This window comes from Phyllostomus discolor, chromosome 5, assembly GCF_004126475.2.
Source record: "Phyllostomus discolor isolate MPI-MPIP mPhyDis1 chromosome 5, mPhyDis1.pri.v3, whole genome shotgun sequence".
In the NCBI taxonomy this organism is placed as follows: domain Eukaryota; kingdom Metazoa; phylum Chordata; class Mammalia; order Chiroptera; family Phyllostomidae; genus Phyllostomus; species Phyllostomus discolor.
The window spans coordinates 24,906,738-25,038,994 of record NC_040907.2 but is presented as its reverse complement, the minus strand read 5'-3'; the positions used below and the strand labels follow the sequence as shown (position 1 = coordinate 25,038,994).

Here is a 132,257-nt window from a genome sequence, read left to right as displayed (position 1 = left end):
AGCTGCAGAGCTGATTCACACTGGCGTACTCACTGTGGAAGTGGATCATCCCGTAATGCAGGAGGCCCGCTGGCAGGCCAGAGTGCATAGCTTCCATGGTTCAACAATGTCCTTAGGAACCCGAGGGGCTTCCTCCTCCCTGCTCGGCTGCCCCGCCCCTTCATTCCAAAGCCACTCTCCTCATATCACAAAAACAGCCATAACTGTTCAGTCCAGGGCTAAATTCCGACCCAAGATGAACCGAAGATAGTGCCCCGTTTCCCACTGTACCAATTGTGGACACTGACCCAACGGCCATCGATTACAGCCCTTCTCTCCGATGCTGAGGATACCTTCAGCCTTTCTCTGCAGAGGTAGTGTCACTGGAGGACAAGGAGCAAGGGACAAAGAAGAGCTTAGTGGTACTGGGGCCTCTGAGCCCCGTCTTCCTTGGGCCCTGGTTCCAGTGTGAAACCCTAAATAATCTTCCAGCAAGTTACCCTTTTACTCTAAGCAAGAAGAGCTCATGGAGCAGACTTGGTTGGTTGCCTATCAATCCCCAGCAGAGACTGAGAAAGGAACTTGGAAGCAGGGAGGTCAGTTGGGAAGTAATCTTAGGGACCAAGAGTGAGGAATTTCGGAGAATGAGACAAAAAAGAAAAGCCGAACTAATGTGCTACAGATCATGGGGCCGTAGTCCCACCAGGAATGCTGGGAAGTGCATGAATGCCACCCAGAACTAGCAGCTGCGAGGTTAAAGCCACGCTACTGGCCCCTCCCCCACTGGTTTGCCAGTTTCCCCAGGGCTGTTAACATCCCCGCCCTCCTGGTCTCCACTGTGCTAGGTAGGCTGCCCTGACACCAGGGAAGGTGCTGTGGCAAGCACAAGGACAGAAAGACACATTGTCTCATGCAGTGGGGTGCTGCTGGTGAGAGGTCAGTCTAGGCTCGCACAGAGCCGTCTGCCCTAACTGTGCTGCCATGACAAATTGCCACCAGCTTAGCAGCTTAAAACAGCACAGAAATGTGTTATCTCACAGTGTCTCTATGTCAAAAGTGCAGGCACAGGGTGGCTCAGCTGGTTCTCTGCCTAGACTCACAAAACCCAGTTCAAAGCATTGGTGGGACTGGACTCCTTTGTGGAGGTTTCAGGACTGAATCCATGTCCCAGAGCATTGGCCGAATTCAGTTCCATGCAGCTGTAAGACTGAAGCCCTCATTGCCCACTGGCTGTGAGTCGGAGGTCTTTCTCACGTGTGAAGGCTACCGGGATGTCTTGGCTTGTGGCCCCCTTCCACCTTCAAAGCCCCAACTTCAGGTCCTGTCTTTCTCACACTTGGAATGTCTCTGACCTCCTCCTCCGCTGCTTCATCTCCACTGTCTTCCTCTTCCACTTTTGAGAGCTCCTGTGATACGTCAGGCTCAGTTGGATACTCGGGAAGAATTTTTCTATTTTAAGGACACTTGAGTAATAACCTTGACCCCATCTGCCAAGTCCCTTGGCGACAGTAACTAGATTAGTGTTTGAAGGAGTAAGAGGACAGAATCTTGGGGGTGGGGACAGCTTTAGAATTCTGCCTATCACAGAAGTGGTTGCTGAAATCAAAGTGGGCCACGGTGGCTGGGGGCGGGGTGGGGGGGGCGGGGGTGACATGTGGCTTCAAAGGTGTTTGCTGCAGCCACTCTGTCAGGTAAAATGTGTCCAGCTGCAACTAGGAAGGGAAATAGCTAAATATAGCTTAAAGCAATGCCCCTCAAACTCTAATGAGCCTATCAGTCCCTTGGAGATTTTGTTAGAATGCAGATTCTGATTCAGTAGGTCAAGGGCAAGGCCTGAGATTCTGCACTTCTACTAAGATCTCAGATGGTGTGCTTCTGGTGGTCTCCCACCACATTTTAGCACTTACAGTAGAGTGGGCTTGTCACTCCACATTCTGAGGAGTCTGTAGGTAGGCTGGTTTTCGGGATGGTTAATCCAGAAGGTCAAAGGCACTGGGGTATCAGATCGTCTTGTCTGTGGTTTCGTTGGCCTTGCCCTCATGGCTGAAAAAGAATGGGGACCTGGCCGGTAGCTCAGTTGGTCAGAACATCGTCCCAATGTGCCAGTACGCCAGGGTAGCTGCTGGATCCCGATCAGGGCGCATAAAAGACTCAACCATCAAATGCCTAAATGGGTGGGACAGCACATTGACGTTTCCGTTTCTCTCTCTCCCTCTCTCTCTCTCCCCCGCCTCTCTCTCTCTCTCTAACTCAAAAAAGAGAAGAGAAAGAATGGAAGCACGTCTGAGCGTCACATTCCCACCAAACAATATCCAGACGAGGAAGGGACTATGTTGTAACCCTTTTAAAGAGTAAGACACACTCTTCCAGAAGCTCTCAGCTGACTTCCCTTCACTTCTCATTGGCCAGAATGGTGTCATGTGCTCATGCTTAAGCCAATCCCTTGCCAGGCCATCCAGAAAAGGGCAATGAAATCAGAAAGAAGGGAAGACATGGGGATTGGGTAAACAGCCAGAAATGCCCCTCCTGTCTGCCCGGAGCCTATGCCTCCCTTTTTTCTCACTATGCTGAGAGAGCCCCCCGTCCACACACACACCCCACCCTGTGGCAGGAGATGGCAGATTTACTCTGGAAAAGTGGAACAAGAGAGCCTCCTGACTCGGGGCACCAGGCACCAGCAGAGGGAGGGGTGAAGTGCCCTGTTGAAATCCAGGGGAAAAACACAGTTAAGCTTAAAGAGTGGTGTGAAGCCCAGGCCCTGGGAAGTTTCCTTCTAAGCACAAGTCTGAATGGCTCCTCTCTGGGGAAAAGGAAAGAGCTTTGAGAAAAATCTCACACATACTGAAAAGTCAGCTCACTGCCCGATCAATCCAGAGTGAAATATATGAGTCAGCAAATCTGCCCCTTGTATTTATTTAAATGTGTGTGTGTGTGTGTGTGTGTGTGTACATATATATATATGTATGTATTTGTTTCAGGTATAGAGCATAGCGGTTAGACAATCTCGTAGTTTATGGAGTGATCTCCCTGATAATTCTAGTGCCCCCTGTACTTTACATCCCCAAGGCTATTTTGTAATTTCTTCCTACCTTCACCTTTTTCACCCAGTCCCCCAACCCCTCTCACCTGGCAACCCGCAGTGTGTCCACTTGTATCTGTGAGTCTTTGTTTTGTTTGTCATTCAGATCTTGCAATCAGCTCAATAGTGCTTCACTGTAAACATGAAGAACCAGCCAGTGATTCCCAGACATTTAGTGAAAGCCTCTTCCATGAAAGGCAGAGACAAAAATAAGCAAACAAACAGAAAAGAAAGCAAGAGAACAAAAGCGACTAGATCAGAGGAAACACAAATGATGTAGCAAGCCAAACAAAACAAGCAAATGACAAAACACTGTCATCTAATATGCCAGAGATTTTACATTCATGAAAGAACAAAGTACTATATAAAGGGGTGGGGGCAGTGAGGACAGCCTGGTTGGGGTGGCTCAGTGCATTGAGCATGGGCCTGCAAACCAAGAGGACAGTTGTTCGATTCCCAGTCAGGGCACATGCCTGGGTTGCGGGCCAGGTCTCTGGCTAGGGGCATGCAAGAGGCAACCACACATGGATATTTCTCTCCCTCTCTCTTTTCCTTCCCCTCGCTCTAGGAATAAATAAAATCTTTTCTAAAAGGTTTTTGAAAACAAAGAGAAGATCCAAAAAGCTTTTTGCAGGGCGGGGAGAGTCATATGCTAGGAATTTGGAATAGAATGGCACCAGAAACCAGAAGACAGGAGAATTGCCTCCACAATTCTAAGAGAAAATCATTTTGAAGCTAGAATTCTATAACCAGTTTTTACAGTGGAAGGAGAGAATAGAGACATTTTTTAAGTATACTAAGTCACAATTTTTTCCTCCTATGCCTTCTTTCTCAGGAAACCGCCAAAGGACACAATAAGGAGGCAAGTAAAAAAGGTGAAGGGAAACTTGGGCTCTGGTTTAAAAAAAATCTAACACAGAAGAAAAGCTTTTGGGGAGCCTTGGGATGGTAGTTACGCCGGTTCAAACAGCAGCCTCAGCAGGAGCAGGAGACAGCCTGGGGCAGGCAGCCCCGGAGTGGCTGAAATGGGCAGGTGGCCTCCCCGTGCTCCCCTTTCATTGCCCTCATGTGGCTGTACCATTATTTTAGGTTAAATCTCCGGTGGATACATTACACTGCATCACATTTTTATTGTTTAGCCAAGTGTAAACTATGATTACATTTCCTTTCCTGTCCAATTTTTGTTTCTCCTGGGGTGAACAATTCCCTTTTGCTTCCTTTATTTTCTCATTAGTTGTTTTTCCTGAACTCTCCAACACAGCTGTAAACCTCCTTTGAATACTGTTTTCTACGAAGTTCCCATAGTAGGATGTCTGCCAATCAGCGAATAAAACGGAGTGGTCAGGTGGCGCTAAGTGCCCCAGAGTAAAGTGCAGCTGCAGCAGGGGGGAGGGGGTGCAGGGCGGGAGGCCGTGCCATTTCCAGCAGGCTGGTCAGGAAAGACCTCACTGCCAGGGGGGCCTGCAGGCAGAGAGGAAGGGAGCCAGGCAGACCCTTGGAGGCAGAGAGTTCCAGGCAGAGGGAACAGCAAGTCCGGTTTCCTGGGGACAGGACCGCGCCTCTACTAGAATTTCCCCTCGCGTGGTTTACTGTCGCTTCCACAGCCCGCTTTCCTAGCCTCTCAGGCACCCATGTTCCAACTCCAGCCACCATCGGTGCACTTTTTTGTTCCCAGGATCCAAATGGTGACCAAGTCGTACTGACACCACTTGCAGAACCGTACCATTCTTTCTCTTGTCCTCTATTCCCACTGTCCACCACACCAATCCCACGGCAATAGAGATTATAGACATCGGGACTGCAAGGGCCCCTAGAGATGATCTGGGATAACTCTACCTTACTGAGGCCCACGTGAAGTTACTTCTCTAAACCCTCAGCCAGGCCTCTGGAGGCCCAGGCAAGGTTTGCTTGCACCACCCTTGGGTCCACCCTGGCCCTCTCCAATCCATTTTGCCTGCTGCTCACCAATGGGTGCTCCTCGCACAGCGCACTGCCTTATTGCTCCCCACCCACCCCACAAACGTCACAATGACCAGAAGAGCAATCCAGGCAGGCTGAGGCCTCTGGCAAGGCAGGCCCCTCCGTTTGCTGCTGGCCAGTGTAATGCAGTGGAAGGAAATAACAGGCGTGAATCGGGCGCCTGTTCATTCACAACTCCTTGCTTAAGTGGCCACCCCTCTATGCTGAGGTCCTGTTCCCCCAACCACAGCCTTCTGGATCGGCATCAATCTGACCCAAGCTAGGCAATCAGTTAGATTCTTCCCTCAAGAATTTGTCAATAATCAGCCCTGGCTGCTGTGGCTCAGTGGATTGAGCACCCGCCTACGGACCAAAGGGTCACTGGTTGGATTCCCAGTTGGGGCATGTGTCTGGGTTGCGGGCCAGGTCCCCAGGAGGGGGTGTATGAGAAGCAACCATATGTTGATGTTTCTCTCCCACTTTCCCTCCTTTCCTCTCTCTCTAAAAAATAAATAAGTTTAAAAAAATACCCAGAGAACCCATAAAAAACTAACTAAATAAAAAGGAATTTGTCAAAACTCGCTGTGGGAAGGTAAGTGGAAAGGTTATGCAGAGTCAGAGCCACAGTAGAAGCCGGAGTGGACACGATGACAAGCCAAGGTCACGGGCAGATCAGAGTTATAAGGAGGCAGAGGCTATACACAGGCTGAGGGGAGCCCTCTGTCTACAAAGAGGACAATGCACCAACCATGCTAAACAAAGAAGAAACCGGAGAACTTTGACCCTAGGAGGAGAGAAAGAGAGCAAGCAGAGACTTCTTAGAAAGGACACAGCAGCTTCCTCCGTCTGTGACAGTCTCCCGGCCCAGCTCATGTCCTGCGGGGGTCAGCTCAGCCCTGGGAGGTGTCTCCATCCGCCAGCAACTGCTCCCCTTCCCTGGAGTAGGTCTAAGTGTTTCTGTCTGGAGCCCTGCCTGTGTAGCTCAGCCGGATAGATCCTCGTCCCGATATACCAAGGCTGGGGGCGCGATCCCTTGCCAGGGTGCATACAAAAATCAACCAATAAATGCATAAATAAGTGGAATAACAATTAATGTCTGTCACTGTCTCTCCTTACCCCTCTCCCTATAGCTCTATAGCTCCCTATAGCTCCCTTCCTAGCTCTCCCTATAAAATCAATTTAAAATAAGAATTGTTCTATTTAAAAAGTATAAGTAAATATTTCTGTCTGTGGCAGACAGACCCCGGAGTGGTCTCCATGACTCCCGTTCCCTGGTGTTCATGCCTTTCTGACCCTCCCCCACCCCCAGTGTCAGGGTGGCTGCCGCAGTCCAGGTGTCAAATGCTGCCCTGACCTACAGAGAGGAGATGCTGCCTGTCGTGCGACCCTTTTATTAGGAGGAAAAACTGTTTCTAGAACCCCCAATTCAGCCAGGGTTGTGTCACATCCCCAGGCCTGAGCTCACCCTGAGACACGGGATGGTTAGCCAATAACAATCTCTGTCCATCCCTGAACTTGGGGGTGTGTCATCTTCTCTGAGCAAAGGGTCACAGTAGGTGAGCATCCGAACAAAACTGGGGATTTCTCAACAACAAAAAATATGAGTGGAGAGAGGTATTGGGCAGATAATCAACACTGTTTACCTCGCCGACAGATATGCTCATTTTCTCTGTGTGTGTGTGTGTGTGTGTGTGTAGAAAACATCACGAAGGGTGTGTACCAACCCAGTAACATGATTTAAACTTTGAAATGGGACTGTGTAGAGTGGAAGGAATGGGTATTTCACTTTTTACTCATGAACTTTCGAATACGTTATGTTGCTTTGGTAATTTAAAAGCACTGCTCTAATCCTCAAGCTGGCTGCTCAGAAACAGAACTAAGGTTTTCTAAAAGCAGAGTCAGAGAAGCGTGTGTTGGTGGGCCCGTTCCCATGCCCGGCCCCCAGCTCTGTCCCTCAGGTGCCCGGGGCCAGTCCGTTCCCACTGAGGATTTGGAGGCACAAGGCTCTCAGAGCCTGATGATGCCACCGGGTGTTTAAGGCACCCCGCTCCACCTCCCCACACCCCCAGAGCAGCCGGCACATCCCAGGTGGGCTTCCTGCGCACATTCTCCCGCAGGGGAGGAATCTGCTGTTCTCCCCCCACCCCCCGTGAGCGCTCCGGCCCTCCGCAGTTCCTTTTCTCCCCGTGTGTTCGTGCACTGCTTCTTCGCCCCGACAGCAGGACAGGAGCGGAGTCGGGATGATCTGCCTCCCAACCCCTCAGTGTACATACAGGCCCCCTCTTAGTACTGGTAGGTCAAGGGTATGAGCTCAGGCCTCGAAGAATTCACCGAGGTAAGTGTTGCCTCTGAGGCCACTTGGCAGCTGGCCAGCTAGCCTGGCCTGACAATATTCCTGTCTCTTTAAATACGTTTCCTTTAGGCTTCTTGCCTTCTAGTCCCGTGCTTCTCTGCCTCTTTCCTGCCCTCAGTCTGTCTTTTCTTCACGACAGTTTCTCTAATCCTCTCTTTCTCTTTTCCTGCTTCACCACCTAACCTGCCTTTGTCCTTTCCCTTTTTTCTTTCTGATTTTTACCTTAATTGACCATGGAGTTGAATAATAAAACATCCCAGAGCTATGTGCCAAACACTGTTTGGGGCACCTATAAATTATATTCTGACCTGCCCTGGCTGGTGTAGCTCAGTGGGTTGATTGCTGGCCTATGAACCAAAGGGACACCGGTTCAATTCCCAGTCAGAGCACATGCCTGCGTTACGGGCCAGGTTCCCTGGTGCAGGGCATGCAGGAGGCAACCACACATTGATGTTTTTCTCCCTCCCTTCTCTTCTGTCTAAAAATAAATAAATAAAATCTTTTAAAAATTATATTATGACCTCACATTAACTCTGACAAATATTTTCATTCTTTGTTTACAGAGGAGAGAGTAGAGGCTCATGAGGTTATGTTGTGTTTGATAGTCTGAAGGGTTTTTTTTGCTTAATTTTCTTTTTTTAATTTTTTAAAGATTTCATTTATTTATTTACTTTAAAGAGGGGAAAGGAGGGAGAAGGAAAGGTAGAGAAACATCAATGTGTGGCTGCCTTTCACACTCCCCTCATTAGGGAGCTGGCCCGCAACCCAGGCATGTGCCCTGACTGGGAATCGAACCAATGACCCTTTGGTTAGCAGGCCAGTGCTCAATCCACAGAGCTCTTTGCTTAATTATCAAAGTTGATAAATTAAATGTTTTGTTTATGTTTTTTAAAAAGTATTTTCTTTTACCTTAGAAAAATACAATTGAAACATTTGTTTATAGCCTCCATCTTACTTTTGCCAGAGAGTCGCTTGTCCTCAAAAAGAATTCGCCCTGACTGGAGGCCTGTGGCTGCTTCCCACCACACTCAGGTCTGCGGTCCCTTGGCCTCCAGGCGGTGTGGGGGCCTGGCTCCCTCACTGAGCCTTTCTTCCTTCCCCTCCCCAGTTCCCCCCACCAGCCAGAGCTCATGCCCCTGCTGGGACATCTCCTGGGCACACACCCACACACTTCAAGCCATCCCACCTGAGAGAGTTAATGTCCTGTCCACCTGAGCCTGGCGTGCTTTTGCTCACTTTGCTTTAGGATCTGCACATTTACGTACCGGTGTGCTGTCTGTGCACCCCCTCACTCCCTGGAGTTGCACGCATGGGCGCACCAGAGTGGGGACATCAAGGATGCAACATTTATGAAGTGCGGCGTGATTCTTAAAACTGAATGAAACTATTTATGAGAAGGGGAGAAAGAATCCACCCTAGATATGTTTATTTCTTTCTTAATAGAGGGGATGGGAGGTGGATAAGAGGAAAGAGACAAATTGGAGATGTTCCTTTGAGCAGTAGGGCTCCCCATGGCTATTTGTTCCTTCCCCATACTCTTTCCGGAGCCCAGGGCTCGACCCCGACTTCTCTGGAGCAGGCTCAGTCCTCTCCCTGGAGGAGAGGGCTTGTCCTGTCTTGCCAGGCTTAATGTACTTTCTGAATCCGTGCAAAAGAAAGAGACCAATTTTTCAGCTCCTAGGTGTGTGACGTTCAGTAACTTGGTGACGGAGGTTGCGGTAAAGCTGGATCTGCTCCGTGGAAGAAAATGTATCATTATTTGGTGTTCTCCCCCATTGCCTGGGAGACAGTGAGGTAGGCGTAGAGAGAAACATCCCTTCCGCCCCATCTCGGACAGGGTCTGGGAGGACTAGAAGAGAGAACGGGAGCTTCTGCGTTGGTTCCCGGCCCCTCCGCTCCTACCCTAGGGAGTGAGGCTGCTGGTCTCCTGGAGACTCCAGCCGCTGGATGTTGGTTATCAGCTGGAGGAGTGCACAGCAGCCCCAGGCCAAGGATCAGAGTGCACTAGCTGAGACGTCCCAAGTCCAGCTGAAGATGGGGGGTCAGGCCCTGGCTGGTGTGGATTAGTGGACTCAGTGCTGCCCTCTGATATGAAAGGTCACTGGTTCAATTCCCAGTCAGGGCACATGCCTGGGCTGTGGGCCAGGCCCCAGTTGTAGGTGAGTGAGAGGCAGCTGATTGATGTACCTTTCCGATGTTTTTCTCTCCCTCTCTTTCTCACTCCCTTCCCCTCTCTCTAAAAGTAAATAAATAAAATCTTTAAGAAAGAGGGAAAGGAAAAAAGGAAGAAAGGAAGAAAGAAAGAGGCAGGATCCAGACTCTGGTGGGTTCAGAATCACAGCCAGAAAGCTCGTCCCTATACTCACACCCCTCACCCCACCCCCGACCCACTCCCAAGCCCACTAGTTCAGGGAGGGATCTAACCTGGCCCTTGGTTGACTGGCCCCCAGCACTTAAAAAGCACAATAAGCCATGACTTAGTGTCCTTCTAAGGCCCTTGTGAATTCCTTCACCAGGCGTCTATTTCTCGGCCTGCTGGTAGAGGGGAGCCCCACCTTGGCGCAATTCTTACTCAGATCCGGCTGATTTGCATATATCCGCATACTCTGGGGCTTCTCCGTTTTATTGTTATCATAAATGCATTGTCCAGAAGAAGAAAGACAAGTCTTATTTCACTACATCATTTTCTCTTCTCTCCTCCATTCCTAGGGTCCAGATCCGGCTGCTCCCCTGAGGTGCCTGCAGGTGTATGTGGTGGGAGAAGGCAGGAACCAGGCTCCCGACAACCGGGGGTTTATGGGGCATCCTGCGTGACTCCCCAGAAAACTTCCCCTGTAGGTTTGGCTCAGGGACAATCCCGGCGGAGCTTACAGAGTCTGCACTTCGTTTTAGCACCGCGGATCAGAGCCTCTGCCCTGAAGTCCCTGGATGGCCGGCACCTTAGAGACTGCCAAGGGGAGGGGACCTGGTTTTGAAGACAGGGGTGAGGGGTGACGGAATGAAGACTCATTTTGAAAGGAAAGGAGTCCTGGGTCTCTAAGCAGCTTCTAAAAATACCATCTCCCAACGCTGGGGGTGGGGTGGGGGAGAAAAGCGAGCGTGAGCAGAATGAAGATGGGAAGGAGGCGGGGGGTGGGAGAGTCCTTCAGGTAGACCCGATTTCAGGGGCCCCTGCCGGGGGTCAGGGACTGACCCGACACCACACCTCCTTCGCGTCCTCAGCGGCTTCAGTCTCCGGTGGAGTCGGAGCCCCAGTCCTTCTGACGGTCTGTCCACGGGCAAAGGAATCCAGTTCCTCCCAGCAGCTCTTATTGCTACTGCCCAGCAAGTGTGTCTGCAAGCGAGCAAGTGTGCTTGTAGACGTGCCACACACACACAAACATGCACAGAAATGACACGTGAAAGCCGCTTGTACACGGCTAGCACTCCGCATCGCCAGAAAATTTCATCACACTCGGGGCTCAGGGAAGTGCGGACTGTGGCAGAGACGGGGCCCTCGGCCCGAGCGTCCGCGGCGCAGAGCGTGGGCCCCATCAGCTCTTGGCTGGAGGTGCGAGGGATACACACATACCAAGTGCACAGACACTCGAGTCACACAGGTCACGTAGACACCGGACTCGCATTCATTCTTAAGACTGCTCCAGCTGCGAAGGGAGAGAGAGGGGTTGGGTTCCCCCAAGGAAGGAGCTCGGAGAAGCCACAGGGTGGGTGGAGCCATCTCCTTTCAAGTGCAGCCCTGATGGTGGCGCTCAATAGCCGCCTCCCTCGTCCTGGAGGGCCCCAACCCTTCCCACACCAACGCCTTAAACCCTCAGCTTGCACATAAATGACCTTCACTAGATAGAGGTCGTGTTCCACGTTTCCTCGTGGCTTCTTCGGCGCGGGTTGAACTCGGCGAAGATTGCTCCGCCTCCCTCACAGACGCTTAGTAGTCCGGGCCGCTGCACCCCTCACGAATCCCCTGGGGTGGACGGAGAGGGGTTAGCAAAGGGGGAGCTCCAGGCTCTGAGCAGATTGGGGCGGGGGGCGCGGTTGGCTGTGGGCAGTGCTGCCTGCGTCCTGGCAGCAAGAGCAAGAACCTATGAAATCGATCATTTATGCAAAATCTACCAGCGCCCCATCCCGGCATAGGCATGGTTTCCAGCTTCCGAAGCATTCCTGGTAGGGTGGGACTCTTCCCCACTTTGCCCTCCTTTCTCGAGCAGCTCCCAGGGGTGGGCTTGGCCCCTTCCTCCAGCCGGTGTGTGTGTGTGCGCGTGTGTGTGCAGAGGGCAGGGAGAGAAGGGGGCGGGATCCAGCCAGGAGACCCCGGGAGCCGCAGACGCTGAAGAAGCCAAGGGCTGGGAGATAGAGGAGCTCCCGGATCTTGGGGGCAGGACAGCAGAACCCCTGCGAGTCCTGGGAACAAGAGACCTTCCAGGCCAGTGCAGAGGCTGCAAGTGTCGCTGATTCCCCGAGTTTCGCCCCTTCTTAAGCCACGCCCACGTTCTCTACTTCTCAGCAAAGAGGGGCTGAGGTTGAGCGCTCTGGGCCACAGACACCAGCTCCCCCGCCTCCCCGGGAGTCCAGCCAGCGCTCAGCACTGCCCCACCCCCCAAGGTTTGAAGATTGGAGGGACCCCTTCTTTTCCCCCTCCAGTTCGCGGTTCCTCCCCTGGCTTGTGAAACTCCACCCCTCCACCTTCTCCTGGCGGGGATTGGGGCAGCTCCAGCGGCCGTACCTAGTGATTGGTCCCCATGGCTGACGGTCACCGGTGAGATCCCTCCCCGCGCTGGTGCGGGGTCTGGGGGCGCTGCTCAGCGGGGCCCGGCTGGCGCGGCTTGAGCCGCCGCCGCACTGACAGCTTGGTCTGCGGACCATGGAGACCGGCGCTGGCCCACATCCGCTGCGCCTGCTCGTTTGCCTGATGCCACTTTCTCTTGCGTTGCTGCTGGGACCAGGGAGGCCCGGGACTGCCGAGGAAGGTGAGGAGACTGGCGGCTGTTCTTGGAGCCTGGGATGTCAAGAGATAGGGGCTGAAGAGCTGGAGCGCTGGTGGAGTCGTATGGAGAAACTGGAGTCTGTACTAGGGTGTGAAGCATGCGAGCAGCCAAAGCAAAAGAACTGGAGAGACAGAAAAAGGTGGCTAAGCAATGGAGAAGAGAGGGGCGTTGAGGAGCCCGGGGGCTGGAGAACGGGGAGGCTGGGGAAGAAAGAGACCGGGAACCGTGGGAGCCAGAGGCGGCGGTCCAGGGGCCGGTGAGACGGACAGGCTGAGCCACTGGAGGTGGGAGGTGTGGGGGAGGGGAGAAGAAGAGAGCAGAGGAGAAGGGAGATGCGGAGGTGAGACCGGAGTACGGGGGACGGGATGGAGCCCGAACAGCGGGGGCTAGGGGACCACTGTGCGGCCAGCTGGAGGTGGAGAGCTGGTGGTGGGTGGGGGAGCTTGGTCCAGGAGCTGCCCGACGTGCTGATCCGGGAGCTGTCCTCACCGCAGTGCTGAATCCAGAGGGTGGACTACCCAGAGCTGTCCGCGTTGTCGGGTTTGCAGCTGTCCGCGGTACCAGAGCCCGGGCCTTGCCTCTGATTCTGAATTTGGGGGAGCTGTACGTTCAGTTGAATCCAGAGGCGTCATATCCAGGTGCAGAATCCTAAGGGGCTGGAATTTGAGGCTTCAGCTGCGAGGTTTGTGGGGGCGCTGGATTTCTCATGCTTTCCAATGTGCAATTTCCGATGTAATGTCAGTTACACTGAAATCTGGATGCTGTGGGCGGCCTTGTCCACTGTCACGGATGCTTTGGGGGTCAGCCCTCTTAAAGGCCCTCACTCTGGAGCCCCATCCACTTGCTTAAGCTCCAGATGAGTAACCTGCCAAGATGTGGCGATGGCTGGGCCTCCTGCCTCTGAGCTGCTGCTGCGCTGCCCAGGCCCGTGCTTCTCCCAGACGGACACCGAGAGCAGAGTTCAGACTGCTGGGCCGATGCCTCCTGGGGGGGAAATGACCCCAAGCCTCTCTGGTGCAGGAGAAGTCATGCTTCTTATATATGAAAGGACCACTGACATTCTTTCAAAGGCAGTGGAGGTGACAGCCCCTGGGAAAGGAGCCGGATGAGGAAATGAGAGATTTTTATTTCCCCTGCTGCTAAGAGGATGTCTTCACTTTGCTTGCCACAGAGGCCCTAGAAGTCAAGTAAAAAGGTCCAAGATTCCTCTATGCTTGATGACCCCAGGCCCCAGAAGAGCCCCTGAGTCTGCATGGATTCTGGGCTGTATACGGGAATTTTCTGATACACTCACTTTCTCCCTCTTCTTGATGCTCAGGTATAATTTAAGAAACCTGGGTATGCCGGGGGGGGGGGTCACTGACAATGCCCCCCCACAATTTTACAATCACCCTTAGAGTACTTGCCATAGACTGTGGCAGGCTGAATAATGACTCCTCCCATGTCCACGTCCGAATCCCCACACCCATGAATGCTGTCCTAAATGGCAAAAGACTTTCCGGGTGTAGTGAAGGATCCTGAGGTGGAGAGATTACCCTGGACCGTCTGGATGGGCCTGGTGTCATTGCAATGGTCTTTGTAAACGGGATGCAGGAGGAGCTGGAGCCACAGGAGAAGGCAATGTGCTGACAGAAGCGGAGACTGGGTGTGCTTTGAAGATGGAGGAGGGGGCCACAAGCCAAGGGACACAGGGGACCCCCAGAAGCTGAAGAAGTCAAGGGAATGGATCCTCCCTTCTGAACACCCAGAGGAAACCCATCCTGCTGACGTCCTGACTTTAGACCCATGAGACTGATTTCCAACTTCTGACACCTAGAACCATAAGAAAATACATTTCTGCTGTTTCAAGCCACCAAATTGTGGTCATTTGTTGTAACAGCCCCAGAAAACTAATACAGGCTATTCCCCTAATCATGTAGCTACCTGTCCCTGGACGTGAGCTGCTCACATGCCCTCCTGGGGAATGTGTGGAGTGAGAAAAACTTGTCTGTGTCCTTTGTCACATTCACCAACCCTTCAGGTAGCAAATTTTCAGTGAACTCACCTAAGGGTCCTCCATCCTGACCTTCTGGGCTTCTGACATCTGTTCTTCCCTCTCCCTAGTCATCCTCCTGGACTCCAAAGCCTCCCAGGCTGAGTTGGGCTGGACTGCATCGCCGAGCAATGGGGTAAGTGTGATCCTTTCCCTCCCTGCCCCGAGGATCCTGTGGTGGCCCAGGACTCAGGCCCTTTGGCTCCCCCTGGTTCCATCAGATCAAAACGCTCCTCGGAACACGTGAGCTGGGACAGCCCTGGCTTCAAGCCAGCGTCGCCTATTAGAAAATGTCGAGTCTTAATTAAGCCAGACAGTCAAAATAAGCAAATAACTACAAAAGCATAAGTGAGGAGAGCACTGGTCGTGTCTAGGAACAGGATGTGGCCTCTGGATGGAGCCAATGCTGGGCGGTGCCTTGCACGCAAGAGATCCTCTAAACAGTGTTGCTTACAGATGGATTGATTGATGGAACAGGCGGGGCTCAGAATCCTGAAAAAGGAGTGGAAACAAGGTGCAAGTGGGGCGATGTGGCCATGTGGCCACGTGACAGTAGCTTGGTATCCTGGAGAGGGCCCTGGGTGGAGAGCAAGAGACTCCAGCCCCCACTTCTACCTCTGTTACCAACTCCATGTGTATATCTAGTCAAGTCCCTCCCACTCTGGAGCCTCAGTTTCCCCATCTATAAAGTGAAAAATTGGACTCGGTTGTCTCCAGTGTTTCTGCTGGCTTTGCATCCCATAATTTCAGAGGTCTAGTGAGTGGAGGGGGCCACTGGGGTTAGGCGGGAGAGGAGAAAGCGGTGTGATGGGGCAGGGGGGTTGCAGCCTGTGTCACCGCCCGGACTCTAACTACCCGGGGCACCTCGGCCCTGAGCTGCCAGCGTCTTTGCTCCTCCTCAGTGGGAGGAGATCAGCGGCATGGACGAGCACGACCGCCCCATCCGCACGTACCAGGTGTGCAACGTGCTGGAGCCCAACCAGGACAACTGGCTGCAGACCGGCTGGATCGGCCGCGGCCGCGGGCAGCGCATCTTCGTGGAGCTGCAGTTCACACTGCGCGACTGCAGCAGCATCCCTGGCGCCGCGGGCACCTGCAAGGAGACTTTCAACGTCTACTACCTGGAAACTGAGGCCGACCTGGGCCGCGGGCATCCCCGCCCAGGCAGCAGCCGGCCCCGCAAGATCGACACGATCGCAGCGGACGAAAGCTTCACTCAGGGCGACCTGGGGGAGCGCAAGATGAAGCTGAACACGGAGGTGCGCGAGATCGGTCCGCTCAGCCGGCGGGGCTTCCACCTGGCCTTCCAGGACGTGGGCGCATGCGTGGCGCTGGTCTCCGTGCGCGTCTACTACAAGCAGTGCCGCGCCACGGTGCGGGGCCTGGCGGCGTTCCCAGCCACCGCGGCCGAGAGCGCCTTCTCCACGCTGGTGGAGGTGACCGGTACGTGCGTGGCGCACTCCGAGGGGGAGCCCGGCAGCCCTCCGCGCATGCACTGCGGCGCGGACGGCGAGTGGCTGGTGCCCGTGGGCCGCTGCAGCTGCAGTGCGGGATTCCAGGAACGCGGTGACATCTGCGAAGGTATCCAGCGAACTAGGGGGCGTGTCTTGGGAGTGAAGCGCGCAGGTGGCAGCTGGGAGAGGCAGAGTGCCCTGGGCGAGAAAGGCGGGGCGGGGGAGTGGGGGAACCGTGGGCTGTGGAGCCCAGAAATCCTGAGCTTTTGTGGGGGTTCAGCGGGTCCAGCTGGGACCAGTGAGTGAAGTTACTAGGAGGTGAATTGACTCCATATAAGGGAGCGTTACAGGCCTATAGTTCAGGCAGTGGGATGAGTACCTCACACAGGCCCTCTCATTTATTCAGGGCAATAAAATATGTCATCATTATCTCCATTTCGCAAATGAGGAAACAGAGGCTCAGAGAGGTTAATACCTTGCTTGCAAAGTTAGGAAATGGGAAACCAGGATTTGAATCCAGATTTGCTCAACTCTTAAGCTCTGTCTATTAATTACATTACGGTGCCTGCCCTGTGATGAGGAAGAACGCTGCAGCAGCCCCACCCCACCAGCTGTTGGCTAGCGTGGCGATTTTCAACCCGTGCGCCGCAAGAATTGCTGCAAGAGACACACTGGTGCACCACAAGAATTCTTTAAAACATGAAATACCTGACTATTTAGTCAGGAGCACTGACCTCTTTTCCCTTAGATTATCAAATTTTTTTAAAAAAATGAGACCAGCCAACACAATAATAGCTATCTGGTGTGAATGAATCAAAATTATACCCATTTTTTGTCAGATCAGCAATAAATATATTTTTGGTGTGCCGCAAAATTTTAGTAGCTAGTTCGTGTGCGCCGTGAGATGACAAAGGTCGAACATCGCTGGGCCAGTGGGACTGGTCATGTTGTAGGGAATGGGCTGCTGGGCCCTGACAGCGTGCACATCAGAGGCAGGCAGGCAGGCGGAGGAGAGGGGGCGGGGGAGAGAGAGAGAGAGAGAGAGAGAGAGAGGTCCAGAGGGAGGCTGGCTTAGCCCTGGGTGGCTACTGATATCCCGCCCACCTCTCTGAACCAGAGAGTTGCCGTGCTCCCTGGGGGAGACCCTCTGTGTTGGGGGTTCTGTGGTGGCACCAGGAATACACCCCTCTTTCTCTCCCATACTGGTGGAAGCCTGAGGGTCAGGAGGGGTTGTGGATGTTTGTGCTGAACGGAGAAAGATAAAATGGTGTTGTTGTTTTTGTTTTTTAAAAAGCCATGCCATTTTCTGGGTGCCAGGACAACAGAAATTAATGAGGCATAGTCTCTTAAGAAGCTCATAGCCTAAATTTAAAAATCACAACAGGGTGATATATGCCATAATAGAGGGATTAACACAGTGGTGGGAAGACACAGTGGTGGGAAGACACAGACGGGGGGAGGTGAGGAAACTTGCTCTCATTTCTTCATTCAATCGTGCACTCATTTTGAATTGAGAACATAACATCTGCATTTACTAAGGGTTTATGGTACGTATACAGATAAATGTCACTGTCTCTTCCCTGGGGGAACGTATGGCTTAGTAAGGGATTTGGGGACGTGAACCTTCCTGAGCTCTCCAGGTGGAGTTAGGATCCTCCTCTGTGCCCTCCAGCACCCACTGCAACCTGTGTGTCTGCACCTGCCCCATGGTATGCAGTGTTCTGCTTGGGTGTGTTTCCACCGCTGGACTAGGAACTTCTTGAGCTCCGGCAATGGGTCATGTTGGTCTCAGCAGCTCCCATGTCCATAATAGGATTTGATATATATGGTAGGTTCTCCCATGGAAACGTATCAGGTGAATGAGTGGTTACCGTGGGGTGTGATATGTATCAACAGAGAGCTGGGGGTGGGGGCAGAAGAAGGGAGAACCCAGCTCTAAGGGTGGAGAGAGATGGCAAGAAGGCCTTTCTTTCAGGCAGCTAAGAGCATTCTGAGTTCAGAGACTATGTGCAGAAGCACGGAGGCAGGAGAGAGTGTAGCACGCTTGGGGCTGGGCAAGTCAGCGTGGCTGGGGCAGAGGGCATCTGGGGGTGGGAGGGGTGATGGAGCTGGAGGTGGGTAGGGGCAGATCATGAAGCGTCTCGAATGTTGGGACAAAGAGCTTAGACTTTATGCTTTAGACCATTGGGGAGAATTTGAAGCAGGAATCTAACATATTCTGATTCGTATTTTCAAAAGCTCACTCAAGTGGCAACCCAAAAGAAAGGACTAGAGAAGGAAGAATTAGAGGCCAGAAGCTGAGGAAGGAAAGTAATACCATAGTCCAGGAGGAAGAGCGCAAGGCCTGAACCAAGGTTGTAACAGAGATCACTGGGAGATGAGGACGGTTGTGATAAGGAGATGGCATCCACAGCCCTGGTAACCAGGGGGCACAGCAGGAGACAGGGGTCCTTTTCTATTCATATGCTTCTGGAGAACTGAATGGACAGAGGGCCGTACACTGGGGTAGAGAACACAGGACGTGGGAGGACACATTGAATTATGGTGTCCATGGTGCGTTCAAGTGGAGGCAGCTAGAACATGGGTCTGGAGCGCAGGGACAGAGAGCCGGATGCTTCTTGAAACTGTGGGTGTGGTTGGGAGAGACCAGGGAGAGTGTGTGGGGTAAGGAGTGAGAGGGCCGATGATGACAGTCTCACAGAACAGCCATAGTCAAGGGGAAGTAGAAGAAATGGAGCCTGTAAAAAAGGCAGTGTTCCTTCTACCTGCGAGTTCGTGGCAGCCAAGGGAGAGGGAGGTGTCTGGGAGGGAACGGCCGATAGTGTTGGGGAGCCGTCAGTAAGGCGAGGATGGGACGATGTCTTCTTGGGGACAGCAGTCTCAGCGGAGCGACCAGCTGCAGCAGGACAAAGGATGAAGGAAGCCGAGGAGCTAGAGTCGGGATGTAAACAGCTCTCCAGGAGGCTGGACTGGAAAGGGGAGGGGAGGGGCTTGTATCCTGAGGACACTGCGTGGGTTGAGGGTGGATGTTTACTGTAGGTGGGAGAGCCTTGCTTATTGATGAAGGAGCCAGTGGGGTGCCAAGATGCGGGTGGTGGGAGCAGTCTGCCTCAGGGGGAAGCATTGTATTACTGGTGTGGGTTAGAATGGCTGGCACATGTTGCAAATAAAAGCAGGCCATGTTTCAGTCAGTTGTACTGTTTTTAGACACTTTCTAGACAGTGCCCTACTGCCTGCACCCTCAGTGGACAGCTTTTATTGCTCCAGCCCATGTCCTGCCATGGGAAGAACCAGGAGAGAAGGAGCAGTGTGAGAGTGTGGAGGTCAGGTGCCTGACGGAATGGAGGCTGCAAAGGTGGGGCCCAGACTAGAGGATCCACTGAGCTTTGGAGGACGGAGGAGAGAGAAGACGGGTGTGGATGGCGGTGTTTGTGGGTTTGATGGCCAGACCTTGAGGGAATTACCAGCCGATGGCCTCTCTTCTTCTTCTTCTTCTAAGGTGGGAGGAGGGCATTTGTACCAGTGGACAGGAGGATCATGGTCTGTTTTATTCACTGTTCTGCCCCCAGAGCCTAGAACAGCACCCGGCTCATAGTAGATGCAAAAAAAAATTTTTTTTTTTAATGAATGGATCAGGGCTGGAGGGGGAGGTGTAGATCCATGCTTTGGACAGCCACACAGGCACACACACACTCAACACACTCAGCAACCAGTCCCATGCTGGAGCTGGGCTGAGTTCCCTGTCCTTAAGCTGGGACCAAAGGCCCCTTGTAATGGCATCAGCCCTACCGTGGGGAGTGGGGCACTAGGGAGGCTGCCAGGGAAAGCCTCACAGGTAGGTATTATTTTTTAAAAACAATCTTTTTTTAAAAGATTTTATTTATTTATTTTTAGAGAGGGAAGGGAGGGAGAAAGAGAGAGAGAGAGAGAGAGAGAGAGAGAGAAACATCAATGTGCGATTGCTGGGGGCCATGGCCTGCAACCCAGGCACGTGCCCTGACTGGGAATCGAACCTGCGATGCTTTGGTTCGCAGCCCGCGCTCAATGCACTGAGCTACGCCAGCCAGGGCGGTAGGTATTATTTTGAACTTGGGTTTGGAGAAGCTTAGGAGTTTGTCAGGAGAGAAAGGGTGTAAGTCATTATAGGACAAGATCCAGAGGTGAGAAGGGAAGAGTTCAGTGTGGCAGGGGCAGGGTGATGGCGGTGGGGACCTGCTGGAGGTTTCCGAGAAGGGGAGTGAAACGGTCAGAATTGTATTAAGAAGTGAGAGCCTTTAAAGTGCCTTCTGTAGCCAAAGTGAGCCTGTCCCTCTCTAAAGGTGCACAGATGTGGAAACACAGCCAATAGCCTTTTTGTTTCTCTTTCGTAATTTCCTGCTTGTTTCCCCTCCCCCAGCCACTAGAGGAATTATTGAAAGACTCGGGGAGAAAACTTGGGTGCATGACCTGTGTCTTCAAATCTCTATAGAACTTCCTCGGAGCAGAGGAACGCCAGCAGATGTCCCGTAAGGCTCCACAGGGCACACTGAGACCCGTGATGGGGTGGCACCGGGGGATCACAGCTAGGGAGGCTGATTGGGGCACAACATAAGGCAGCACCTTCTAACGGCCAGCATCATTCAGCAGAGGCGGCCTCAGAAGGGGGTGGCCGCTGCAAGGGAAGCTGTGGAGGACTCTGCCAGTCGAACTGATGGCCTCTGAAATTCCGGCTCTGACCCTGAGGAAGAGAGGGAGGGGCTGGCAGTCAGGAGCCCCTTCCTGAGCCTTCCCCTCCACACAAACCTCTTCCAAACCCAGCCTCTCCAAGTGGAGATAACCAATGCTGTCTGTGACGGGACCACCCGCCTCTGGGGCGCGTGTCCGCGTACACACAGAGAAGGGGAGCCTCCGGCGTTCTTTCCCTACAGCAGTGAGACCCGCAAACAGATAGCCTCTCTTACTTTACAATGGAGGTGGGCAGGCTATGGCTGCTATTTTTATTTGACCGAGGGTTTCTTGAGGCCAGGAAGGCAAAGGAAGTGGCAGAGCTAACACTGGAACCCAGGACCTCTGAGTCCCAGCTGGGGTCGCTGCTGCTCACCAGACCATAGACTGCAAAGTCAGTGGGTCCCATGCTTTGCTCTGAAGCAGACTTCCAGAGACTCCTGGGTGCCGTAGCCCTGCCCCAGTGCTGGGTTGCCCCGGATTCTAGGCAAGAGGGACCCTCCCAAGACCAAGCCTTCCAGAGGACGGAGACCTTCAGCTCTTCCTCTCTTCTCCCAGGCAGGCTGGAAGCTCTTCCCAAGGCCTAGTCTGTAACCCCGCCTTCTCGGGGCTGGAGAGCAGCCAGCCTCTCATAACCAGCTAAGTGACAGAGGAGGGGCAGAGAAGTGCTGGCAGAGCAAAGGGACGATGTGAGAACCGTCCAGGCCTGAGAGGAGGGGCCCAGAGCCGCCTCCTCCTCCCCTGGCCCAGCTGGTGAGAGTTTTCTTGCAGTGGGTGTGCCGCAGTATCCACTTCAGGCTTGTGATGGAGGAACAGTGATTCGTGCCATTGTTGTGTAGATGTGGTCTCTATTTGGCCAAGCAGTTTACTTGTTTTGTCTCAGTTAATCCTCCAACAACCTTTTGGAGGTATTATTCTACACAAGGCTCAGAGAGGTCCATCGACCTGTCGAAGGCCACAAAGCAACTAAGTGGTGTGACTTAGCTGCAAACCCAGGTTGCCTAGTCATAAAAGCCTGTGCTTTAACAACAGGTGTTCTGGTGGAGGAGAGAGGAGAAGCAAAGTAACTCCGGAGGTGTCAAGACTAGAAGCAGGGACATGCCACTGTCCCTCCCTCTTCTCCACTCCCCTCCCCTCCACCTGGCTGGCCCCACGTTCAAACTGGAACCAAGTGTGCGGTTCGAGGATTTACACGCATTGATCCCAAAGAGTGGTGGGAGGATGAGCTGTGACAACATGTGTGTGTCAGAGGGTCTGTCTCTGTGTTTCTGGCAGTGCGGGGGTGTCTGCCTGTCCCTTGGTAGCTGTGGAGGCGCCTCTCTTGTGTCCTCACACCCAAACTGGGAAGTTGGGCCCATTTCCCTCTGGTGGGCACTGGGGCTGCGGAACCAGCCTGCTGGGGGCGGGATCCCAGGTTTACTAGGTGTGGGACGTTGGGCGAGTTACCTAACCGCTCTGAGCCCTAGTGCCCTCATTTTAAAAATGGGGATAAAGCACATACCTCACGGGTCGTTGTGAGGACTAAAAGAATTGCTAGAAGTAAAACGGCCCAGTGTGCTAACCCACATTAAGCTCTTACTGAGGAAGGGTTAAGTGGTGTGGGGTGGTTTAGTCGGGAACTGCCACCCCACAGGGCGGTCCTGGAGTGGCTGAGACCCTCGCCACTTCCCCACCGCAATCAGAGGCGCTAAGCTCCACCCTAAGGAGGACAGGCAGGACAGTGCGGGGGGGGGGGGGGGGGAGAAACTGTGGAGGAGCCCCCTCCTCCTCACGCGGCCCCTCCCGGCAGCCTGTCCCCCAGGGTTTTACAAGGTGTCCTCGCGGCGGCCCCTCTGCTCGCCGTGCCCGGAGCACAGCCGGGCGCTGGAAAACGCCTCCACGTTCTGCGCCTGCCTGGACAGCTACGCGCGCTCGCCCACTGACCCGCCCTGGGCCTCCTGCACCCGTGAGTCCCCCTCCAGGACGCTTTGCGGAGGTGGGGAGGGGAGCGGTTAATAAAGTCGGATCAAGTGTTGGTGCGGGCAGGGAGGGTGAAGAAAGGCTTGCGGGCCTGCGACAGGAATGGAGGTGGGGGAGCCTGGGTGGGGGTGGGGACCGGGGTTGGGGTGGGAGGAACAAGAAAAGCGGAGAATTCCGACAGCGGGAGGAGGTTGGGCTTCTAGGCAGGTCCCCGGGTGGACGGGCCCCATGCGCTCGACCTCCCCTCGCCTCACTCTCCAGCTGGGGGCGGACTCACACCCCTCTCACTTTGTTCTCGGTCCCCCCCCCCCCACGTCCCCTCACTAACCCCCGCCCGCCCCCTCACTGGGCGCTCCCACACCCTCCCCGGTCCCTGGTCCCCGCCTCCCCCTCCTTGGCCGCTGCCCCTGACAGCGCCCGCACCCTGTGCCGCCGCAGGGCCGCCGTCCGCGCCGCGGGACCTGCAGTACAGCCTGAGCCGCTCGCCGCTGGCGCTGAGGCTGCGCTGGTTGCCGCCGGCGGACTCGGGCGGCCGCTCCGACGTCACCTACTCGCTGCTGTGCCTGCGCTGTGGCCGCGAGGGCCCAGCGGGCGCGTGCGAGCCGTGCGAGCCACGCGTGGCCTTCGTGCCGCGCCAGGCCGGGCTCCGCGAGCGCGCCGCCACGCTGCTCCACCTGCGGCCCGGGGCGCGCTACACCGTGCGCGTGGCGGCGCTCAACGGCGTCTCCGGCCCGGCGGCGGCCGCCACGGGAGCCACCTACGCGCAGGTCACGGTCTCCACCGGGCCAGGGGGTAAGGCTGCCCCCGCGTGCGGGGACCTCTCTGCGCGCCCGCCCCTTCCACACCCCAGCCTCCCCCGGCCGCTCCGTCTCTCCCCGTCTCTCCCCGGGATCATCCTCACAGCCCGCAGCCACCCCAGAGAATCCACAATCGATGCCAACGCCACCGCAAACAAACGCCCAGCGTCTGTCCAGGAGACAAATAACCCCCCAAATCCCCGACCCCCGGTAATCCCACCGAGGGTCGAACCCCTTCTGGAAGGCCAGGGGGAGGAGGCGAGGATGTGAGGATGAGGTTCAGGAGAGTCGGTGGAGGCCCAGGCCAGGCGGCTCAGTGGGTGAGAGCGTCTTCCGGATGTACCTGGGCTGCCAGTGGGTCCTGTCGGTCAGGGCACCTGCAACAAGCAGCCAACGAATGCTTACATAAGTGGACAGCACATCGAGGTTTCCTCTCTCTCTCAAATCAATATATAAAATAAAATAAGGCCCTGGCTGGAGTAGCCCAGTGGATTGAGCGCAGGCTGCAAACCAAAGCATCGCAGGTTCGATTCTCAGTCAGGGCACATGCCAGGATTGCAGGCCACGGCCCCCAGCAACAGCACATTGATGTTTCTCTCTCTTTCTTTCTTTCTCCCTCCCTTCCCTCTCTAAAAATAAATAAATACATCTTTAAAAAAAATAATAAAATAAAGTAAAAAGAGTGGGTGGGAGTCGGTGGGCGCTTCCCAGTCTCCTGACTGCACAGAAAGTCTTGGTCTTACACCCAGCTCCGCAGTTGTCCCGCCTCTGCCTTCCCAGGTGAAAAAGAGGTGGAACGTTCCTCCATCTTTTGTCCTATCTGTAACAGTAGGAAGCAGACTCACCGTCCTGCCGTGTCCCGGAGGCGTCCTCCATCTGCCAGCCTCCCCAAGGCTTTTGTGGGCGGGTCAGCCTCGTTCCTGTCCCCCAGAAAGAGCGAGGAAGCACGTGGGGCGGACTGCAGGGGCCTAGAATCCACTGGTCAGAACGTCACAGTCACATTTCTGAGTCTGGAGCTGAGATGATTAAATAAAGACCTGCCATCCTTTCACACCACACCGTCCTCATTCTTGCAGTTACTTTTGATTTGCCACTCATTCATCCGGGGCTCACCTTCATGTCTCCTTTGCAAGAAGGAAGAGTGGTTTGGTTTCTGTCTTTTCATATCTGAGAAGATATAATTGGTTTGTCACTCAGCTGCCCTATCTTCCAGTGGTTGTACCTGAAGAGGGTCTGAGGCCAGGGTAATTTTCATCCTTTTGTAAGTAACCTGGAGGCTATATATATGTGTACACACACACACACGCACACACCCAGATGTGTGTATCATTCTTAACCTACCAATGAAAGTAAAATTTAATTAGCATCACTCTTTTTTCATTGAGTTTGGCTGGAACATAGTAAAACCTTTGATCTGCACACTTTTTTTTCATTCCTGGAAAAAAATTTTTAGTTATTGCTTTGACCAGCACTTCTGGTAGCTCCAATATCGTTCTTAAGAATCTCTCTAAGCCGTAGGTTGTACACCCATTTTCTGATTCTCAAAGCTTGTCACTTCCTTTATCATTTTTAGCCCTTAATCCTTTTCCTCTGCCTTTTGGGAGAGATTGCCCAATTTGTTTGGTTTTCTGGAACATCAGTTCTGGTTTTTTACAGTCTCCGTTGTGACGTAACATTTGCTATTGCATTTACATGAACAAATTCGGTATGGGAAGGAAGCACCCCTAATTCCATGACCCAGAGACACACACACAGTGTTGCTGTCTCGGAGTATATCCTTCCACATCGTTGTCGTCTGTCTCTACACAGAGGGCCACCTGCTAAAAACCCCTTTTGTGTAATTCTGTGTGCAGTACAGTGTTTTATCTGGTATTCACATTAACCGTCCTGTTGTTTCAGTAGAGATGAGTTCAGGAATAAGGAAGTACTCTTTATTTTTACTTGTTGATAACAATACTAAGCTTCCACTGGTTGAGTGCTGCCACATGTCTGGTGTCGTGCAACGTGACTTCCTATGTTAACTCACTGAAGGCGGATGACAGGCATTTCTCAAACAGTGACACTGAGGTCTGAGAGGCCCTGCGAAGTGTCCCCATCAGTCAGCTAGTGAGTAGACGCCCATCCTTGAATTCGGGTCTGTCTGCCGCCAAAGCCCCTTGGCCATATAATGCTTCCCCTTTTAAGTGAATTTTTTAAAAAATCAGGAATGGATGTTAATTTTATAAACTGCCTCTTAAGCATCTTCTAAGATGACCACACGTTTTCATCTCCTTTGACCTATTGGTGTGACAAATTCTGTTAATGCGGTTTTCAATGTGAACTCTCTCAACATTTTTAGATGATACCCTACTGGATATAATTGCATTATTCTTTTAATATTTTGCTGAATTTGTTTGAATGTTAATATTTTTCTCCATCTACATACATAAGAGAGATTTTTGTAGTGTTTTTTATTGTGTTCTTTATCAAGTTCTAGCAGTATGGTAATTCTGGCTTTGGAAAAGCCATCAGGAGTAATCTGTTCTTTTTTTCTGCTCTGGAACAATTTAAATAGCACAATTATACATTCTTTGGAGGCGTGCAAAACTAGCTGAGTAACTCTCTGGGAACTGCACCATTTTGGTGGGGGGGAGTTTGATGTAATTCTCAATCTTTAAAGTACCTCAATATTTAAAGTACTCCCCCAGCACCATACACAGTTGCTACCATATAATGGACTGTATTCCCTGTGCTGCACTTTACATCCCTGTGACTATTTTGTTTCTACCCATCTGTACTTCTGACTCCCTTTAGCTTCTTCAGCCAGCCCCTTACTCCCCTTCCCTCTGGCAGCCATCAGTTTCTTCTCTGTATCTACAAATCTGTGTGTTTGTTTATTTTGTTCTTCAGATTCCACGAGTGAAAGCATGTGGTATTTTTCTTTCTGTTTGACTTATTTCGCTTAGTATAATACCATTGAAATCCATCCATGTTGCTGCAAGTGGTAAGATTTCATTCCTTTTTATGGCCTAGTAATATTCCATTTTATGTATGTACCACAGCCTTTTTATCCACTTGTCCGTTGATGGGCACTTAGGCTGCTTCCATATCTTGGCTATTGTAAATAATGCTGCAGTGAATGTAGGGGTGCATACATCTTTTCAAATTAGTGTTTTGGATTTCTTTGTCTATATTCCCAGAAGTAGAATTGGTGGGTTGTAAGACAGTTCTATGTTTCGTTTATTTAAGGAACCTCCATATGGTCTGCCATAGTGGCTGCACCAGTCTGCATTCCCACTAACATCGCACTCCAGCATTTGTTGTTTGTTGATTTATTGATGACAGCCATTCTCACAGGTGTGAGGTGATATGTCATTGTGGTTTAAATGTGCATTTTTCTGATGATTAGTGATGTTTAGCTTCTTTGCATATTTCTATAGGCTCTCTGTATGTCCTTTTTGGAGAAGGATCTGTTCGGGTCCTCTGCCCATTTTTTAATTAGATTTTTTTTTTTTTGGTGTTGAGGATCATGAGTTCTTTATAAATTTTGCTGTGGCTATTCAGGGTCTTTGTGGTGCCATGTAAATTTTTACCTTATTCTAGTTTTGTGAAAAATACCATTTTTGATATTTTGATAGGGATTGCACTGAGTCTGTAGATTGTTTTGGGTAGTGTGGACATTTTCATGATGTTAATTCTTCCTACCCATGAGCATGGTGTATGCTTCCACTTATTGCTATCTTCTCGAATTTATTTCTTTGATGTTGTATAATTTTTTGAGTACATGTCTTTTACCTCCTTGGTTAAATTTACTCCTAGATATTTTATTTTTGTGATGCAGTTGTAAATGGGATTGTTTTCTTTATTTCTCTTTCTGATAATTCATTATCGGTGTATAAAAATGCAACTGACTCCTGAATGTTTATTTTGTATCCTGCTACTTCGCTGAATTCATTAAACAGTTCTAGCAGTTTTTTTGGTGAAAAAAATATGTAGTATTTTTGTTATGTAGTGTCCCCCTCTCCTCTTCCCTTTCTTTTTTCTTTTTTTGAAATTTATTGGGGTGACATCAGTTAATACAATTCTATAGGTTTCAGAATTTTATAGGTGGTAAGTAGGCACATCCTTACCATCCAGAGCAGAAAATGAATTGTTTCTTCCTTGTAGGTATCTTTTTCAGAGCAAGAGAGCTTTTCGAGAACCATCCTCCCCTTAGCTGATCTCTCCTTTTGTCGGTCAGAGCTGGATTGCAAGTCCGACCCTAATGCAATCGTTGGCAAAGGGAATGAGTGCACACAGGTGTCTGAGCACCATCGGAGTTAACCTGAGTCATCTGGGGGCAGACACTAGACCCTGAATCAAAAGCTGCACTCAGCCATCAGGGGCACGTGGCTGTCGCCCAGGTGTCCAATAGCGCCTGCTGCACTCTTGGCCCCGCGGGGGTGCTGGGTGAATCTCATCACGCATCTGCAGTGGGAGAGCAGGTGCTCAGACTCTCTTTTTAGCTCCATCCTCAGGATTTATGAGGCTTCCATCTAATCTCTGAGGGGCTGAAATGGAACCTTCTCTTCCCTTTGTATCCCAGCCATCTGATGCTGTCAACAAGTGTAGTTTTGAAAAATGACATTCCTAGCCTCCTCCTATCTGCGCCGTCCATCTGTATCTGTAAGGGACTGTGCCACCTCCTAGGGCACTTCATCACCTTGCTCCCCATCGTGCCCTGTCTCTTCTGGGAGCTGCCATGTCTGAGTGGGGGTGGGCTGAGAGGCACTCCACGGGGGGAAGGACAAGCGCTTTTCCTCAAAAGCAACCATGCAGTCGAGCGACGGCTGTGCATTGTCCAGTTGACAAAGACCTTGCTATTTTTTAAGGGTCAGACAGTGGGAGGAGGGATACAGGACCTTTCAAATTATTTTTAGGCTGGGAGGCAATGTCACTCTGTGGGCAGCTTAGCCTGGGGTTCACTACAATTGCACTTTTCAATCGAGTCCCACTGGCTTTATCACGGGCAGAAATAGGCCTCTCCACTCCTCCTCTGCCCTCCCCCGTTCCGGCAATCAGCTGTCAAGAGTAGTTTATAGTGACGTTCTGGGTTTTCGACTCTTTCTGTATCTCTGTTTTAACTGAAATTCAAGAGAAGCCAGAGGTGGAGCTGCTAGACGGATGCCATTCAAAACTGGGAGCCACGTTAACATACTCTTCAAGGAGCGAGCTACGTGTGCCCTGTCCCCACTCCCTGCCCCCCTCACCACCTGCCCTCAACTTCCCTTTAACCCCCTGCAGTCACTAGGGACCTCGCATTGTTAAAGCCAGAGGGCATTTTGAATCATCATCTTACCCCTGTCTCTTCTCAGCATGTGACACTGCTGGCCACTGGCCCCTCCTGTTGGCAGCCCGTATGGAGCACTCATTCTGTGCCAGCATTGTGCTTACGCTCTTCTACTCCTTACTTGATAACATTCTCACAGCAAGCCTGTGAGCTGTCACCATTGTTTCCCTTCTGTGGATGAGGCAACCGAGGCCCTCGCTCGCGGGCCCAGAGCTAATAACCGGGAGAGGTGGGAGAGAAGCTTCTTAAACGTTCTCCTCTGGGGCCTCTGTGACCTCGGTGGCTCTTGGTTTTCCTCCAACCTCTCTGGCTCCTCCTTTTCAATGCCCTCTTCATTTGCCTGCCTCTTTTTTTTTAACTTTCAATACTTTATTTCTTTCAACATGTTTTTGTTGTTGTTGTTGTTCAAGTATAGTTTTCTGCCTTTCCCTCCCCCCCCCACCCCAGCCCTCCCCATGACCGCCTCTTAAATGTTTTTTTTTCTCGGACTTATTTCCTAAAAACTTCTCCTCCTTTCTGGGCAGTCTCATCCCACCACTTTCCGGTGGCTCTTAGGTCTTCACCTTCCTCCCAGACACCTTTTGTGAGATCTGGGATCACCCAGCTGCCTCTCCGGCTTCCTCTCCCGGAACCCCCTGGGCCCCACGCACTGAAGTGAAGTCCTGTCCTTCCACAGTAACCTGGTGTGGGGCCTGTCTCCCCGGCTGAGGCGTGAGTGCCTGTTGGCTTGATTCTTTAACGTTCTCCATTGGCATTACGTTTATTCCTGAGTCTTTTATTCTTTTTAATGTTATTGTAAATGAAGTTTTTTCCTTACTTTCCTTTTCAGACTGTTCGTGGTTAGTATATAGAAATGCAATAGGTGTTTGTGCATTGGTTTTGTGTCCTGCACCTTTGCTGTATTTGTTTATTAGTTCTAACAGGATTTTTGTGTGTGTGTGTGTGGAGTCTTTAGGGTTTTCTCTATATAAGATCATGTCACCTGTAGGCAGAGATAATTTTACTTCTTCCTTTCCAATCTGTTTCTCTTATTTCTTTTTCTTGCCTAATTGCTCTGGCCAGGGCTGCCAATACGATGTTGAAACGAAGTGGCAAGAGTTGACATCCCTGCCTTGTTCCTGATCTTAGAGGGAAAGCTTTCCACCTTTCGCTGTTGAGTAAGATAAGATGTTGGCTGCGGTCTTTCCAGATGTAGCTTTTATTATGTTGAGGTAGTTTCCTTTTATTTCTAGTGTGTTGAGTATATTACCTCTTGACCAGATCATTACAATAGTTAAGTAGCTGGTCTTCCTGCCTCTTGTGCTCTCTAATGTCTCTAAACCACAGAAAATGTAGGAAGAGCCAGACAGGGATTAGAACCAGCCACCGTGAGGGGAGCTAGAGTATAGGGGATGGGCGAGCAGCAGGAGTCCTGGCGCTTTCCCCACTAGGCGCTACTGAAGTGGAGAGCTGTGTGCGGGGTGAAAGGGGCCTCCTCTGCTCTCACTGACCCTACCCCTCAGGCCCCGCCCCTTAGGAGCCTACTACCCCACCCACAGTTGCTTCAGCCTAGCAGCTGTCATCCCTAGCCCCGCCCCCAACCCCCACGTGCCCACCGCTCCAGCCCCGCCCCACAGCCGGCCTTGCCCTGCAGGCCTGGTTAAAAATCGCACATCACTTACTTTCAGGGCCCTGGGAGGAGGATGAGATTCGCAGGGACCGAGTGGAACCCCAGAGTGTGTCCCTGTCCTGGCGGGAGCCCATCCCCGCTGGAGCCCCTGGGGCCAATGGCACAGAGTATGAGATCCGCTACTACGAGAAGGTGAGTCAGGGTCTGGGAGGAACCTGGCACTGCGTGCCCCGTTGCTGTCCCCCTTGCCCACCTGCTTCCTCCTCTCCGCTGTCTCCTCCCAGCAAGAGCCCTCCTCACTTTTCTCTCTAAGCGTTCCCACTGGCCTCCCAAGCGGCCTTCCAGGCTGCATTTCCTTCGTGTCCCTTGCCTGCCGCGGGCTCCTCGGCTCTTCCTCTTTCCCTCCAGTCTCCCCTCGGCACCAGCCACCACCTTCACTCTCACCGCTTCTGCCCTTACAGTTGCGCTTCCAGTTACAGCGCTTACAGTTGACAAAGAGCTTTCTCCAGGGGCAGGTCCGGATTTTGTGTGCCCGAATGGTAGACATACAAATTGGCAACTCTTTTAAGAAAAAAAATGCAGAAATATTACATGATCTCAAATTTTACAAAAATGCGTGACTGCTGGAGCACCTTGCGTGGTCAGGCGCGCACTGGGGCTCGCCGGTGTGTGGGTAAGCGTTTAACAGTTGGCCCTCCAGAACCGTGAATGCGAGTTGTTGCCATAATTTTACTGATAGAAAGGATTTGTAACATCGTTTGACAATAATAGTAAACACGTACAGTGCTCCTGCTGATCCACGCAGCTTTGCTTAGGTAAATCCCAGCTCCACTCCCTCCATGATAAGCAGTCTGGGCTCTGACGCCATCACAATTAGTCGTCAGCCAGTTCGAGGCCCCGGAGGTCCTTCTCCGAGGGCCTGCAGCAGCGGAGGGGCCCCGTGCCGGCAGGAGAGGAGGCCTGCACCCACGCATCCGTCCTTGTGGAACTTGGTGTCCGTCTGTGTCCTGCAACTAGTGTCGTGCTGTCACCGGACTAAGACTGTAGTGCACAGAGGCCTGTTTTCTTCCATGAGGGTCAAGGGTCAGGGAGGAAGAGGAGGTTGATGGGTGAGGCGAGAATTTCTTCCACTTCTTCCTAAGGAGGCGCCCACCGGCCGGAGAGCTTCCTGCTGCAGCAGCAGGAGTGAAACCGAAGTTCAGTTTTCAGTGGGCCGGCCCTCCCCCACACTCGGTGTGGACATCCTACTGCTCCAGCTTCATAAAATTCCAAGTGAAATTTTAATGCATTTCTCAATTATAAATATATATTCACTGTAGAAGTTTAGAAAACACAGAAAATTAAAATAGCCTTACGGAACGTATGATTCAACACGATACGAAGGCGCGGTAAAGAAGTGTAAAGAAGGCCCCAGGGAGGTTCTCCGGGGAAGCCATGCTGAGGAGACCACCCCTGGACGGCACCAGGGCTGTGACCAGAGTGCAGCTTTACAGCCCCTCACCTGTAGTTGACGTCCCAACCAGGACATTTTCTGTAAGTCACCTGGCATCCAAACCCGAGGAAAGGGTTGGGGATCCTTTGGAAGAAGCCCGTGGAGCCCCCCAGGATGACCGGAGTCAGCTTCTTCCAGCCAAGGGTACCCTCCTCTCTCCCTATTCCTGCCCCCCATCACTGTCCCAGGAGCGTGGTGCTGGCCCGGGGCCTGGGCCTCATTTCTTGGTCTCCCCCTCAGGGTCGGAGTGAGCAGACTTACTCCACAGTGAAGACAGCCGCACCTGCGGTCACCGTCACCAACCTGAAGCCAGCGACACGCTACGTGTTTCAGATCCGGGCGGCTTCCCCAGGGCCCTCTTGGGGGACCCAGGGCTTCAGCCCCAGCATCGAAGTGCAGACCCCAGGGGAGGGTGAGTGAGCTGTTGACCTGTGCTGGTGGACCCGGGCAGGGAGAAGCCGGGGCCGGGGATGGGCGGGAAGGGTGACCATCTGTGAAATGAAGGGAGCCTGCGAGAGTGTGAGACAGACTTCACCGAAGGTCGGGCCGTGGCAGAGCTTGACTGCGGCAAGCAACAAAATGAGAATTGGACACTTTCAGTGGTGAACTGGGTGGTGTGTGAATAATCTCTCAGTAAGGCTGTTACCAAAACGAAACAAATCAAACGCTGAACATCAGATACCCTGATCCTGAAACTGCTCTGGCTTCTCCACAGCACTGCTCTACCACCCCCCCCCCCCCCCCCGCTTCGCTCCCCCGCCCTCTTCTCCCCCCACCCCCGAACTCCCTTTCTGGATGCAGGGAGAGCATTCAGCTTCCTCTTTTGTCGTTTCTCCTGCTGCTAACCCAGCCCTCGGGGTCTCACCTCTATCTATCCCAAGCAGCTCATGAAAGTATTTTCCTGGACAAAGGCAGTTCCCCCTAAGAGGCATTCTGGCACCAGCTGTCAAGATAATAATTCTCTCCAACCTGCTACATGAGTCTAATCCAAGATAGGAAGAGCCCCGAGCCCAAAGGGAGGTGGAGATAAAATGTTGGGGGAGTCTGAGTTCTGGGAAGGGAGACAGCACTTCTTGCTCGGCTGCCCGTCTGTGCCAGACCCCAGCCAGGTGCTGGCGAGAGGAGATTAGAGCTATGGTCTCCAAGGCTGGGGAGCATGTGGGTGTGTGGGGATGGGCGGGGAAGGCATTTTGGATAGAGGAGGCCACCTGAACAAAGGCTCATGAATTTGGCTGGAGTGAGTGTGCGTGTGGGGTGGGGGCGGGGTGCAGGGGCTAAGGACTTCCACTCATTTGGTGTTTTTTTGGTTAGCAGCTATTGCTCAGCTCCCCAGCCTCCTTTGCTGTGGCCCTGGCTGGGACAGGGAAGGGTGGGGTAGGGGGGCGGGCCTCCTAAGCTGTACAGCATGTTTTCCAGCGAGCTGTGACCCCAAATCAGGGTTGTGATGAAAGACCAGCGTTCAACACTCTGTTGTTCCTTAACAAATTGCCCCCAAAACTTAGCAGCTGAAAAGAAACGTCTGTTATCGTTGGTTGTTTTTGTGGGTCAGGGGTAGGGGTGCAGCTTAACCAGGTGCCACTTGACTCAGGGCGTCTCACAAGGCTGCCATCAAGGGGTCCAGATGACTGGGGTTGCAGTCATCTCGGGGCTTAACTGGGGGGGGACTCTGTCCCCTGCTCAGGGTCTCGCTGGCTCTGATGGAGGCAGGCCTCGTGGGCCTCTCCACAGGTCTGCTCGTAACACAGCCAGTAGATTCTTGTAGAGACTGAGAGTGAGCGAGAGGGCACCCAAGACAGAAGCCAGTCTCTTGTGACCTAATCTTGGAAGTGATATCCCATCACTTTTGCTGTGTTCTGCGAAGGCTTCTGGAGGAAATGACCGTTCCGCTCATTTCTCCATTTCTGTTTTCGTTCTATGGTTAAGTTTTTGTTTCTGTCTTTCCCAGTGGTTGGCACAGTCCTCTAGGGCAGGGATTCTGACTCATTCATTGCCTTCTCCCCAGTGCCAGGGGGTTACTGTTGGACGGATGGATGGATGGATGGATGGATGGACAGATGGATGGGGCCGAGAGCCCGGGGTCCTCTTGACCTCTCCCTCGGTGAAATAATCCGGAGCAGAGGCTTTGGGGATCCAATTTAGATTTTAGGTTCATTATTTATTAGCTGTGTGACCTTGAGCAAACGACACAACTTCCCTCCGTGTCAGTTTCCTCAGCTGAAACGCAGAGACAGTAACACCTCACTGGCTTGTTGTGATGAAGACGTAGGAGCATTCCGTTAAGGCACATGGCACAGTGCCTTGAATGGAGTAAGGGTGCATCAAATGTTTACTTTTATTATAATTGCTGGGGAATAGTCTCACTTGGTGCTTGGGGAGCTCAGACAAGAGGCCATTCCCCCTGCAGGGCCACCCTAAGTCTCTCATTGTCCAGCTGAAAGGCAAAAAGGGAGTCCCAGGCCTGTTCGTCTGGACCCCTGCTCCTGTCTCTCAGAGCTGGGCTGCGGGGGGAGGCGCCCTGACCCCAGGTGATGAGGAAGCTCCAGGTGCCGCTGGGTTTGGTTGGACTGCCTCCACCCCTCCGCTGCTGGGGGGCAGAGGTGCTGCGGGAACCCTGCTGTGGGCTGAGGACACTTACCCAGCAGCCCGGTCCTCTGCCAGCCTCAGACCCCTGCTTTTCCTCCCAGCTGCCTCAGGCTCCAGGGACCAGAGCCCCGCAGTGGTTGTCACCGTGGTCACCATCTCAGCCATCCTTGTCCTGGGCTCTGTGATGAGCGTGCTGGCCATTTGGAGGAGGTAGGTGGCTGGTCCCAGCCTGGCTGACCTCTGGTGAGGCGTGTCCCTGTGCTCACAGGCACCTGTATCTATGCCAGCATTTGTACACATGCAGGTTTGCACACGCAGGTCTGCACATGCAAGCACACTGCTGTATAGATACAGGCAAGGCTAGCATAGTCCCAGCCCCTCCCCCACTCCCTGCTCCTGCGGCAGCCAGCGCTGCAGCTAGCTCAGCCGCTCTGGGATGAAGGGGATTTAGCTCCTTAACTCATTAAATGTCAGAAGGCATCACTGAGGATGGAATCAAGCTGTGGCTGTTCCAGTGTGATTAGGATTCTCCTGAGGCACTCAGAGGCCCCCAGCCCCTGCCCCCAAGGGGTCCTGAGGCCCTTGAACGTGGGCAAAGGGAAGAAAGGCATTAATTGTGTTGTGTGTATGTGGGTGGGAGGGAGAGGATGGGGGGTGCGGGGCTCATAAACCAGAAACCCCCCAACCCCCAGCAGAAGGAAGCTTGCAGGAGAGTGGGCAGAGAAAGGGGAAAGATGTGGCTCTTGAGTCTGGCTCAGAGAAGATTCCAGCCCTTTTGCACACAGCAGAAGCCTCCTGGCACAGACTCCCCAGGCACGTACCAGGGTGGGGCTGAGCTCGGAAGGTCTGAGGCCTCGGAGATTCTGTGTGCAGAGGGCTGGAGTTCGGGGACGGAGAGACACAGGCCTGAGAGCCACGCGTCAGCACCGGAACTGCCTTCGGGCTGGAGGGACAGTGAGCCTTCATTGGGCACTGATCGCCTTTGGATGAGGCACAGAAAGTGACAGGTGGAGGGGACCCAGCTCCACCTGGGCCGGGGAAGCAAGAGGGCAGGGCAGGAGGAGCAGGCTCCTCCCTCACAGAGCTGTGGCTCCTGTGTTGGGCCTGTTGGGAAAGCTGCCATGGACAGAAGCCTAGAGCACTGTGTCCTGGCGGTGAGTCTGGGGGCTCAGCGAGGCTGAAGGAGGAAAGGGGAGAGAGGTGAGCGGGGAGCACCTCCCTGGGGAGACGCTGCAGCCAGCCGGAGCAGCCGCCTGGGAGTGCCCGGAGACAGATGTACTAGGCAGGCAGAGTGAGCTGGGGGTGACGGTGCGTTTCAAAACCTGCTCAAGGTCAAGCGGCAGTGAGGTGGGGAGCACCAGCTGGTTTGTGCTGATTGAGGGGCCTGGGGGCAAACTCCTCCAGCAGGCAAGCGACAATGTGGCAGACCTCCACGTCTCTGCCACGAGCCCCTCCTCTCGGGGCTCTGCGACCCTTGCTCTGGGCCATGGTCCCCTCCCCTCCATCTCCCTCCTCCGTCTATCCTGGCTCACCCTGCTGGAGGGTGTCTTCCAGGGGAAGCTGCTCATTTTCTCTGCCGTGCCTCCATCCGCTCAGCCTGTCTCCCTTCCCTTCATTTCCACCACCCCTCCTAAATGTCCCCCCCGCCTCCGGGGAGGTCCTGCCACCATGCTGAGTGACTAGTGCAGCTTGCTTGGATGACCAGTCTCTGGGTTCTTGGACGTCTTTATTCCCAAGGACCTTCGCTTCTGTTCCCCCTCTCCCTCCCTCTCCTGTATCCTGACAGTGACACGGTCACCACCCCAAATATTGAGCCGCTTCTCCTTTTGCCCTGCAGCCTCCCTGTCCCTGCAGCTTGTTCCCTCGGCCACCTCCGCTGCCCTGCTCTTCAACGGCACCACCGGCCCCTCGCCCTCTCCCCACCAGGTCTGCGCACCTGCCTATCTATCTCCACAGCCACCCTCTTCCTCCCGTTGTTCCAGAGGAGGCGCCTTCCTCCTACCTCGGACCCGAACCCACTCCCTGTCACAACCCAGGAACTTGTACTGTTTATAATGTCCCTCCCCCCACGTGACACTTCTAACACACACTGAGGGCTTAGCATGGGGACCCGGCCCGCAGCCCAGGCATGTGCCCTATCTGGGAATCGAACCAGCGACCCTTTGGTTCGCAGGCAGGTGCTCAATCCACTGAGCCACACCAGCCAGGGCTATCCTGACTTTAATAAAGAGAAAACTGAGCCACTCAGTCCCGCAGCTGCCGAGGGGAGGAGCCGGGAAGCAGGTGGGTGCTGTCAGGCTCCAGAGCAGACGCTGTTAGAGCCCCGCCTGCGTGACCACACCCTTCTGTGTGGCAGACAGCCCTCCTGCCCTCTCCCGCTGGCATCGAACCCGGACCACCTCCCTCCAACCTCCTTCAGTCCCCCTTCCTCCAGCCTTCCCTGGACCCCTGCTCCGTCTCTTCTTTCCTTGGTTCCTGTGATATCAGCACCCAGATTCCCCTTTACTTCCCTTTGACTTCCCTGGTGGTTCTTCTGTGACCTCCTTGGCTTCCCTTTCTCCTGCCCAGTCTCTAAATGCTGCGGGTCCTCAGACTCGTTCCTGGTCCCACTTCTCACATCTCCTGAATGTGCATGTCCAGAGCAGACACGCACACACCCTGCTCCCTCCTCGCTGGCCCTCCCTGCTTGCCCCGTAGGCCCTGCAAACTCAACTGTCCACACATGCGCTTTCCACCCCCCACCCTGGTCTTGGTAAATGGTAGCACCACCCACTCTGCTGGGCAAGCCTTCTCCCTCTCCCTTTCTGCCTTCTAGCCATCTCCAAGCCCTGTGGCCCTGTCACCTAAGTGTCTGAGTCCTCTCCATGGTCACCCCACAGCCTGAGCCTGAGCTACCGCCACCGCTGGCAGGGACCACAGCAGCAGCTGGGATGATCTTTCTAAAATGCAAATGGCGTCACGGGGGGCGGGGGAGGGGGAGACGCCCCTGCTCAGAATCCCCTCTGGGCTCTCCTCTGCTAGGAATGAAAGCCAAGCCTTTATCTGGGCCAGCAGGGCCCGGCCTCAGGGGGCCCAGATGCCAGCCTGTGGCTTTGCAGATTGCCCTGCAGTCCTTTGGTCCCACAGCTGCCTCTGCCTCAGGATGTCATCCTGGTGACCCCCAGAAGGGTTCAGGGCCGTGTGTGGGGTTCCACAGCGCACAGCCCTTCTCCTTTGGCCCTGTGAGTGGGCCGTGGCTGCCTCTCGGTACTGGTGCTTCTGGCCAGACCCCACGCTGCCCCTGTGTGCGAGGGGTGGGCTTGCCTGTGTTGTTCGCATGCAGCGGGGTGGGAGGGGGCAGCTGGAGCTTCAAGTCAGGGGTGCAGATTTGGGCACCTCCGAGTAGCAAGAAGGTGCACCGTGTCTCAACGTGAGGGCCCCTGGGCATGCTGCTGGGGGTGAGCGGTCAGGCATGGCACTAGGATTACCTGTGTATTTGCTGGGTTCAAACCAGCAAAACAAGAAGGTCCCTCCCCTGGGGCACAGACCTCGTCCTTTTGAAGAGGTGCCACCCTGGGTGCTGGTGACATGGAAAGGGCTGGGATAGCCTGGCTCAAAGAATGACTGCACCCCCCCACCCCCCAGGCCCTGCAGCTATGGCAAAGGAGGTCGGGACACCCACGATGAGGAGGAGCTGTATTTCCACTGTGAGCTGTCTGGGCCTGGCTTGGGGAGGGGCGGGCGCCCCCCCCACACTTCACTCCTCATCCCCCTTGCTTGCTGCCATTGCACAACCCCACCCTCCTGCCAGGGAAGCCCCCTTCCTCAGAACCACCTCTCTCTTTCCCTGTGTTCCCAGTCAAAGTCCCGACACGCCGCACGTTCGTGGACCCCCAGAGCTGTGGGGACCCACTACAGGCTGTTCATCTGTTTGCCAAGGAGCTGGATGCAAAGAGCGTCACAGTGGAGAAGAGCCTGGGAGCAGGCAAGCTGGGCATCCAGGGAGCCTGGTCCCCGCAGGGGCGGGGTGGGGGATGCCCTGCCTGTGCCTCAGCCCCGCCCACTCCAGAAGTCCCACCCTGCCCCACTCTGATTCTGGAAGCCTGCCTCCACCCCAAGTCCCGCCCCAGCCCCCATTCTAGAAGCCCTGCCTTCACCCCTGTCCCCACTCTGCCCAGGAAGCCCCACCTCCACGTCAGGCTGCACCTTCACCACCCAGGCTCCAAGGTAAAGGGATGGCGGACGGCTCCGTGACCCTGCTTTCCTACCTTCTCCCGGTCCCCAGGGTCACTGAGATCTCCCCGTACAGGCCCCTTCAGAGCCGGCCTCTGCGGGCTGCCGCTGCACAAGTTTCAGAAAGGCCTTCCTGGGGCAGTGGGGAGGGGCTCTGCAAGCCTGGGGGCCAGACACCCCTGAGCTTTACTTCTGGCTCTGTCACTAACTAGCTGCGTGGTCGGGACACTTCCCTCTTCTGCTCTGAGCCTCAGTTTCCCGTCTGTGAAATGGGCCTGATATCTGCCTCGGACGAGCTGATATGGGGGCTTCGCAGGCTCGGGGCTCAGCTTGGCTCACAGTGGGCGCTCGGCCCCTCACGGTCATCTCCTGGCTTGCTTCTTCCTGTCGGCACACCCTCGGCCCCTGTGCTCAGAGCAGGCAGCCACTTTCACCAGGAGCCAGACGCTAAGCCCTGACACTGGGCAGGAGCCAGGGAGGGGCAGTGTGGCAGAGTGGATGCCATCACCACCCTTCCTGGGTCACACTGGGCTGCAGTAGCCTCTGATGCGCTGGCATACGCAGAGTCCTCTCTCTGAGGCTCTGCATCCTCCCGCTGAGGCAGGTGGGAGGATCCAGGCCTGTCTGGCCAAGGCAGCGGCCCGCAGGGGTGTGTCTGAGGTGCTGTTTCCCACAGGGCGGTTTGGGGAGCTCTGCTGTGGCCGCCTGCAGCTCCCTGGCCGCCAGGGGCTCCCCGTGGCCGTGCACACGCTGAGGGAAGGCTGCTCCGATGCCCAGAGGCTCAGCTTCCTGGCCGAGGCCCTCACCCTGGGTCAGTTCGACCACAGCCACGTCGTGCGGCTGGAGGGTGTGGTCACCCGAGGTAGGCCCTGTGCTCCACAAGCACAGGGGTGAGGATGACAGGGCGGGAGGCGGGGTGCCCTGTGCCCTGAGGCCCTTTCCTTAGCCAGGAGAGGGAGCCCCAAATGCCCAGCATGGAGGGAAGGTCTCAGCTTTTCTTCACTGACTCAGGGTGGCCCCTCTGACCCTGAGCGACAGTTCTGACTTGAGGTGACACTCTGTGGAGGGATGGCTTGGACCCTGGGTGATCTTTCTTAGCAAACTTATTGCAGCTCCTGACCTTGGCCTTTGTCCGCCTCCTCTTTTGTCCTTCAGTGTGGGGGGTCCTGGGTCCGGAAGGAGGGTGGCACTATTAGGGGAGTGTGGTCTTAGTTCCGGCTGTCTAGGCCCAGGTCAGGGCCAAGGTCAGGGCCCAGGTGGGGGGCACGTGTCCGGCGGGCGGGGAGCAGACAACTCAGCCTGTGTGCGTCTCCCGTCCCTGGGCACAGGAAGCACCTTGATGATCGTCACTGAGTACATGAGCCTTGGGGCCCTGGACGGCTTCCTCAGGGTGAGTGGTGTGGACCCTGGGGGTGGAAAGGACCTTCTTATTTTTGGCCCCTTACTCTTCTCTCGGTCGGGACTTGGAGTCAGCATCATTCCCCGAGAAGGCGCCCGCTGGCCAGGCCGGCCGGCTGGGTCACAGGGCAGGCCGAAGCCTGGCGGGGGCGGCGTGACTTTCCTGGTGCAGCCGCAGGGGAGCGGGCGTGCAGCCCTGGCCCCCATCTCCCCCTCTCCCTCAGCGGCACGAGGGCCAGGTGGCGGCTGGGCAGCTGCTGGGGCTGCTGCCTGGGCTGGCGTCGGCCATGAAGTATCTGTCGGAGATGGGCTACGTTCACCGGGGCCTGGCCGCCCGCCGGGTGCTGATCAGCAGTGGCCTTCTCTGCAAGATTTCCGGCTTCGGGCGGGGACCTCGGGACCGGGCAGAGGCCGTCTACACCACCATGGTGAGGAGTCCTTTCCCCCAGGCAAGCCTGCTCCTCTGTTTCCCACCAGACTGCCCGGGAGTCCCTGCTGCCCCACTTCCGGCCCCTGCCCTGCGGCGGTGGCGGTCACTGCCCCCGCCCTGCCCCTCCACCCAGTTGGTCCCGAGTAAATGCCAGTGTGGACACCACCTTGTGGTCAGCCTGTGCCCCTCCCCCTGCTGTGCAGCTGGGAGGGTGGTGGGTGGGGCTCCATCTGGGACCCTGTGGGGAGGGAAACCTGGGGGTCGCCTCTCCCTGCTGCGCCTGACCTGCCTGCCCGCCCGCCTGCCTGCCCACAGAGTGGCCGCAGCCCGGCGCTGTGGGCTGCCCCCGAGACCCTTCAGTTCGGCCACTTCAGCTCTGCCAGCGACGTGTGGAGCTTCGGCGTTGTCATGTGGGAGGTGATGGCCTTCGGGGAGCGGCCCTACTGGGACATGTCTGGCCAAGACGTGAGTGACTGGTGGCTCCAGCTCCTTGCCTTCTGACCCTCTTGCCCTCTGACCTCAGCCCCCAGTTCCCTGCCCCTTGGCTTTCTAGCCCCGGGTTCCTCTTCACCGTTCGTTTGTTTCTCGTCCCGCCTGCCTACCGCTGGCGTCTCCCCGGGGTGGGGGGTGCACGCGCGCATGTGTGTTGGGAGGATGTAAGGCCTCCTGCCTGCTCTCCTCACCCCCACGGCCCAGGTAATCAAGGCCGTGGAGGATGGCTTCCGGCTGCCGCCCCCCAGGAACTGCCCCTCCGCCCTGCACCGACTGATGCTTGACTGCTGGCAGAAGGACCCAGGTGAGCGGCCCAGGTTCTCCCAGATCCACAGCATCCTGAGCAAGATGGTGCAGGACCCAGAACCCCCGAAGTGCGCTGCAGCCGCCTGTCCGAGGTATATTCCCACCTTGCCCCAACCACGGCGGGTACGCTGACCTCTCCCCTGCCCTTGGGGGCCTCCCTCAGGCCCCAGTACAACGGCCCTGTCCCTCCCACCCCACTGGTCCTGGCATGACTGCTCGCCAGCTGCCCCAGGTAGATCTAATACTCCCACCTGCCTGAGGCTCATGGAAGCTTCCATCCATCTTAGCCACTTTCACTTGTCCTGGATTTTGCTCACATATCCCAGGCACAGTGACTGTTGGATCCATATATGTGGTAGTAGTCCTAACTAATTCACAGTTCCAGTAAATAAAACGTGTGAAATTAGTATAAGTTGTCCCAAATTACGGGCTGCCTCCCAAACTGTCCTGGGTGTGTCCTGCCCCCAGACTGTTCCAGACACCCCTGGTACATTTGGCCGGCTCGGGTGCAGCCTGCTCCCCACCTGCCTGAGTGTGCCGGGCACGCCGAGCGCACGCCTGCTCTGAGAACACGTAGCGCCTGTGTGAGCCAGGCCTGCCCGGGGTCCCAGTTGCCTCCTGTCCTTTCGCAGCTGGCCTGTCCTCAGGAGAGGGACTGGGTCTGGGCAGCAGATCCCTGCTGTTAACTGGCCACTGCTCCTCTGCCCCAGGCCTCCCACCCCCCTGGCGGACCGTGCCTTCTCCACCTTCCCCTCCTTTGGCTCTGTGGGTGCATGGCTGGAGGCCCTGGACCTGGGCCGCTACAAGGACAGCTTCGCTGCGGCTGGCTACGGGAGCCTGGAGGCCGTGGCCGCCATGACCGCGCAGTGAGTCTGGGAACCTGGGGGCCCTGTCCAGGCAGAGGGAGGGAGAGCAGAAGGTGGGGTTGAGCCGGCGGGATCTGACCAGTCCATCCACGCAGGGACCTGGCAAGCCTGGGCATCTCGTCGGCGGAGCATCGGGAGGCCCTCCTCAGCGGGATCGGCACCCTGCGGGCACGAGTGCTCCAGCTGCAGGGCCAGGGTGTACAGGTGTGAGCAGCTCTCACTCTTCCCCAGGGGGCTCAGACGCAGCCGGACAAGCCCCTGGGCAAGCTGCATTCCACTCGTGGGGAAGTGAGCTCCCTTCCTCCACCTGGGGCCGGTTCCCCCATTTCACTGCCCACTCCTCCCACTTTCCCCAGCCTGAACGCCTTGGCTGACTCAGCCCCCCTGGAGAGGGCCCTTGACAGAACAGCGGGAGGAGAAGCAGGGTCTGAGACACTGAGGTGGGGCTAGGTGGGGAGGAAAGACGTAGCTTTAAATCACCGGGCTCCTGCCCTTCTGTCTTCCGCATTCACTGGGGCGCTGGGGCCTGACCCCCGACCCTGCAGACCCCTGGGCCAGCAGGCAGTGCACGTCCCTGCTGGGCTGTCAGTGGGCCCAGCAGTGAGCACAGCTGCCTGGCAGCTTATTGTGGAGGGGCCTGCAGGGGCAGGGTCCTCAGCTCCTGGTGCTGGGGCTCAGCCCTGTCTGGGCATTGGTCCCGAGGCCCAGGCAGCAGAGGTGGTGCTGAGCTCAGGGGTCTCGGTTTCTGCCTCCCTTGCCGTTGGGCTGACAGCTCAGGGTGAGGGTCCCGGCGGCGGGGCCACGCAAGGTCCTGGTGCTCCCTGAGGCCCCACTGGCCTCCCCTTTGCATTCCTTTTGTAAACTCGCTGGCTGGACTCCTGGGAGGGACACGAGGGGAGATGTCTTCTCCCCCGGGGGACCCCAGAGTGTGTTGTCCAGCCTGGGGGGATGGTGACAGAGAGACTCTCAGAGACGGACCTTCTCTCTCTGGTGGGTCCAGTGCTCACTGTACGGGTGGGGGAGCCTGAGACCCAGTGAGGAGCCAGGACCAGGCCTGGGGCAGAGCCAGCTCGCCCAACTCCCTGCCCAGGGGTGAGGTCGGCTCTGGAGGGAGGCCTTGGTCCCGCTCTGGGACACCACCACTCTTTCCCAGGGGATCCAGGGCCACTGTGAGGGGAGCCCCGGGGAGGTGCCCCATCCCTGGCCACCACCCAGCCTCCTTGGAGCACCTCCCCCGCTCCGGCTTCTGCGGGCCTCAGACGGAAGTGGGCGCACTGAGCTGGCTCCAGAATTCCTTGCCCAGAAGGGCTCCCCCAAGCCGTGGTGATGACGAGACCGCACTTTCCTAGGACAGGAGAAAGGCAGCCGGATCTGGATAGGGCCATGGGGGCTGTCTTTCCAGTGTGCTTCCGGCACGCCTCTCCGGGTTTGGCTGTGGTGGGTGGGCTGGGCTGGGCTGGAAGGAGGAGCCGAAGGCTGGAGGAACGGGGTGAATGAGACACAGAGCCCGCCCTCCGGGGGCTTAGGCCAGGTGGGGTGATGATCTCAGACACCATGGGAGACCTCGGGTCTGTGGGCTGGGGGGCTAGGGCGGCCACTGGACCCTCTTGATCTGTGTATGTGGAGGGTTGTCTGGAGAGGCTCCTTGGCTGAGAAGCCAACTCGGAAGTTGAACAGGGCCTTCAAGGTGGGGCAGGATGAAGTCGTGAATGGGTGAAGTCGTCAGCAAGCCCTGACGGAGGGCCCGGGCCAAGATGGGGTCCAAGCAGAGCAGCTAACGGGAGCTGGAGCCCAGGGGCCGAAAGACGCAGTGGGTCTCTGGGGAGCACCCCCTGGAGGGGGGGGATGGTGCCTCACAGCAGTGCCTTCGGCAGGGCCCGGCAGCTCTTCTCTCCTTGGGCCCCCCTCCCGTCTTCCTGTTTCCTGGGCCCCGGCCCCAGCTCGGTGACTCTGGAGGTACTGGGGGAGACCCAGGTACTGCCTCCATCTTTGACAGGGCTAGAGGGCCCCGTGCCAGGTGTCCTTCAGGCTCCGCGCCCCGGACCCTTGCCCCTGGGAAGCCTGGAGAGGACATGGCGTGAGGGCCAGCGTCCTGTCTCGTGGGAGGGGAGCCTCAGCTCCAGCTGCAGTCCCAGCAGTCATGCTCTGAAGGTCAAGTCCCTGCCCCACCAGCTGCTCTGCAGAGGGGCTGCCGTCGGCAGGACTTCGGTGTCCAGGGTAGACCTCCCTCCGCTGGAGCGAGGTCCCAGAGTCCTGAGGGGCCCGGCCTCGGCTCCCCGCACGGGTGCTAGTGTGATGCGAGCCGGTGGCTCTCCGGGCGCCCTCTACAGATCTATTTTTATATGGAACTTACTCGCTGGACAGCGGGAGGGGCCTGCAACTCCCCCCCCACCCCATACGCTGTCTGGGCCCACCCAGGGAGGGGAGGGGCCGGTTGGGGAGGTGGTTCCTTTGATTCGTGCTGGAGATGTTTTTATAATTTTGGGTTCTATATGCAGGACAAAGTAATAAAAACTTGTCTGTGATATGGTGCCTCTTTCACTGACAGTCGTTTCACCATTGAGTAGTGTGTGTGGGAGGGTTCCTACCCCCGCCCCAAGGTGGGGGGTCTCCAGACTACGGGTCTGAAGTCTCGCTGCATAGAGACTAATTCGGCTGCCCCTGCCACAGAAGGCCCCCAGTCTAGCGGGGGGGGGCATATTTAGGAAACATCACAGGACAGTGTGGTCAGGGTCACCATGGGGGTGAGCACGAGGTAGCCTGGGGGTGTAGAGAAGGATGCCACCCAGTGTGGGAGCAGTAAACCAAAGAAGGCTTCCCAGAGGAGGGAGCACTCGGGCGGTGGTGCCATCCCCTGAGGTAGACAGTGTGTGGGGAGGGAGCAGCGGGCTGGGCAGGGATGCAAGGGGAGGTCAGGAAATGACTAGCTTGGTTCTGGATGTGATTTGAGATCTTGTGGGAGGCGCAGGCAGAGATGTCTAGGAGACGGGCAGATGCTTGGGCTGGAACTCGGCGCAGGTGTGAGCTGGAGGCAGAGCTTTGAGGGTCATCAGCTCGCAGGTGGGGGTGGAAGCCACGGGGAGAACGAGGTTGCCCTGGGCCACCGATGGAGGAAGAGGAGCTCCAGGGGCACTCTGACTTTGGGGGGCAGCTGGATAAAGAGGAGCAGAGACAGAAGCTGAGGAAGCAGTGAGAAGCCAGGCTGGAGTCATGCCACTGAGCCAGAGGCAGAGTGAGTTTTGGTGTGAAATGCAGAGAAGCCGGGCGAGAAGAGCGGCTGTCGGGGTGGGCGTGCTCCCGCAGTTCTAGAGGCTGGAAGTCCGGGGCCGAGGTGTCGGCAGAGTCTGTTCCTCCTGAGGACTCAGGGAGGGACCTGCCCCAGGCCTCCCTCCTTGGCTTGTGGGCGGCTGTTTCCTTCTGGTGTCTGTGTGTCTGCATGTCATCTTCCCTCCGTGTCTCTGTGCCCAGACTTCCCCGTTCCCCTAGAAGGGCACCGGTCACGTCGGACCAGTCCACATCGGCCCACCCCGATGGCCTCATGTTAGCCTGGTGACATCTGTAAACACCGTGTCTCCAAATCCAGTCAAGTTCTGAGGTATCAGCGGTTAGGGCTTCATATGAATTTTGGGGAGCACAGAATTTAGCCCATTGCAGTGACCTTAACTGAGCTGGCAGAAGCCAGGTGAGAGGATTGAGTTTGAGGGGCTACCAAGGGCAGAAGAGTGGGGCAGGGGTGTGGGCTGAGGAGTGCTGGCACCCCACTGGAGCCCTCACGCACGCACATGTCGTGCGCACACGCATCACACACACACACACACTTGTACCCCATGAGCCCTTGCTGTCCTTGGTCGGCTCTCTTAGTGCTTCTGCTCAGCCTGGCTGGGCCATTTGTGTTCATAGCGTGGAGAAGGTGTCTTATTTATCTGCTTAGTCCTGGCCACAGAAAGTGGTTAGTGATGGGAGGGTGGCAGGAGTGGCGATCAGCAACTGTGCTCAGAGCCCACTGGGCATCAATTCCCTGGGGCAGACGGAGACCCAGCCCTTTGGTAAGGCAGGCTGGAGCGTGCTGCTCACCACGTTCCTTCGAGCCTGAGACGCCATGCATGGGGGGGGGTGTGTGAGATGCACCATGCAGTCATGCATGTCCCAGCCAATTAAACCACATCATGCCATGTGCCTGGAAGATGCATCCCCCCCTCAGAGATACTAAAAATGTGTAAAACGCACATCTTTGATAACTGACATGTGGTATACTGTGGACAGAGTGCATTTCCCATCATTCCCCTGAATTAGACCCACCAGTCCCAGGCTGAGCCAGAGATGCACATGTCAGCCCCACCCAGCTTCCTGCATGATGGGGGGCAGACCAGGGTGCCCCCTTCTTGCAGGCAGGCAGACCTGTGGGAAGCTAGAGGTTATCCCTCTGCCTCCCAGTTCTGTTAGATAAGTCACTTCTCCCCCGCCGCCGAGTGGAGGGATGAATGAGTGGGCTGGAGACGTCAGGCGTGTTGCTCTGCAGAGGTCTGTTGCCTTAGAGGCAGGCAGCCAGAGAGTGGAGGACCCCTTCCCCACTAACACGTAACACAATGCCTGGCACCCAGTAGGCCCTCACTAAATGGTATCAGCAAGTTGTGAGGCACCGGGTAGATGTACAGTATGCAGCTGGGAATGGAAATGCACTTCTCTAGGCAGGGAGGCCGCCGACCGGTCTGACAAGGTGTTTATCTGCTCATTCAGTGCTGAGCAGAAGCACCTGCCAGGCGGTCGGCACCGGGAACGTAAGGAAGCCTAATGCGGGAGTCGGTTAAGTAAAAAGCATGAGAGGCACAGCCGTGGGGATAAATCCTGGGCATGGTGGAGTCCACTGGAGGGCTTTGCCTGACCTCGTCCTTGGGGAGGTGTGAGAAGGCCCCCAGGGGAAAACCAGGTAGTGAGTCCACTGTCCATATTAACCAGTGACTGAGTTCTAGGCTCAGTTCCTTACGTGAGCCCCATCACACTGCCCAGGACGTGAAGAAAACTCCTTACCACATGCCACACTCTCTGAATCTCTTTGTCCCCTTTGCCATGAAACTTGAGTGTCTGCCAGTATCTTGAGAAACCCTGCTAGCCTCTCAGGATGCTCCCCACCCCTTGTGAGCAGTGGGCCCCCCAGGCTCTTGGGGCAAGGGACAGAAGTCAGAAACTCCTTCTGCTCGTGGACTACCTCGTGGTGCCTGCCAGCATCTGGTGAATAGATCCTGGGTGTCTCAAGTCTCTCGTGCACGTGAAAAACTAAAACAACCAAAACCAAGTTTGTTTCTCACAAACATCTCCCATCCCCTCCCAGTTAGGGTCCTTCTTGCCCGCTCTCCTTTTACCACCACACTCGTCCTTGGCAGTCGGCTGGGGCGCCGTCAGGAGAGTGCAGACCAGTGGGTTTGCTGGCATGACCTTTGCATCGGATTTGAAGGGGTGTCTCCTTGGAGACTGTCGTCTGCATCCATCCTGATGCCTGTTGGCACACTGTGACACACAGCGTGTGCTTGCGGGCACTGCCAATATGGGCCTGGGCTTTTCCTAGTGTCCTGGTGCCCAGGGCATGTTATGTCATCCTCCATACCCATCGTCTGAGGGTCAGAAAACACCGACTAGAATAGATGCTACTATCAACTGTGGGAAAGATGATAGTCAAGTGTGGAAGGTGAGCGGTGTGGGTTACAGTGGTGGGAAGCGGGTGCCGGGGAGACGGGGCTTGTGGTCTAGGTGAGGCGATGCAGGTGGGGAGGATGAGGGGCTGGGCGAATGCCTAATGCTGCGAAGGGCCAGGAGAGGACACCTCAGCCAGAGCAAACTGGGTTCCAGACTCCCATTAAGTGGGAGTTCGATGTGCACCCCGGTTTTGATCAACCCGTGTCTCTCACTCCTTCCATTTCTGAAGCCACATGAGTTACCTACTGTTCAATCTTCAGCACATATGTGTCGTGCTCTATTTTAGCTATGGATCCACAGCTATCGCTGTGTGAAATTAGAGGAGGAAAGTATTTATCAGGGCTCGTGCACACGCGGACTGAGACACACTCTTTTTCAGGGGCATCAGAGACGCCGTGGTAAGCTTTGTATTGGTCACGTGAACTCATTGTCGTTGGCACAGAGGGGGATGGTGGTTCCTTTGAGCTAAAAGATGTGCTGCGAATAAATGATGCTTATGTGATATCACATCACACACCCCCCAAGAAGTAGCTCTTCCTGTGAATTAATTTTTTAAAAATATTTTATTGATTTATTTTTAGATGGAAGGGAAGAGAGGGAAACATCAATGTGTGGTTGCCTCTTGTGCGCCCCCTACTGGGGACATGGTCTGCAACCCAGGCATGTGCCCTGACTGGAAATCAGATCAGCAACCCTTTGGTCCACAGCCCAGTGCTCAATCCACTGAGCCACACCAGCCAGGGCAAATTAGTTAACCTAACTGTTCACAAGGCAATACGTTTGGACTTCTTTCAATAGAAAGCCCCAAATAGGACTTTTGGAAAAATCAGGGGGCTTGCAGGGCAAAGAATGAACCTGTTTATTGAAATTCTAGGGTTCTCTGGAACTGCCTGAGGTACCCTAATAAAGGGGACTCCAGGCCCCACCATCCCTTCAATCCAGACAAGCTCTGCTTAGGGTACAAAGTAAATTGCCCACAGGCACTAGACAGGTAACAGGTAACAGAGGGAAGTCACTGAGCAGGAAATGCTTTCACCGGGAGGAAGGATCTCTATGGGCCAGAGAGCTGCTGTTGACCTCCTTGACTGTGGCCCCTGTTGCCAGATCTTGTATTTTGGAGGCCAGCAACCATTTTTGAACCTTGGCAATTTTTAAACCCTTATCAACTAATTTAAAAAATTGTTATCAATTAATTTTATTTTTTTTAAAAGGATTTAATTTTTTTTGAGAAAGCGGGGACAGGAGGGAGGAAAGCATCAATGTGTGGTTGCCTCTCACGTGCCCCCTATCAGGGACCTGGCCTGCAACCCAGGCATGTGCCCTGACTGGGAATAGAACCAGCAACCTTTCGGTTCCCAGGCCGGCACTCAGTCCAGAGCCACACCAGTCAGGGCTCAACTAGTTTAAAGAACATGCAGTTGAATGTGTGTCAATGGGCCATTTTTGGTCTGTGGCCTGGTGGGAAGATTTCAGTTCCCTTTGCAACGTTCCAGCCCCGTGATGGTTCAGCCCAGGCTTTAAACCCTGGGGCAGGGAACTCATCACCCTGCGAGTCAGTCTCTTACACGGAGTGGACTGCCCTGTCTGCCCCACGCGACTGGCTTTTGCCGGGCACCTGCTGGGCCCGCGCACGTCCCACAGTTGGGTCTGCCTGGGCAGTGGCGCACAGGGAGTGCGATCGGGTGGCCTGGCTCTGGGTGAAGCGTGTTGGATCCCAAGTGTTTCCTTGATGCCAGGCTCTTCCTCACGCTGTGCCAGGTGATGGCAGCAAACGTAGGAGCCTCAGGTTTTGAGACTTAATGACTTGAAATGAGTAACCTTTACTCCACATGCTATCACTGACCTTCCCCATGAACTGTCCGTGCCAGATGACTGAGCTAAGAAGTAGTGAGCACAGATTGCTTAGCCCCATGCTGGTCACTTCTAGCGCAGGAAGCCTTCCAGGAAGGCGGACCCGCCAGACCCCCGTGCTCCGGGAAGTGAGAGCGTACTCTGCAGGTGAACGAATACGGGGACCCCAGAGCTCGTCCTCCCACATGCAGACCTCCAGCTCGCCGAGCAAACGTGCTGGGGCCAAGGTCCTGGGGCAGGTTCCGCGTGTCCTGGACCTTGGGGTGAGGGCCCCTCCTTCAGATACCAGGGCGATTCTGCCCGAAGTGAAGACTTCCACATCTGCCGAGTGAAGCAGCTGTTCAAAGACCCGCACCCCAACAGCTTCAGCCCCGAAGCCGCCGCTAGTCCAGGTAGCCCAGCTTGGACGCAACAGGCAGGCTGAACAAACTCACAATTTATTGAAAACAGGTACCTTTCAATAGCTCTGATTAGAAAAACCAGATTAGAGATACCATTAGATTACTCAGGAAAACAATATGTACAAAAAGTCTCAGGACAGGGACGCTAAAACAACCTGAAAAGAATACAACTTAAACAGGACTGGATTACTAGAGTGGTCACGAAGCAAAATGATAGAGTACAGCAAAGAGCCACACAGGAGAAGCTGTGGGCCCTCAAGCCTGGGGCGGGAACACTCAGTTCCCGTGTTCTTGGACCACGTCCCATGATTCTTTGGAGCGGAGGCGCCGGCTGGCACGCAGGGATCTCAGTGCTGACTCCAAGGAACTAGTGCGTGCGCAGGGCGCGGGCCACACGCGTGGACCGAGGCCGCAGACCAGTCACACCCGCTCCCTCAGTGAAGCCCGTCGGAGAGAAGCGCACGCTGCAAGGTCTCCAGGCCTGGCGGGGGCCACCGGGCCATGGAGAGCCAGTCACACAAAATCCCAGACTAATCTAAGCCCTGCAAGCCCCTTATCCAGATTCCCGCTAACTAGAGAGGTAGAGGAGCGAGCCACGGAAACTGCCTCCACACCCATTTTTGGTCTTCGGTAAACAGACAGACACAGCACACTGTCCCCCACAGCAGCCTGAACAGGACGACAGGGCACAGCACGTGTGAGACTCCGCAGGAGGAGGGGTTGGGAGTGGGGGGAGGTGTGTTCCACTGTGGTCACTGCGGTGACAGGCCCTGACACGCGGTCCTGACCCCATCTGCCCGGTTCCTCCCTGCTTTCTGGAACTGACCCCTCACAGCCCCGAATGCTCAGTTCTCTGGGCCCAAACCTCCCACCCCAAGCACACAGAGAGCGGGAACGCCAGACACAGAGGGTTCTCCGACAGGGCAAGTAGTCAGTCTTTCCGAGAACACGAGGCTCTCCACGCTGTCTGCACTGTAGTCAGGGCAGGGCGGAGGAGGCGCAGTTGCAGGAGGAGGGAGGGAGCGGCTCTGAGAGCCAGAAGGACCGTTCGGCAGCGAGACTGCATACACGCAGCAGGCAGTGTCCATCACCTGGGTTGGGAGGTGCAAATAGCGGAACAGATGGGGGAACAGTGCCTCCCCATGTCCTGAGTTCTCTAAGAGGAGCACCACTCCTGCTCTGAACCTCACACTCAGAGAGACCATAAGCTTGAAGGGGAGAAGCTCCCAGAAGTGCCCACTGAAAATCCATCCTGTCGAGTTGGCTTCTTGGAACAGCAACCTCATTTGCGAGTCTGTATGCTGCTGCAGATCTGGGCGAGACGGCTCTAAGGAGAAAAGGAAACGGGTCGTTTGGAGATGGCGGCACTGGGCATGCACCACCAGATGGGGGGTGAGGCAGGTCTGAGGGACCTCAGCCCTCCATCCTCTGTTTGTTTCACAAGCTAACTCACCCTTCCGAATCTCCGTTTCTCATCTGAACAAAGGAGCAAAGCAACACCTCAAGTGAGAGACTGAAGGTGTGGGTGGGGAGAGGGATGCAGCAGGTCCAGCTGGGGTGGGAGTCGCCAGCTCTGGGTGGCTGGTGGTGCGTGTGATCTCAGTGCTGGGCCTGCGTTCAGTAGGACGTGTTTTGGAGAGTAGCCCGCCCCGCCCCCTCCCTCGGATGTGTCCTTCACAGGTGCCCCCCAAACATAGCATGTGTGCTCAAACTGCTCCCACCCCCAGCCAGGACCATGCAGAGTGGACCAGGGAGGCCCATCTGACCAAAGTGGAGCCAACTCCTTCCTCTTGAGAATGTAAACGAAGACAGGAAACTGGACGCTGGTGCTGGGCAATGCAGCAATAGCTACGGGGCTGGAAGTGTGGCTGCCCAGAGCCACCTGAGGACCAATGTTTAGGGTGAGCAGAACCAGCAGCCTCGAGGGGCAGTGCGTCTGCCGCGGCGAGGAGTGAAGTCTTGCTCGGGGCCTCGAGGGCAGAGGAGCTGGAGCACCACGGTGGCGCTCCGAAAGCTCCTGTGGCCCACGGTGCTGCCAGTCTCAGGCCTGGCTGCTCAGCGCTTTGACTCTGTGGATTCCTTGTAACCAGCACTGCCCCCTCCCCAATGCTGAACTGCGTGAGGGGGTTTCAGTTCCCGGAGGTCAACTGTGCCCTCCATACAGGCACCAACTAAACGCCTGGACAAGGCAGAGTTTCAATTCTGTTGCAGAACTTTGTGGCAGGCACTCTGGGATGGACCGAAACACAACATCAATTTAGGAACAGAATTGCTGCCAAGTAAGCAGGATAACAGCCAAAATCCCTTGAGGGAAAGAAGGCAACACAATGGTAAGGACAAAGCATTACTGGCCCAAACCTGAAAGACAATCCTAACACAGCCAACTGAGAAAGCTACGGCAGGCCGCCCAGGGGTGGAGGTGGGCGTGAGACTTACGGACAGCTGCTTTATGTTGCCCAGGGCCTCTGGGTCCAGCTGTGCGATATCGACCCTCTTCAAGTCACTGGCCAGCAGTCGCATGCTCTGTGTGGAGGGGAGAGGGGGTTAAACTGCATGTCCTTCGGGGCAGGAACCCCCACCCAGCAGCCCCGTGTGCCCCCAGGGGTCCCCTTCCTGTTTTGCAGGACATGGGAGGATGAGGAAGGCAGACAGGACACGGGCTGTCACCATGTCCCTAAGGATACAGTGATACCAGTGCCCATCACTGGGTCAGGGGCTGAACCACCCGGCACCAGGGCATGCCCCTTAGTGTCACAGTGCCCTGCACACCACATCTGAGAGAGGCTGCACCTGAGATAAAGCACCCTTTCCTGCCAGGAGGTGAGGTCAGCAACTTGCTCCACTCAGCCCAGAAAAACAGGGCTCAGCCTGCTTCAGAGCCCCTCGAAGTGAGACCAAGAGGAAGAGATGGCACACGCACCCTGGCAGTGCTCCCCCACCCCGCCCCCACCCCCTGGCTCCATGACCGCACACACCACATGGTGGTGTTAGAGCTAGCTGTGACCCCACCTGGACTGCCGGACTGTGTCCCAGGGGCGGGAGTGTCGCCCGCACCCTGGGCCTGCTGCAGGACAGGCCCCCTGATGTTAGCTGATGAGCGGAGGGACCCAGAGCTGGGCGAGGATGCTCCCAGCCCGGGACTCCACCTGGGGAGAGGAAACCGGGTTCTGGGTCCCACACAAGTGTGCAGGTTGGGGTCCGTGCAGCCACGAGAACTGGGGAAGAGTGGTGGGTGGCAGGCCAGGGAGGGCAATGCTGGCCACGAGGCGCACCGGGCCTGGCTTCCCTCTGAAACGCTTACCTCTCCGCCTCCCACTGGCACAGTGAGGAAAACCTCTTTGCTGTCGGCTAGAGGGCTGCCGTTCACCGAGACATTGTAAATCCGCTCTCTGGCTGCCGGAGTGCGCAGGCCCGGGGTCTTGAAGACGCTACAAAGTGGGAAAATCTCTGTGAAGACGGCTCGGCAGATTGCATGACACCAGGCACCCTGAGCCCTTCCAAACCCCATCTGGCCTCAAGCTGCAGTTTTCAAATCACATATTTCTAAGGCCAGTTCTAAATTTAGGGGAAAAAATCTTTTTAAGCAGTAATGACTAAACACAGCTGGAGAAAGGAGACTGTAATTATCAAACATACATCTAGCAAAAGTCAATTCTTATTCATATAAGTTTTAGGTCCAAGGCTCCATATGAATGCCTGCCACCCAGCCATCCATCCATCCATCCAGAAATAAACTATGGTTAATGTATTTCCAAGTACAGCTAAGTGCTTCTATCAAGAGGTATTTTCCAGGGTCAAAGGAGGATTCAGAGATTACATCCTTATATTAATCCCCAAACTAACTTTCTCAAGACAGTTAAAATGCTGCTTGCTACCTATTTTCCCTGAAATGTCCCTTGCTGTATGTCCATGTGAAAAACACAAAGTTAACGAGTAGGAATTAAAAGCAGAAGGTAAGTCTTCCTCACTCCCCCCACCCCAGCGATAACCACCTCAGTTCCTTCTGCATCCCTCCAGAACTGTTCCATGTATAAAAACGCAAATGGGACCATTAGGGACACGCTGTGTGGCAGCTGCTCGGAGATGCTTGGAGCCCTGAAGCGGCCCCTCCCCGCATCAGCACACGCAGATCTACTTTTTAAACGTCTGCACAGCGTTTTCTGTTGAGCGGACCAGCCCTAGAGGAGGGATAACGCCTGCTGCCAGAACACCCTTGTTTACGCTGGTCTCCCAAAAGAGGGCACCAACTTTCCTCAAGGGAATAGAATGCCTACCTATTTAAAAAAATAAAACTTTTGATTAGAATCAGAAGAGACCAAAAGTCCGTGGAGGCCGCCTAGTCGCCCAAGACACTGTTCTCTGTCTCTCATCAGATAAGGGATCGTTTGGTTGCTGACCACAGCTGACCCCCGCACTCGAGGGCGAGGCATGGCAAACGCATCAGGAAGCTCCGAGTCAACCTCCTCTGAGAAGGCGGCCCAGGCCAAGGAGTCAGGAGTTACTGCCTTAAACACCCTGCTTTTCTTTTTTTTTTTTAAATATATTTTTTAAAGATTTTATTTATTTATTTTTAGAGAGGGAAGGGGGAGAGAGAGAGAGAGAGAGAGAGAGAGAGATATCAATGTGCGGTTGCTGGGGGTTCTGGCCTGCAACCCAGGAATCTACCCTGGCTGGGAATCGAACCTGGGACACTTTGGTTCCCAGCCCGCACTCAATCCACTGAGCTACGCCAGCCAGGGCTAACACCCTGCTTTTCTGACATTAAATGCTGGACTCCCACCCAAACCCAAGCCCGGCTCTCAGTACGCACCGTGAGTCAAATCTGGGCGTCAGGCCCGGAGTGGGTTTCACCAGAGACAGCTCCATCCGGCCCACAGCCGGGGTGACAGTGTTACAACTGCTTGACCTGCAGGTAAGAAACGGCTATGAGGTGCGGCCACTCGGGTGAAACAGCAGTGGCAGGGGCAAGTCACCCTTGGAGAGCACTGACCTTGTCAGACACTGTCCTGAGCACCCACATGGTAACATTTCAAGAAACTAACTATCGATAAGTGACGGTGGCTTTGTGACTGGCCACGGGGTAGCTCTGCACATGCACTGTCAGGCAGCTAAACAAAATAATGCGCAACGCCTACCATGTTTCTGGGCCCTATTCTCCCTGTTCGCGTCGACAAAAGTGGGGGAGGATGGAGAACGTGGGCAGCAGAACTGGAGCAGGTGCTGGGTCAGGTCATGTCTAGAGGGGCCCTCCGTTCCGACACTCAAGGACCGGCTGGCTTTAGTCTTCTGGGACACGAGGTGCAGAAGCCCTCACCCCCTAGTTCTGCACAATGAACGTGGCTCTAAAACCAACAACACAGCTGAATCTGGAAAACCCGTTACCTTTTGCTTTTGCCTTTCCCTTGTATGGACTGGGTTCTCTTCCTGGATGGAGGACACCTTTTGACCTGAAGTCACAAGCAAATGAAAGGAGGTTACAAAAAAAAGCCTTTCCTGCAAAGGGGAAGGATAAGGGAAAGGAGGGCCGCTCTGGAAAAGAAAACTAATTAAGAAGGTCTATCTCGCAGACTTATTTAACTCAGAACATAGTTAATCAACTACGGCTTGGTCTCCAAAATAGAGGATTTGGCCCAAATCCCCTCATTAAGGATAAAGGTTTTGTGAACTGACTGCAGCACGGCTGGTTAGCCCCCTGCCCCCACCAGCCCCCTGCCCCCGTTACACAGTGTGCCACGGCAGAGGTCCCTCTGGGTGTCCCAGGGGCCCAGTACAAGGCCCTCCTCAGTCCTCGCCCCTCCTGAGTCCTCAAAGGCGCCTGCCAGGAGTCACTCCTTATCTTCTGATGATTCTTCCCCCTCACCTTCCAAGCCTGACCCACCTCCCCTGCTCCTGTGCCCTCCCTCTGCTGTCTGCCTCACCCCCTCTCCACGGACCTCGTCGACTCCCCCCCACCGCCCCATGGGACGACCAGCCAAAGGCCTGGGAGTCAGCGTGGCTCTCGACCTCCTCCTCCCTGAGCTCCCGCTGCGAGTTCTGTCCAGGCTGCGTGTCCTGGAGAAGTGCTGGACACTCAGCACACCAGACGACTGACACAAGCACTGCTCCTGTTCACCCGAACCCTGCACCGCTCTTCCTCCTGGGCCCCACGGGCCCCGGGGCGGCAGCTGCCTGAGCGAGGAACCACGTCGTCATCTCGGGTTCCTCTCCTTGACTCCGCCAATCCGGCCCACTCTCCCTTTTAAATCTCACTCAACACCTTTTCTTTCCATGGGGTCAGAGCCTCAGTTCAAGACTTGCAACAGCCTCCCCACTGGTTTCCTTCTCTCCAGTGTGTCCCCTCTCCCGTTTGTCCTGAGCACTGGTCTGAAATGACAGTTTGGTTGTGTCGCTTCCTGTTACCTACCTGACGAAACTGAACGCCCACGCCAGGTGCACAAGGCCAGTCATCCGGCCCCACCCCACCCACGCTGCTCTCGGAGCTTATGCCCCAGCCGCTCCACGCTGCTTCCCGAGCCTTAGTGGCACTGCCACGCCTCCTCTGGGAACTCCCTTCCCTTTCTTTTCCAGCTAATGAAATCTCACTAACCTCAAAGGCCTGGTTGTGTCTTAAGGGGGTAGGCAAGACTTGACAGCTTCCTGTTCCACGTTTACGCACTCTGTGCATATCTCTACGATTGCTGTTATTAGCCACTTAAGCGGGATCGTCTCTATTACACCTCGAACTCTGGGAGGGGCAACACTGTATTTTAAGAATTCCTGTATTTCCCCGTCTGCCAGCCCACAGCCCTAAATCTGAGTTCCTACTTACTTTGGCAGTTTGAAGTTTCTTATTTTTTTTCTCTTCCTCTTCTTCTTCCTCTATCATTTCATCCACTTGCATCGCCTTTCGTGCTACAAGAAACAGTTTCACAGAGTGATATTTCTCACGGGAATAAACTCTCATGCATTCACATTTCCTATAGGAAAGAACACTGATGCAACCTTAGGCTGTAAGCAAGAAATAGACCCGATATAAAGATGACTTTTTAAAAAAAGAGGGTCTAGATTAAGGAAACTAACCGAGAGGTTAAGAAGCCCCTACAATGCCCTGTGTGGTCAGCCCAGCGCCCTGGCCCTTCCACAAACTAGGCTTCATGACTCCAGGTGGCGCCTCAGTTTCCTCCTCTATAAAAGGGAGGGGTCACTGTATCCGGATGTTATGAGACCTGGAGTGTGTGCTCCCTAAGGACAGGGTCTTTGCTGTTTCTATTCCCATCTCCCAAACCCTAGCACTGTCCTGATGAATGGTTAAGTGTTTGTGGAATGAATGAATGAATGTGAAGCCCTTTGGACAGTACTGGACACGTGTTATAATAAATACCATCATTTGTTATAATATTACCTATGTAGATGCCACAGGGAAACTTAGAAAGTGTCTCACTGCTAAATATGCACAGCCAGGAGCTAGGCAATCAGAGCAGGGATTCCATAAAGGAAATTCTGCACTTCACCTCAGGGGGAGCGAGAAATCAGACTAAGTGACTTTTCAAACAACTTTTACTGTTGCTTCACACTGGTTCTGGTGTGTTCAGTTCCCAGGAGTGAAATGAGAAGACACCCCTACACCCAAGTTAGCAAAACTGATGCAACCCAAACGAGAAACTGATATTACCTAAACGTAGGAATAACCCAAAGGGACCTAACAGATTATAATTATGTGGCTGACAAACTCTAGGAACAGCCAAATCCATGCACATCATAACCTCCAGCAGGCAGAACTGGAATACAACACTTGGAAAGCGAAAATTTCACCATGCATTCCTCCCGCCACAAAGCAATTCTGACGGAAGCCACATTGGCATGAGAACTGGACAGTGGTTCTGGCCCTGCCCAGTTGAGAAAGCGCCCGCGTGGGCAGCCCAGAAATCCATGGCGAGACAGCCTCACTCCCAGGAGCTGGCTGCACCGAACCGCCAAAGCGCAACCACAGTGACCTCAAGTCCGTAACAGAGCGCATCCTGGCCTGGTGCCACGCTCACTAATCACAACCCGGCTCCCCACAAACCCGCCCTGTAAGACAGTGTTTCTCAGTGTGGGGCATATGTGTGCGAGACTCATCGACATGGTGGGTGACTGAATGCAGCAACATGGAGTCAACATGCAGAGAAAGTCCTTTTACAGCCCTCTCTCGGCCCTTCTGATCAGGGGTCGCAGCTGGTATGGCCCTGTCTAGCGACAGCCCCGGAGACCTCGCCAACCTCTCCAACTCAGGGGAAGCGAGCAGACTGCACGTTCCGTTCGCAGCGCAGCTTTTGTTTTCCTCCTTTCGCCTTTGCTCGCACGTCTGCCTGCAGAGTCTGGTTAGCATTGGTCTTGCATGCAATTAATTGAATGCAGTGCCCCAAATCAAATGTTTCAATTTATAAGCCTGAAGGCTATACACTCAGGGATCACTTCTATAGTTTGTTATGAGCCCGAGGACCAGACACTAAGGGGAGAGGCTCCCACACTGAGGCCCCCCGCAGCGGCCAGCCAGCGCCCCTGGGCCTCGGCTCCCCGAGTTCGACAGGGGACTCTGAGAAGCACTCACTTCTGGCAGATTTCAGGGGTGTCTGAATAGCTTCTGTTGTTAGTTTGTTTATTTCTCTGATGTCCAGGTCAGCCTGTGGAAAACACAGCCAGAAAACCAGGCACATTCCATCAAATATGAGCAACAACATATTAAGATGAAAAACAATTACTCTTAAAAACATATTATTTGATACATACAGATCATTAATTACAACACAATGTAATAACCTCCCATAAACCCACCAAACAACCCAGGACCCAAAACTCCACCACCAACATGCTCCTCCTATGTATTTCCCTCATCCCGTTTCCCTGTGTCCCCCCCCTGCGAAGGCGGCCCAGTCCCGTCATTCTCCAGGTAACCACTCTCATCCCATTCGCTCGCAAGTGCCGGTGTGGATGTGCACATGCACATTTCCTCACAAATATGTGCTTGAATACTATTTTGTTTGGTTTTGTCTCGAACCACTGTCTGTGCTGGTAGTTAATCTGTTTTCACTACTATAAAGATCCCACTGTGTGACTATATCACACTAGATTTGTCCAACCTCCTGTCTAGGCTTTTGCCATTACAAACACTACTTTGAACTGTCCCACAGATATGTCCGAGTTTCCTCTTGGCTACCATACTTGACAACCAACATAGCCCTGGCTGATGTGGCTCAGTGGACCAAATGCCGGCCTGAGAATCAAAGGGTCGCTGGTTCAATTCCCAGTCAGGGCACATGCCTGGGTTGCGGGCCAGGTTCCCAGTAGGGGCGCATGAGAGGTAACCACACATTGATGTTTCTGTCCCTCTCTTTCTGCTTCCCTCCCCTTTCTAAAAATAAAATAAAATCTTTAAAACAAAAAACAACTAACCAACGTAGTTCCAATAGGACAAGTCACTCACCGTTGCTGCCTCTTCCAGGGCCTGCTTGCTTCCTCCAAGGGCTTTAAAAAGATCATTTTGTCCAGTTACTATGAGATTGCAATGCTAAATCACCTTCCCATGACCAGATTAAGCCCTTGGTCCAACACTGAAGGACCTTCATAACCTAGTCTGATCTTTCTCTGAGCTTGACTCACACCCTTCATGACCGAGTCTACGTTCTACCACACCAAGAAGTTCCTGTTATTTCCCAAGTGTGCCACTGTCTTTTGTGACTCAGTACTCTGGTATTTACTATCTTTTCTGCCCCCCATATTCCTCTGCATCCAACAAATTTCTAATTCATCCTTCAAAACAGCTCAAACCCTAAACTCTGTCTTTTACAGCAGATTGCTGCAAAGCGCTGTCAGCTGCCCCCCTCCCCCTCCCCAACGGCTATGCAAAGCCATGTGCACGTCCACCCCATCCTGAACGGGATTCCTTGAGGACGGAATTAATATCCATAGGTTCCGGCAAAACAGCACACACAGTAGGCATGCAGCAAGTGTGTTCTGAGTGAAGGAGTCCAAGCGAGGTTAGACATACACTAGAGCGTTACATTAGGTCTTCCTGCAGAAACTCAGTTTTCTGCACGAGAGTTGAGCACTCAGGCTTTGGAACCAGAAGACGCCTGCATTCAGATAGACTCTGCCCCTCACTAGCTCGTGAGAGCCTGGACAAAGTAGCCAACCTTTCTGTGCTTTAATCTTGCCAACTATACGATGGGGACAATATTAATAGTACATTTGTTATGAGGATAAAATTAGTTAATATAGCGAGTCCTTGAATAACGTAGTTTCATTCAACATCATGTCATTGTAAGGTTGATGAGAAAAATCCGTCAGTTCCCGGTGGGGTCACTCTGTGTGGGGTTTGCATGTTCTCCCCATGTCTGTGTGGGTTTTCCCCAGAAACTCCGGTTCCCCCACCCTCCAAAGTTGTGCGTGTGAGGTGAGCTGATGTGTGCCAACTGCCCCAGTCAGAGTGAGCATGGGGGTGTATGACAGGAGGGTGCTCTGGATGGAAGGGCGTCCCGTCCAGGGTTGGCTCCTGCCTTGTGCCCAAGGGGCTCTGGTCACCTGGGACCCTGAGCTGGAATGGGTTGGAAAATATTAATTCTCTCATGTTGACTCATCTTTCTTAAATGTAGGTATAGCTCTCACTTCAATGTTTAATAGTAGAGGTGTTTTGGGTCTTTATTTAGAAATTTGGCGATTTTTTATGACCAGAAATAAATACATTGTAGGAATTTAGCCCTCATTTATATCAATTAGCCTATGGAAAACTGGCTCGTTATACGTCTTTTCACTTAAAGTCTCAGTTTCCAGGAACCTATCGAGTACATTAAGAGAGGACTTGCTGTCTGGCATAGGAAGCACCGCAGAAATGTGCTTACTGACTGCTACTCTGCTCTGTCTCTTTTGCAATCCTTATAACTTTATTTCTATAATCATGTGCGAATTTTTTAAATGATCCCTCCCCACTAACTTGTAAGTTCCTGATTGCAAGTACAATGTGTGTTTCATTCCCCAGTGCGTCATCAGCACTAGCCCTGGGACTGATACGTGCTCAATGAATATTTGTAGAAATGTACAAATAAATACATTAATAAATAAAAGGGCAAGCCAAAAGAATCATTAAATGTCTACTCTTTGAGGAGTCCATGCATTTCCATCCCAGAAGGAGGCTACATACTGGGTAGCTGTTAATAAAAAGTAAGGGTAACCCAGCAGAAAGGGCAACCTCTTGCATTTCCTTGGAGATTTAACAAGGGGGTGGGGTACAGGCTGGGATTTTTCTCTGGCCAGGAAAACTCCTGGGTCCTTGCATTTCACAATTTGATTTGCACTTTTTTAAGTTGGCAGGTCTCATAAGCAGCCTATCCTTTCTTCTGCGCTCTGGTAACGAGCCAAGGTATTCACTCATTCAATTTATAAATGGTTGGATAAAATATCAAAAAGAGATTATTTCCTGACACGTGAAATTTACGTCAAACTTATTATTTCAGTGTGTCCGTACATTTCATTGGAATACAGCCATGCCCACTCATTACAACTGGTTTGGAACTCCAACAGCAGGGGTGAATAGTTGGGCAGATAACCTTCTGGCTCAAAAGGCCTAAGATACTTCCTATCTGGTCTTGTAGAGAAAACATTTGATTACCCACAGGAGTAGATGACCGTAAGTGCTAAGGAGATTTTTTAAAAGGCAGGGAGGGAAGTGAGATGGGCAGTGGCCGGAAGCGTTAAGTCTGCTATCTCTAATGGTGATCTCGGGAGACCCAACTAAGGGGAAGGCTGTCACCGTAACCACAGCGGGGGCTCCAGGGCTAAGCCCGGGGAAACTCGAGCAGCGCTTACCGAAGTAGTCGAGCCAGTTCATCTCGCGCAGCGCCTTGGGGAGCCGCAGGATCTCAATGTTGTACATGTTGTCTAGCTCCTTAATGAGGTTCAGCTTGTCCGACTGAATTTGCTTGGATCGTATTTGCACTGAGATAGGGCAAAGTCGACAGAACACGGGTCACCCGGTGGGTGGACAGAGCCTGGATCCGCGCTGCCCAAGCACTCCGCCAACACCCCGCGATCGGCCCAGGTAGCCGCGACAACCCGGGCGCGGCCCCTTACCTTCGCGATCGAAGTCCTTAAGAAAGGAGGCGAGCTTCCGGCTCCGTAACGAATTGGCCTTGGTCACCCCACTGCTGCCCTTCCTAGCCGGAGCCATGGCGCTTCGGTGGAGGCTGCGGGGAGCGGGGGGCCAAGCCACAGGGGTTAGAAGCGGAAACGGGGAAGGAAAAGTAGGGGGCAACGTAGAGGAGGGAGAGGGCGAAGGGGCGCCCCAAAGGGTTCGTGGAGGGGGGCTGACCTTCAAGGCCTGGGCGTAAAGAAGTTGTGCGGAACGTACCTGCGGGTCCCAAAGCAAAGGCTGAAAAAAACCTCGCCGCTCTAGCCGGGAGAAAGCGGCTCAGCGGCTAACAGGACGCGCTGCCGCTCGCACAAAATTCAAACTGCCACAGGCTGACGAATGAGAAGTCGCCATCTTACAAGGAGGGTTCACAGTATCCAATCACAAGGAAGCTCCGCGTCAGGCCTCCAGCTCACACGTCGGACTACAGTACCCAGAAAGCATTGCGGCTACGACACATTTTCGCGACTTAACTGCGTGGGGGGCCAGGCTTACACGGATACGGGCGCAGGCTGGCGGCTCTGGCGGCTTCTCGATCTTGGATGGCCTTAAGCCTTAGGTTTTCCCGCTGGTTTAAGGGATGCGGCCGGCAGTCTCAAGGAGAGGAACACAAGATTCCGGCTCCTGAAACGTAGGTTTGGCGCGGGGGAGACTGGGCTTGAACCCAGGAATCCGCAGTTTGCAGCAGGAGACTGCCCGAGGCCCACAAGGGCCTCCCCCTGGGGATAGTCGGGAAACCCTTCCCGAGGTGCGAGACGCGAGCTCGGACTTCCGAGATCTCTTATAAAGGTAAGACAGCGCCTCGAGCCGGGCGCTCCTATGGGAGGGGCTAGACAGCCCTACCTTGCAAACCCTCGTTTAGCTGAAACTCATCTGAGAACGGAAATAACTCCCACCCTCGACCCGGTACTTCCCTACCGACTTAGGACGCGAATGCTGTTTGTTTATCTTCTTTCTGTTTCTCTCTCCCTCCCCGCCACCAGAAGATGACTCAGGACCGGCCTTTGCTTGCGGTGCAGGAGGCCCTGAAGAAGTGCTTCCCGGTGGTGGAGGAGCAGCAGGGCCTGTGGCAGGGCGCTCTGACGGACTGCCAGCCCCTCCTGGCCTCCCTCAGCAATCTGGCAGAGCAGCTGCAGGCGGCGCAGGGTGTGCGGTTTGAGGAGGTGCCGTCGCTTCGGGCCTTCCCAGATTTAAAAGAGCGGCTGAGGCGCAAGCAGCTGGAGGCTGGTGACACCATCCTGGACAAGCTAGTGGAGAGGCTGTAAGAGACTCCATGGCTTCCTTTCTTGGCAGAAAGATTTTAAAACCCGGTGTCCTCTAAGTAGCTAGGATCAGTCAGAACAGGGTTTTTACTTGAGACCATGGGATTTGGAGGTGTCTCAACCTTCCCTTCATTGCATCTGTTGGCAGTGGGACCTCTGTCAAAAAACCATTTTCTGGCATTTCCTTTGTCAAAGGCTGGGCATGGCAGTGGTGGGGTTAGTAGAAGTTTAAAAAGTAAGACAGAAGCAGTGAAGAGTGCTTATTATTCTCTACAGTTTTCTTGGATAAAATGCAATGAGGAATTACAGTTTACTGTTGAACGACACAGGGGTCAGTGATGACCTCCAGTGCAGTGGAAATCTACATATAACCGCAGTTGGCGCTCCCAGTACACCGATTGCCAATCGTGAGTTAACCCTTAACAATGCAAAATCTGTGTATAAGTGGACCTGTGCAATTAAAGCCCACATTTAAGGGTCGGCTGTAAACTGTAAACTTGGTGGAAGTCAGAGCTAAATGTTTTATATACATTATTGCATAGAATCTTTTCAACACCTCTGTGGTTTAATCTCACGTAATCCCATTGTGCAGGTGAGGAAACTGAGGCTCAAGTTGATTGCCTCGCTGGTCTCACAGCTAGTAAATAGCAAAGCTGAGATCCTAGCCCAAGTGTGCCTGACACCAAGACCAGAGCTCTCACGCACCATTTTGCCCTGCTGCACATGGTGTCCCTGGGCCCAGGAGTAGCAGGCACATCTGTTGGCCCTTATTCGGCCTAATGTTAGACTCCCTACTACAGAGTTACAGGTTATGAGGATAGAGAAAAGGCAGAACGCATGTGACCTTTCCTTGACCAGAACAAAAGAAGGTTCTAATGTATTGGGTTATGTGCCATAGACTAACACGAAACTCAAAAATGGGGACCTTCTTTGTGTTTGGTTGTACAGAATACATTTGTTAAGCACCAATGGGATGCCAAGCACAAGGTGCTGGGAATACAAATGGTGAACCAGAGTTAGTTCCTTAGCTGAGCAGAAGATATAGTCAATTAAATTGTGTGGATAGTGGGCTGTTATTTTGAGTCTATTTTTAAGTTGTGGGTCAGGGTCAAACATTTTTTTAAAAGATTTTATTTATTTATTTTTAGAGAGAGAGGAAGAAAAGGAGAAAGAGAGGGAGAGAAACATCAATGTGTGGTTGCCTCTTGCGCCCCACTACTGGGGACCTGGCCTGCAACCCAAATATGTGCCCTGACTGGGAATTGAACCAGTGACACTTTGGTTCGAGGGCCCATGCTCAATCCACTGAGCTACACCAGCCAGGAGGATCAAACATTTTTGAAAGCTATAATTGTAAGCCAAGGAGTGCCTTGCCCCTTGGGAAATTGTAACCTTTGTCTTAGTGGCTGGGCCCCTCGGAGTCACCCATGGAATAATAACAATATTTACTACGAGCTGGGAACTTCTCTAAGCAGTTTCTATGCGTTGTTGCATTTTATCTTCACAGTCACCGTCTGTATTCATTCACCAAGTGTTTGTTTTTCTCTGTGCCAGTCTCAATGTTCTAGGTACTTGGCTGTGTAGTGAGCACAACAGACTGGTTTTGTGTGCAATGGAGAATAAGTAACTTTCCTAAGTGCACAGGGGCCTGTGTGTACCAGGAACCCAAACTTTTCTGTTCAGAAACGTCCCAGGGTGGGGCTAGGTGGCATGCAGGTAGTACGGATTTGATGCGTCAGTTTCCTCTTACTCCCTTCTCACATATGTGTGGGGGACTCTGTGAGCAGTTACTTTTCTTGTACAGCCTTACGGCAGCCCCAGACAGGCCGCTTGGTCTTTACTTCCTTTGGCATCTGGGCTACTGATACAGCTTTAATTCTTGAGCCACCCCTACCTCCAAGGCACCGTCACCAGTCTCCTTAGATGAATGGGTGTCATTTGGAGGCAGTTTTTCCATTGGGACATTTGGCAGTATCTGGAGACATTATTGATTGTCACACTTGGAGAGGATGGGGACATGGTTTGGTTCTGTCATCTAGTGGGTAGGGGCCAGGGATGCTGCTAAGCGCAGGGCAGCCTCCCCCACAGAGGGTCACACGGTCGGAAGTGTCAGTGTGCCAGGGTGAGGAACCTGCCTGAGGTCTTTCTCATGATAATGCCTAATATCAGGCCCTTTCCCCCAGAGCTGCCCTCCTCAAGGTGCGAGACACCGTCAGCAACCACGTGGAACAAGTGCTTCAGATCTACGAAAAGCACGCAGACGCCATCGGCATCGACGCTGTCCTGCAGGCTTCCGTTGTGAGCCCCTCTGTGGCTGAGATGCTGGAGTGGTTGCAGGATATCGAGAGACATTATCGAAGTTCATATCCTTTGCGCAAGTGCCAGACAGTCAGTGTCCAGAGCTGTTCCAGGAAGTCTTTCAGTTTCAGTTTTCACAGGATCACAAAATTGTGTAGTATGGGTCCGCTCTCTTTGGCTTCTGAACTTGGGTTCTTCCTACAGTTATTCCTCAACTCATTTATTGAGTGGCTACTACCTGCCAGACATTGGTCTAGTGGCTGGGAGATAGGCCATAGAAAAGGAATGCATACAGAATGCCAGGTGGTGGTGAGTGCTCTGGAGAAGAATAAGGCAGGGGGGGTGAGGGGTGAGGGTGGGGTTGTGATCTTAAATAGGCCTCACAGAGAAAGTGATACTTGAGAAAAGACATCAAGTGCAAAGGCCCTGAGGTGAGCGCATGCCTGATGTGTTCTGGAAATAGTGAGGAGGCCAGTGTGGCCAGAGCAGAGTAAAGAGGGGAGGCCTAACAGGAGGCGGGGTCAGAGATAAGACAACGTTGTTGGGCCCTGAGGGCTTGGAAAGGATTTTGGCTTTACTCTGAGTGAGATGGAAAGCTATTAGAAGTTTATAATGTAATCAAAGTGATGGGTTTAATGGAACTACCCTGGCTTTATCTTTTTTTTTAGTCCTCACCCAAGGACATGCATATTGACTTTAGAGAAGGGGGAAGGGAGCAAGAGAGGGAGGGAGATATCAGTGTGTGAGACACATTGATTAGTGCTGGTTGCTCCAGCTGCTTCTCGTATGTGCCCCAACTGGGACCAAACCCACAACCTCGATATGAGCCTAAAGCTGGGAATCTAACCCACGATTGTCCAGGTTACAGGAGGACACCTAACCAACCGGGCCACGCCGGCCAGGCTTGCCCTGGCTTTGCTCTGAAGAAAGACAGACTTTGGGTGGTGCGGCGCATGGGTGGAAGGGCAGAGATCATGTAGTTCTGGCCTTTGTCTCTCAATTCTTGCCTGATACCCGCGTCTGCCCACTGGCTTAAGTTTCTACCTTCACTTGAGGAACTCCCAAATGCAGCCTTTATTCTTGTCTCTCATCTTGATTCTCAGTTTCTGGTACATGCCTCCAACTGGATTGCTCACGCAGCTGTGGGCTCAGATTTAGACCTGACGCATCTACCTAGCAGCGCTCACCCTCAACCCCTTTCCCTTTAGCTGTAGAGTCAGCCCTGTGTAGTCACCCTGTCTGGAGATATAAGCCGTGTCTTTCCCTTTCTCTCTGTTTCCTTTCTGAATTGCAACAGCAGCAGTGGCAGCGGCCGTGTGGGCAGTAGGAGCTGTGGCTGCAGCTGACATTGCTGAGCGCTTATTCTGTGCCAGGTACTTTCTGAGCGTGTTCACACGGTCACCTGGCCAGTCCTTTGATTCTGTTTCCCTATTATGTTTTGTATGTTCCTTCTCTGTCCCCACTGCCTCTTCCATAGTTTCTTCCTGCTCGCTCACTTGTTCTTTTATTTTTTTAAAGATTTTATTTATTTATTTTTAGAGAGAAGGGAGGGGAAGGCGAAAGAGAGGGAAACATCAATGTGTGGTTGCTCCTCTACTGGGGACTTGGCCTGCAACCCAGGCATGTGCCCTGACTGGGAATCGAATGGCACCTCTTTGGTTCACATGCTGCCACTCAGTCCACTGAGCCACACCAGCCAGGGCTCACTTGTACTTTCAATCACATGCAGCCTCTTGGCAGTTTTCTTTGTCTCTAGCTTCTTTGCCTGTAAGCCAGCCCCAGTGAGTGACCTCACCCTATATTTTTTCGGGTTGAGTTCTGATCCTGTTGCTTGTATAGAAGTTTTCAGTAGCTTCTTTTGGGAGGAGGGTGAAATGCAGAATCCGCATGCTGGGCTGCAGGGCTCTTTGTGTTCCAGCTCTGCCTGCCTCCTCAGCCGCCTTTCCTCCTGCCCTACACGTTGTGCCATGCCGGCCACTCTGGAAGTGTCCGTGCCCTTGAACCCGTTCCAGGCTTCCACACTCCCATGCCTTTGCTCATGCTTTTCCGACCAGCCGGAGTCTTCCTGCTACCTTCTAAACTGGGTGAACTCATCCTCGAACTTCCACTGAGTTTTATCTTGTACGTCACTTAGGTTCTTTCTTTTCAGTTTCTGGTTTTCCTCACCTCACCACGGTGAGGCCCTGCATGGCGGGTGTGACGTTCCATTCCTCTGTCCCTGCAGTACCAGGCCACACAGGTGAAGAGTTGCTGGGGAAAGACAGGCAGAAAATTTCAACCTGGAACATTTCATGGTGGCTGCACCTTCACTTTCATGCTCCCCGTGGCTCTCTCCAGGGTTTGTTTCTTTGTGTTTCTTTCCCTTCGACACATTTATTTATTGATTTATTTTGAGCATTCCTTAACTTCCAGGAAGGTACCTGAGGAGGAAATACCTCCTGTCCTCAATCCACTGGGGAGACTTGGCAAACATCCGAGCTTTGCCCAAGGCCTGGGACCGAATTTCGGAAGACGAACACCAAGACCTGGTGCAAGGTGCTGGTTTTCACTTGCCCCTTCGTGTCTTCCCCTCCTCCCCTCCCCTGCTGCCTCCCTGCTTCGGAAGCATCATGGGGCAGCCCTCACGGTGCCTCCGTGTCTGCCACCCGTCTGATGTGTTGTGTTCTCCGGAGAGGTGTGGGGTCACAGTTGCTCTCTTCCTGTTCCAGATGTCCTGCTGAGCGTGTCCTTCTTCCTGGGAGAGTAAGGAAGCTGTGCGTTCTTCGGGAGACTGGGAGTGCGCAGCTGAAGACCAACAGAGTTGAACTCCGGTATTTCTGAAGACATGCGAATGTCGCCACTGGACATACCCGAAAAATGGTCCAGGGCCCGAGGACCGGCTCCTGGGAGAATTGTGCCAGGTGTTTCTGACGTTGGGGCTTCTCCCTGCTGGGTCACGGCTGAGGGGACTTGGGCCATCCCTCGCTCTTCCTGGGGCCCAGGGGAGTGTGGGCGGAGACCAAGCATGCAGGGAAGGCGGTGCCAAACACCAGGGCCAGGCTGGGAGCAACAGCCACAACGTGGTGGGTAGGGAAGGAAAGGGCAGGTCAGAGAGTGGCACCACCCTCGGCGTCACCCAAAGCTCTGAGCCTGGTTGACACCAAGTCCTGGTTTTGTGTGTGCATGTCAATAACCTATTCCTTGAAGAACGAGAAAGTGACCAATGTTTTAAAGGAACAAGGGTGATGTTGACAGAAAACAGTAATTGTTTTCCAGTTGCAGTAGCTCCCTATTGTCAAGCCCACTTCAGTTCCCAGAGCCCACCGCCAGGGGGAGGCGGTGCGGCATGGCCGGTTCTGAAGGCTTTGCTTGGAAGGTGTTCCCTGTTGCTCCCGCTGTCTGAGAGTAAGTGACTGGGGACAGTGGGACCCCTGAAATGGCAGGGGTTTTATGACCAGTGCTGGCAACTGACTTGCCACATTCCTCTGATCCTGGGAGTAGCTGCAGGGGTGGAGCGGCCCAGCCCAGAGCCAGGTGGTGGGGCTGTGTGATGTGCTCTAGGGACCGAGAGGAAGGAGAGCCCTGGAGAGGGTTATACTGCAACTGGGGGAACTATTCAAACCAGTATTTCTCAAGCTTTAATGCACAGTATAAACCCCCGGTGTCTTGTTAAAATTTAGATTCTGATTCTGTAGTTCTGGGGTGGGGCTCCAGATTCTGTATTTCTGACGAGGCTCCAGGTGAAGGTGACGCCCACGATCCAGGGGCCAGACTGATGGAAGAGGTTCAGGCTGCGTCACAGTGACGAGAGTGTTGTGTCCGAGGTAAACACAGGTGCCGTGGGCGAAGAGAGATGAGGACCAGGCGCTGGTGACAGTGCTTCACGGTGACATGTCCGGTCGGCCCGAGGCTGAGTTTCCTTGGTGCTGGGAGACCGGTGCAGGGCATTCCACGCGAGGGGGCTGTCTCGGCAGAGTTTGCTGCGCTCCAGGCGTGGTGCTTGTTGCTTTACACAAAATTCAAGGGGTGTAAGAGCGTATTCATCGAAAAGTCTCCCTCCCCCCAGTTACTCAGTTCCCTTTCCCAGAGGTAACCAGTTCTTGATGTTTCTGACGTTTCCTTCCCAAAACGTTCTTTGCCTGTGTCAGTGCAGTGCCAGGTAACCTGCAAGGTCGCCTGCGTGGTCCCCAGCCATCTCACACCGGGGCACATCTCTTCCCCTTCAGCGCGGGCGGCACTTGCAGACGTGCTCAGGGAGTAGAACCCTGCGCAAGTGGCGGGCGGCCACTTCCGGAACTAGCCTGGGGAAAGAACTGCAGCTTCTGTCTTGGGCGTGGTCGCTCACTCGCTCACTCACCCTGGGGGCAGCCAGCTGTGAGGTGGGGGGCAGCCCTGTGGAGAGCTCCTGAGGGACCCGTGCCTACCGGCAACCACCTGAGTGCGCCTGGATGCAGATCGCCTCTCCCCCAGCTGAGACTTCAGGTGAGACCACAGCCCCAGCTGATAGCTGGACTACAGCCTTGTGAGGACCTACGCCAGAGGCAGCCAGCTAAGCTGTGCCCGGATCCCTGACACAGATGATAAATGTTTTTAAGTCATTCAGTTTGGGGGTAATTTGATCCACGGCAATTGATAACTAATGCAACAAGCAAATATGTTTTTGTGTATTCCCCATAATTTTATGTAACTAGTAGGATACTATATCCCCAGTTTTTACCCTGTTTTTTCCTATTTACCACGTCTTGGAGATCGTTCTGTGTAAATACATAAAGAGCTGCCTCAACTTTTCCTAAACCAGTTGCAGAGTTTTCTGTTGTGTGGGCACGCCGTGCTGTGTGTCATAGCCCCTTCCCGAGGGACGTGTAGGCTGTCTCCGCAGTCTTGGCGTCTGTCTGTCAGGTGTCGGGGCCCTCCCCCTGCTCCCACCCCTGCTCCCCTGCGACGCCGTTCTTCAGTGAGCTGGTCCCGTCCCACCCTCTCAGACTGAGCTAAAAAAAAAAGAAAAAACAACTTATATGGGTATTTCTATTGGAATCATATTAAACTTAGAAACTAATTCAGGGAGAATTGTCGTAGCTGGAGTCCTTCTAACACTTCCGGCTGCGCCGGGGCGTTGGCTCAGGTAGCAAGTGTGCGTTCCTTTCTCTGCTGCCCTCAGCTGGGAGAACCCTCCGTGTGGTCGGAACCCCGTGCCCTGTCAGTGTGACAGTCTGTTGGGATGAATGAACTTGGGTTTCTTTCCTGTCTCTGCCGCATCCACATTTAGAAATTAACCTCAAGGTGGTTCTCGCGGGCAGAGGAGGGGTTTTTCAAAGCCAGTGGGATGCCAGGCCCTGAAGAGAAGGACTTCTCCCCACCCGAGCGGAGTCCAGGCCTCGTGGCTGTGTTACGTCTGACTTAACGAGCAAGCCAGGGGCCAGGTCCCACCTGCACCTTGTGCGGGCATCGGGTTGTTCGTCATTCCTTCTCGTGAGAAGGTGAGGAGAGTGCACGTTTGGAGAAGCAGGTTTAGGGAGGAGGGGAAGGAGCCAGTGCATCGATAAGCAACTCAAGGAAAGCTTTCTGAATCGCAGGTGACCCACATCTGGGTTCGAGTCTCAGTGCAAGGGATCCTGGGTAAGTCGTTTCTCCTCTAAGTTCCTGTTTCTTCATCTGTGTAATGGAGATGACGATGTACAGGGTCCAGCAGAAGTAACACCTGCTCAAGTGCGGTTGGTAGGGTATGCAAATGTCTCACACAAGATGCACCGCAGCTTGAACATGCCACCTAAAATGTCATATGGTGTGATATTGTTGTATTACAGAATTACATGCTTGTGATTTTGTAATAAAAACAATGGGTGTTATTTGTGCCAGGCCCTGTATGTCCTCACAGGGTTGAGTTTTAAGTGAGAGGAGGTACATGAACGCTTTTTGTGAATTTATGAACATTTAAGGGGTTGAAATCCACTCGGGGCTTATTAGTCACCTACTAAGTGCAGAGCTCTGTGCTGGGAAACAAGTGCGTTTGAGAGCCGGGGTGTTTTCTGAGCGCCCACAGCTCGTCAGTGACATTGCCGGAATCCGCTGGGTTCGGTAAAAGCGGTCTTTCCCTTACACCACTGTTTCCTGGCTGCCACAGAGGCAGAGGCGTCCCTGCCGCCTACTCGGCTGGGGCACGGGTTGGGTGTCCTGCAGACCCAGCCCTGCAGGGACAGGGTTCCTCCAAAGGCAGGGGCAAGCGCAGTGTTGCCCCCATCTGGCGTGGTGTCGGCGCGGGAGGCCTCCAGGGCTCTCGGCAGCTGCAGCCGAGCCAGTCACCCTCCCCTCCGACCCCACAGCCAGGGGTGCCGGAGTGAGTCCTGGGGCTGTCTGCCCGAGTCCTTCTTACACTTCTGCCCCATATACAGGGGCTGGGAGGAGAAAGCCACTCCTTAAGGAATGATGGTGGGGCCTGCCCCTTCCAGGCACTCTTCCTCCTCCCCGTCGTTCCTGGAAGGCTCTCTCTTCCAGGTTTCTACAGTGCAAAGTCAGGTCAGTTTTTTCTGAGCCTGGTGTAGCGTCTTAGGGCCCCAGCGCCAGGAATTCTGGCCCAGTACGTGTGGGGAGGGTCTGGGTGTCAGCCTTCTTATCAAGTACCCCTCATTGTCTTTAAGAAATAACCTTCATCCTGAGAAAAAGAAGCAGCTCAGAGAGAGAGAGAGAGAGAGAGAGAGAGCTGGGTAGAGTAGCCACAAAGACTGCTGTTCTCTGGGGAAGAAACTAGCTTTAAATAACTTCTCACTGCACTGCTGCTTCTCTTTCTGCTGCTTCCCAGCACCTACCTCGTCCTCCATTCCAGCGGGCTCTGTTCCCACCACCCCCCATGCCGTTAGGAGTGGGGTAGTAATAACGCATATACCATGCCTTGCAGCCTGCCACGTGTGCATTTACTTATTCAGAGGCCTCCCCGTGTGCCCAGCACAGAAACGATCACCAGTGGTACAAAGATAAGCCGGAGAAGCACACAGCTGATAGGCCAGGCAGATGTGTAAGCCTGTTGTGGGAAGCACTTTCATAGTGTGTGCAGGGCATGCAGTGGATGGAGGGGAACGACGGATCCTTTCACTGGGTTTTTGTGGGGGGAATGGAAGAGCAGATCCCCAGCAGCTTCATTTCAGCAAGAGTCTTCCCTCTGGTCCCCAGTGGCGTAAGTGACGGGGGAGGGAGTCGGCAGGCCAGCCGGATGGCCATCGTGTGAGCTGGAGCAACCCTCCACGCGCAGGCCGTGCTCCTCCCGATCCAGGCGCGTGCAGTAGTACTTAATTTGCACCGAGAGCCCAGACTAATAAATCCTCTACTCAATTGCAATCCCCACGGCGTGTTTATAGGCAGCAGCTGACTTTTATCAGCTAGTTTGTTCTTTCATAGAAGAGTTTTATGAGGGTCTCCTGAGCTGGCCCGTAACGTGATGGAACGTCTGCGGAGCGCACCCATAAATCCTCGGCACCTGCCAAGCGGAGGATGCAGTTCTCCAGGCACATTTTGTCCAGCTGGCGGCTCTGTCCCTCTGCCCAGTTTGCATTTTTGCACTTGTCTCTTTAAACTTGGATTTGTTTTTCAGCCCTCTGTGGCCTCTTGAAAGCCAACTGAGAAATGAGGGGTAGGAAAAAGGAACTAGAAAGTTACGTCTGGGCTAAAAATTACCCCTGGCTTACGTTGCTCTGAAAGCTGGTTTTGATCCTTCTGGTGAAAGGGAGACATCAGGCTTCCCAGCCACACACACCCCAGGGCAGGGGACTGAAGGGCAGGGCCAGCCCAGCCTCCTGTTAACAACGACTCTTTTCTGGGCCATCACCCGCAGTACTTGCCCATGGCCAGTACCCTAGGTCGTCAGTTCGATAAATCAAAGAAAGAGCTCCAGAGGTCCTTTTCCCAGATGCTCTCCAAGCATGACATCTTTTCCCAGCATTTTGAGCTCCCCCAAACCACACGTGAAATTTAAATACCCTTCCTCCTCCAAATAAGGCGAGACCTGGACACTGTTGAGGCTGCTGGTTGGCCGAGGTGGACTGGGTCCTTGGGAAAGCAGCGAACGCCTCCGTGGAGCGTGCTGTCCACTCAGGAAGTGCTGGGTGATCCACTTCTGTGTTTGCAGGTTCTCTGTGTTTGCTCAGGACACCTTGGGGCCAGAAGACTCCCGTGGCTGGGCTTCATGTGGCCCCACCCTTTGCTCACTTTCCCTGGGCCCCCCTTCCCAGGCATGTGATCTGTGCTTACAAGGGTCTCCGGCTTGGTTTAATGCTCTGCGGTCACCCTTAAAACTTAACAGTTTCTGAGCAAGAGGCTGGGTTTTCATTTTACATTGGGCACTGCAAATTGTGTTGCTGGTCTTCTTCCGCTTCCTCTGGTCCTACTGCAAGTAGTTTCTCCAGAGCTGTGGACAGACCCTCTCCTCCCAAGTCCAAGTTCAAGCCTACACGGAGCAGGTTCCTTGCCTGTTAGTGAGGAATCTGGCCTTGACCCACTCCCAAAGGCTCCTGTTACCCAGTCTTCTGGTCACAGCCGGTCTACCAATCTCTGTCAGGTGACAGTGTCTCTCACTTCCCTGAAGAGGTGCCTCCCAACACCAACTCATTAAGCGTTGTAGCCTGCTCCTGGCCCCTTATCACCCTTCAGAAGAGACTTCTAGTCAGCGAGATTCAGAGGAAGTTTCCTGCTCCTGCAGGGAGGCTGGGGTCTAGGAGCCAGACCAGGTGATGGAAGGAAGTGCAGAGGATGGGAGTGGACCCCACCCCAGTGACAGAGCCACGGGCCACAGGAGGCCTAGCATCCCCTCCCTTCCCCAGCCCCTCCTGGCTTGGGTTCCCAGACCCACCCAGCATTGCCACACCAGCGGAAATGGGGGTGGCTGTCCCAGCCAAACCCTAAGACTGGCAACAGACAGCCCCACTGGGCCCAGCCACCACATCAAGGGCCAGCTCCACCCTCCTATTCGTACCCCCTCCCACCTCAGGCTTTCCTGCCTCTCCCAGAGAACCCAGTGTGTGACCTCCGCCTGGGGCGGGGTCAGCCAAGGGCCTCTGTGTGGTGGAGAAGGTTCTGAACAGGGAGCTGGGACATCCTCCACTTACCCCCGTGGGGTCTGGGCGAGTGACCTGACCTCTGTGGACCCCAGTGTCTTCATCACAAAAGCAAACACAAAGTGGGCTGATAGGCAAAAGTTTCAGCTCCACAGAGCCGCTGCCAGCCAAGTGGGCTCATACACGTGGAAGAACTCCCAATCACACACGAGTTTAACTGACTGTCCTCTGAGAAGCGGCAGGGGGTGATGGGAAGAAGGGCTTGGGCGCCACTGAGCATGACACTGTAATTACCACCTAGTGAGCAGTTTCTCTGCTTCACGCTTATGTCTAGTGCTTTCATCGGGTTGGCCAACATCCTTTTTTTTTTTTTCATAAAATAAAAGACATCCTTTATTTTCAACAATAACTTTATCGATTTGGATATTTTGAGAATGTGTGGTAGAACGTTTATCATTCTCAATGTCTCGATTTGATCGCTGTCTACTGCAGCCGGTCTACCAGCCATGGAGCGTCATCCCCCAAGAAACCTCCAGCACAGAACTTCACGGGCCGCTCCCGACACGTCCGATCAGTCACAGCACCTTCTCTGTGCACTGCACAAACTGTTTTTTGCATTTCAGGTGTTTTCACCTTTCTTGAAATAATAAAGCAGGATATGCCAAAAATGTGCATTTTCTTTTGTCTTTAACATGAAAAGGGCTACGCAAAAATTCACCAATTTTGATACGTTTTTTAAAAGCACACTAATGTGACAGCTGTCGCAATACAACCGAACAACATTGTTTCAAATGAAGTTAAAGACAACTAAGTGCTCCTGGTCCTCTTACGGAAAAAGCCAGACATGTTTTGGCCAGCCCAGTATATCCATCACAACAACCCTTTGAGGCAGGTACTGTCTCCTGGATTTTACAGAGAAGGAGACTGGTTTAGGAAGGTCAAGTGACTTCACCAAGGTCACATAGCTGTGTTGAGATTTTTTTAAAACATATTTTTAAAGATTTTATTTATTTTAGAGAGGGGAAAGGAGGGTGAAAGAGAGGGAGAGAAATATCTAAGTACAGTTGCCTCTCATATGCCCCTTGTTGGGACTTTGTTGGGGACCTGGCCCACAACCCAGGCATGTACCCTGACGGGGAATCGAACTGATGACCCTTTAGCTCACAGGCCGATGCTCAATCCACTGAGCCACATGAGCCAGGGCTGGGCTGAGATTTTAATTGTTGATGAACTCTATCTAGTGTTCCAATCGACCACGTAGTTGTCTGGGACAGAGCTGGCTAGGTGTCCTTAGTCACGTCATCTAAACCCCGCTGTGCCCCAGTCTTCTCCCTGTGCCGTGAAGACCCTTATCTCCCTGTGACGAACCCTGGGAGGAAAGAGCTCATGTGTGGAGAGCCCCGGGCACGGTGCTAGGTGCCTTTTCTCCCACCAGCAGCCCTGGCCTCAACAGCTCCTTTGGGTTGGATGGGGACTGACTGCAGTCTGCCGGGGGGTGGGAGGGGGAGGGGGGAGTGGTTCCCCATACAGGCCTGTGATTCCATGAAGCAGGCAGAGGGTCTGGTGACCGCCCAGTGAGGGCAGCATGGCTCAGGTAGGAGCAGAAGTTACGTCATTTCCTGGCGACACTTGGCTACACTTCAGAGGCAAGGCCAGCAGACATGAACCTCCTTCTTGCCCAGGGTAATCCAGGGACCTGTCTCATTTTCATCTCTATCTGTTGAGATCGCCATGATTCTCCACAAGTCACCAAAGCCCCGGAATTCACGGGAGGAAGCACAGCCACGCAGCAGGTCGTGCAGGTGTGGGAGAACCCCCTCATCGGCTGTGCGGGCTGCAGATCCCATCGCCTCGAGACAAGGCCCAGGACGCGAGGAAGGCACTTCTCTCCCGCAAAGGACTTCAGCCTAACGGCTTGCTCCACCAGTCATCCCTGGGCCTGGCAGCCCAGCCCACTATGAGACAGCCGAGGGGACGCGGGGCTGCCCTCATTCACGCCCCGTGAAACTCCCACCCAGTGAGGAGTGAACAGGCTCTTGCTCGGCGAGGATTTAAGAATTTACACCAGTGGTTCTTATTCTTGGCTGCAGCTGGAGTCTTTTAGGGAGCTTTACCAAGCACGGATGCCTGGGTCCACCCCAAGATTCTGATTTAATTGGCCGGGATGCAGGAATTTTGAAAGCACTTTCCCTCCCCAGTGACTTTACTGTGCAGCAAAGGCTGAGAAAAACTGCTTTTACACAACTCGTTTGTTTAAGAAGCTTTCTTTGGGTGTCTGCTGTGTGCCAGGCTGGGCTCCGAGGTGAGCCGGAGAGTCTGGGCCCCGCCCCCATGGGAGTGTACTCCGGTGGGAGAGACGGAGCGAGCAGGAAAATGGACGGGGGGGGGGGGGGGGGGGGGGGGGGGGGGGGGGGGGTAAATTCAGAGGCAGTAAGCCGTGCAAAGCACACACGACGGCATCGAATGGCTTGGAGAGGGGATGGGAAGGGCAGGCAGGCGAGGCTTTCTGAGGAGGGACGTTTGCACCGAGGCCTAAATGACGTGAAAGAGAGGGGCGTGTGTCCTCTGGCTTAGCCGTTCTCCCCTGTGTGGTCAGGGGTCTGCGAGGTGAAGAGAGGTTTACTAAGACACTACGTCTTTTCTGCCCTCGCTCTTGCGTGCGTGCAGGGCGTGCTGAGATGCCCTGGGAGGTGTGGTGACGTCAGAACCCGGACAGCTCATGGGGCATGTGACCATGGATTCTAGTGTTTGAAAACATTCTCAAAAAATAAAATGAAACAAAACATTCTTAGGTTTAGTTTCTATTTTGGCAAATGTGGAGACAACCCACATGAACACAAACAGAAGTTCACTGGGGCCCTCAGCCGTCAAGAGCAGAATGGAGTCGTGGGACCACAGAGTTTGCAACTGCTGACCCGGTGGAAGAGCCTTCCAGAGGGTTCTGAGGTGGGAACCAGTGTGGGGTGCGGAGAATAGAAAAGAGCGGGAAGACCAGGGGACCAGAGCAGAGAGAGGGGAGAGGGGTCCGTGGCAAGTGGAGTCCCAGGCGACATGAGAGGTGTCAGGGGTGGGGGCACCCAGCTGGCTTCTGGAATTCAGGGGTTGGGGGCGCTGGAGGAGCCAGGGCTACAGTGACAATCAAAGCTCTGGGAGAATACGTGTGTCTGGGGGAAAGGCATCTGGGGAACTTTGCTGGGGAATCCCAACCTGCACAACGAGGCCCAAGTGTTGTCAGCGAGGGTCAGAAGGACGGGGCAGGGGGCGGGGGCCGGGGCAGGAGCCGAGGGAGAGGACGGTTTCAAGGAGGAAGGGAGTGTGGGGCTGGCAAGTGTGCAGAGGGGTCATACGAAGTGAGCGTGGGGCCAGACAGGCTGTGGGAAGAGTTTCTGAGGTGGGGGAAACACCAGTGTGCGCTGTGGTGAGGGGTAAAATGGGGAGGATGTGGATGAGTGCAGACAGACTGTGAAGGGGGAAAGGAAGAAAGTAGCTGGAAGGAGATGCAGACGGCATTTTCTAGAATGGAGGAGACAGGCACCTTTGGTGCAGCCGGGGAGGGGACGCTTGGCGCCCTGAGTCCCAGAGCACGAGTGAGAAGCCGGCTTAGGCCTGGGGAGGGAAGGAGAGAAACAGTGACAGTGAGCTTGAGGGGGGGTTAGAAGAGGAGGGGGCGCCTTCCGGATGGCAGGTGGGAGGAAAGTGGCTTGCTCAGTGGGGATCAGGCAGGTGGAGGTTGGAAGAGAGAGGGAGAGGTCTGGATGGTTACTCGGGATGCTGGGAGAGGAGGCTCTGGGCTGAGCAGCCAGCCCGGGCTTGGGACTTCCCTGCCCCTGCACCCTGAGCGGACCTGAGGGCTCAGAAAAGACCAAATGCACTGGCTTCAGGCCGGGATTCCCTTCGAAAAGCCACTCCTACTTTCTCCAAGTGTTTCCCAAATATCCTCTCCATATTTCGAGCCTATGGGTGGAAGAGGGGTGGGAATGAACACCCTGACTGTCGTGGGGAAATAGAAGAGGAGGAGCTCTCAGAAAACCTGCGCAGGCAGACGGGCAGGCTCTGCCGTGAGGTCCTGGTTCCCCAGACCCTGCCCACCCACCACACAGCCGTCCGGAGGATCCTCCTGCCGTCCCCATGGCTCCCTTCCTCCCACCACCCACCCGGGCTCCCCAGCCTTGACCCCTCCCCCCTTTCTGCCTCCACCCCCACTCCAGCATACCAGTCCCCAAGACGGTGACACTGTCCATACCTCTCATGAACCTGCCCTTCCCTCTTCTTTCTCACCGTTGGGACTGTTGCTGGCCTCTGCCCCCAGGCTCCCTCCCTCCATCCAGTCCATCCTGGACCAAGCGGGCTGATCGCAAATATAAGTAACCATGTTATCCCCTTACTTTGGAAGTCTTTCAAAGATTCCCGGAGTGTCTCGGTAGAGACCCAAACTCTTCACCTTCTCCCCCTACCCTTTTATGGCTCAGCTGAAAGATCGCCTCCTCTGTGAAGTTGGCCTTGACCACCCACGCTGAGCCTCCTCCCTCACCTGAGTCCCCCTAGTACCCTGTTCTCCAGTAGGACAGCCCGTCCCACTTTGTGGTAACCGGCTGTTAATATGTTCATCTCCTTTCCCTGGACATTGAGTTCCTCCAGGGCCAGGTCGGATCCTCTGTTACGGCCCCGCAAGGAACAGTGGTTGGAGCCTTGTGGGTGCTGAAATGAATGAATGAATGAATCAATGTTCTCATGCATCTTGTGTCAGCAGTGGGGGAACCACTGCTGGAGCCATCTTTATTTGAAGACGTGTGTCCAGTTTTATACAACCCAAAAACTCATAGTCGCTCAAACACCCAAGGAGAGGGCTTTGCAGCGCACGTGGAAGAGGACTCCAGCCTCCGGGAGTGGGCCCAGGACTGCTGGCCCTTGCATCCAGCTGCCCCTGCAGAAACCTCCACAAGGTCATTAGCCAGGACCCCCAGGGAGCCCCGCCTTGCCAGCAGGGCCTCTGGACAACCCAGGCTCAGGAGGCACAGATGGCCGGGAGGCCCAAGAGAGGTAGCCGTCACTCCCCAGGCTGGCACGGTTTGCCCTGCCCCGAGGCAGGGGTCTGCGTAAAATGAGTCCTGCTCCAAGAGGCCCCGGCTACCCCGGCCTGCGTGACAGCCTGGACATGCACAGTCACATCTGCAGGTAATTTCTGCATCCATCTGCACGGGAATGGATCTCATTCAATTAATTAGAACAACACCCTCTGTCCCAGCACCATCTCGGGCGGGAGGGGCCCGGGGCCCCCGGAGAGCACGTTGCTCAGGCTGTGTGATGGAACCCACTGTCTCCTCGTGGGCTCTAATTGCATTAGGAGTAACCATGAGGTCATCGGGCATGCTCGTTCCGGGCGGCCCGGCCTCCCGCCGCCTGGGTGCGTGCACAAGGAGCTCCCAGGCCGTGCTGCCTGACATTTGCAATCGTTTAATGGGAATAAGTTCCATCTTTGAGCTCTGCTCAGCCTTTCATACAGCAGCCAAACTGTCCACCCAGGACAGGACATAAATCCTGCTGGCGCGTCACCAGGCCAGCTGTCCTCCTGGAGCAGCTTCCTTCCCAGAGCTCGCCAGGGGCAGCTGTTTGCACCCCAGTTCGGGAAAGGTCCTTGGGAACTTTTGTATCAGGAGCCAAATTCTGGAGGAGCAGTGTCCGGGCCAGGTAAGTGACTTAGCAGTCTGATTTTTGGTTTTCTCATTTGTGAAAGGGGGTGACACCTACGTCTCTTAATTGTTCTAAGACCGAAAGGCCTCATTCAGCCGTGCCTGACAACCTGTGCAGAACGTGCCTCTTTCCAGCGGTGACCTTGGCGGGGAGGCACAACTTCTCCGTGCTGCAGCTTCCTCACGAGTGAACTGAGACCATGACGGACACCGTCTCATTCCACAGTCGTGAGGACCGAATGAGGCGGTCCGTGGAAAGCCATGCAAACAGTGCCCGCAACATGGGATCCATTCAGTACATGCTAGCTGTCATTGCGTTTTTTTCATTAGCTGCATTGGTTATATTTTATTTATAATTGTTAGTAAGTTTATCGGGCTGACATTGGTTACCAGGACCATACAGGTTTCAGCTGTGCATTTCTAGGACAGCCCTCGCTGGTTTTATTTCTTTGCAGGATGCAGCCGTAGAAAGGCCTGGTAAAAGAGACGAGTTGGGGTGCTTTGGAGGTTAATTCTCTCCTTGGTGCGGTTCTCAGCTGAGACCCATTGCAGTTGTGAAGAGGGGCCAGTGGGAGGGCTGAGTTCCCGACTAACCAGACGTCTTGCTCATCTAACAAACGGTTGTTGAGGTCCTGCTGCGTGCCAAGCCCTCTGTATGGGCTAAAAAAATACAGAGTTGATAGGGACGTCTGTCCGGGCTACGGTCATTCATGTGATCTGCTGATTTTATTTTTCTCTTCACTGGGCTATCCATCTTTTGAAAATCACCAATGAGCCCTGGCTGGCATAGCTCAGTGGATTGAGCTCAGGCTGTGAACCCAAGTGTTGCAGGTTCGATTCCCAGTCAGGGTACATGCCTGGGTTGCAGGCCATGACCCCCAGCAACCACACATTGATGTTTCTCTCTCTCTCTTTCTCCCTCCCCTCTCTAAAAATAAATAAATAAAATCCTTAAAATTTTTTTTTTTTAAAAGAAAATCACCGATGAAAGTGAAAGGCCCCCCGACACTATCCCGGCTGAGCTGCTGGGTGGCTGTCAGGGCGGCACCGGTCCTGGGTGCCGTCTTTCCAGCCTCTTCTGTTTACTGCCCGCTTTCTTTTCCTAGTCTGAGCCGAGCCGCTCTCTTCCTCCAGGAAGTCCTTCCCAATTTCCCTCTAGACAGGGTCACTTCCTGTCCTCACCTCCTGATTCTTTGTCTTATCATGAACAACACCTATCTGGAAGCTGCCCGGTGGCTTGTCTGTGGCGTAGGATGGCCAGGCACCATGTCTGTCTCTCGTTCCCTGCTCGTCTCCAGAACCTGGTAGATGCCTGGTGTGGAGCAGATACCCAGAAAATACTTGTCAAACAAAGGGGTGAAGCATGGACTTGGGGCCTGTGGCCAGGTGCGGGACTGGGGCCCCTAAGAGTAACCTAAGCCCTCAGGCCTCCCCACAAGCCCAGCCCCCAAGGAGTGCCTCGGGGCCAATGATTTCACTGCCTCCCTCTGGCTCCGGTTCCTCTTTTCAAGCCGAGTTGGTCAGGAAGGCCTGCCCCTCGTCTGCCAAGCCTGCAGGAATAACTGGGCCTGCTGCCCCAGGGCCAGGCCGTATGGGGCAGAGGGGTGTCCCCGCTGCTGCGTGCCTCTCCTTGCTTCCCCGAGGAAAAGGCTGCACAAGGGACCAGAACAGGGAAGCGAGGAGGGACGGGGGACAGGTGGGGAGTGGACCTGACAAGCATCAAGCACACGTTCCCGAGGAAATGGAACATCAGTGTGGCAAGCGGGGTTTGGCAAAGTGGGCCTGTGTCTGACCAGTGTCTTAAGAGCTTTCCTGGTGGGGGGGCGTTGGCAAAGAGGAGGGGAGAGCTCCCAAGCCACGGGCGGCCAGTCCTCCCCGAGTGTGGCGGGTGCAGCCGGTGCACAGGGTGGGGCGTCAGGGATCCGGAGTGCCTGCGAGGCAGTGGTGGAGGAAGCAGAGTCAGGGCGGGACTCTCCGGAACCTCGGTCTTCCCGGGCTGGGGAAGAAACTCAGCCTGGCCTGGGCAGAGGACCCAGCACCTGGGTCGGGACTACTCACCGCCAGGCAAGAAGAGGCCTCTGGCTGGGGCACTATGCAGGAGGGAAGGGCTCAATCTACAGCCTGGGATGACCTCAAAGACAGGGTGCCCAGCCCAACTGCAGATGGGCCACTGCCGTCCTCTCTGTCCTCACCCCACTGTCCACTGTCGCTCTGCTGTGCAGGCCTGGTGCCAAGCTGGAGAAATAAAATGACAACTTCATGAGGCCCCGGGGACCACCAGCCCGCATCCTCCTTCTCAACCCCTCACTCCCTAAGCAGCCGTTTGGAGTCTCTCTGGTGTCCTGAAGTCACGTTTACTGCAGCACAGGGCGGTGGGACAGCTCTGGGCCAGGAGGCAGGTGACTTGCAGTCAGGTGGCAGCTTTGTGAGACCTTGGGCGAGTCTCTTCTCTCCGAGCTCTGAGTTACTTCACCGGCCGTGTGGGTGAGGGCAAGGATTTGGAAGTGCTCTTCCATTTCCACACTAGTGGGCCCTTTCGTATTTTGGAGAGAACTCCGAGGTGGGAGGTCAATCGGCAAAACAAGAACGGAGCTGCTCTGGTGGGAGCAGGGCAGGGCTGGGGTCCCTCCTGCTCAGCCTGGATGCCTCCTCCAAATCCAAGGCTGAAAGCCATGGGACCGCACGACCTCTAAGGGACTTGCTGCCCTGAGTAAGTCCAGCGGGAACCCTAAGCAGGTTAGGTAGGACTGGGAGGCCAAGGGCAGGGCTACGGGCTGGGGAGATGCCAACACGTTCAATGGTAGGGAAGGGGGAAGCTAGGCCCGTTGGGCCTCGTCATGAAGAAGACCGCTCTCAACTAGAACTAGCGTCCTGGGGAAGGCCTTGCTCCAGGTGGGGCGGGGGGCAATCTGAGCCACTTCCCTCCTGGGGCTGCACGTGGAGGGGGACAGCTACCTGTGCTACCTCTGGAGGCTGCTGGGGACACAGTGCCTGGAGGCGGCAGACCTCCCGGGGCCTGCACCTGGGGCGGGGGAGGCGGGAGGTGGGCGTGGAGGGAAGCTCACCTCCCCACCTAGAAGTGACTGGAGTCCTCGGGCCCAACCTTGCCCTCCGCAGGGACGCCGACTGAGAGAGCACCAACCAGGCCAGACCCTGCCTCCAGCCTCTGCTCCGGAAACCCCCTCATTCCACGGTGTCTGCTTAATCCCTGTGCGCAGCCGGCTGACCTCCCGGCCCCACCGCCTCACACTGAGCCCGCCCCAGATCCTCACAGGCCTCCTTCGAAAAATAAATAAATACTTTCTCCATTATCCCATTAGCAGCTTCACAGGTTTTTCTGCTATGAGTTCCCAACTCCAGTGAAAGTGGAAACACGTGTCCCGAAGGGCTTCCGCTTGCCCCCCAGCCGCCACGGGGCCAGGGCTGAACTCCAGTGGGGAGCGGCGCCCGTCCACCTGCAGCCGCCCACGGGGGAGACAAGGGTTCAGAACCAGCCCAGCTCCCTCCAAGTTCTGCCGACTCCAGCAGATACTGGGGGCCTCCACCCACTGTAGGAGGAGCTGGGAGATGCAGCTTCGCACACAGCTCCTTAGGTGCTGTGTGTCTTCAGGCAAAGCTCTTTACCTCTCTGGGCCTCAGGTTCTTGTTTTAAAATGATATTATAAAAGGAGACTGATTCCTATCTTGAAGGTCTGGAGGATCAAAATAATCTTAGAGAACAAGGGAGAGTCTTAAGGGCCGTAAGAGCTTTGCCATGGCAGTGGGGTGCTTGGGAAAGATTTTACTTTTCTGGGCGTTGCTCCTGAAATTCAGAAAAGGACGCAGTCAGGCCTCCCCTCACCACACCGTCCCACAGCCCAGGAGAGGGGCCTTTGGAAGCAGACTCTCTGGAGTTGTCCCGTCCGCCTTCCCCTTGGTGGCCACCTCACTCCACTTCCTGTGACCACAGCTCTCCGAGAAGGGTTGAGGTGCCAGGTGGTTGGCTCCTTGAGGCGGGGGGCGGGGGGGCTGCCCAGTGGCCTCCTCTCCCAGCCACAGAGCCCAGTGCAGGCCCAGGCACAGACAGAGCCCCGCCGGGAGCCGGCGACGCCTCTGTCTCCCCATTCCATCTCTTGGCTCCTCTCCCTTCCTCTGCATGTGGCCCCAAGCAAGGGAGCCCAGGGAAAGGCAAGGCAAAACAGCCCTTCGCGCAGGTGGGCTGGAGTGAGGATGCTTTCTGGCCGCCCACTGGGCATCAGGCAGCTCCATTAGTCTGGGCAGAGCCTGTCGGCAGAGCCTGCAAGGTCTTTGCTGTGCCTTCCTGCGTGTAGTGAAGGAGGACGGAGCCCCAGCTCAGGCCATCTCTGAAAAGCTTCGTCCCTATCCCCCGCCCCGCCCCCCAGAACCCCAGCCCTCTTCACTTCTCTCCTCTGTGAGCTTCTTGAAACAGGAAGGGTGTCTTGTTACCCTTGGATGAGTGGAGTTACCTGGCTGTGGAGCCAGCCCTGCTCCAGGCAGTGCCGTTCAATGCTGAGTTTGAATGGCCACTCTCTCCTTGACTGGCTGTGTAACCTTACACAAGTGACCCCGCTTCTCTGTACCTCTAATTCTCTCATCTTTAAAGTGCAGGTAGCACATTGCGCTGCGGTGAGGGTCTGGCGAGACAATGCATTAGCACAGCACCTGGTGTTTTACAAGCCCTCTAAAGAATAAGCTGTTCTTCTTCTTCTCCCTGCGTCCCTGGAAATCAGCACCAGGCCTGAGAGAGTGTGGCCAATGAGTGAGCGAATGCATGCTCAGCCCCAGGCCCCGGGCCCTGGCTCTGCAGCCCCTCCTTGCGGTTCCTGGCTGGGTGCGAGACGCTGTCAGCTCTGCCTGGTTTCTCCACGTGGGGAAAGCTGCCCAGACACCTGGGAGCAGCGGGATGGCTCTGCCTGGGCAGCCTTGCAGCCCGCAGCCGCCCCGGGCAGGCAGGACCCTGGAGCACACACCTGGGTGGGGAGCTGGGCCTGCCCACCTGCACCGCTGGGCTCAGCCTCAGTGTTTTCTGTCTGATGAGTTGGCCTTGTCTGTCAACCCAGCTGCTCCTCGCTGTGCATCCGTGTTGGCTTCAGGGGGTGGCACCTGGCCTTCCTTTCCGTGCCCCTGGGAAGCCCCTCCTCACCTGTCCGCCAGCAGCTCTCACTCTCGGGGTTCTGTGCAGTCTCGTGAGGAGATTAGCCCAGGGCCTTCTTCCACCTTGGACCTGCTCATCGCCATCTAAGTCACCTTTGGAGTCACCTGGGGAGCAGCTGAGGGACGCCTTAACCTGCCCTCTCCGTCTTGGCCAATGCTGGCCCTCCAGGGAGCAAAGGGGAGGCCCGAGTCTTCTCCCTCCCAGGCTCTGTCTCAGGCGAGGGTCTCTGGGCCACTGGGCACCAGTTTCCTTGTAGAGCAGGGCGGGGGAGGGCAGGCCCAGTTCCTCTTACTGGACTTGAGCTGGGGGCTAGGCACAGGCTGTGGGGAGCTGGTCTGGACAGACAGAAGGCACGAGGCTGGACCACCTGACCTCTGTGAGCCCAGAGGCAACAATTCCTGTGTGATTCTCCCCTCTGAGTAGCTGTCCTGGGAAAGCTGGCAGGTCTGGGTCAAGGGGAGGGAGTCTGGTATGGACCATATTCAGGGGCGGATTAGCAGGGGGAACTGCTCCCACCAGCAGGGAGGGGAGAGATAAAGCCTGGGAGCTGGAGAAGGGGGCCCAGTGCGGAGACATTCCCTTCCCTGACCCCAGGCCCGAGCAGAGCTGTGTCTGCGGCGGGGGCGGGGCGCCCCTTTCCCAGGGTATGGCTGGTGGTGGAGCCCAGCATTTTCTCAGGCCCTTTATTAAATTTCTCAGGAGCATGAGGGGAGGTTATCCCTCCCCCTCTTCCCTGGGCTCCCCTTCTTTTGTCTCCCTTCCCAGGAGGGTCGGAAAGGAGCTTTTCTCATTATTGTGGTTATTAAAAAATAAATGAGCCAGAGACAGAGAGACGCACACAGAGACAGAGACAGGGAGGCTGAGAGACGGAGGCGAGCGGAGGGGACAAAGGAAGACTGGCCAACTGGAGAGGGAGCTGGGCCACACCAGACGAGGTGGGAGGAGGTGGGCCTGGCGACTCGAGGGACAGTGGGTGGAGGAAAGGAGGCTCTGGGACTGCTCGGCTCTGCCCGGAGTCACACTTGGTGCACAGCAGTGTGGCCTTGGGCAAGTGCCTTCCTCTGCCCGAGCCTCAGTTTCCTTGTCTGCAGAGCGGAAGTGGTAGCTCTCACTTGTGCAAGAAGAGCATCACCGTGAGGCGTGGAAAGATGTCCGTGCAGTACCGAGGGCAAGGCCTGATGTCCGCGGCACGGCCGCACCTGTAGCACCTGCTGTGTGCGGGGGGTGGGGGGACAGGGCAGCCAGCGCTCGGTGGCACCCGGGGAGGTCCCGTTGTCCAGGCAGGGGCAGCCTGCAAGGGACAGACAGACAGTCTTCTCCAGGGAACGGCTGTTCCGGGGGGCCGGGCCCGCTTCCTCGTTCTTCCCTCCCGGGAGCTGAGTCTTGGCTACCGAGTGGAAGACAAACGTGTTTTTCACTTTTTCCTTTTATCTCCCAGATGAAGGACTTGAGTAATGGGCTCTGGAAGCGAACACACCTGGCGTGGAATTCCAGAAAGTCACTGGGAATATCCTGAAGGGCAAAAGGGCTGACACCGTTTGTCACCCAGGTTGCTTTTAGAATCGCTTTCCCGAAGTGTGAAATTCACCTGCACAACCGTGCACTTTAAGTGCACAATTCAATGACCTTTGGTGAGAGTTGTGCAACGGTCGTCATGGTGCAGTCGGAGGCCACTGCTCATCTGTTTTCGGTCTCTGGGACCTGCCTCTCTCCGACACTTCTATGAATGGAACCCTGGACGGGTGGCCTTTGGTATCTGACTTCTGTCACTGAGCATCACCTCTTGAGCCTGACCCGCGCCATGGCCTGCAACGGTGTCTCACCCCTTTTCACTGCCGAGTCATGATCCGTGGGTGGGTGGACTGCAGGGGGTCTATCCGTCCACCGGCTGATAGACATGTGGGTGTCCGTAGGGCATTTTAAGTGTTATCAAAATACTGCCCATAAAGTGATGAGGTCAGTACCTGTCAGACAAGTTTAAGCAGAGGAAGGAGAGAGAAGGAAATTTCTTTCTTTTGAAAGTGCCAGGCCCAGTTGGGGGCCCTTTACAGTAATTCACTCCTGTCTCCAGCCCTCTGGGGCGGGCTGGGCTAGCACCCTCCCTGCTTGGTGGAGGAGGGGACAGCGGCTCGGAGAAGGGACTGGTTTGTCTGTGGGCACCCTGGGTGAGTGTGGAGTGGGGATGGAGCCCTGGGAGCTGGCTGCAGCTCTGCGTGCGGAGCCGGGTGGCGTGGGGGTCGGGGGACAGGACCTTCCCACTGCCCTCAGAGCTGAATGCACACAGCCCTGTGCTCTCCGTGCCAGCCCAGCGCCTGCCTCCACCCACGGGGCCTGCTGCTGCCTTTCGGTCCCCCCTCCTGCCACATTCCCACGGAGGCCCCAGGTGTGTCACAGCCACTGTGTCGGGCACTGCTTCACAGGTGCTGCATCAGTGAGCCACTGGAACCCTCAGGCAACCCTGGGGCACAGGACAACTGGTGTGAAGGCTCAGAGAAGTTCGGGAGTTTGCCCCAGATCACATGGTTCAGGGAAGTGGTGGAGCCCAAACTCCAGTCTCTGCAGCTCTTTGATTCCCAAGGCCACTCTCCCTCTCCTCCTCCTGCTCCCACCCTCCCAGGGGCTGGGGCTCCACTTCTGGCTCCCAAATGACCCCCAGGGAAGGCAAAGGACACTGGGCAAGGGAAGGGGGGCTCAGGGGGGAGGCAAGGCACCACTTCCCTGGGCTGGCAGGTGGCTCAGCCCTGAGGCCCTGCTGTGAGCCCCGGGGCAGGAAGGGGTGCGGAGCCGCCCTCTCCTCGCCTCCCAGCCGCTGCTGGGAGATGGTGCTCTTCACCGCGGGTTGGCATCTGACTGTGAGGGTGTGGGGGTGACTGTACATCTCATCTCATCTGTGTGAAGGGAAGAGGGGTCAGGCCTCTCCCACTTCCCCGGGTGACTCCCAGCACACTAGAGACAGCTGCGCCCTGTCCCCCGAGTGCCAGCCCAGAGGGGCAGGGGGCAGGTTTCCATGGAGAGGGCCGTCAGAGCAGGGGTGTCAGTGGGGGCTGAGGGTAAGCCACACGGCCTTCCCCTGTGTCCACCGGTCTGTCCAGGGACGGACTGTGCCCCCAGCTCTGTGTTCCTGCAGTTACTTCCCCTCTGATTAGCACTCCCTGAAGGCCGGGCTGGGAGCTCAGCCTTTGCCCACACCCAGCGGGAGGACAGCGCGGGGCAGCAGAGCTGGGCTGGGGAGTGGGGGGCGAGCAGCAGCTGCCCGGCCGCAGCTTTGGGCTCGCAGTGGAGAAGCTGCGTGACGAGCGTGTGACTGAGTTAGGCCCACGGGAGCCTCCGAAGGCTCCAGTTTCCTCCCCACCAGCGGGTCTGTCTGGGTGACTGCGCAGGGCTGGGATGCCGCCGGCTTCTCAGAGGTTCCAGAATCCTCTGAGAGTCTGAGCCAGGCCCGGGGCAAGGCGAGGGCCACCCAGGACGAGGCAGGGTGTGAATGTCATGCTGCCAGAGCTCCCTGTCACTTCCCACTGTGCTCAAACACTCGCTGTCACAGCCGCACGGGCACACACAGACCTACACGAGACCCTCACTCTGACACGCACACACTCACAGACACCCTCTGCCCAGACGCACACACTGCCAAGGGCTAACACACATGGACAGCCATCCTATGCAGGCACTTAGAGTCACTTTCACACTCACACGCACTTCTGGGGGCATACCCAGGCATGCACATGTCACCGGGCTTATTGTCAGGTGCACAGATGGAGACCTGTCGCAGACATACTCAGCATGTCCTCACTCCCAGGGCAGGTTCACGGCTGAAGAGACCGTAAAAGCACACCTCTGGTAGCCGCAGCCCCCTGCCTGGCAGCCCCCCAAGCCCTCCACGGCTGCTGCGCTGTCACCCAGGGAGAGCCCAGCTCTTGCTCCTCACTCCAAGGTCAAGGTGTTCTCAAGACATCTGACTCTAGTCCAGTGGACCTTGCTGATCTGGTCCTTTGGGAACTGCCGCTGGTGACTCACAACCTCAGGTGCTGGAGCCCAAGGCTGTCTCTCAAAGGGAAGGGGCTCTGGGAAGGGGTGGACCAGTAGGAGGGTTCACAGGCGGCCCCAGCCAAAGAGAAGAATTGGTTTGGATTAGGGAGGACACCTTGTCCCATCCAAGCTTAGAACATCCTTAATTTGTCTCCTTAAACAAAAGGAGGAGCAAGGGGCTCAGTCCTCTGTCCCTGTGATGTCCTCAGCAGACGGGGGAAACGCAGGGGTGAGGACCAAGGCAGGGACAGGTCAGAGAACCTGAGCAGGATGGCTGGTCTCCACACCCTCCCTCTTGTTCCCCCAGTCTGTGCAGAATGGTTTGGTAGGGAGGAGAGGCAGCCTGGGCTTTGGGGGAAGGGACAGGGAAGGGCTGAGGGTCAAGTGAAGGAGGAGAGGACTATCCACAGCCAGAGACCAGAGTGAGCACCTTGAGAATGAGCTAGAAGAAGACTTGCCTCCACTGGGGCTGAGGCCTGCGCTCCAGGTCACTGGAGCTCCACTCGCTCGCTCCCCTCATTCGCTCCTGGGTTGGAGCCTTCCTCGGCTCCCCCGGCTCCTGGACTGCAACTGGTGTCTCTGCATTGTGACTAACTATCTGCCTCCCTCACGAGAAAGGGACCTTGTTTTATGTCATTCATTCATTCATTCATTCACTCATTACTAGATGCATAATCTGGGGGCATTAACTGTCTTCTCTAAAGGATGGATAATAATAGTACCCTCCTCAAGGATTTCAAGATCAAACACGTTGTTACATGTGAAACTCATGGAACAGCACATGGCACAAAGTAAGTGCTATGGAAATGTTAGCTTTAAAAACGTGTAGCCACATGCTGGACGCTAATAGGCAGTGGGGACACAGCAGTGAGGTGGACACAATGTCTACCCTCGAGGAGCTCCAAGTCTTGGGGGTTGGGGAATAGAATGGTGTGTCATAACCCCCCTTTATTTAAGAGAAAGAGAGAAACATCAATATGTTGTTCCACTTAGTTACTCATGCATTGGTTGATTCTTGTATGTACCCTGACTAGGACTTGAACCTGCGAACTTGGTGTATCTGGAGGATGCTCTAACCAACTGAACTACCTGACCAGGGCTATGGGTGTTATCCTCGATTAAGTAGTCACCAGAATGGGTGGCGCCTGGTGTGGTGGGGGAAGCAGGATTTTATGGAAGCACCAGGCAGGGGTCCCCACCTTGACAGTGGCCTGGAAGAGGCCTCTGGAGGCAGGGACATTCAAGGTGAGACCTGAAGCCCCCTTATCCTTACTCTTCTTCCTGAGCAGGGTCTCCAACATCAAAGTCTGTCCATCCTGCCCTGACTGGGGTAGCTCAGTGGGTTGGGCAATGTTCCACAGAGTGAAAGGTTGCCTGTTGGGAACTGCCTGCCTGGTGTCAGAAGCTATAACCCCCCTGGCTAAGGCTGAGTGAGTGACCTTCGGACCGTAAGCCACTAAGGAGACAAAGCTTATCTCTCTGGTAGGGGTGCCACCCCTGCCCCTTTTACTTCACCCCACCTGGCCCCCAGTGCATGATCGGTTAGCCAGTGCATTGGCAGATGGGTAAGATTCCTCAAGGGAGGGACGACCTAAGACAGGCATGATCACAGGGCCCCCAGGGAAGGACTTGGGGGGGCTATAGCAAAAGGGGGTAATGGACCCTCGCCCCTCAGCTTTGACATAGTCTTAGTCCTCATTCTATCTTCAAGAAGTCTCCTAATCTCTTGGCCGCTTTACTTCCCCTGCCTGACTTAAGCCTGAAACAATGACAGAAGGCGGTGCAGCCCTGTGCTGGAAAGGGTGGGTTCCCCAGGTGATCAGGCCTAAGAAAGAATATGTAAAATCCTTCAAAATCTTCTTTGCTAAGAATGCTCTCAATTAAATGATAAGGGTCTGAGAGGGAAATGAGTTTGTTTCCCCAAGTTTTATAGCCCTTTAGCTAACAGACCCTGACTCAGAAGAAGAAGCCTTCATAGTTCTTTGTATGCTATCTATTATTTGATCCTCACTGCCTGACAATGATTGATGAGCTTTACCTGTATTCCTGTGCAAAATGAACCCAATAAAAGCCCATTGAGGAAAAGGCTGGTGGCCTTTCTCCTTTGAGAGATCGGCCACCTTTCCTGCCCAAGCAGGTCATGTCTTGGTAGACTTATTCTCATCTGTGGCAGCTGGGGGGGAGCCCTGCAGGCAGAGGCCCCCCACCCCTGACAGTTGCTGGTTCATTTCTTGCTCAGGGCACATGCCTGGGTTGTGGGTTCAGTCCCCAGCCTGGGCAGGCATGAGAGGCAACCAATTGATGGTTCTGTCTCACATCGTTTCTCTCCCTTCCTCCCTCCCTTCCTCTTTCTCTAGAAATAAATAAATAAAATCTTTAAAAAAACCTGTCCATCCTGAGCCTGTGCTCTAACCTCCCACACCCGGCTTCTCCATGGCCTGGACTGGGGACCCTGGCTCGCCAGGCCCACCTCTGCCCATCTCTCCCTCCCTGGAGTTCCTGGGCGCCGCATCTGGCTTCTGTCAGAGCGAGGCCTGGGGCCTCCCCTCCCCAGGCAGTTCTCAGGAGTGCGTCTGCAGCTGTGGCAGATGTGAGCCTGGGCTGAGGCCATGGTGTGGGGTGGGGGCGAGGCCTGCCAGCACGCCCCACGTCCAACACCCCTCACTAGGCCCCCGCCCAGCTCCACCAGCCCAGCTGCAGCTTTCTTACCAGACCCTTCAGACCAGCACATCTGGGGACAGCAAGGACAGCGTGTCTTCCTTTGGAAAAGTGAAGTCTGGGAGGAGGCCGTGGTGACCGTGAGGGTGCGGGGCTGGGGGTGCCCAGGCCTCGTGGGTGGCCCTCAGCGCTGTGTCTGGTCAACGGGCAGCCTGTCTCCAAGTTTGCAATGCTTCTCCTTTAGGGTGCCGGGTCTCAGACCCCAGCGCAAGCACCAAGCCCACTACACAGACAGGAAAACTGAGGCCTGGGATGCTCGGAGGGGTTGGGAGCAGGTCTGTCTGCCCATCCTCCCAAGGCAATCTGTTTTTCCTGAGAGGAGGCCAGTGTGTCTGTCCTCCCGTCCTCGGGCCACTCAGCCCCTAGCCCCTCCGTTCCTGAAAACCCTCAGTGCTCCCCGGCCTGTCCCCATCGACCCCCTTCCAGGGAATGTGATGAAAGCTCTATTTATTATACTTTAGCTCACACAGTTGTTTCAGATGTTTCCAATTCGTTCGCCTGCTCAGACATCTGTTCCTGGTTGAAGTCAGAAAAGAGAAGGAAAAAAAGACCATTCGGTGCATTTCGCGCACCCTCAGCCCGGGACATGGCCTCGCACTTCCCCACCCTCTCTCTCTGCCGTGGCCCCCGATGGACTCTCACAGCCCACTCCCTGCCCGCCCCCCCACTCAGGCCCCATTCGCTGTCTCTCTAGCCCACGTGTGCGCACCCCCACCTGTGCACACCCCCAGGGATGCGCTCAAACCCGAACACAGGCATGCCTTGTGCTGAGTGGTACTTCGAGGTGCTTCACAGATGGTGTTTCTTACAACCTGAAGGTGAGCCCTTCCACCAGCGGAAGATTATAACTTGCTTTATTGCTGTGCTATCTTCCTTGCGGTGGTCGGCAAGTGCCTGGCAGCCCCTCCGAGGTGTGTCTACATCCAGCTGACACTTGCAACCCTGCTCGCAGAGCCTCATGCCTGCACGCTTCCCACATCTGTCCCCTCGTGGGGACGCACACCCCCTTCCCCAGGTCCTTCACTATCCGGACACCCTACAGGCCGAGGTTGAGCCTCACAGCCCCAGAGGGTGGCCTGTAGGCTGGGTTCCTGGCCCTCTGAGTCCTGTGACCTTGCTCTGGTTCTCTGAGTGTCTGTCCCCTTGTTTATGGGATGGGGTCGTCACCTTCCTTACCTCATGGGGCTATTGGGCTGGTTAAAATCTTGTGCGTAAGCACCTGGCCTGGCGCCTGGCAGCTGCTGCACCTGGATCAGCACCTGGTCACTGTTACTGTCTCTACTCCCCCTTCTGCTATGCACGCACATGCACCCCCACACACAGCTGCTCCAGCACTAAGTACATGGGCTCGGGACCGAAAGATCTCCGGGTCCCTTGAGGTTCTGTGATTTCTGACGCCCTCCCCCGCCCCCCCGATGTGTACAGCTGCACATGCATTTGTGCTTAGCAACCCAGTCCAACACACACACATAAGCAAATGCACATGCGCTCAGAAGCAAAGCCTCCCACTTACACACTTCTTTTTTCCACTGAATAAATTATCCTTTTTATTTAATTTTCAGAACTATGAATTGACTTATTTAAATAGAAAAGTTTGCATGTGTGTGTGTCTGAACACTGGTGTATTGGAGATTAAACCATTTTTTCCAGTTATGTATACTAGAAACGACAATGCAGTGTGGGCAGGTGTGCTTGTAAATCACCCATCATGAAATGGCAAATGCATTGAAAGAGGCTTCAAAAAAATTTTACTGAGGCTGAACACAGCCTCTCACAACAACACCAGCTGTCACACCGATACAAATGTGTTCCTGGAACTCTCCCCTGGGGTGGGGGAAGCCTGTGCTACAAGGGGCCCACCCTCCAGAAGATAATTCCAGTTTTTCTTGGGGGGTCCCCCCCTTGTATTCATGTTATTTTTCCTTTTTATAAAATCAAAACACACAAATCTTATTTATTTATTTTTGTTTCATAAATTACTTTATTGTTTAATTACAGTTGTCTGCATTTTCTCCCCACCACACCCCCGCAACCCACCCAAACCCACCCCCTCCCTTGCTCCCACCCTCCCCTTGGTTTTGTCCCTGTGTCCTTTACTGTGGTTCCTGAAAACCCTTCTCCCCACTGTCCCCTCCTCCCTCCCCTCTGGCTATTGTTAGATTGTTCTTCATTTCAATGTCTCTGGTTATATTTTGTTTGTTTTTTTCTTTTGTTGATTATGTGCATGTACACACTTCTTAACACAACCTCACCACCACAGCGCACGCTTGTACTTGCACTACCCTTCTCTCAGCTCATTCACACATTCACACCCAGATCCACACACAGCAATCCCCAGGGGGAGGGGTTACAGAGTAGTGGGGTGGGGCAGGCTGCGCTCCTGGGACCAGGGCTGGGGTGGGGGTGGAGGGAGGGAGTCAGCCTCTCCCCAGCTTCTCTGGGGCCTCTGGTCGGGTTGGAGGGCTGGGGGATGATAAACACCTCTCCTGATGCCTGGCGTCGTCCACCCCAGCCCCCCCTCCCTCGCTGCGCTCTCCCCCCCCCCCCCCGGCCTCCGGGGGAACCCCTGAGCAGCTCCTAGTGAAAGGGACGCTCTGGGTGGGGTGGGCGAACCCGTAGGGTCAGAGTGATGACTCCCCCGCCCAGATGGTCCATTGGTTGGCACTTCAGATCTAGGCCATGAACTTGGAAACAGCAGCCCCCCTCTCTCCCCTCGCCTCTCCCACTTCCCTGAGACCACAGGCGGCCTCCATCATGGCCAGTCAGACTGGCCCAGGACCCCTCCTGTCTGGGGTGCTCCAGGCAGGCCTAGCTGACCCCTCGCTAGGCTCCCAGAGGCCCCAGCAGGACGGGTGTGGTGGTGGTGGTGGTGGGCTGCTGTGGGGCTGAGGAGCTCTGAGAACAGCGGGCGAGAAGGGTGTCCGGGGCCCCGCCTGGCACCCTCCACTTTCTCCCCAGCTGACCATCTCTGGTGACTGTGTGTGTGAGTCATGGTCCCCCCCGCCCCACTGCACACCCCAAAGCAGCTGGGGGGATGCATTTTGCTTGTTAGATCTCAGGGATCCCAGAGCAGCTGAGGCACCCCTGCCCCGGCGGCCAGCTCAGCACGTGCATGTGCTGGGGCGTCCTGAGTCAGAGCCCCGCTGCCAGGAGCACCCCAACTCCCCAGCTCCCTTCCCTGCCCGAAGCTCGGGGTTCTTAGGCAAACTGGGGCCTCCTCCTCCTCTTCTCCTCTGTTTTTAGAATCAGAACAGACCTAAGCTCTCAGTTGTTGACTTGCTCTGTGATTTGGTGTGAAGCATTTAACCTCTCTGAGCTTTGGTTTGCTTCCCTGCCAAGTGGGAGGACAGAGGCCTTGTGGGGAGAACCCGTGGAGGTCGTGGCCACAAAGGCCTGGCCCTGCCTAGGTGCCCACGGAGACCTTGTCGACTCAGGGCTGGGGCCAGGCAGCCGTCTCCACTCCAGGGTGGGCTGCACCCTTGGGAATGGCCTCCACTCCCAGTCGTGCCTCCACCTCAGCAGGAGGGGCGTCCTTCCTGGATAAGGAGGGGCAGCACCCCCCTCGGGGAGCCTTCCCCGGCTCTTCCAGTTTTCCTGTCAAATCTCCTGCATCCTAAAGACCACAGGCCCTTGGGGAAGTCGGGGTGCTGCTTGGTGGCAGGCGGTGTGGATGGTGCTTGGAGGTGCCCCGTGCCCTCCGTGGGAGACCTCGTCTCCCAGCCACAAGGGGGGGCTTCCCGGACATGAGCCCTTCTTCCCCTCCCCATCCCAAGGCCAAGTGCAGTGCTTGCTACTGCTACACTTTTAACTATTGCACCTCTGCAGGGTCTGTAGTCGGGTACCCACCCATTTCTGCCCTTGAAGGAGGCTTCTGTGGGTTTATGGGTGGGGTCAGGAGCTGTACAGGGAGGAAAGGAGGGGGGTCCTTGCCTTGACCCTCGCCCAGGTAATAATATCAGGTGGGAGGAGAGAATACGGAGTGAACGTTTATTGCCCCCGCAGTGTGCCGGGCACCGCAGTGGAATAGGATGTGTGCACCAGAACGTAGCTCCCTGGGGCCAGAGGTTTTTCTGTTTTGTTCACTCCAGTGCCTGGCACATGATGGGCACTTAGTAGGTACACGCTGACTAAATGAATCGTACCTGTCATTCTCTCATAACACTGTGAAACTGGTGTAATTATTATCTCCGTGTTACATTATCGTCACCTGCAGCTCAGAGGGGTTAAGTGACTTGCTCAAGGTCACACAGCCAAGTGAATGGCAGAACTAGGCCCGTCTGGCTGTGAAGCCCTTACTCCGTCCACCTAACTCCTGAGCAGGCCCAGATGATCTACAGACACACCTCACAAGGAACATTTTCAGTCTCAGCCCGGGAGTTCCTGCCTGCCTTGGCCAACCACCCCATCCACTCTGTCCCTCCACCTATGCCCCCTTTTCTCAAACCCGAGTGCATTGCAGGGCTGAACTGAGGATTCCCTCTGCAGGGTGGGGGAGGGGCTCTCCGTTGCCTGTCCCCTCCCCTCAGAGTCCAGGGCCCCAACTGCCTGAACCTCATTGGCTGCCCAGCCTGCTCTGTGTAACTCCTGTCTGAGGCAGGCTGGCAGAAGGAAGGGCTGGCAAGAGCTCTGTGGACTCGGACCCAGGACCCCTGCCCTCCTACCCTACCCTCAGGCCAGCTCTCCAGCTGGGCCTCCAGGGACCCCTCCAGTCTGCCAGTCTGCCCCGCACATGGCAGTGAGGGTGGCCCAGCTCTCAGAAACCCGACTGACCGTGTGACGCCCCTGCTAAAAAAAGGAGTCGTTGCACCTCACAGCGTGCACTCCATCATCTCCTACTTCCACCTCTGGACCTTTCCCTGGGGCTCAGGGAGGCTCAGCGACTTGGTCAAGGTCACACAGCCTAGTAAGTAGCAGACCAACCTGTGCTCTCTGGCCCCAGCGGAGAGTCAGTTTCTCCGGGAATTTTTATGGCTTGTCCCCCTCTGCGCAGGGCTCCCATCGCCTCCAGTTCGCCTCAGAGGAAGCACCATTCCTCTGAACTGCGGCTGTGTTATTTGTCCCGCTTCGTCTCTGGGCTGCCCTCAAGGGCAGGAATGAAGTCTGTCCTGTCACTGTTTTCTAGTTTTTATTGTTGCCTATTGTCCTCGTTTTAGTTCAGAACTTGATATATAGTAAGTGCTTAACAAATACTGATTAAATAAATGAAATGCGTGAATGAATGGGAGCTTCAGCCGTCTCCTTATAGACACCCTGGTTTTGCTTGGAGGGGCTGGGTGACTGGCGTTGGGACATGTGGGTTCTGTTCTCTAAGCTGCAGTGTGACCTTGGGCAAGTGACCTCTCCTCCGGGGCCGGTTCCCTCCTCAGTGAGGTGGAGGAGAACTGATGGCCAGAGGCCTCTGGAGGCTGTTTCTGCTCTGCCCACCACGTGCCCAGGGTGTCCGGCTTCCCAGCCTTGGCCCTGCAGTCCCGGGGCAGTGGGCCATTGGTTCCTGGGAGGGGCAGAGGGTGTGGGTTGAGGTCTGCGTGTCCTTCATTCCACAGCATGAAGCCTGACTCTCTGGTCTGGCATTCAAAGACAGTCCGGTCTCAGACCCAAATTCTTCCTGATTTCCTTCCCTCCCCTCATTCCGTGCAATGCACACACATGCACACGCACACACATGTACTTGCTCATGGACACTGGGCAAAGCAACTGATTGGCTGAGGCTGCGAGTCCAACCCCACAAGAAAAGAGGGTTTGGGCCAGCACGTGCTGCTGGTTCCTGGCCTGGGCTTCCCCCAGCAGCTCGGGTGGCAGGGGAGCATGGGTAGCAGGACACTTGAGCTTGTACCCAGGCTGATGGTGTGCTCATGGGCAAGTCATTCAGCGTCTCTGCACCTCAGTTCCCTCGTGAGAAAGCGGGAAATGGTAATACCGTCCCTGTGGAGGAGCTTCGATCGAAAGAAGGGGGAGTGTCCACGAAGCACACTAGATGCCGTGTCACCTGGAGAAGGATTTAGCCAAAACCTGCTTTGTGCCCTGGCTGGTGCGGCTCCGCCGGCTGAGCACCAGCCTGCAGGGCACTCGCCTGGGTTGCAGGCCAGGTGCCGGTTGGAGGCGTTGTAGAGGCAACCGGTGGGTGTTGCTCTTGCACATGGATGTTTCTCCCCTTCTCTTTTTCCCTCCCTTCCCCTCTCTCTCAAATAAATTAATAGAATCTTTTAAAACAAATGTGGTGTGTGCTCAGGCCCCTGGCGAGGATCTGAGAGACCCAGGATGCGTCTGAGGTCCAGCTGCCCCTGCCCGAGGAGACTCGCGGTCCTGCCAGGAGAAGGGACGCACACCCAGGAGCCGCGCTGGTCACGTGATGGACGGGACAGACCGCAGGCTGGGGGAAAGCGTTGCCATGAATACGACAGGCAAATCATTACAACTCTGGCCACATAACAATTTATACAACTTAAAGGGAAAACCCCTCTAAGATCCCAGTAGACGAACAGCTCAATCATATGGATACAAAATTCACAGGAGACAAATCATAAATGTTCAGTGGTAGACCTCTGTTAAGTATATTCCATCTTACCGACTGTCAAAGAGAGGCGAGTTAAAGCAATGGTCACATTTTCTGCCTGTAGAATCAGCAACGTTACTGTGCTTGAAAGAGAGGGCCCAGTGTAGGCGACATCGTAATGGAAACACGACCTCAAACATCGCCACCCTTTCCATTCACCAGTTCGGTGTTTCTCAGGCACCGCTCTGGGGGCCGGAAGGCAGGTTGGCAATAGCGCTGCAGAGGCTTAACGGCACTCACACCAGCGCTGTGCCCAGAAGCCGTGTCTGCGGTGCTAACTGCCAGGGTTGAGCCGGGCGGCGGTTCACACAGCTGTGATTCCAAACCTGGAGTCTGTCATTGCTGGTTGTGACGACTCACAGGGGCTGCCTGAGTGGGCAAGCCCTGTCTCCCTGTCTGTGCAATGAGGATAAGAGTATCCAGCCCACGGCACTGCCGTGAGCACTAAGAGAAACAACAGGTACAGGCACACCTCAGAGATACTGTGGGTTTGGCTCCAGACCGCCGCAGGAAAGAAAATATCTCAATAAAGCCAGCAACTCACACAAATTTTTTGGTTTCTCAGTGCATATAAATGTTATGTTCATACCGTAGTCTATTAAGTGTGCAATAGCATTATATCTTAAAAGAAGGTGCATACCTTAATTAAAACTTTATTTCTCAAACATGCTAACTGTCACCTGCACTTTTAATGAGTCCTAATCTTTTGGCTGCTGGAGGGTCTTACCTTTGATTTGTAAGAGACGCAGTATCCGTGGAATGCAATGAGGTGCAGCGCAGTAGCAGGAGTTGCGCGCGCATGAAACCCGGGGCCTCAGTGGCTGCCCTGAGGCGGAGCCCGTGGAGTCAGGATGCCCACTGTGCACTATTTATAACGGGGAAACCCGCCTAAGGGGCTGACAGTGGAGGAGGGGAAGCATGTGTTGTTGCATTCACCGCTTCACCTACTGGAGCCGTTCAAATGGCACTTCAAAAGATCTTCGATGACACAGCCCCAAACTAGCAAAATGGCGGTTGATAGAGACTGTATGTCACAAGTGGCCATAGTTGTTGCAAAGCAGCCTGTGTGGAAGGGACGAATTCTACCACAAGGGTGGGGTGGGGGGGGGTGAGTTAAAGGGTAGTTCTAATCTCTCAGGCAGTCAGTCACCTGTGTCCGCAGACCCCAGTATCCCACCCCAGGGGACCGCACCAGGGGCTGACCAGAGACTCTGTGCGGGGCAGCTGAGCCCTGTCTCCCTGCCATGGGCTGGGACACTGACAGACAAGCAGACACAGGGCGGCCCGATGTGTGGTCGCAGAGAGTTGAGACTGCGTGGGGCCCCGTGTGGACGTGCGGAAGCAGAAGAGGCCGGTCTTCAGAAAGAAGGCGCAGACGTGCACCCAGGGGTGGTGCAGAGGGGCAGCGGGAGGACAGTCACTGTCACCGTCCCGGTTCCTGGGGGGCAGCCCGTCTCTCCCGCGCTTTCACTCCCCTCCCGGACCCATGTCAGATGATGGGTTGCAGCGTTCTAATAAACCTCCTTTTCCTGAAGCTGGCTTCAGAGGATTTCTGGGTTTTTGTCACCAAGACCGTGCATAAAGACGGGAACATTCCATCTTACATGGCGAGTCCCTAGTGAAGTGCTTGACTCATTACTGTCAACAAGATGTAGTTGATACTATCATTTCATTTGCTCCTCAAAGTGACCTGAGGAGACAGAATGTGTATCATACCCATCGGAAGAATGAGGGAACTGAGGCTCACCGATGCATTCAACAGTACCGCTAGTTGAGTTCCAGTGCTGGGGATGCAGAGAGACAAGGGCCCAGCTTTGAAGGTGCCTGTGTTCTAATGGGGCACACGGACACCAAAAGAAATAAGTAATAAATGAGAAAACGTCAGGCAGAGACGAAGTGCTATTAAAGAACCATGCAGTCTGGCTCGCTGGAGCTACTGCAGACGAGCGCAAGACTCCCTGAGGAGGCGGCATTTGAGCTGAGACCCAAATGACAAGAAGGGGCAGGCCGCACGACAGAAGGAAACGCTAGAGAAAGGCTCTCCGGCAGGACTGGGTTTGGTGCCTTCGAAGGACCGCGAGGGGCCCCCGTGGGCAGGGTTGGCAAGCAGGGGCAGGCCACCGAGGGGTTTGTGACTCAGGGGACACGTTCGACTTTAATTCGAGGTACAGCAGATGCGTTTAAGAGTGTTTTGCTAAACAGTCCCCCCAAGATATCTACATCTGAATCCCTAAAACTTGTGAATGTGGCAAAAGGGATTTTGCAGATGTGATGAAGTTAAGGTTCTTGAGATGGAGAGATTATCCTGGGTCACCCAGGTGGGCCTGCTCTACTCACAAGGGTCTTTTAGAAAGGGAGGCAGGAGAATCAGAGTCAGAGAAGGACACGGGATGACAGGAGTGGGTGTCAAAGTGATGCAAGGAAGGGGCCATCAGCCAAGGACTGTGTGTGGCCTCTGGAAGGTGGAGAAGGCCAGGAAACAGATCTTCCCCGGAGCCTCCAAAGGAATGCAGCCCCCATAACCCATTGCAGACTATTGACCTTTAGCACAGTAAGACAATAAACTTGTATTTTAATCCACTGTGTTTGTGTAATTTGTTATAGTAGCAGCAGGAGATTAATACAAGCGCTATGATATGATTGATGTTTTTTAAAAGTCAAAGTGATGTTGCGGGCGCAGGAGGGATGTTGCCGGTGCAGGAGGGCAGCCGGGAGACCAGGCAGGCAGTGGTGGTGCTTGGAGCGGGGTGGTGGTAGAGGAGATGGAGCCCCACTCACAGAGCCAGACCTCTTCTGGGGGCAGGGGAGAAGTTGCTTGCTGCCGGGTCAGATGTTGGCGGGGAGTAAAGGCAAGATACCACCCAAGGACAAAAACTCTTGGGTTTTGCCCTGGGCAGTTGGGTGGCTGGAGATGCCATTTATTGAGATGGGAAAGAGCAGGGGAGAAGCAAGTTCAGAAAAATCAAGGGTTTTGGATGCGATCCTCCAGCCAGCAAGTGGCAGATCTGGGACTAGAACCCGGGTGTCCTAACTGTCAGGCCCAACGTGCTTGTATCTGTGAGTAAATCTCATTAAGGAAAAGAGCTGAGGAGATTTTTAGTTAACATTTAGTTCATACTGTATTACAATTCTCCAGAGAAACAGAACCAAGAGTGTGTGTGTTTTAAGGAATTGGCTCAAAATCTACAGGGCAGGCCAGCAGGCTGGAGACCTAGGGAAGAGTTGGCGTTACCTTTGAGTCCAAAGACTGTCTGCTGGCAGAATCCCCTTTTCCTCAGAGGTCAGTCTTTATTGTATGGAAGCCTGCACCTGATTGGGTAAGGCCCACCCACAGTATGGAGGGTGATCTGCTTTACTTAAAGGCACCAACCTAAATGTTACTCTCATCTAAAAAAATACCTTCACAGAAACATCTGGAATAATGGCTGTACCATGGCCTAGCCAAGTTGAAACATAAAATTAACCATCACACTTACTTTCCTTCTTATTAGATATTATACTTTTTAAAAAGATATTATTTATTTATTTTTAGACAGAGAATGAAAGGAGGGACAAAGAGAGGGAGAGAAACATCAACGTGTGCTTGCCTCTTGCATGCCCCCTACTGGGGACCGGGCCTGTAACCCAGGTGTGTGCCCTGACTGGGAATGGAACCAGTGACCTCTTGGTTCACAGGCCGGCACTCAACCACTGAGCCATACCAGCCAGGACAGATATTATACTTTTTATCTATATCAGTTCATGGTGGAAGAGAAGGGCAGAAGGCCAGAAATAACTATAGGCTTGCCCACAGTTAAGGGCTGAGAAGAGAGGTAGGCTGAGGGACAAGGAACAGGAATCAGGACAGTGGAGAAAAGCATCCCAAGAAGGAGGGGATGTTGAGAGTTGCAGAGCTATAGGGAAGGAGGAAATAAAAGGAGTTACATTACACCGTGACTAGGAGGTTGTCGGCAACCTTAGCAATGGGTCGGGTCATGCAGGAAGAGTGAGGGCGGTGGACGGAAGAAGAACTCTTTCACATGCAGGCACTGGGAACTTGGGTCCAGCAGGGGAACAAGCCAGCAAGCGATTACAAAACACAAGGTCCGATAAAACAGAAAGGCAGCTGTGGCAGGGAATGATGGGGCACTACTTAGACAAAGAGGTCAGGAAGGGCCCTTCTGACAGGATAATGTATAAGCTGAGATGGGGAGGAAGAAAAGAAGCTGCCCGTGTGAAGAGCCACAGGAAGGGCGAGCTGGCAGAGGACCTGTGCAAAGGCCCTGAGTCAAGAAAGAGTGTAGCGTTCTCAGAGAATTGCAAGAAGCCCAGTAAGGCTGAAGCTGAGAGGCGATAAATGAGGCCAGAGGGATGTGGCCTTATAAGGGATGGTGTTTGGATTTCATGGTAAGTGGGACGGAAAATCACTGGAAGGTTAAAGCAGAGAGTGAGTGATGGGACCTGCTTCATAATTTTCAAAGTTTTCCCCAGCTACTGTGTGAAGCCTGTGTCGGTCGGGGATAGTGTAGAAGTGGGGGAACCAGTCAGGGATGCTTACTGCCACCCAGGTGAGCAGCGAAGGTGGCTTAAAGCGGTAGCAGCGAGGTGAGCAGTAGACGTGTTTTGCGAAACGGTCTGGAGGTAGGTCCCACAGGGTTTGCCAATGGAGTAGATGTGGGAGGTGAGAGAGGGGAAAGAATGAAAAACAACTCCCAGCTTCCTGTTTATCAGGTTCGCTGCTGTTTACCAACGGGGAAATCTGGGGAGAAAGAGGTTCTGGGTAGGGATCACGAGTTTGGTTTTAGGGGCAGGAAATTGAAGGAGTCACTCTTGGCTGTCTCGGCCGTCTTGACGAGGGTGGGGCTTGAGTGGCTGGGGGCCCAGTCGAGGCTGGCTGTGACTTCGCGGTGGCTCTGTCCCAGGTAGCCGGAGGATTCTCCTGCAGAGCTCAACAGAAAGGGGTGGAGGGACGGCAGGGTGGCTGAGATGTGGAGGCAAGGCCAGCGTGGAAGTCATTACCCAGTGGTCAAAATCAAAATGTCAGGAATCTGAATTAGGAGGAAGAGAGCAAGAGGTTGGGAGCAAAAGAAGGTTCTGGTGGGCATCTGGGGGGTCCAGGAGTCTGGGGTCTTAGAGTCCACGCTTTGGGTGAGGCCAAGGGGGCGGGGCCATGTGAGTGGGAGGCTGGGTGGAGGAGAGCATGGGAGGGTGTTGGGAGCAGCACGGACCAGGAGAGTGAGGTCCCCAAAGTGATGCTGGGGCCGCGATGGAGAAGCGGACCTTGAGACAGGAGTCACAATGTCCTGTGTGAGCGAAGAAGCCACCAAGGGCCGCTTGGCACGTCCCCAAGGTGAGAAGAGGAGGGAGGTATCAGCAGGATGGCGAAGCGAAGGCCAAAGCGAAAGGATGTGGGAGGGAAAGGTGCTCACTCCTCCCATGGCAGAGTGAGTGGTTTCCCAGACCCTGCCAGGTGAGGGCTGCTCTGTCCCATGTGTGTGTTAGGGGAGCCCAAGCTCCTTCCATCACACAAGGTGGAGAATCGGGCAGCGAGTGTTCATGGTGGAGCGGGTTCCCAGCCGACACAGCGGGACCTCGGAAGGGACACTGCGAGAGGAAAGGGGAAGAGCCGAGCGGCACTCCTGTGAATGACCCCCTGACCCCTTCTAACCGGGGCTCCGCAACTCCTCAGTCTCTCCCTCTCAAATTCAGCCTTCACACGAGCTCCCAGGCACTCCTTCTAAAATACCACTCCAGTCCTGCCTCTCTCCCACCTCAGAATCCCCAAGGGGTTGCCCACTGCCCTCCAGGTAAAGTCCCCGCTCTTTAGCTTGGTATCCGAGGCCCTTCCGGATGGATCTCATCTGCTGCCCTCCTCCTGGCTGCTCTCATCCTAAACCCCCACAAACCAGAGGCACTTGTAGCCTCTGGGACTTTGCACATGCCATTCCCACTGCCTGGCAGGCCTTTTCCTCATCTCATGTGCCTGGAAAATGCCAACACATCTTTCAGGCATCTCCTCCTAGGAGAAGCTTCTCTGACTCCCTCAAGGAGCTGTGATCGCCCTTTCCTTTGTGCCATCACTTGCCCCATCTACCTGCCTCTCCCACTAGACTGGGAGCTCCTTGGGAAAACAGGCAGTGTGATATTCATTTCTCTGTGCTGCATTCCCAACCTGGTACCTGGGATGCAAGAGCACTCAGTGACTATGTAATAAATAAAAGGATGACATTATAGGAAATTATAAGAGCCAGCGTACCGAGGACTCAGTGTCATCCCCGGCACCGCAGTAAGCTCTTTAAATGCACCACCTTATGTCATCCTACTATGGACTGTGGTGAGGTAGGTATGGTTACTGATATCCACTTCACAGGGGAAGAAACAGGCGAAGTGACTTGCCGAGGACATGGAGTTTGTCCGCGGGAGAGATGGATTTTGAACTCAGAACTCAGGGCTAATTCCAGTGTCCATGCACGTACCCACAATCCTCTGTTGCCTCCATAAAGGAGAGAACCACAAGCTCTCAGAGAACAGGAGGGCCAGGGAGACTGAGGTCTGCAGGGGCGTCTGTGAGAAATTGACAACAAAGAAGTCAGCTTTTCTTTGAGTAACAGTGAGGACCACAAATGCTGTTGGTTGCCTACCCGAATGCCCATTCCACCTACTTTCGGTGCTTTCCAGAGTTCTCCTCTCACCTACGAACGCCCTTGGCCACACAATGCAGGTGCACCCCAACTTGTCTCAGTTGATGTCAATGGCATCATTGAGATGTGATTGGTTCATTGGTGGGTATGTGATCCAGTTAGCACCTTAAAATTTCTTTGTAAATTGTGGTAAAATGTACATAACACAACATTTACCACTTGAACCATTTTAAAAGAGACAGCTGAACTTGTTGCAGGATTTGGTTGGTGAAGATGTAGTGCCTGGAGCTTCTGCAGCCATCTTGGGATCATGAGGATAGCAGCCAACACATTGAGGTCAAGGGAATGAAAATATAAGAAAGAATCTGATATGATTGCACATCTACTGGATCACCCAACCTCAGTCCTTCCTGATACATGACCTAATAAACCACCCTGCTATCTAAGCTATTTTGAGTGGGTCCTCTGTTACTTTAGCTGGAAGTATATTGATACAGTGGCAGTGCAGGTGGTAGGAGAGTTCTTGCCTGGAAAAAGGTGACACAAACTATATAAACTTCAACAGTCTCTAGGAGCTACTGCCCTGGTCTGGTCCACTGGCCTTTGGTCTTCGAATGAGAATGATGACCTTGGCCTGGGTGAGTAGTGATAGCGACTTGGGACATCATCTGAAGGTACAGTCTGGCAGCCTTGGGGTTCAGTTCGCCAAACATCAAATACGTATGCCCATGGTGCTGGGACCATGGGGATGAATCAGACACAGTCCTTGCCCTTCAGGGGTGCACGGTGTAATGGGAGAGGCGGTCACAGGCCAGTGATGAGTGAGGTACAGTCTGCATCAGGTCCGGAGGCTGATGGCGAGGTGGCCAGGTAAAACTCCATGTAGGCATTTCACAGGATGACATGAGAAGGGTCGGGGCAAAAAAGCATTCCTGGGCAGAATGAACAGCACTTGCAAACTCAGGGCAAAACGGTTCTCTCGGGGAAATTACAAGTCGTTTAGCATAATAGGAACTAGGCTAGCCACTTTCAGGTCATGTGTCTCTGAGCAAATTACTTGACCTTTCTGAGGCTCAGAATTCACATTTATAAGAAAAAGAGAAAAAGAAAAGGAAAACAAAGTGGTTGCAAAATTCGGCAACAGAATGCATATACACAAGCACAGTGCTTGGCGTATATTAGATGCACAAGAAATCCTCTGTATTATTCATCCACTGCTGTCACATGGTTCTAATTCCTTATCTCCTCTGACCCAGGTGGCTTGCTTCCCTTTCGCACTCATTCCTGAGCCTAGTAGTGAGCACTGCCTGCCCCCCCCCCCCCCACACACACACCAACTCCCACAGACTTTACCTCGGGCTAGAAACCTGAGCCCACTGCCTGGCCTGAGACAGCTTCTAGGGCTGGGTGGTTTGTGTTATTCCTTCTCTTCTCTTCTCTCTCCCTTTTTTCCTCTAAATGCAACAAAATAAAACCAAACAAAAAGCCCAATGCCTGGCGTGGCTTGTCGGGGAGTTATGCAAGTGTGTAAAAAAATAAAATAAAATAAACATTGAGTTTTCAGCATTTGGGGCTGTTTGATTAGGCAGGGAGCAGAGCCAAGGGCCGGTGAGACTTGGGGAAGGCTCAGGGCAGAGGGGACAGGGGAGGAGCTGGAGAGGGGGCCGGAGGGGGCCGGGACCAGCTCGGAAGTGGCCGTTGGCCTCCTGCAGACTTGGCAGTGCTCGGGCTGACTGAGCCCAGGCGCAGGGCATTCAGGACGCAACTGCTCCACTTTCCCTGGCCATCCACCATCCCTGTTCCCTGGCCATCAGGACTCACCAGGGGCCACTCCACCCTTCCCCAGTCACGGCAAAAGACTGTGCTCTTCTCAATAGTCAGGGCCGCCCCCTCCTCTCCTGAGAAGGAGATGGAGTCCACAGCCTGTCTTCATTACCCACCCCCCAGCCCCCCCCCCACCCCCATCAGTATAGTTTTTCAATGCTCTAACTTAACTCCTGCTAACTACGGTTTTTGCCCATTTTCCTTCACCCCGTCTACAATTAAGCTGGAAAACGGCTGGGTGCCACTGGCAGAGTGAACCTCCCTGCCTCCCTTCCTCAGGCTGGACCCAGACATCATCGTCATCCAGGCCACTGCAGGTGTCTGTGGGCCTTTGGGATGCTTTCCACAAACATTTATAGGGCCCCCAGCATTTACCAGACAGTTGAATCCTTTATTCCATGGGACCCTCAGAACAGATGACAGCCCTGAGGCTCAGAGAGGTTGAGTAACTTCAGCCCGACCACACAGCTGCTAAGTGATGGCGAAGGGGTTTGAATCTAGGTTTTACTTTAAAGTCTCCGTCACTCTCCTACACCAGCTCCGCGTGGAAGCTCCGTGTGGAAGCTCCCTCGCCTGGGTTCTAGGGTCTCGTAGCCTCTTGTTTCTCTGAACTGGGAAGAGGCTCTGGAGACTTGACCTGGAGATGAGGAGGGCGTGGCCGGGACAGCAGACCCTGTCGAGCTTGTTCCACGTCACTTTCCAGATCCCGATAGGGAAACTGAGGTTTCGAAAGACTTCTCGGCCCTGTTCCGACCCCAAGATGCTTGGACCTGCGGCCCCGGCTCTGGCGCGAGAAATCCGCGGGTGGCGGGCGGCGGGGAGGGGCGGAGCGAGGGCAGAGGGTCTGCGCCAGGGTGCCGAGCACGCGTGCGGCTGCCAGCCCTGCGCTCCAAGCGCAGCGCCCTGGCTGCGGGCAAGGGTGGGCGGGAGGGGGCTACGGACTCCCGGGCCTGGCGCTCCAGTCCGTTTTTTGCTGCGGATCCCGGGAAGGGGGGCCGGCTCGGGGGTGGGACTGCAAAGGGGGGGATTCCCTCCCTCGTGCGAGCGGAGGACTGGCTCTTCTCTGGGCCGGGAGCTACGGCCCGAACGGAGGCGCGACGGAGAGCACGAGCACAGGGCGGAGAGCGAGGAGCGGACCGCCGAGCCGGGCCCTGGGGAGAGCGAGGGCCGGACCGAGCTGCCCCAGAGGACCGATGTGGATGTGCCGGGTGGGGCGCTGGCCCCAGAGGGCGTGAGCCGCTGGCAGATTGAGCAACTTGGGAACCAGCGGGCGGAGCGCGGGAGAGCCCGGCGCCCAGGACAGTCCTGCGGCGGGCGGGTGAGCGGCCGCTCCCTCGCCCCTCCCGGGTCTGCCCCCGCCGCGTCTGGCAGAGCGGAGGTGAGTCCCCCCTTGAGGTGCCCTTTCCTCCTCCCTGGCGCCCCCTTCCCCAGGACCTGGGACGCTGCGGGCTCTTGCGTCGGGGCTCGGCCGAGCTGACTTGCGGGGGCAGACACCGAGAGGAAGAGGACTCTGGCCGCGCTGGAGGGAGAGGGCACCTCTTGGAGCCCCTCCTGCAAGCCCGGCTGCCCCCAGCCCGCGTCATCCTCCCAGCCAGGGGGCAGCCCCCTCCCGGCTGCTGCCTGGGGTTCTCCTCAACCCCGCAAACCCACTGACCGTCTTTACTCGCGGTTCTGAACGCCCCAAGTCTGCCAGCCCTGTCCCACACCACCCCTCATCCGGAGCCTTCGATTCCTGGTCTCATCACCTCGGATTCCCCCCAGTCCCGCGGTCCCTGGTTACCCGCACCCCAGTCCCGCAGCTCGGGCCCGGGTCCGACGTGGCAGGCGGCGTGCGGGGCGACCCCTCACACTAGCGGTGGAGCGGCTCAGGGGCCGCAGGGGCGAGCTCCGGGGGTCGGATGGCATTACTTGGTTGGGGAGAGGTGGGGGCTGTGTTTGCCCGGGGCTTCCAGGAGGGCAAGGGCGGGTTCTGGGTGCGCGCACTTGGGTGCAGGAGTTTTCTTATGAAATCAGCCTCTGGACTTGGAGAGCACGCTTGGGTTTGGGGGGCAGCCGGGGGGACTTCAGGTCCGCCGCCCCTCTCCCTGCACCTGCCGGGCCTCTCCTGGAGGGTGGGAGGGAAGAGTTTACTCGCTTGGAGCAGCGGTGAAGGAATGAGAAGCAGCCTTCCCGCTGCCCCTCGGTTTTTGGGGGACGAGCTAGGGCGGGGGGCGGGGGCAGAACCTGACCTAGCTCTGGCGACACTCTGATCCCGGACGGGTCGGACAGGCGCGTCCTTGGCTCCCCCTCTCTCAGCCCCCGCCCGGCAGTTCCTCTGTCCCCACCCGGGCAGCCCACTCTGCAGCCAAAACTCTCCACCCCCTAGCGAGGCTTGGGGAGGGCTAATGAGAAATGATGTGGATGGTTTACATTTTTGGGTCTGCGTCCCGCCCCAGACAGAATACCAATTCATCCTGATAGTGTTGCAGGCAAGAAGGTGAAAGGTATTCCAGCCCTCTAGGGGGACTGAGGCCCCGCCCTCACTCCGCCTCCAGCTGCGCCCCCTCCCTAGCTCCGGCCCCCCCCCCCCCCCGCCCCCCGCCCCCCGCCCCTAGCACGTGCGTCCTCTCTCCTCACTCTCCCGCCCCAGGTCAGCCTGTGTCTCCAGCCCCTTCCTCACCCCCTGAGTCTAGTCCCCAAACTAGGCCATGCCCCCATCCCTCCACTGCACCCCCCCCACACACACATACACAGCTCCTTGTCCCTTGCCCCACCCCCAGATCCCCAGTCCCGAGTGAGTAAACGGGCGGGTCATTGAGTAAGTTGGCTGTAACCACAAGACCCTTCACCTCTCAGTGCCAGTAAAACGGGAAGAATTTTACTTTCCTCCCCGAGGAGTAAATGCGGGCCCAGCACGAAGCAGGTGGTGCAGGTTCATGAAGAAGGCGAATCCCTCACTCCAACCCTGGCAGAGACAAACGGCCCTTCCTCGCCCCCTGGGTGCGCCCCCCCCCCCCCACGCCCCACTCCGAGACCTTGATCGCTGCCAGCAGTTCCCATGACTGGCTCTGCCCGTGCAGAGTAACGGGCCTCGAAACAGCGAGCTGTTTGATGTTTAGGGAGTGCCGTGTAGCCCCAGGGGCGAGGAAGATCGGACAGAGAGGAGTTAGAGGTGAGGCTGCGGCTCAGAAGAAAGCCCTCAGCTCTGTCTCCTCACTGAGCCCTGGTCCGGGTGGTAGAGGTGTGTGTGTGTGTGTGTGTGTGTGTGCGTGCTTGCTGCAGATGTGTGGGGCATGGGGGTGCGCAGAGACCAGCTGGGGCTTGGTGTTGCAGGGTTTCTAGTCTGAGACCTACCCAGCTATTAAAATCAGAATTCACATACATTTCGGAATCTCCGACCTTTAAAAACTTCAGGAGGTCTAGCCATACCGAGCCATCACTTCTGCCTATCGGCCTATCAGCAGTCCACTGGGGTTGAACAGCACCTTCTCTCTTCCTGTGGGGCGTTCGCCCTTCGGACCCCCACCCACCCCGGCACGTACACACACATTCAGCTTCCTTCCTGTTTGTTGCTTGCAACCCTGGCATAACGAACTCTTCTGTCCTTTCCACAGTTGATGCCATATGTATATTTTTAAGTGCTTGAAACACTTCCCATCTAGTGACGGGTGACAGAGGCCAGTGTCGCTTGCTCCAGTGAAATTCAGATGTGGATCCTCCTCCCCATTTCCCAGCGGGGACCCTGGTTTGATAGTGATGCAGGTGGAAATGGGCCACTTAAGATCCTCAGTGGCCACACCTGGGTGGGCATGACAGGAGCTGGGCTAAAAGCTAGGATCTGGGAGGATGGGGGCGCTGGAGAATTTGGGGGAAAGTAGAGGAAGGGAGAGGAAGGGAGCTAACTTCTGCTGGGCTCTGACCCCAAAGTGTCAGACTCTATGCCGGGCAGACACACGGAGTGCAGAGATTCCTAGGAGACCTTTTCTGCACCGAGGACCCCAGGGGTACTGATCCCACAGGGAGACCAAAGAAAGTCTCAAAGACCCAGGATATTTTTAAAATTGATTTTTAGAGAGTGAGGAAGGGAAAGAGGGAGAGAGAAACATCTACTTGTTCCACTTATGCATGCATTCATTCTTTGTTTCTGTATTTGTCTTTTTAATTTTTATTTATTTATTTTTAGAGAGAGGGGAAAGGAGAGAGAAAGAGAGGGAGAGAAACATCAATGTGTGGTTGCCTCTTGCATACCCCCCCTGGGGACCTGGCCCACAACCCAGGCATGTGCCCTGACCGGGAATCGAACTGGCGACCCTTTGGTTCACAGGCTGGCACTCAGTCCACTGAGCCACACCAGCCAGGGCTATTGGTTGCTTCTTGTCTGTGCCCTGACTCGAGATGGAACCCACATCCTTGGCCTATTGGGGCAGTACTCTAACCAACTGAGCTACCTGGCCAGGGCCTCACAGACCCAGAATTTAACACCAGGCGTGTCTGCTGTGGTCTTCTCTTCCAGGGTCTGTACCTGCCTCGGGTCCTCAGACCTCAGTTTGAGAAATGCTGCAATTAAAGGTTAACCCCTCACTCAGAGTGATCACTGTGGGACCAAGGTGATCAACGATAGGGATAGATGCAAATATGGAAATTATCTAACAGTGCTCAGTGTTAAGATACATATCTAGAGGATACAAAAACTGTATCTATTGCTTCTTAGATGACCACTGGAATGCAGACACAAAATGAAGTCTTGGTCATAGAAAATACAACAATATTATTGAGTTCTCATTCTGTGCCAGGCACATTCTAAGCCGTTTCATATATCGACTCCTTTACGCCATAAAAAACAACAACCCTCTTGCAGATAAGGAAACTGAGGCTCAGACTAGCTAAGCAACTAGCCCAAGGTAACAGCCAATAAGCAGGAGAACCAAGATTTGAAGGCAGCCAGTCTGACTCTGAAGTTGATACCCTTGGCCACCACGCTCTGTGGCCAACCTCTGAGACTATATACTTGGGGCTGAAGACCCCAGTCTGATAAACTGAAGGTGATGGAAGTGCGCAGTGGGGGCTGGGGGAGGCAGGCGGGCCTCGGAAGGTCGCACAGGGAGTGCCGGAGGGGCAGGTAGGGGCTGGCAGCTGACAGGGCATTGGGGGCGGCTGGCCACAGCAGCAGGTGGGATTCATCAGCCTTGTGTAAACACTTCTCACAGGCAGCTTAACCACTTGAGTGTGTCTGGCCTTCAAAGCCGGTGGGAGAGGCCGAGGAGGGAGGTGCTAAGCTCTCCTGTGGGATAATGATTTATCTCCCAGGCAGGTGGACTCCCCTGGGGCCTTCCTCCGCAGGCAAAGGGGGAAAGGGTAGGGGCAGGGGCTGGGAGGGACACTTCTACTCCAGCATTCAGATTTCTCATTTTGTAAGCCAAAAATGTGGCCAACTCTCAGAGAAAGCCTATGAAAAGAGACGTAACTATCCCCATTTTATAGATGAGGAGACTGAGGTTCAGAGAGGCTAAGTGACTTGTCCAAAGGCCTCTCACCAGTGGATGAGAGGCTATGCTTCCCTGGCATCTGCAAAGCTTCCCGAAGGCTCCCTGTTCCCTCCTGTCCTTGGGTGGCGGCATGGGTGGGTGTGCGGCAACGCTGGGCCTGTGGCTGCTGTGTGCTGGAAGTGTGTGTTCCTGCGAGCGTGCAATGGGGTTTTGTCCTCTGACTCCTAGGTTGGGCTCCAACTTCCCAGACACATTTTGTTGGGGAGGGACCAGCTCCCCCTGCCCCCAACACCAGGCCAGCGGTCAGGAGACCTGGCTCTCACCGGGCTGGGGGATTATCCCCATTCTCTGTGTCTCTGCCCAGGCCCGGCGTAGCTGCCTCTTTTATCCCCTCACAAAGGCCAGTCCCGCAGGGCCTGCTGTGTCAGAGTTTCTGTGGCCGGGGGGAAGCCTTATTTCCTTTCCTCCCGCCAAGCCCAGAGGGCCGCACAGAGACTGCCTGCTTGTCAGGGGCCGCTGTTCTGGCTCCAGGACAGGTGAAAGGCACAGGGGTGACTCAACACTGGGCACGGAAAGCTGAGGGGCCACTCCCAGAAGGACAGAGAGCTCCTCTTCAAGGGACACGATGTTCCTGCAGCATGAGGTCTGTAGGGCAGACCTAAAGAAAGACTTTCGGTTACAACTGGCCAATAGCGGGCAGGGGGAGCCAGCCGGTCCCCAGTGTCCACAAGTTCAGTGCTGCGTGGGGCCACCAGGCTCCAGCTGCCTGGGTCGCCAGCCCTCGTCCCAGGGAGTTCTGCAAGATGGGAGGAGGGGCAGACTTCTCCTGTAGGGTTCCAGATGGGCAACTTGTCATGTCCGAACATCCTGAATTCTCACAGGCTCCTGGGTGGGAGACTGCATGGGAGTGTAGGAGGCATAGGTTGGGGGCCCCTTGGTACCCCAGAATTAACCCTTCTCTCTCCTCCCCCAACAGGTTGGGTTTTGGAGGTGTCCCTGCTGAAGTGACAAGTTCTCCCATGTGACAGACACTCCAGGTGTCTTTGAGGAAAGCTCTCTGGACCTCCTCATGGGCTGATGGAGAAGTGGGCTCCGCACAGCCTTCTCTGCCCCCAGCTGAGATTATGGTGGATTTGGGACCCGGCCCGGGCCTGGGCCTCCTACTGCTGACCCAGCCTCAGGGGCGTTGACAAGAGCCCTGCACCATCCATAGCCCCAGAGACCACCCCTCCTACCAGGGGCCCGGAGCTGGCGAGTGACTATGCGGCTTGGGCTGTGTGTGGTGGCCCTGGTTCTGAGCTGGATGCACCTCGCTGCCGGCAGCCGGGGGACCAAGGGGAAGAGACAGAGGCGGAGTGAGTAACGAGCGGGGCTGACTGTGGGGGGTCTCGGAGCCATGGACGGGGTAGGGGGGGTGCTTGGGGGACCATAGGGCTTTTGGTGGCTTCATCCGGTGATGGCCTTTGCCGGTTTCTATTTGGATAGATTACTCCATAGATGATCCTGTTTGTAGGTTATCCGGTTTGTGGATTAATTGGTTGAGATTGCCCGCTCTGTAGACTACTCACTTGGTCTATTTTCCCCTCGGTAGACTCTGCTTTCTAGATTAACCCTTGTCTTGTGAGGATCCAGTGTGTGGATTATGCCATTTGACATGACACCAGCTGTGTGTGGTATCCATGGAGACGAGCCCTGGGTCCCAACCCCGAGGTGCTTGGTCCCCTCTGCCCTGACAGTTCAGGGTCCTTTCTTTCCGTGGTGGCTGAAGTGTAGCCCTCAACCCTTTGGGTCAGAGACTCCGCCCAGCTGGGTGGCAGGCCACAGCTTTCCCCGCCCAGATCAAGGGGCAGGCACGGTGGTGCTGGAAGATCCTGAGCGTCTCCACTCCTGTGGCTTTTAGCCCTGCCCGGTGGGAATTGAGGAGTTGCACTGGGAGGTGAGGGGGAGGCAAGGGGCAGGCGCTGCCCCCCTCCAGTCAGGACAACTTTGCTCTTCCCTCCTTTCTGTCAGATTCCACACAAGATATCATTGGCAGAACGGGTTCTCAGAGCTTAAAATAAAACAAACCCATCGTTGTACAGATGGGGAAACTGAGGCTACAATAGGGGAAGAGACGACAGGCCTAAGAACACACATAGTCAGCATCGGAACCCAGGTCTCCTGCTTCCGGTGAGCCGAGTGGTCTTGAAAACAGAGCTTGATAGAGTTCAACTTGAACCTGTCCCCACTGCCCTCGCTGTCCCTCCCAGAGCCCTGTTCTAGGCGCTCCCAACAGCAGGTCCTCTAGCCTCTGCTCCTGCTCCGTGTCTCCAGCGACCGGGGGGGTGGGGGGGTGGGGGGGTCCCTACCTACCCCTTAAGTTGTGGGAGTGGCCACTGCACACTGCACATGAGGGACAGGGTCAGGAGTGAGGCGGAGCCTGTGTGACAGACCTGGGGCTTGACCCCAACGCCTGTCTTTCAACATCCCCCATCAGAGACATCCCGCCCATGGGCAGGCAGGTCCTCGGACGCCCGGCCTGGCCCTTCTTGCTTCCCTTCTGAGTCCGGCGGACTAAGGCTGCCAGGGAAGTTTGGAAGGCAGCGGAGTTTGGTTGGGTCTCCACAGGAGTGGCCAAGGGCAGAACCCAGCCCAGGGACAGAAGCGCAGAGAACTGGCGAAGCTGAAAATCCCTGGCTTAACAGACAATTAGAGACGGTTAGGTTCAATCAGCAGTGAGGCCTCGCGTTCCCTCCCGCCTCCTCTATCGCAGCCAGTGCTTTTGGACTCCGCGGGCCAGAGGCGGTTTAGCAGTTCCCAGTGTCTCCTCTGTTTCCGCGATGAGAGCAGGAGTCTCAGTGCAGCCACTCACGCCCCTGCGACGTGCCCTGTGATCACACGGCCCCCGGCCTGGGCAGAGCCGCACACCCATCTGAACCAGGGGGCAGAAGACCTGTTGTTCTAAACTTTGTACTGAAAAAAAAAAAACATAACAGCACTGGCCTGGCCATTAGAAAGGGCCTGGCCCCAGCCATGACCAATTGAAAACAGCAACTGTGACACTTTCGGTCCAGCCATATCCCACAGCCTGGGCAGCAGAAGCCCAGCTTTTATTACCAAGTGGCGTGAGGGACAGGCACTCCTGATGGTGAGATGGGAGGATGGGAGAAGGTGAGGGGAAAGGCTTGGGGTGCAGTGAGGGTCCAAGAGGGATGTGTGTTCAGACAGACACGGGGCGGCTGTTGCTAGGCAGCACTGCTTACGGAACACTGGAGCGCCTGCAAGCGTCCTGGTGTAGGAACACAGTGAGGCTTGCATGAAACGATGGAGCAAAACCTGTGTGCTACGTCAAGCTTCGTATTGACTCCAGGAGGCATGTCGTTGTCATGTAAGCGATGCGTGGACTGCTTTGCCCTGGGGTCCACCCGGGAAGTGGGGGAGGAAAGAAAGAGGAGCCAGACATCTGCGTGTGCGCGCTCTGGCCTGCTGCCCACACGGAGGGACACTGGCAGACTGTGGGGCAGGGAGAGGCTTGCTGTGCATGTGAGCCTCAGGTCTGTGGACTCTGTCCGGCACCCGGCACCTGTGTGACGGTGGGGCCGCCAGCAGCCACCTGATGTAGCTCTGATCTGGAGCCACACACCAGTTTTGGGGTATGAGTGATGGTCTCCCTGCATGGAGGGGCAGACATTGAGCAAAGAATTCTCCAGCTATGAGGTACAAGCCCCGGTAGGAGGAGCTTCTGCTCCTCCTCTCACTGAGGACGCGTCCCAGCCCTGAGACTCCTGCTCACTCCCCTTCACCCTGTCCTGCCCCCTTTCCCACCTGGATGTCCTGCCCCCTTTCCCACCTGGATGTCCTGCCCAGCACAGGGCCCTCATTTCCTCACCATCCCACACATTGAGGGCCCCCTCCTCTTGCTAGGACCCTTGCCCTATCAGATTCCTGGGCCTCTTCACTCAGTTCTGTCTCCATGAAGCCCCATTCCTTCCCTGACCTCTCCAGAAGATGGACCCCCCTTTTGTCCTTTCTCACTGCCCCACTCCCCATTGGAGCTTTTGTCCCCTCCTGCACTGGCCATCTGTCGAGTTCTCCCCCCACTGGAGCCCCATTCATTCCTGGGGCCATTCCACAAATGTCCACGTGGAGCCTGCAGAGCCTGGCTCTGGGTCATAGAAATGAACCTTGGGAAGTGTCTGGAGGAGGTGGAGGGGGGACAATTTCAATCTAGTGTCTTGATGCTACAGTAGAATGAATGGGGGGGGGCAGGGAGGGCCCAGAATCAGCACCTCCTGAGCTGTGATTTTAGGGACCAGTAGGTGACCTCTGGCATGGGAGTGGGCAGTGGGTGAGGGTGAGCTGGCACAGCCACAGGTGTGGAGTTGGGAGAGGAAGAGACCGTTTGCTCTGAAAGTGGGGTGCAGCTAGGAGTTGTAGATGGAGAAATGGTCTCTAAGAGGAGTTCTGGGGAGCCCTAGGGTTTCCTAGGGGGACATTGGGGGGCAGCTGTGCTTGTATCTATCTCACACATGGAGGAGCTTTCCTATTAAAAACAAGGGTTGTGCTGCTGGAACAAACAGCCCGACACCTCTCAGGACAGAGTGTGGACCGCCACCTGGGGCCGAGGGAGCGTCTTGGGGGATGACGCTGCAGAGGCAGGCGGAGGTCAGGTGGTGGGGCACTTTGTACTCACAGCCGAGCAGTCTACACTTGACCTGACTTGAGCTATGGGTGACAAGGAGCCACTGACAGGCTTTAATCAGAGGAGCAGCAGGTCCAGCTGCAGGACAAGGGGAAGGGAGGTGGCTTGAGGTGGGAGGCAAACAGGTCAGTTCAAAATGTATTTGGGCCCAGGTGAGAAAAAGGGAAGGTCTAAACCAAGCTCCCAGTCGAGTTAAAGAATGCTGGATCGTCCCAGGGAGGCATGCCGGATGGCTCCAGGAGCAGACAGACCTGTCTCCTGGGAGAGTGGGAGGCCTGAGAAGGACCCTTGCCTACCCCCTCGCTGAAGCCCCTATTTCTGTCACCCCCTACCCCCACCCCCACCCATTTAACTCAGGCCTCTTACTGAACCAATGTCCAAGGTCATTTCTCCTCTGGGTCACTGCGGGTTCCTCTCCACCCCTCACTGACCTTCATCCAAGCCACCCCGAGCCCCCATTCCTGTCCAGTCCCTCTCCCCACACTCTGTCAGACACTCAGCCAACTCCGTTCGGATACCCGCCTCCCTGAGCCTCTGTCCCACTCACTGCATCCTCAGCCCTGCGTGCTGAGGGCCCCTCATCCTTGCACTGGGTTCCCATTCAGAAATAAGACAGGTTCTGCCCTCCAGAGCTCTTTTGAGTGGGAAAAGGACATTTAGAAATGATAACAACACGTGGTGATGTCTACTACGATGGTTGCAATTATCCGGGATGTGGGAACACAACGAAATACTCCATCCGGGTTTTGCATGGGGACAAGATCAGGAGAGACCTCCTGGGGGAGGAGACTTTAGTTTTGAGGCTTGAAGGAGTTAGTCGGGCTCTGGTGGAGGCACAGAGTGTCCCAGGCGGAAGGACCGACTTGCACAAAGGCAAGAGGTGTAAAGTAGTGTGACAGAAACAAAAATAGGTCCATATTGCTTAGGGACAGAGTTGAGAGATGAGGCAGGTGGGATCCGCTCGTGGAAGCTTTCTAGGAGAGGCGCTGAGTCTGAATTCCGCAGGCATAGGAAGCTGTTGAGGGATTTTACCCAGGGGTGTGACAACCTCAGTTTTGGTTCTAGAAAGATGGGTCACTGGGGGAAGACACGCCATTCTCCAGGGAGGCAGGGGAGCTGATCATGTGGACATCAGCTTGAAGGGTTTTGGACAAGGATGAAGGAGGAGGAGAAGCAGCAGAGAAATGGAGGAGGGCACAGCCTTGCCTGCCTGACCCAGGGAAACAGGCTTCATGGGTGCAAGGGAGCAGAGTGGGGAGGGGGTGGTGGGAAGGGCAGAGCTGTGTCAGGGGGCTTGTGAAGAAGTTGGGAAGAAGGTGCCCCCCCTCTCTGAGCCCCCCTCCACGGAGCCCACCCAGCCTCTTTGGGCAGGCTGCTGCCCGGCAAGCCTGCTCCTCTGCATGCCCCTCCTGCCCCCTCAGAGGCACAGGAGCTGGAGGGAGCCCGTCCAACAGACTCTGACCGTGCCCTTCTGTGGTCCCTGCCCTTGCCAACAGAATAAAGCCCTCTTTTCAATCCTGTGCACACTCTGGGACGGTCAGTGCCTCGGAGCCTTTGCACAGGCCCTTCCTCCAGCCTGGCACGCCCTCTTCACCCAACCGGCTGGGGAAGGGAGTGCCCTCCATTGCTCCTCCATTCACCACAGTGCATAGCCAACTCTGTTTCCCACGTTCCTGGGTGGGTTTTTGTTGCTACACCTCCACACTCCCGGCTCCCAGCAGCTCCGGGCATGTGTTAGGTGTGCAATAAATGTCTACGGAATGAATGAGCTTTGGCTTTTCCCTTTGCATCATTATGCAACAGCCCCAACATACACAGAGCCTGGCATCCCCTGGCTCTCCACCCCCTCCCTGCCCACTCTTGCCTTGCTAAGCTGAGGACACCCTTTGGTTCCTACCCCCTTGATAAGCATCCTTTTCCTCATTCAACTGACCCCTGCCCGTCAGTGAACGCCTCTCCTCCTTGCTGAGCCCCAAAACCTCATGGAGCTCAACTACCTAATCCCTTGTCCCTCACCCTGGCCTTAAGCCTCAAGGCCAGTTTTTCCACCTGAGCTCTATAACTTGACCCTCCCGTGTCCTTGGGCCTTCAGCCCACCTCTGCGTCTTGAGATCACAGCCCCACTGCCAGCCGGTCTCCTCCCTCTCCCTCTCTATGTTCTATGACCTGTCTGCCCCTCTCCTGGCTCTACCTCCACCTCCAGCCCTTCTGCTCACTCTTCATCCCACTGTGGTTTGGCTGTCCTCCCTACCACTCCACCAAAACGGCCCTTCTCAAGGCCACCTCCTACTGCAAGCCTCCTTAGATTCCCCTGCGAGCTCCCCAACCAGCTCACCAACCGGGACTCCTCCCAGCCCAGGTCCCTGTGATCCCTCCCTTTTCACCTTGGCTTCCAGCCCTGCTCTCTCCCTCAGTCTCCTCCCACCTCTCCCGTGATTCCATTCCGACCCAGCTTCTCTCTGTGCCCCTCTTCCCCCGCTTGTCTGCTGACCCTGACGTGAGCGGTGCCCAGGCCTTGTCTTTGGCCGTCTTTTCCAGCTGCACAGCTCCTGCCCCCGGATGTCTTCCGCTCCCAGGCTTCAACCCCAGTGAGGGCTCCCAGGGTGGACCCCGAGTTCTGTCCCCTTCGCCAGCCAGCTTCTTGGAATAAGACGGCTCTCCTTCCCCACCTTCCTTTCACTCCTCAACCGCTGCCCCCTGCTCTCCATCCCCACCGGAGGCATCAGCAACCTGTTGTTGCTGTTCTTTACATGACACCTCAGCAGCTTTTGGCATGTGACGCCTCCCTCCTCTGTGGAACGTACCCTTCTCTTGGCTTCCATGACGCAATACGCTTTCGATTGTGCCCTACCTGCCTGGTTGCCCCTTCTTGGCCTCTAAGCTAGCCCTTATTGTCCTGTCCTTCTCTTAAATGTCTGACTCCTCCTCTCACTGTCTGTTCCCACTCTCCTCATCACCTCATGGACCTCCGTGCCTTTGATGACTATTTACATTTTAAGGACTCCGTGTCTCAACCTCCAGCCGAAGTGTTTCCCTTGAGAAACCAGACCACAGGTCCGACTGCCTCTGGGTCTCCCACAGGAACCGCAATTTGAACACATCTGAAACCCTGCTACTCACTGTTTCCTTCTCCCAACCTGCTCTTCCTCTCGTGGTCCCTCTCTTGGTGAAGAGCCGACAGCTACCTTGTCACCCAAGCCCAACACCCCCAAGTCCTCAGCTTGTGCTTCCCCCGACATCGCCTAATCTCGCTGACTCTACCACCTGTGTACTTTACACGTGTCTCCTCCCTTCCACCCTCCTGGTTCAGCTCCGTGTCTTTGGGCCTGGGAGTCCTCCGACCTCCAGTTTTGCCCTCCTGCGACCCTCTCTGCACACTACAGGGTGATCTTTCTAAAACGGAACCCAGACCATGTCCCCTATTTTAAAGCCCACAGTGATTCCTCATTGCCTTTCAGATCCCCATGCGAACCACACTTTTTCTTGCCGTATCACTGATAGATCTGAAGGGAGACGCACTCAGGGGATCTGTTGTTGGCTGAATGGGAGGTGGGCAGCGGGGTTCTGAGAGGGCCTTTGCAAACCTGTTCTCCACAGGAGGGATAAGGGAGCAAGGGGTGAGGAGGGGAACCTGGCTGCGGAGGCTGCACGTGGGACCCCCAAATGACTTCAGGTATTGAAACCAAGGCAGCACCCTAGAGGGAGCAGTCATTTCAACAATGAATTAAATAAAAAACCTTGAGTAATAGAGGATTTAATGTACTCGAGGTAGAAATGGTACCTAATATCTCTGGCGATGTAATTAATTTGTAATGTAGCTGAAGAAAGGCCCCACGTGGAAAAGGAACCCAAGGGCTCTCTCACGAGTCCAATACAGCATTTGAAGTATTTTTGCTTCAAATACCTAAACCAACAGGTACAATAGTGGCTTTTTAAATTTCTTTTATTAATTAAAAAGCATTGACTCTATACAAATAAATTTAAAAATCGGCCTAGTCACACTTTCAGTCTCCGTGTTGCCTCGTATTGTCCTCCCACTGGCCTTTGCGGACTCTGTCCCTCTGCCTGGAACACATACTGGCTGTGAAGCCTTGTTCAAGCGATTTAGCTTCTCCGTGTCCTCAGCAGTGAAAATGAGGATTCAAGAGAAAATAACAGTACCCTCTTCATGGGTTGTAGGCATTAAGTGAGTCAATGCTTGTAAGCCACAGAATGTCGACTTCTGGTAACATGCTGCCGTCATGATGATTACGATTCTGTTGTCATGGTTATCGTTGTGTTTGCTCTTCTCCTCTTCCCTTCTACGCATCTTCCTAAGTCCTCCTCCTCTCCTGTTGTGAAATTGGGTCTCATCCCCGGAGCAGACGCTGCTCCTCCCGGCCCTCCCAAGGGGGCATCCGTGTGTCCCTGTTTCTGGGGTGGGACGCCAGGCACACCAGTTGCAGGGTGACAGTCTGGGGGATGCGCTCCAGGTCCAGCCGACTCTGAAGCCTGAGTTCTGGTGCTGCAGGACCTCCTGCTGTCTCCGTTCTTCTTCCCCCAGCTCTCTGTCTCCAGCCCGTAGCGATAGCTCCTCGCTGCCTGGCTCCTCCTTAGTGACTCATAACTACTCTCCTTCCTTCTCAACTTGCTCCGCTTCCCAGGGGCCTTTTTTAGGGACTGGCCCCCCAGTTGCCGGGTACCCCAAGCCTGAATACTGGGACTCCTCCCAGACCTCTCCTCCTATTGGTCACTGGGGCCTGCTGACTGTACTCCCTCAGCATCTCTGAACCAGGTTTCATTTAAGACTCTCTCATCTTTCCCACCTGGATGATCTGGTCGGCTTCTTTCCAAATGGTCCTTCAGTCTCTGGTCTTCACCCAGGCTGCCAATCAGAGCAGGTCTTGCTCCTGCTTAAAATTTGCCAGTGGCTCTCTATTGTCTGATCAGCTCTGAGAAAGGTCCCCAAAAACCTCTGCAAAATGTTGGGGAAATGCAGCATTCTCTCTCCCCTTCTTGCCATAGAGAATCTTGTTTAGACTTGTTGGATCCAGGGGTTCTCGGTCTTACCTGATACAGTGGCCCCTGAGAGCATTTAGGGGAATCGAGTTCCAGGGAATGCTCTTTGGGAAATGCTGCCTGGTAGGATCAAATGCAAGTTCCTTAGCATGATATAAAAGGCCCCTTAAGCCCTGGCTGGCGTAGCTCAGTGGATTGAGCGTGGGCTGCGAACCAGGCATTGAAGGTTTGATTCCCAGTTAGGGCACATGCCTAGGTTGCAGGCCATGGCCCCCAGCAACTGCACATTGATGTTTCTCTCTCTCTCTCTCTCTCTTTCTCTCTCCCTTCCCTCTCTAAAAATAAATAAATAAAATCTTAAAAAATATAAAAGGCCCCTTAAAATAGGACTCCTTATCTTTTACCACTCCCCTCCCCACTTCCCTGCACCCGAAATTACCTGCTATTCCTCTTGTTTTTTTTGTTTTTTTTGTTTTTACCTCTATAGCCCTGCTCCTAGAGAGCCATTGTCTCCACTTTCTAATGGACAAACCTACCCATTCCTCAAGAGTTGGCTCAAATGACACCTCCTGTGTGACTCCTTCCCTCTCTTCTTTTTGGGTCCACTACTGCTTGGTCTTGTGGCTGTCACCATGTGGCTGTCAGCATTTGTTGGCGGGGCTGTCTATGCCACTGAAAGATCACCGCAGGCTAGGTGTCTCTGCCTCCATGTCCCCCGAGCTCACACTGCACCCGGTACCTGGGAGGGGCTTGGTGAGTGCTGGCTGAACAAGTGGATGAGGAACCGAGATCAAAGGTCCCCTGTGGGCTGGCGCTCACGCTGCCTCCAAGGCCGATTCCCAGCCAGGGTTGCTCAACCTCAGCACCACTGACATTCCAAACCAGATCATTTGTTGTAGGGGCTGCCCACTGCACGGTAGGCTGTTTAGCGGCAGCTCTGGCTTCTCTCCCATAGATGCCAGCAGCAACCCCCTTCTCCAGCGTTACACTAAAATTGTCTCTAGACATTGCCGAATGTCCCCTGGGGAGCACTATCGCCTCTGGTTGAAACCACTGCTCTAGACACAGGCATTCCAGTCGTCTTCTTGTCTCTGGGCAGGCAATGTTTTTCTCTGATAGTTTTAACTTATCATCCTTCTTGTCCTTAAAACTTTCCCAAGGATAAAAGACCCCCCTTCCTTTGGAGAAGGTAGGGGTGAGTTTGAGGAAGGGTGTGGCTTCAGTAGTTTCTCTGGGGAGGGGGAAGCAAGCCTGGAAGGGGAGCCTGTGTCACACCCGGAGCTCTGGAGGCATTTCTTACAGATCTGAGCTCTTGCTCCAGGCGTCTGCACTGGTTCCCCTGGGAGAGGACCCTGGGGAGGTTTATAAAGCAGAGAGCTGCCAGCCTGGCCTGCGCTTTCTAAGAAGCACACTCACTCTGCAGCAGGAAAGTCCTGTCTACTCACCCCACATCCTCGTGGGAGCCTGGGAAAGCCTGCGGTCTCTCCCGAGGCCGCCTTCTCACCCGGGTTCTGTCCCTGCAGTCAGTGCAGAGGGGAGCCAGGCCTGCGCCAAAGGCTGTGAGCTCTGCTCTGAGGTCAACGGCTGCCTCAAGTGCTCGCCCAAGCTGTTCATCCTGCTGGAGAGGAACGACATCCGCCAGGTGGGCGTCTGCTTGCCGTCCTGCCCCCCTGGATACTTCGATGCCCGCAACCCCGACGTGAACAAGTGCATCAGTGAGTGTGGGCGGGGCTGGAGAAGGGCTCCAGAGACTCCGGACCCCGGGGAGGGTGCTTGGAACTGTTGGTAGCCAGCAAGAGGGGTAGGGGGAACTCCGAGAATGGGAGACCAGGCTTCTGATTCCAGAATCCGGTTGTTGCTGGCCAGGCATCTCCCCCGATACCCCATCCACGTTTCCAACTTCATGTGTCGGTATCAGAACTGCATCTCCTCCTGCCAGGCCTGCACCCACCTTTACCCCCACAGGTCAGTCTGTGTCTCAAGCCACCACCCAAGCCACAGACCTCAGAGCCAGCCTCTCGTTGGTGCCATCCCCATCCATCCAATGACCAGAGCACGCCTGCACCGCCTCCTTTCTGTCCTCACGACCATTGTCGTACCCAGGCCCCCCCTTACCTCTCCTGGACAATCACAATAGCCTGTTGATCTGCCCTCTGACCCTCCTCTGGTCCCCTTCGACCCGCCTTCCACACCACAGCCAGGAAGATGCTTCTGAGACACACAACTATCCCATCACACTTCTGCTTAAAAACCACCACTGGCTCCACGGACTGCAGAGAAATGCCGGCCCTGGCCAGCCTGCCCCTCCCCCTACCCCCCTTCCCATCTATCTTCTCACTCAGCTCCCTGCTCCCACACCAGCTCTGGTCCCAAGGGCTTCAAGGCCCATGCTGTCACACCTCTGTCCCATCTCAGCTGAGACGTGCTGGGGGACACGCGGTGAACACACTCCAGTGAAGAGACCAATTTTCCCTGCTATTTGTTCAGCGCCTTTGACTTTAGAATGCGTTTCCAGCTTGCATATCAGGAGGGAGATAGACCCTGAGCGACGGTTCTCTTTTTATAGCTGCTAACAGCGAGGCTGGAAGGGGTACGACGGAGCCCAGCTGGACCGACCCGGGTTGTGCTCGCAACTCGGCTGCTTGTTCACTGTGTGACTCTGGGCATGTCGTAACCTTTCCAAATCTCATCTTTAAAATGGGAGTACCAGTTCTTACCCCTGGGGTTTGTGTGGGAGGCATATGTAAAGCCTTTCCTGTCTGGCACTCAGTACATGGTAGGTACATTGTTCTTACTGTATTCCACCTGCAACCAGACCCTGGAATCAGAACGCGAGAGAAGGAGGGAGGGAGGCGAAGCTGAGATAAGCAGCCACAGAGGCTAAGCGTGGTGGGGATGGGGAGCTTTCGAGGTTGGAGGTAGGCCCCTGAGGCTGCCCCCTTGGCCCTCAGGGTATTTGGGGTGGGGAGTCCCTGGCTGTGCCAGCTCCTGGGAAACTGGCCGCCCAGGCTCCAGGTGCCAGAGGCTGGGAGGAAGTTAGCCCCGCCCACAGTCTGAGAAGGGAGAGATTGTGAAAGACCCTGCCTGCTTCTGCGGCCCTGAACCCACCCTCCCCCACTTCTCCAGAGGCGGGAGAGCTGGCAGGAGGGCATGGGGAGGGACCCAGGAGTCCAACCGAGGCGATTCCTGGAACTCGCCTTGGCCTTGCAGAGGGAGAGGAATTTGCCCTGGGATTTCTTGCCCCTCCTCCAAGCTGATTCTTTCTGCCCCAGGCAGGAGGAGATCCAGGGTTTGGGTCTTGTGGATGCCCAGCGGTGAGGGAAGAGGGGACCACACAGCCGCGGTCAGGGGGTCGCTGTATCCCTCAGTTCAGCTCTGGCTGGGTGGTCCTCTGGGGGACCCTGCTCTCTCACCCCCACTAACCCCAGAGGACCCTGCCTCCCTCCTCTTCTGAAACTGACTCTCTTGGGCCTCACCTGGGGTTCCAGGGTCCGGGACTGGGTTTGGGTTGGGATTGGCTGGTCCTGGTGAGTCCCAGGCAGCCCTGAAGAGTGGGCACTTCGGCCTTCTCCCCCTGCCCCCGTCCTGTCCCAAGACCCCTTTCTGCAGTAATCCCAGCTCCGGACCACCGTCCTGCTCTCGGTGTGGGTGGGCCTGGATGGTGGGCATTAGGATGGGGAGAAGGGGAAGCGTCCACTTCCAGGCTGAGCCAGAGGCCCCCGCCCTGGTCCTCTCTGCAGAATGCAAGATCGAGCACTGCGAGGCCTGTTTCAGCCACAACTTCTGCACCAAGTGTCAGGAGAGCTTGTACCTGCACAAGGGCCGCTGCTACCTGAACTGTCCTGAGGGCTCCTCAGCGGCCAACGGCACCATGGAGTGCAGCAGCCCCGGTGAGTCACATGGGTGCTGCGGGCAGGGGGTCCCCAGGAGGAGGGTGGACCAGGGAGAGTGGGCTGGGGAACTGCCCAGAGAAACCTTACCCCACGACCACCCTCTGGGGTTTCTCTCAGGGCTCATCTGCCCTTTGGGCCCGAGCTCCAGGTAGAGAGCAGGTGGGAGGAGCTCTCCTGGGGCATTCTGGGCCGAGGAGGAGATGTGACACCCCCCCCCCCCCCCCCGCGCCTTCCTTCTCTCCCTTCCTGCCAGCTCAATGTGAAATGTCTGAGTGGTCCCCGTGGGGGCCGTGCTCCAAGAAGAAGAAGCTTTGTGGTTTCCGGAGGGGCTCTGAGGAGCGGACTCGACGAGTCCTCCACGCCCCTGGGGGCGACCATGCTGTCTGTTCCGACACCAAAGAGATCCGGAGGTGCACGGTGCGGAGGACGCCCTGTCCTGAGGGTGAGCTGCAGCCTCTGCCTTCCCGGGGCTGGGGGGCAGGCACAGCCGCAAGGGATCTGGCCACCTCTGCGTCCTGCCTGTGGCCCAGGAGAGGGTCTCAGGCCAGGGCTGAGTGAGGCATCCCCAACTCAACACCCCATGCTGTGCAAACCAGTGCCAGGGCTTGGCGGAGACCCAGAACTCCGTGTGGTGGGAGCTGGAAACGTCTGGGTCCCTGTCCTTTCAGTTTCTCCATTTCTTCTGAGCCAGTGGATGTTGGTTCTGGAAGGGCCCTCAGAGGTCAGATGAGGGCATGGAAGGGGGTGTGAAGACCAGAGAGGTGTAGTGATTTGACCAAGGTCACTCAGCCTGCCATTGGCAATGATGTGGCAGCTGGCTGCAGGGGACGGGGGGCATCCTGCCTGTCCTAAAAACTGAACTGAATGTGTTGGCCCATTGGGATCCCAGGTCCGAGAAAGACATGAGGAGAAGGGGCGTGTGTGGTTTATCCAGGGGTAGAGGATGAAAAGGCTCTTGGGACGCCCCCCTCATGGTGCGGGGTCCTCTGAAGTAGCTGATGGTCAGAGGAGGCCTTAAAGGGACCCTGACCGCCTAGTGGCAGCATTTCCAGCCTCCTCCCGGCCTCCCCCTGCCCAGCTTCCTCACCACCCACCTCCCAGGCCTGTGGCCATGCCTGGAGCCTCCCTGCTTGTGGCAAGAGTTTCTGTGTTGAATCTTCCTGCTGTTGGGTTGCAGGGCAGAAGAGGAGGAAGGGAGGCCAGGGCCGGCGGGAGAACGCCAACAGGAACGCCAGCAGGAAGGAGAGCAAGGAGGCGGGCACCGGCTCTCGAAGACGCAAGGGACAGCAGCAGCAGCAGCAGCAGCAGCAACAAGGGACAGTGGGGCCACTCACATCTGCTGGGCCCACCTAGGGACATTCTTCAGCCTCCAGGCCCACACAGAAAGTGGTAGAAGCTTTACTGAACTGGAGCCCGGGGTCAACATGAACACATACTCTGCACACGCACATGGACACACAGATACACATGCAGACCCCCATGTCCAAACATGCAATCGACATACATGCAAACATGTGTGCACACTTGTGTGCGTGCACACACTTGAGGCCACTGAAAAACACTTCTGCCCCTCAGCCATCACGGTGTGAACAGGGCAGGAGGGTGGCGGGGTCATCTCCGCCAGGAAGAGGCCCAGCTGCACACCCTCGGCCTGCGACGCCCACGGTGGACGTGGCCGAGAGCGCGTTTCCCAGCATCCAGGCCCACACTTTGCAGAGTGGAGCCTTGTGGAGGAGCCGGTAGGATGAGCCCAGAGTGGCAGGCGGGACCCAAAGCGTGAGGACTGGTCCACTTTCCAGCTGTGTGACTTGATCGTTGTTGCACATCCATGACCCACGCCAGGACGGCCTTGACTCTGAAAACTGCTTAAAGGTTTATTTCAAATTAAAAACAAAAAGTAAATGACCACAGTAGCCCCAGGCACCACATTCTTTTTCAGGGTACAGGGATTGGCGGGGTATGCCTGGGAGTGGGAAGGGACAGGGCTGGATTTTAAGAGGACCCCCCCATACTGGCCTCCCAGACAGAGCAGGAAGAAAACTTTGGGGATACTCATGGTGGTGCAACTTCTCTATGTCCCTGCTACCCAGAGTGTGATCTGGGTCACTGCTGACGTCATCACTGAGCGGCTTATAACAGATGAGAATCTCAGGTCCCATCCCAGGCCTGACGAACCAGAGTCTGCATTTTTTTTTTAAAGATTTTATTTATTTATTTTTAGAGAGGGAAGGGAGGGAGGGAGGGAGAGAGAGAGAAACATCAATGTGTGGTTGCTGGTGGCCGTGGCCTGCAACCCAGGCATGTGCCCTGGCTGGGAATCGAACCTGGGACACTTTGGTTCCCAGCCCGCGCTCAATCCACTGAGCTACGCCAGCCAGGGCCAGAGTCTGCATTTTAAAATGGTTCCAGGTGACTGGCGTGCACATTCAAGTCTGAGAAGCATCGAGCTAATTACCTCTAAGGATGAAGGGATCCTGGTCAGCTACAGAGGAAGACTTTCTGCCTGCGAGAGGTGGAATCTTTCTTCTGAAGGGCTGCAGTGGCACCACTAGGGGAAGGGAGTGCTTGGGCTCTCTGAGACGGTTGGGGACAGTGGACCCACGGGCAGAACTGTGGACCTCTCGTGGCATTGGGAATGTCCACTGGCAACCATCCATGCACCAAGCTCTGGACGAAGTGTTAGGTTTCTGGAGGGGAACCAGACAGGGCCTTGGGCTGGTGGAGCTTAGAGGTCAGTGGGGGTCATAGGTGAGAACCCAGTACGCATCTGAATACATGCATAATTCCAAGCGGGCGGAGTTAAGGACAGGTGCCACTGGCACATACGCACAGCTGTGAGGGTGAATAAAAGTGATGACTGTAAAAGGCTTTATCTCAGGGAGATTTATCACCTGCTTTTCAGAGCAGGTGATGGCTGAGCCAAGCTCAGGACGAGTAGAAGGAGTGAAGAGAAAGAGAAGGACCGGCATTCCAGACCAATGCTGTCCGGTAGTAATACAACACGATCCAAAGATGTAATTTAAGTTTTTCTAGTGGCCACATTTAAAGAGCAAAAAGGAACCAGTGAAATTAATTTTGATTATATCTTCTATTCAGCGAAATATATAGAAACTGGTACCTTTTTCACATGTGCTGAATACAAAAAATTATTAATGAGATCTTTTACATTTTTTCACACTAAGCTTTCGACATGTAATTTTATAGCATATCTTATTTTAGACACTGAATTCTCACCAGAAAGGACTGCGAAATATTTACACTTGATCTTAGCCAAAAGGCTGAGAGGAGATAGTTGAGCCACATTTAGATTTCATAAAAATTAAAGTTGAAAAGTAGATTTACATACTCAAGTTCTTTCAAGAATAGTTAAGTCTGCCAATATTGAATGCTTTTACATTTTAAATTTAATTAATTAAAATTAAGTAACATTAACAATTCAGTCTTTCAGTTGCATAGCCACGCTTCAGGTGCTCACCAGGCACGTGTGGCTGGTGACGGCCACTGTGTTGGACGGCACGGTTCTACATGGAGGGCGCAGCCCAGGCGGGTGTCCTGTGGTGGCCGGAACTGGTAGTTCAAGGCGCTGAAAGAAGGCCAAGACGGCTAGAAGGCCTAGGGCAAATAAGGCGAGGTCATCTCAGAAAGGCCACCTGGAGCTGGTCTCTATTCTCAGAGGGGAGGGGCGGGGGCGGGGGAGCTGCAGAAGGGCTTTTAGTTGCAGGCCAGCACGACCAGAGTCGTGCCTTGCCAAGGTCACGTGGACTGCGGTGTGGGAGACAGATGGGAGGGAAGCTGCTTTGGAAGCTGTTCCGTGACCAAGGTGACGAGAGTTGGAGGTTCGGACTAGGGTGTGGCAGTGGAACTGGAGAGAAGCAGACAAAGTCAAAACGTATTTGGAGGATAAAGTCAGCACAGTTTGGTGATAAACTGGATAGGGAGGAAGGGAGAGAGGGAAAGGGAGGGGTCAAGGACAAGGCCCCCGTGTCTGGCTCGAACACCCAGACAGATGACGGTGCTGTGCTCTGCGGTGGGGAACCCATGCGGAAGAGCGCGTTGGGAGGAGGAGGGAGAACATCACTTCGATTTTGACCCTTTGAGTTTGAAGTGCCTCTGAGATGACCTGGTGAGTCATCATTCTGTGCACACAGTACAGGTCTGCAGTGCACAGGGGACGTCTGAGCTGGAATATAAACGGGGGTAGAGAAGGCCACCGAGGCTGTGGGTCTGGAAGAGGTTGCCTGGGAGACTGCTGGGTGCCCGAGAGTTCAGGACTCAGGTCTGTGGCCCTGCAAGTACGAAGATCAGATCATGGAGGATCAGTCGGCCAAGGAGTCAGAGGAGGAGCGGGCAAGAGGGAAACCAGGGCAACGCTGCGTCCCGGAAGCCGGCACGCGGGAGGGGAGAGGGAGAGGCCCAAAGGCTGCTGAGACACCAGGTAAATGAGGACTGGAAACTGACCACTGGACTTCCAACGTGTGTGCCAGTAGTGACCTTAGCAGGAGCTATTTGGGGAAGTTGATAGAAGTAAAAATCAGTACAACTCCTCCAGGAAGTTCAGCTGAGAAAAGGAGAGAAGCAAGTCAGGGGCTAGAAAGAGACATGTGGTCGAGGGAGCGTCCTTTTCTTTTTTTTTTTTTTTCATTGTTTTTTTTTTTAGGTGGGAATGGCTTAAAAATGTTAAAAACCTGCTGGGAAGGGTCCAGTTAAGGAGAAGAGAATGAATACAAAGGAGAGAGAAGCAGGGAGTCGGTAGCGGGAGGCTCTGGGGGAGGACTGCTGTACAGCAGCAAGGAGAGGGTGGTAGGTGGGTGGGAAGGCTGGGAGTTTGGAACGTGGGGCATCTCGGGTATGTCCACCTTACACTCTGTGAGCATGGCGTACCTGGGAGCCCCTTCACTGCTGGTTGGGAGCTGGGGTGCTCAGGGCTGCCCTGAGCCAGCTCTGCCTCTCCGCTGGCCCCTGCCCTTGCCTCCTTTCCCGAGCCGTGATTCTGTCTTTGCCAGTCTCTCTGGCCCTCTCAGTCTTCCATCTCTGGTTTTGGTCTCTCTGCCTTTGCCTGCCTGTGTCTCTGATGCTGTCCCCTCCTCCGTCTCTCTTTTCATCTCCCTGTCTTTCTCCGTTCTACCTGGGCCTCTGATTCTATGTGTGAGTCCCATTGTTTCTCTCTGATTTCCTGCCTCTCTTCTGGGTATCCGTCCTTAGTCCCTGTGTGTCTCGGTTGTCTCTGGCTCTGATTTGTCCCAATCTCCCAGACCCTCAGGTCCTCGATCCTCAAAGTGTGGCCTCGGATCAGCAGCCTTGGTCTCATTCTAGAGCTTGTTAAAGATGCAGAATCTCAGGCCCCTCCCAGACCGAAAGGATCTGGGTCTGCCCCATAACAGATGACCCCCCACCCAGGCAATTCATGCACACGTTAAACATTTGAGGAGTGTTGCCTTTAGCTTTCCTCTAAAACAACATCCAAATAAAAATCCAGAGCTTTAGCAATATGTGCCGCTGATCTAGACCCTCCTGTATCTTCTGCACCAGCTTGGTGATGCTCTGGGGCACTGAACTTCCCTTCATCGCCTCCTCGAGTGTCCTAAAGCTGCTCCTGGAGCTCTAGGCAGCTGAGGGAGGGAACATAATAAGCTCCCACACCTGCAGAAGTACTGGTGGGAGGGAATCCTCCTGATCCTGAGGCGCTGGGTGCTCCCAGGTGCAATCCATCCCTAAAACATTAGCCCCACCTGGACCTACTTCTGTCTCACTCTGCCCTTTCAAGAGTAGAACTACTGTGCCCTGGCCGATGTGAGTCAGTGGCTGAGCAGCAGTATCTGAACCAGAACATTGCAGGTTCATATCCCCGGTCAGGGTACGTGGCTTGTTTGTGGACCAGGTCTCCAGCCAATGGATCCATGTTTCTCTCCTCTTTCTCCCCCCCTTCCCCTCTCTCTGAAAAGAAATAAAATCTTTTTTAAAAGATTTTTTAATCT

General features: G+C 55.0%; 4 protein-coding genes across 8 annotated transcripts; 3 read left to right on the top strand and 1 right to left on the bottom strand.

Annotated features, from left to right (window-relative positions):
• Positions 1-10,775: 10,775 nt before the first annotated feature.
• On the top strand, positions 10,776-44,517 carry EPHA10 (EPH receptor A10). The gene is made up of 17 exons (XM_028513429.2): positions 10,776-12,334; positions 14,456-14,520; positions 15,287-15,965; positions 22,332-22,487; positions 22,940-23,293; positions 30,274-30,407; positions 31,948-32,119; positions 34,392-34,500; positions 37,915-37,976; positions 38,129-38,254; positions 39,179-39,364; positions 39,831-39,892; positions 40,125-40,328; positions 40,646-40,795; positions 41,027-41,220; positions 41,839-41,994; positions 42,090-44,517. Exons 1-17 carry the CDS (start codon positions 12,229-12,231, stop codon positions 42,202-42,204), a joined length of 3,030 nt encoding a protein of 1,009 aa, XP_028369230.1. The 5' UTR covers positions 10,776-12,228; the 3' UTR covers positions 42,205-44,517.
• Positions 44,518-49,957: 5,440 nt separating this feature from the next.
• CDCA8 (cell division cycle associated 8) lies at positions 49,958-63,178 on the bottom strand. 2 transcript variants are annotated; one of them, XM_028511896.2, is made up of 11 exons: positions 62,299-63,178; positions 62,022-62,134; positions 61,758-61,886; positions 59,380-59,420; positions 58,507-58,579; positions 56,746-56,828; positions 55,320-55,384; positions 54,748-54,843; positions 53,239-53,365; positions 52,374-52,460; positions 49,958-51,264 (listed from the first exon to the last, which is right to left on the bottom strand). In XM_028511896.2, exons 2-11 carry the CDS (start codon positions 62,116-62,118, stop codon positions 51,220-51,222), a joined length of 843 nt encoding a protein of 280 aa, XP_028367697.1. In that variant the 5' UTR covers positions 62,119-62,134; positions 62,299-63,178; the 3' UTR covers positions 49,958-51,219. The 2 variants fall into 2 exon arrangements, with proteins under 2 accessions (XP_028367697.1, XP_035881688.1); XM_036025795.1 differs by having other exon boundaries at positions 62,022-62,145; positions 62,300-62,451.
• On the top strand, positions 62,726-70,412 carry C5H1orf109 (chromosome 5 C1orf109 homolog). Of its 3 annotated transcripts, none has more exons than XM_036025796.1 (5): positions 62,726-62,868; positions 63,063-63,340; positions 65,525-65,704; positions 68,052-68,174; positions 68,348-70,412. In XM_036025796.1, exons 2-5 carry the CDS (start codon positions 63,066-63,068, stop codon positions 68,457-68,459), a joined length of 690 nt encoding a protein of 229 aa, XP_035881689.1. In that variant the 5' UTR covers positions 62,726-62,868; positions 63,063-63,065; the 3' UTR covers positions 68,460-70,412. The 3 variants fall into 3 exon arrangements, with proteins under 3 accessions (XP_035881689.1, XP_035881691.1, XP_035881690.1); XM_036025798.1 differs by having other exon boundaries at positions 65,525-65,705; positions 68,057-68,174; XM_036025797.1 differs by having other exon boundaries at positions 62,750-62,868; positions 63,066-63,340.
• Positions 70,413-108,215: 37,803 nt separating this feature from the next.
• On the top strand, positions 108,216-128,190 carry RSPO1 (R-spondin 1). 2 transcript variants are annotated; one of them, XM_028513684.2, is made up of 6 exons: positions 108,216-108,623; positions 113,687-114,065; positions 123,913-124,104; positions 126,130-126,279; positions 126,536-126,724; positions 127,460-128,190. In XM_028513684.2, exons 2-6 carry the CDS (start codon positions 113,972-113,974, stop codon positions 127,633-127,635), a joined length of 801 nt encoding a protein of 266 aa, XP_028369485.1. In that variant the 5' UTR covers positions 108,216-108,623; positions 113,687-113,971; the 3' UTR covers positions 127,636-128,190. The 2 variants fall into 2 exon arrangements, with proteins under 2 accessions (XP_028369485.1, XP_035881687.1); XM_036025794.1 differs by lacking the exon at positions 108,216-108,623 and adding an exon at positions 113,182-113,353.
• The last annotated feature ends 4,067 nt before the right edge of the window (positions 128,191-132,257 follow it).

Bases quoted from the DNA above. Each gene is read 5' to 3' on its own strand.
- RSPO1 (XM_028513684.2), top strand. From the start codon at position 113,972: ATGCGGCTTGGGCTGTGTGTGGTGGCCCTGGTTCTGAGCTGGATGCAC. The intron at 114,066-123,912 runs GTGAGTAACGAG...CTGTCCCTGCAG, and splicing joins GGGGAAGAGACAGAGGCGGA to TCAGTGCAGAGGGGAGCCAG. The intron at 124,105-126,129 runs GTGAGTGTGGGC...TCCTCTCTGCAG, and splicing joins CGACGTGAACAAGTGCATCA to AATGCAAGATCGAGCACTGC.
- CDCA8 (XM_028511896.2), bottom strand. From the start codon at position 62,118: ATGGCTCCGGCTAGGAAGGGCAGCAGTGGGGTGACCAAGGCCAATTCG. The intron at 59,421-61,757 runs GTAAGCGCTGCT...ATCTTTTTAAAG, and splicing joins GAACTGGCTCGACTACTTCG to CCCTTGGAGGAAGCAAGCAG. The intron at 53,366-54,747 runs GTGCGTACTGAG...CCCACTTTGTAG, and splicing joins ACGCCCAGATTTGACTCACG to CGTCTTCAAGACCCCGGGCC.
- C5H1orf109 (XM_036025796.1), top strand. From the start codon at position 63,066: ATGACTCAGGACCGGCCTTTGCTTGCGGTGCAGGAGGCCCTGAAGAAG. The intron at 63,341-65,524 runs GTAAGAGACTCC...CCTTTCCCCCAG, and splicing joins GACAAGCTAGTGGAGAGGCT to AGCTGCCCTCCTCAAGGTGC. The intron at 65,705-68,051 runs ATATCCTTTGCG...CTTAACTTCCAG, and splicing joins GAGAGACATTATCGAAGTTC to GAAGGTACCTGAGGAGGAAA.
- EPHA10 (XM_028513429.2), top strand. From the start codon at position 12,229: ATGGAGACCGGCGCTGGCCCACATCCGCTGCGCCTGCTCGTTTGCCTG. The intron at 32,120-34,391 runs GTGAGTGAGCTG...TTTTCCTCCCAG, and splicing joins AGTGCAGACCCCAGGGGAGG to CTGCCTCAGGCTCCAGGGAC. The intron at 41,995-42,089 runs GTGAGTCTGGGA...CCATCCACGCAG, and splicing joins GTGGCCGCCATGACCGCGCA to GGACCTGGCAAGCCTGGGCA.